The sequence below is a fragment of the Colossoma macropomum genome, unplaced genomic scaffold (assembly GCF_904425465.1).
Source record: "Colossoma macropomum unplaced genomic scaffold, Colossoma_macropomum, whole genome shotgun sequence".
NCBI lineage: Eukaryota > Metazoa > Chordata > Actinopteri > Characiformes > Serrasalmidae > Colossoma > Colossoma macropomum.
Genome location: NW_023494800.1, coordinates 22,417,216 through 22,548,461, shown reverse-complemented (window position 1 = coordinate 22,548,461; position 131,246 = coordinate 22,417,216). Strand labels below are relative to the sequence as shown.

The 131,246-nt window shown below is 38.2% G+C and overlaps 1 protein-coding gene across 1 annotated transcript; it reads left to right on the top strand.

The window, feature by feature from the left end:
• The first annotated feature begins 22,071 nt into the window (after nt 1-22,071).
• plrdgb (PITP-less RdgB-like protein) lies at nt 22,072-126,515 on the top strand. Its single transcript, XM_036588667.1, has 19 exons — nt 22,072-22,272; nt 47,462-47,557; nt 66,587-66,691; nt 80,465-80,535; nt 82,275-82,495; nt 87,812-88,001; nt 91,663-91,785; nt 98,409-98,596; nt 100,269-100,402; nt 101,249-101,419; nt 104,104-104,262; nt 105,422-105,570; nt 113,026-113,142; nt 119,021-119,137; nt 120,162-120,310; nt 120,749-120,898; nt 122,825-123,008; nt 125,379-125,507; nt 125,959-126,515. Exons 1-19 carry the CDS (start codon nt 22,248-22,250, stop codon nt 126,295-126,297), a joined length of 2,817 nt encoding a protein of 938 aa, XP_036444560.1. The 5' UTR covers nt 22,072-22,247; the 3' UTR covers nt 126,298-126,515.
• The last annotated feature ends 4,731 nt before the right edge of the window (nt 126,516-131,246 follow it).

The window sequence follows — 131,246 nt, the reverse complement described above, 5'->3', positions numbered from 1 at the left end:
AGTACCTTTGAGGGTATATTTGCATGGTTTTACCTCAAAAATCCACCTGTACAATACTTTTTTTTCTGACCACGTTTGTTGTTTGTTTTTACAGTTGCATGTGGTGTAAATAAGGAAAACGTTCACTTGAACTTGTATTAAAATGTCAGGCCTACTATATCCTGCTGTGTCTGATGAACATTCTTTTCTAGACACACACGTACGGTCGTCTGGAAAGAATAATCCCTTCCCTGCTGTGGCGGCGCCCCTCTAACCTAAAAATCCTTACTGTGTGTAACCGAGCAGCAGGAATGACTTCACATGCACGACTTCCAAAGTGGAGCACAGCATGAGACAATGTCAGGCAATTACAGTGGCCCACCCACACTGACTCACACTGACTAGAAATACGCTTATCACTCTCCGAAATAAGGTACTAAGCGGTCACGGGGGGTGGGGGGCTACCCCCATAGATACGTCTTCAGTACCTTTAGTCAGGCAGCATAATTGTACCATATTCCATTGCAGTTCAATTTGACTCCACGTGTCCTGCTCTGACTTCAGCCTCTAGTTTATTGTTCTGTTTTGAAACATTACATTCTGAATAGGTACACATATGTTAAGGCACACAGTTTGACCTTAAAATCGTTGTACACTCTTAAAAAATGATGGTTCTTCAAGGGTTCTTTCTAAAGCACCATTTCATGCTTAAATGAATCTGTGCGTGGTTCATTTAAGCATGAAATGGTTCCATTTATGGTACATTTACATTGTTTGTTCCTTGATGAACAATAAAGGTACCTGCGCAGTTTGGTGATTTCTCTGCTCTAACACCTGGTAACCAGTCATGTGCACAGATAGACCCCAGAGAAGGTTTGAGCTCTGGCCCTTTTGCTCTTTTGTACAAGTGCCCTCCTGGTAGTCGTGGAGAATAACTGCCAATGTTCAGGATCCATTTCACAAAACGAGGCTCAGTCTCGCTCTGGGAATAGAGCTAGCGGTTTGGTTTGGTTTGGGTTCAACAAGCCTTACTGCTCTTGGCCACTCCCTCTGGTGCAGCACCAGCCACCTAAAAAGATTTAGTGTATCAGTATTTCCGCATCACAGCAGTGTTGGAAATCCCACCCATAAATACTGTTCATGTCTCTTTAAAGTAGGTGTGGGGAACTCACCAGATTTAGTAGGTGTGTTAGAGCAGGGAAATCGTCAAACTGTGCTCGACTCGGGCCTTCAGTTCCTCACCCCTGCTTTAAAGGGCCCATTTCACATAAAACTGAATAAATAAAATAATTTGATGTTGTATGTAAACATTTTTAATGTTTAAAAATGGATAGTTGTCTCCAGAGTCCATACAGTTCATATATAGAAACTAAGCTGCCTGCTTTGAATGAGTTGTCTTTGTGATGTCACAAATACCAATGCATTTGAGTGTATTTGCCTATTCAGCTGGCAGCCGATTAGCCCCGCCCATTCATGTTGAAGTTACAAAGAGTGTTTTAGCCTGGACTGCTTTGAATGATGCTCAAATCAGGACAGCCAATCAAAATGAAGGTTATTTACATACATCAGTCTTAAAGGCACAGAAACAAAACCATGTTTAACATGTTTAATACCAATACATTTTTTGTTATAGTAAAACTAGATTTATGCTAGGCTATAGTTACAACTTATACCAGTCACACAGTGAATAGTTCAGTAGTGAATAATTCTACAGTTTTAAAACGGGAGATTGGCAGTTTGATGGCCTCTTGCTGTGTTATTTTTGACTGCCTATAAGAGTCCCTCCACATTTTCCCACATTTTCCCACACGGGAAAATGGAGCAGAATATCACCACATCAGCAGGAATCATCAGGCAGAATCTGATTTCAGCAGTAAGTGCTATAACATAGTGGGGTTATGAACACAGTTCCACTGAAGCTTAATGAAGTGTGTAATATAGTAATCAAAAGAAAAAAATCTATTAAGCAACTTGCTTAAAAGCCATCATTTTGCCTTTACTTTTAATACCAAAAATGTGTTCACTCTTCAGCTCTTGAATCAGTTGACTCAGGTCTTTGAGTAAGGAATCTCCAAACTGTCCAGGAATCCGTCCCTCAAGGACTGGAGTTCTTCGTAGGAATCCAGAAGAATGGTAATTTCAGATGCACTGGACTCAGTAAATAGCAGTGCCAATAAATCCCACTCAGCTTGTGTGAACTCTGTGAGTGTGTGTGTGTGTGAGAGAGAGAACATGAGAATTGTCTCATTTTGTATGCATGCTTGAATGCACAGCTGGGACTATATGCCATTTATAGGGAGAGGCTTGGGGCCATCATCAATTTTATTGAATATTGTGGTATTTTAGCTGTTATGATGTGCAAATGAATTGAAAACCCCCTATGAGTGGAGTCATATCAGCTCTTTAAGGAAGTTCTGGTTGGGAGCTGAAATAAGACATAAAATTTCAACAAACAAATTGACTGTTAAAGTGATGTTGTGGAACAGACATTCCAGCTGATCTTCCAGTTGTTTAGGCTCTCACTTCCAGTGGGATTCTGGATATATTTGTCTAAGACATTTATAAGAGGTACCATGAAAATGAAATTTGTATTAACATAGCATAGCTTTAGATTTAAAAAGCTTTTATAACAACTTGGGAACTTAGGGTTCTCCTGGTTCTGGACCACTGTCTTGGGTTCTCTGAGCGCTAATACACCCACATCTGGAAGGCCTTCATAATTCATGCAACAGTTGCAGCAGTGTGCTTGAAGCAGGAGAAACTCTAAAATGCGCAGAATATTTAATCCAGTGGTATATTTGCTACTGGATTAAACATTAAATGTTGAATATTTATTGTATGTTTTAATCCAGTCCACTAGAGGGGGCTACTAGACAAGCTGGTGTAGCAGCTGAATACACAGAGTGAAATAAGGAGTTTTGGCAAAGTACAACCAGAGAACTTGAGAGGAGAATTACCACTTTGTAATGTCTTCCAAGTTTCTCAAATGCTAGAGGGCGCTCCTGAGCAAGTCCAAAATGAATGGGTTAATATGAAGCATTTGAGCAAAAACATCACGTTCATCATTTTCTAAACACAGAACAGCATCACACATTTCAACAGCACTGTTATGCTTTTGAGAGCTTTTTATAGGTTATAGGGTTTTAAAGTAGCACCTCATATACATTCATGATGTCAGTGAGAACGAACAGCCAATGAACTGCTCAGCTCACCAACCAATCAGCACTCAGTAGCAGTAACGTTAGCGTCCTGCTTCGCAAAAGCTGTTTGCTGTAGAAAAAACTGAAACATACAGGTAAGTTTTCTTTGCTTTTTTTAGTGAAATACATCCTTCTATTTTCTAAAATAAAGGGAAAGTTATGGGCAAGTGAGTAGAAACTATTTTAACTTTTAGCCATTTAGCTCCATTCACCACTTATTCATTGAGGACTCGCTTGCGGGTGCCCTCTGGCGTTTTGCAGTCCTGTTTTTGAAATAATGGGGGAAAAAGGAAGAGACCATGGCTTCATGGTATGCTGCAGGCAAAGTTTTACCTTTTTTCTGTGCTTGCTTCACCCACATTACTGACAGATCCAAAACAGCTGCTTGCAAAACACTGTACTACTCTTGTGAGTAGGATGCATCAATACCATTGTTTTCAGACCGTATGAGTACGTATTTTTTTGTATTTGCTTACACTGAGTCCGATACCACACTGAGTAACCTACTAGAAGTTAACAGTTGTTAGTGTAAATGTGTGCAAAGTACCTTAACAGTAAAATCATTAAAATTTAGCTGATCTTAAATTAAGTGCATTAGCTAGCTATGCTTTATTTATGGTTGCTTGTATACAGCTTTTTGATCGGATGCACGAACATGAACATTTGTGTACTTCTGCTTGCCCGAACGAGACCGTTTTTCATACACTATCTCAGGGCAGGCCCCGAAGCATGAATTCACTCGCGGGTCGTTCTGACCCGCACTCATCCGTTTGTCATTTTATTCCATCCTTCGTTTCTCCCATAGACTTGCATGGAGCGGACTGTTGGCAGCATGCCAGACGTGATGTCACAATGGGCCCTTAACTCACACACCCATACAAACTCACGCACGGAGCCCAATGTCTCACATGCTCTCAGCCTAATGCTCAGCAGTGTCAGCACACGTAATGATTTTTTTAAGGTGGAACTGCTTTTAAGGTGGAATTGCACTTAGCTAGCACAAGAACTACTCCATGGTCATACTGACCCGCACTCCTCTTTGTGTCATTTTTTCATCCCTCGTTCCTCCCATAGAGTCCCATTCATTTACGCCCCTACTCAAACTCTATTGCTTCTTTACCCGATGGCAAACAAACTACATATACTCACTCGGGCCAATCCAAAGTCATTCTGACCTGCACTCCTCTTTCTGTCGTTTTATCATCCCTCGTTCCTCTCACTGAGTCTCATTCATTTTCGCCACCACTTAAACTCTATTAGTTCTTTGCCCGACAGCCACCGAAATGCATGTACTCACTCAGGGCACATCCCCAAGCTGTAATCCATAGCCATACTGGCCCACACTCCTCTGTTTCTGATTTTTTCATCCCTCGTTCCTTTGTTGAAGTCACATTTATTTTCACCCATATTTTCACGCCACCACGCAAACTCTATCACTTTGCCCAACAGTCACCAAAATGCAAGTACTCACTCAGGGCACCGCTCCAAGCTCTTATCCACAGCCATACTGACCAGCACTCCTCTATTTGTCGTTTTTTCATCCCTCGTTCCGCCCTTAGAGTCCCATTCATTTTCGGCACCACTCAAACTCTATTGCTTCTTTACCCGATGGCAGACAAACTACATGTACTTACTCAGGGCACATCCCCAAGCTCTAATCCATAGCCAGACTGACCTGCTCTCCTCTATTTGTCATTTTTTCATCCCTCGTTCCTCCCCTAGGGTCTCATTCATTTTTGCTACCACTCAATCTGTATTATGTCTTTGCCCGACAGCCACCGAAATGCAAGTACTCACTCAGGGCACCGCTCCAAACTCTTATCCACAGCCATACTGACCCGCACTCCTCTATTTGTCATTTTTTCATCACTCGTTCCACCCTTAGAGTCCCATTCATTTTCGCCCCTACTCAAACTCTATTGCTTCTTTACCCGATGGCAAACAAACTACATATACTCACTCGGGCCAATCCAAAGTCATTCTGACCTGCACTCCTCTTTCTGTCGTTTTATCATCCCTCGTTCCTCTCACTGAGTCTCATTCATTTTCACCACCACTCAAACTCTATTAGTTCTTTGCCCGACAGCCACCGAAATGCATGTACTCACTCAGGGCACATCCCCAAGCTGTAATCCATAGCCATACTGGCCCACACTCCTCTGTTTCTGATTTTTTCATCCCTCGTTCCTTTGTTGAAGTCACATTTATTTTCACCCATATTTTCACGCCACCACGCAAACTCTATCACTTTGCCCAAAAGTCACCAAAATGCAAGTACTCACTCAGGGCACCGCTCCAAGCTCTTATCCACAGCCATACTGACCAGCACTCCTCTATTTGTCGTTTTTTCATCCCTCGTTCCGCCCTTAGAGTCCCATTCATTTTCGGCACCACTCAAACTCTATTGCTTCTTTACCCGATGGCAGACAAACTACATGTACTTACTCAGGGCACATCCCCAAGCTCTAATCCATAGCCAGACTGACCTGCTCTCCTCTATTTGTCATTTTTTCATCCCTCGTTCCTCCCCTAGGGTCTCATTCATTTTTGCTACCACTCAATCTGTATTATGTCTTTGCCCGACACCCACCGAAATGCAAGTACTCACTCAGGGCACCGCTCCAAACTCTTATCCTCAGTCATACTGACCCGCACTTCTCTATTTGTCGTTTTTCATCCCTCGTTCCACCCTTAGAGTCCCATTCAGTTTCGGCACCACTCAAACTCTATTGCTTCTTTGCCCGACGGCAAACAAACTACATGTACTCACTCAGGGCACATCCCCAAGCTCTAATCAAAAGGCATACTGACCTGCACTCCTCTTTCTGTCCTCTCACTGAGTCTCATTCATTTTCACCACCACTCAAATTCTATTAGTTTTTTGCCCGACAGCCGCCAAAATGCATGTACTCACTCAGGGCACATCCCCAAAGCTCTAATCTATAGCCTTACTGAACCGCACTCCTCTATTTGTCATTTTTTGATCTCTCGTTCCTCCCATAGAGCCTCATTCATTTTTGCCACCACTCAAACTGTATTACTTCGTTGTCCGACAGCCACCGAAATACATGTACTCACTTAGGGCACATCCCCAAGGTCTAATCCATAGCCATATTGACCCGCACTCCTCTATTTGTCGTTTTTTCATCCCTCGTTCCTCCCATAGGGTCCCATTCATTTTACCACCACTCAAACTCTATTACTTTTTTGTCCAACACCTACCGAAATGCAAGTACTCACTCAGGGCACCGCTCCAAACTCTTATCCACAGCCATACTGACCCGCACTCCTCTATTTGTCATTTTTTCATCACTCGTTCCACCCTTAGAGTCCCATTCATTTTCGCCCCTACTCAAACTCTATTGCTTCTTTACCCGATGGCAAACAAACTACATATACTCACTCGGGCCAATCCAAAGTCATTCTGACCTGCACTCCTCTTTCTGTCGTTTTATCATCCCTCGTTCCTCTCACTGAGTCTCATTCATTTTCACCACCACTCAAACTCTATTAGTTCTTTGCCCGACAGCCACCGAAATGCATGTACTCACTCAGGGCACATCCCCAAGCTGTAATCCATAGCCATACTGGCCCACACTCCTCTGTTTCTGATTTTTTCATCCCTCGTTCATTCGTTGAAGTCACATTTATTTTCACCCATTCATTTTTTTTTGCAACAAAGCCCTAATCTGTCATTTTCCCAACAGCCACCAAAGTTCATGTACTCTTTCAGATCAGGTCTCCAAGCTCTAATCCACCGCCTTACTGACCCGCAGTCCTCTATGTGTAGTTTTTTCATCCCTCATTCCTCCTAAAAACATGTATAGTAACCGCTGCGCAACCATTCCGCGTCTCCTTTAGGAAATGCACTTTTCTATTTTTTAATGCTACTTTGGTTTGAGCAGCGCTACAGTGGAGAAGAGCGGGTTTAGTTCCACATCAGAAAAGCACTCCTGGTTTTGATCCTCATCTGTGTCTTTCAACAACAGTCTATGTCGCTCAGTGACAGCAGGAAACACATCTGAGGCTAATGCATCTGAGGAGCTCACGTGTGGAGTTTTGTTTTCTCTGAGTTGTTTGTTTGGCTGGTTAAGCTGTTGCTGAATGTCTTTTAAAGACAGACATTCACTGTGTGATTTTAAAAATCTAGTTCTTTGGTGACCCGTTTGAACAGACCGTCATGTACAGACAAAACCTACAATTTATATACTCACACTATATGAAAACGCTCTGTCTGACTGACATGCTACATGAAACACATCCCTTACAGACAGCTCTATGAATGATTTCAAATAAAGCTGTCTCATTCAAAACAACATGCTGTGCACAGAGTACTGCCGAGTACTGAGAAACTCTGAGAAACTGAGCAGCGCTGATAACAGTGATCTTCTCGGTAGGTCAATATAGTCTCTCTAAAGCCTGTTTTACAAAAAAAAATAAAAAATCACTGTATTAATTTTTATACCTCGTTATTCTATTCGGTCAAACAGAGTTGGGAAAGGTAGCAAATGTTGACTTTTTTGCCTCCGTTTAGCTGGCCTACATGTCTCCACCCATACTGGGGAAGCAGTTGTGATTGTGTGCAAAACAGGCTAAAACCACACAGTTTATGTCAGGCGGGAATCTGCCAAGGCAGAATGTTTACAGTGACGAATGACTTTGTGTCTAACTGTCACAAAGTCAGAAACACTGCTCCTGCCTCCTGCACTGCATTTGTTCACTAGCACGGCATTGTACACTCGTGTTATGTCAAGCAGTATCAGCGGGTATTGGAATGTTGGTATTGGTAAATTTTTATGAATATGAGTAAATGAGCACAGTATTTGCCCGATGCCCATTCCCACTATCAATATCAATGCATCCCTACCTATGAGTAAACTAGAGCAAACGACTCTGCATAGTTCCTTTGACAAGCCCCGGGCTTCTTCGTCTTAGGCTAAAGAGATGGGAAAATTCATTACAAAATGTATTTGTAGTTAATCAGCTCAGTCTCACACTGAAAATATGAGAGAAATCTAAGCTTCAATTGAAGTAAATTGAGCCTAAGAAGAAAAGCTTCAATTGAAGTAAATGGTTTCAATAATCATGGAGCTGACTGAATAACATCTTGTAAAAAAAAGTAAAAGGACACATGGCACATGATTAATAACTGTAATACACATGTAATTTCTGTATTTTTTATCATGTACCATGTTTTTTTGATTTAACCATATTGATAGATATCAAAGACTTGATTAACTGAAATGTACGGCACGGTTCAGAATGCATATAAAATAAAGACATTTCTGGAATGTGCTTTTCTAAATGGTTTACCTTTTCAGTAATGTGTGAGGATCCCTTTAATGGAATGTTAATAATAGAAAACAAAACAAAACAAACCAATCAAAAGCTTATTTTAGTCTGGAGCAGCAATACTCCAGAAGCATGACTTCATTAACTTTTATAAGGCAATCTTACATATCCCTGCAGTCGGAATAAAACCTCATATCTCCAAAATGGTTTACAGGAGAAGGAAAAAACATACTTCACTTTTAATGTAAGTCAGTGGGACCAGACATTTTCTATGTCATTTTGGGCCATTTCTTTTGGTCCTTTCATCATGAAATTTACACACAGTGTAAAGAGAAACAGGTACTTTTAAATTATGTCAAAAACTGAAAAGGGGTTTCGCTCTAACAGCAGGGATATAATCTGATACTGTAATAACATGATAAATTTGGAAAATAAGATATTGAATCTACCTTTTTATGGAAGATGGGCTTTGCTTATTGGCATCAGCTGTGAGACTCTGGGAAGGTGATGTGCTCCCTGCTGATGCTTTAGTGGTGCCAGATGTTTCACCTAGATTACATGAGCCTGCTTTATGTCCTCTGGGTTTGGCACTAGACAATAGACGGCACGCCCATGAGAGTCCAAAATGAATGGGTTCCTATGGAGCTTTGTGCAAAATCATGTTTGTCAATGCTGTTGTAACCACTGCTGTTGTATTTTTTGGCACATCTAAACTCCAGTTATAGAACTTTGTAACACTGCCTCATACGTTCATGATGTCATGACAACAGAGATTCACACCATCAGGAAATTTGCCCCGGGAGATGGGGTGGGGTGAAATGGTTGACACAAGACTTTAGTAGACAGGAACTAAATACCCTTTTCACCCCATTGACTTGAATAGACACATGCTATCTTGGTTTACCTTCACCTTATATACAGAATCTTTAAACACTTGGAGTGATGAAGGAGATGGAATGTCATTTGTTGCTTTTGTAAAGAATTAGCCTTGTCTCCTCACACCGGCCCTGATTCATGAAGTTGTGTGAAAAGAGTGCAGATTTGATTACCTGGATTGCAATGAGCACAAATTATTATTGTGATTTTAGATGTTTATTCGTATTATTAGTATTATAGATTATTTTGATAATAGTTTGGGTTGGTTAGCACAAGTCAAACATTTTTTCAGGTTTTTAGAGCATTACATTCAAATTCACACACACTCCTACCAGACATGAGTTTGAACATACAGATACACTAAAGATTAAATTGATGAATAACAAAACTGTCAGTGAAATATGCAGTAATTTTAACTATTAGAACTGATCTTATGCATTGATGGATAAAAGTCATTCTCTATGCTGATGTTTGCATGTGTGCAAACTGTATTGTTTGATGGATGAAAAATGTTGATCAACTTGAATTTTTGATGAGGAAGGGGTTCCAGTAAGCTGGGTATTAGTTATGTAGGGACATTGTACTGTGACATTGTTACCACCAACATAAGCCTAAAATGATTGCTAGTACAGCCTGTCAGACAAAGAAAATGATAAAAATAGCTTATTTTTGTATGCTATTAAAAGTAGACCCTGTGTCAGTGTTAGAGAGGTTTAATCCATTAAAAAATATGTACTGTGATATGTAGTTTTTTTTTCCTCTGTTTATTAAGTTGGAACAGACAAAATGAACCAGTAATGTCGCTTTTAAAAATGACTGTAAAAACTATGAATGCAATCATTTTTATTCAACATTTCACACATGGCACCACACTAAATCCAATTCTACAGGGCTAATTACGCCTAACATGCAGCTGGACTCTTTTACTACAGAGCCATGCCATTGTAATCCATGCAGAATGTGGTTTGACATTGTCTTGCTGAAATAAGCAGGGCCTCTCCTGAAAAAGACGTCATCTGGATGGCAGCATTTGTTGCCAAAACCTGTATATATCATTAATGGTGCCTTCACAGATGTGCAAGTCATCCATGGCATGTGCACTAATGCACCCCATACCATCACGGATGCTGGCTTTGGACTGTGCGCTGATAACAAGCTGGGTGTCCATGAGTTCCAAAAAGAATTTCCAATTTTGATTCCTTGGACCACAGGACACTTTTCCACTTCGCCTCAGTCCATTTTAAATAAGCTCGGGCCCAGAGAAGGTGGTAGCGTTTCTGTATTCTGTTTATATGTGGTTTCTTCTTTGCGTTTTAGAGTTGTAACTTGCATTTGTGGATGTAGCAATGAACTGTGTTCACAGACAGTGGTTTTTGAGGTGTTCCTGAACCCATGCAGTGATGTCCACTACAAAACTGTATCTGTTTTTTAATGCAGTGCTGCCTGATGGCCCGAAGATCATGGCCAGCCAATATTGGTTTTTGGCCTTGTCCCTTGCAGACAGAGATTTCTCCAGATTCTCTGAATCTTTTAATGATATTATGTACTGTAGATTATGAAATCCCTAAGTTCTACGTGCATACAAGGACAAATGTGAATCTGATCTTGTGTCAACTTATGATTGCCTTGCCAGGCAATGATTAAGTGTTGGTGAGCATGTGGGAATATAATTAAAAACTAAGAGCTGATGAGATGGAAAATGGACCCAGCTGTTGATTAGGGAGGAGAGGAGAGCTCATTATAGACTCATTATGAGTCAGCTAAGGCCTAGTTACCTGTGATCCATACACTCAGCCGAGTCACCAGTGAAAGTTCCTTCAGTTCTACACATTCACACCCAGTATGAAAGAACATGCCCATAAACATGCCCACACACACAGTTAAGTGTGAGTGACCTTGATAAGTCAAAAAACCACATGGATCGATGCATGCTAACATGGAGCAGACTGAATTGACTAGTGCATGAAGGCCGGTTATGCGTCTACAGTCAGCCACCCAATAAATGTGTCCCAGCCGGAAATACATTGCATTCCCTTATAAAGCATTTTCATTTGGATCAGAGTGGATTAATAACATTCATACTTGAATTGATTTCCACTTCATGAAAATTGCTTGTAGAATTATGTGGTGCAGGTAATTAGTTTGGTTTCAGCAGACAGAAAAATTGATTTGGCTAATTTGTGTGGTTAAGACCTGAGCCAATGTGGGGGCACTGAACATTGTCATAGACTAAGGGTGGGAATATAAGGATATGTTATTGTTATAGTGATAAATAATGCCACAATACATTTTTCTGAGTATATCATGGATATAGTTAGCACTTCTAGAAGAACTGAATACATCACAAAGGAAATTTAGACCATTTATATAGAGCCTTAAAACCACAACCAGTGCAATGTAAGTGCATATGTGCATAGTAACAATATGCGGATTAGATGTCAGCAGATTATGCCATTATCTTATTTTATTCATTTATTTTTCCTTTTTTCCTTTTCCTTGTTAAAATTAATATGAAGTTAAAATGGACCTTTTTTAACCTTGTGGTCATATTAAGCATTATCCATCATATGATACCACCTAAAATGCACAAAAAATCTTGTTTTTTGTAATTTTCCATTAAAATGTAATGACATACCCACCTCTAAAATGTCTTCTGGGCATAAAAATAATATTAATCAATATTATGTTTCACCTCCACCTCCAACCACCCCCAACTGTCATCAAGGGAAATGTTCAGCTAGCTTAGAGACCGTCTCTGATACTGGGTTTCAGGATTCAGGAAAACATTTGCTGCATTGGTGTGTGGAATCAAGTGCCTGTGCAGGAGAACCTTATTTACATATCATCAGCAACAGACATGCTTCAAGTTCCCCTCATATACATACAGTAGACATAAAGCATGCCCTAATTCATGACTCAATAGTGAGCCAATAACAGAAAAGTATTCAGTAAGTGCTGAAGTGCGCATGAGCCAACACACATCTGGAGTCGTGTTGTCATTCTGTAATTGGCATCATGCTCATATTAGGAACTCCATCTTATGGTAAACTAACACACCTCAAAGCTGATTTGCACAGGCATATATACATTTTTCCTATGAATGTTACCAGTTCCTCTGAATTATAAGGTTGTTAAAGGGACTGAATATGACTATTACTACACGCAAGCTGACACTGCTGTGCTTTGTATTGACTTCAGCAGACAGGCAACTACACAAGAATACCCCACACAAGGCTTTGTTAAACGTGGTCCTTTCAGGGTTTGTCAGTTTTAGGCTGTAGTTGGTACATAAGCTGGTGTTGGTATATAATGTGGTGTCAGTATCAAGTACCAGATGAGAGCATGATTCTGCTGCGAGTAGTGCTCTTTTACTGAAATACCAGCAGAAAGGCGCATACAGCCAAGCTGGGGGGAGGTCACCAATAGCCATAGGGTTCCACCTCACAGCAACTCCCCCTCGCAAACAAGCAACCTGCACCCCAGACACAAAATAACACAAATAACACACAACACATCTGTAAACTAACAGATTACAACATAAACAATAACAACAAGTCCCTTTTCTGGAGGTTGCATGCCTCCCATGAGCCTCCTTACATGGCCCTTCGCCTGGCCACGTCTCCTGAGCTGCCTGAGAGGCGGCGCGGCCAGTAGTGGGACGCTACAATAATATTGTTGAAGTTTAGTAGCGGACTTACTTTAATGCAGTGCCATTTCAGTGTGCATTAGAACTGGCTTGGTTGGAGCATGTATGTAGCATTTTTCAGGATGGATTTAGTGATTCTGGGGCTCTAGGTTGGGAATTGAGGTGCAATCGTCTACACTACAAAAAATGATATTCTGTCAAGTGAAATCATCTTAAATCTAGTTGACATATCTAATATTTTGAGATTGTCGAAAGAATATTAAAGATTATTTAAAGGGCCCAAAAACAGTCATGATTCATTTTACATGCCTCTTTTCCAACTCCTCTTTATCCTTTAGACTTAAACAGGCTGTTTTTGTTACTGTGAGTGTGAGTGAAACTTTTTGAAAATGTTTATATATCACATTAAAAAAACAAGACAAAAAAGTTTTTCGATCAAGTTATTTCTGGACATTTGAACATGTTTTAACTGTTTTTATTAAGTGAAATTATCTCATTATTTTGGTGGATCATTTTGCTCGTTTTAAGAAACATGCTTGAAGCAAGCAAAATGATCTGTAATCTGTGTAATAGTTTCACTTAATTAAATTAGTAAAATAATAAAGTATACACAAATAAATGAAATAAAAACATAACAAACAACAACATAAATAATATGTTATTTAACAGCAACATGCACAGTACATCTAGTTTGTATTTTTATGGGGCCTTTGGTTCATTAGGGCCCTAAGCAGCTGCTTACTTTTGCCTAGTGCAATGACTGCCCCTGGCATTATTTGTGTTTTGACTGCTAAATGACCTCATTATTCAGAGGATTCAGTCATGCTCAGGGCAAAACTGTACACAGGACAAAACATGTTCACTTAAGGGCATTTTTGTTTACCACAGTGTCGATTTTCAAAAAATGTCATTCATTTCTTTTGTAGAACAATCAGCTCAGACCCAGAGTGGACACAATGCCGACAGCAGAATGATGTAGGACTTCAGAAGTCTGTTAGGTGGAGTTTGGGGTCTAGCAGGTACTGCATTGCCCCATCCCACCCCTCCAATATAGGCCGGAACTTAAATATTAAATATCTCTTTACGCCAAAGATGATTTGATGAATAACAAAACTGAAATTTGTGTAGCTCATTTTATGACTGATTTGATTTTATGACCAATACATATTTGACCGTATACAACATTGATGAATAACGGCCACTTACTTTATTTTTGCAAATGTTGAATAAAAAACACTTTACTCAAAGTTTTTCAAACCATTTTGCTGGTGCTTTTTATCCATTCCAACTTGTTCTCAAACCTCACAAAAACCCAAGATAATGTAATACATATCATGTATTGTAGAAATATCTTAAATTATTATGATGTTATTTTTTGTCATATCTGCCAGCCGTTACTATAGATTATTCTGATGTGATTACGGGGAATTAAAAAGAAACAACTCCTAAGAAGAACGGCGAGCCAACCCTCCACCCAGTACTGATGAGAGCTTAAAATAGCAACAGACAGAGAAAGAGAGAGAGAGAGTGAGAGAGAGAGAGAGAGAGAGAAAGGTGGGGCGGGGCTTTTGACGCAAGCACTGCGCTTATTCTCTTGTAGGGTCTGTGTGGTATAACTGGCTCTACACTGCTACATTTTGAACCTCGTTCACCTCTCCAAACCCACCACAGCTCTCTGAACCTTCTCAGAGATAGAAGATGAAAACGTGCCGCCTCACAGTGTGGCAGCCTTTATTGTGAGCCCTTACACTTGCCACCTGTTGTTTTTTATACTCCCATTCAATGGCCTGATTTTATCATACCACACATATTAAATTGCTTTTTCCATCCTTGGCCTTTCAGTTACGGCTTATAATGCTGATCACATGGTAGCCGGTGTGAACTGAAGAGGCATTCTTCTCTGACTCTTGGTGAATTTGAAGATGATTTGGCCAGTCAATCTGGTATAGCACCGAAAAAGGTTCTGCTATTGTTACAAACTTGACATTATAATGACAGAAGAACTCTTTTTGGTGTTATAAAGAACCATTTTCAAAAAGGTTCTATGTAGAACCATATACAACACATTCTCGATCTATGTGAAGAACCATTTCACCATGCAAAGAACCTTTTAAGCATGCAAATAGTTCTTTGAGTGGTCATGGTTCTACATAGAACCAATGTCTTTACTAAAGAACCCTTGAAGAACCATCTTTTTTTAAGAGCGCACAGTGTCAGAAACCAGGTGAGACTGTTTGATATTACTCAATAACTCGGTTTGAGGTGAGTGTGTGATGATTTAGACATTAAATTACATGATGTTAACCTGGTGGGATTAAGCTTACATTAAGTGTAAGTGTAAGAAGCAGCTATCAGACACGTAACAAATCTTGGCTCAAAGACTACATTTGCAGTAAGGGGGAAAACTGAAATTGTAAAGTTGATATTTTGCCAAACCATTGATTTAAAGGGCTGATTTGTGGCCACTGTGTTACCGGAAGTCTGAATATCGTTAAAGAATGTCGCTGATGACCTTTTAAACTATAAATATTTAGATTTGTCCGTTCTTGGACAGTCTTGGACCAACATGAGGTAGTGCAGGCCATGGCAGCCAGAGCAACAGGGGCGTGCAAGTATTTGACCCACCACTTTTTAAACTACTGGGGCAATACCCCACCACTTTTTAATTTAGTGCAGGCTGCTCTCCCTAATGGCATGGACCACTCACTTATAAGTATGAATAGACAGCACAAAACTCATTGGCAGAACCCATTACAATGTCTATTTCCCTTGGGGGATGGGGACATTTCCTAAAAAGTGAAACCTACATGTCCCTGGTATACATGTTTTTGCAGTGACACACAACTTAATGCACTTGGTCATATAGTTTGCTGCCACACTATGTGAAATTTACTAAACGTCAGATGCAATTTTTTCTTACTCTTGTCTTTTTAAGCTAGACTTTGATGTTCTTCAGAAATGCTAGCTTATTCATGAAAATGTTCATTGGGACATGTTATTATATGTCCCATGTTATTATAGCCATATGCTAGATGGTGCTGAAAGTTTTTTTTGCCCCCTTTTTTGGAGGTGTGGCGCCACCATTGGTGTAGGCTGAACTACACATTACCAGACTAATTCAATTGTTAACAGTACCTTTACAGATTAAAATACTGGGAAACCATGAGCTGTCATTTTGAGGACAACAATTCAGTGAAGAGAAGCAAAGTTAACTCTTAGAGACTGTTTACACTTTGCATTAACGTATGTTTTGTGTCTAGATCACATCTAGATAAACTCTAGCAAGATTTCATTTACAAGCTTGGGCAAGCTTGATTTGGATGATTTTATTGGCCCAGAGTGAGAGAATGCTCCTGGTTTGGGGCCTTCACAAATCCTCTGTCTTTCAGTTCTTCGTTTATCCTCTCATCTGCTAGTCAGCGTTCAGCAGACTCATTTTCGCTCATGTAATTGTGTACAGATATCGGAAATTAATTCTGTTTACACTTTTGTAAACCATCTCCAACCGCCTCCAAATGTGGATCGAGTGATCCATTCGTGATCCGTTCACAGTGCATCCTGAGGGTGTTTACACCTGGCTTTTCTTATGTTCAAGTGAAATCTGAACGTGACCCATTAATCGAAAATGCATGCTGTTGCAAGTTGTAAACCGGCTTTTTCAGTTCAATGAGCCTCAATACACATCACCTGCACCAGTCCTAATCAAATCAGCCTAACATGGCTAACATGTACGAACAACTGTGTTCAGTTCATATTATATAAGGAAGACATACCTCAGAGATATAACATTTAAAAAACATCTTAACACAATCAGACAGTCTAAAGGTCATTTTTGCAGTGTCAAGCTTTATTGATATTCTATAATGGCAACCTTTTGAGGCAATTACCTGAAGGCCGAGGTGGAATGAGTGCAAAAGACTGGTGCTGTTAACGTGGTCTTAACATTGATTTGCAATTCTTTACATGTAGTTTGTGCAGATTATGCTGCGTGTTTTGAATTTTGAGTAGGTGTACTAAAAACTGAAAAAATACACACGACGCGCCTCAAGGAGTATGAAGATCCATGCGATTGATCTTGTACACAGCCAGCAACTCAGAGTGATATGTGTTGGGGCACAGAAAACAATCTACTATAGTTACACCATGCCCAAGCACCTCCAGGCTTCAAATCTGTCTTGTTTTACAAGATGTACTCTGATACGTATGCTAAAATGAGGACTCCAAAATGGAAAAAAATATGTTTTATTCATAAGGTCGGTCATCGGGGATGATTTGGAAAGTCAATTGCCTTTTGCAACTTTTCTGTTTCATTTCTCTTGGGACACGTGGGAGGTGGAAAGTGCGTCGAAAATCACTTTGCTAGAAGTAACAACCTGAAGAAGAGCTTCACTCTAGGGAATGATAGAGTATCAGACACTACAGCCTCATTAAAGGAGGTGGCAAAATGGGGTGGAAATGGGAGAATGTGCCAAATGAAAAAAAAAACCTGGCCTTGGAAAACTTAGCACTGGTGAAAGCTATGCAAGAAATGTTAGAAATATTAAGGATGCAAGCATACAGTCTGTTTGACTGTAGAAGAACAAACTGGAGGTATGCCACTCAAAACACATTTAAATAAAAATCTCTAATTCTAAAGTGTCTAAAACAAACTTCTATAAATTGAATAAAATTATTTGCATTATGATTACTTATAAACGATGATTGGGTCTCTATATCCCTCTATTACATGAAGTTGCCTCAGGGTAACAAACCCATTTCCCTCACTTTACATTCATCACTTTAGTATTTGTCATTTTTGATCCATCCAAAAAATATGATTCATTTGAAGTTCATTTTTAATATTCAGTATCATACACTTTTTGTGTATTTTGGCATTAAATTCAAAATGGGGATATATTTTTCAAAAAACAATAAAAATCTTCAGTTTCAACATTTGATATGTTGTATTTGTAGTATTTTCCTTTAAAAATATGGTTTACATGATTTGCATATCAATGCATTCTATTTTTATTTACATTTTATTTACAACTTTTTTGGAAATGGAGCTGTAGAATTATTTTGTTAGTGAGAATCATTTTGTGTTTGTGCTTATTTTATTTTGTTCAAACATTTAGATCAAAAATCCAGTTTCCTATGTAACACTGTATTATTTCTTTTACATTGTTACACAATGTTGTCTCAAGGCGCACCAAAAGGACCCCAGCATATATATTTATTTTTCATTTGGTATTAATTATATATATATATATATATATATCTTTGACTACAGATTCACAGCTCAGTTGTCTGCTACAGCTGGACTGTTATGACTACTGATCCTTTGAACTTGATAAAAGCATTTTATCTGGACTCAGCTTTCATTACTTTCACCTGATGTACCCTATCATTTTAATCAGATCATCTCTCCTCTGACACTGCACTAAATTAACCGTGGTTGTGTAGGAGAGATGTTCCAGATAAGCACGTTTTCACTTTCTGGAAGCTAAAATTACCCACCAACAATAAGTCATGGCAAAAACAGACAGCAGTACGGTTCCTCTGAGAAATACCCAAAAGAGCACACTTTCTGGTCAACCCCTCAGGTCATAAACAAAGTAGCGGTTAGCATGATCCTGGTACCCTGTCCAAAAGCATCCAGACACCCCAAAATTATCTCAATAAAAAAGCATTGACCAGTATAATTGGATGCTCTGGAGCAGCCGCACATGAGCCAAAGGTCACCATGCCCAATGACAAGCGTTAGCTAAAGGGGTATAAAGCCCCCCAGCATAGGACTATGGAGCAGAGAAATTGTGTCTCAGCTGTCTTTGCATGTATTTCCTGTTTCCGTGCTCCTCCCTTTCTTTGCCCTTTGGTCATGTCCATCACCTGTGTCTTGTCTATCACTACACACTATAATTGTGCTCAGGTGTTTCTTGCTCTGTTGCACCCTGTTACATGTTTCCCTGTTGGATGCTAGTGTTCTTCTTCCTCCCCAGTCCTTTGTTGTCTTTTAGTTTAGTAGTCTTTGTTTTCTTTCTTAGTTCAGTTTTTTTGTTTCATTCCTCTTGTGAGTTATATTTGTTTTCATCATGGATTGCAATAAAACCTCAGACTTGCATTGCATCCTGTTTCCTTCAGCGATACAGTTCTCTGGAATTATAGAGCTCCATCTAATACCTTTGAGATGAGTTGGAGTGGTGTTTGTGATTCAGAACTAATCATCCAACATCAGTACCTGATCTCACTAATGCTCCCATGTCTGAATGCAGTCAAATCCTCACAGCAATGTTAAAGCATCTAGTGTAGCCTTCCCAAAAGAGTAGGCAGAAAATCACTATTGACGCCCTTTATTTCAGAAGAAAACACTGGATAATCATGTAACTACAAACTTTTGAAAAGGTTTCTGGTAAATTTCATTCCAGTACATTTGCATTATCCAATGTAAATGTCCTTAAATTTGATGGAATCAAGTTCAAGTGATGCCATTTAAAAGCTTTCACTGTGGAACAGGCTAATATGATTTGGGTAATTGGTCAAGAAGGTCATTTCCCATTTGTATCTCTCCTGATAACACTCAGATTACTGAATCACTCTGACTTCACAGGTAGTCCCTGAGGCAACATTCATTTTGACTGACCTTTGAGGGACTGTTGGAACACCATTGGTTTTACACAGGATTATAAGCTTGTCGTCCACTCCCACTCACACCATAGATGACAGGATGAGATATTTACTTATCTTGCGTCACGCTGTCTTCATCCTAGTAGCACTGAAATGTGAAAAATGCTGTGTAGACGCAGCCGAGGACACCATTATCAAAACATCAGTGGTTATCAGTAACTGGAAGAACATTTGCCTGGAGTCATTGTCCCCTCCCCGTTCTTGTCTCTATGCTAAGTTGCAGTCTTGTGTACTGTTGGAGGTTACCATAGATGACTCCTGGGTGCAAAAATGATCTCTTTATGTCAGTCTTTCACACTTGAAAAGCATTTCGAAGCTTGCAGTTGCTATGGTGCCATGTTCTCTTCACTTGTGGGTTTTCTCCACTGTTGCTACCTCTTTCACCACTCAGACTACACATGCACTGCATGACAGCTTGTGATAAATAAATAATTAGTCTTTCTACTGTAAACCTTCCCTTAATTGAAACAACTTGGACCCCTGCATTCCCCCAACGAGATCCACTTAGAGTGAATGTTTTCTTCTGACGGCACTCCTAAAAGCCAATTAGTGTGATTAGTTTTCAGGAGGCTGGCATGTTAGGTGCAGCAGCTTTCTGTGAGAACTTTAAAGACGTAAATCAGCATGTCACCTGTAATTAGCGGTCATAAGGTGAGAATGCGAGGAAACGTCTTTGACACCTGCGTTGATTTGGAATAATTAAGCGGGTGATGGGAAAATCCAGAGGTGGGTAGTAAATATTTACATTTTCTCTGTTATGTGTAAAAGAAAAATTTTATGGACACTTTTACTTTAACACATATTAGTCATTCATAGCTTGACCAAAAAGAGAAGAATAGCATCAGTTCATTTCCAATGCTGATTCTGGACATACTACACGCTTTCAATGGTTCTTTAATAAAGGCAAAGGTTCTACAGTCCTGCACAAAAGTCAGAGACCACCCTTGATTTATTTCATTTCCAGTCAAAATGGCAGATAGGTACAAGTTATTCATTCTTCAGCAGATATTTCTGTGGAGATATAATATGATCCACTTGCATAAGGAAGATAAAAGTATATGGAAAATAAGTGAGTTTCCAGAGAGATGTAGCGAAAATTGAACTCCTAAGAATCGTGCAAGACCTGGACCACCAAAACTGTCACCATTACACAAACAAATCTGTCTTTAAGATAAAGCTCCATTCTTGCTTCAGATCTGAAAAAATCCACAGGTGAGTCTCTCCATCATTCCACTATGAGAAGATAAGTCAACACTGTGGATGAAATAAACAGTAAAAAAGAGGAACAGAAAAAAGATCATTTGCAAATCAAATACGGAGCTGTTGGTGCTCTCAGAACGACTCACCACCTCCAGACCTCAACATCACTGAATGTGTTTGAGATTATTTGGATTGTGAGAAGCAGAAAATGCAACCAACTTCTAAGACTGAACTTTGGATGTGTGGAAAGATTTCTTTGAAAAACTGAAAGTGAGTCTCATTAAAAGAATGGAAGCTGAAATAAAGGCAAAATGAGAACACACTAAATACTGAAAAGTATGATATTTAACTGTTGAGGCTTCTGTGTAATTTCCTGTTACATCTGTTTTCTGATGCAGAACTAGATATGAAACAAAGGTGGTCTCTGACTTTTTCACAATGCTGTAGGACCATGAACACAGATTTGGATGCGTAAATTGTTTGCATGGTTAAACAGTTCTTCTCTATCTTCTCGATTGGAAACATGTATATGATTCTTTAAAAACATTTTTAAAAATGGTTCTGTATAGCACCAGAAAGGGTCCTGGACCCTTTTTGTTACAATAACCTATTTTACACTATTTTAGTGTACCCCAAAAATGCATTGAATTTATTTGGTTAAAATGTGCAAATATTTCCATATGAATAAAATACATTACATAATCACAATTTATGCCAAAAGTAAGTAAAATGAAAGACAAAGTCGTGTTTATGTAAAATGGAAATCGTTGTTTAATTCAAATCAATTTAAATTGTTGTTCAGTTCAAATCACGTAAATTCAATGAATCACTTTTCAGATTGTAGAGGTTCCACAGGGAACCCAGTACTTGAGATTTCTACTCCTGTTGGAGGTGTTTTTGTTTACATCTATCACTGCATTAAACAAACACTTAATTCACTCGTGTGTAATTTTACGCTACTCTATCCAGTTCTAGCAACATTTCCTACGTGTAAAAGACGCGTTTATGCAGCAATGCTGAACGAGCTCCGTCTGCTGGTTCTAGTCCGTTCGTAGTTCTTCAGAGTTTTTGGCAGAACGAGAATGGGAACCCCATCTATTACGTCAACGCCTTAACTGCGACAGGTGATTGGCTGCTGCTAAATTAGCCTGAGGAGGACAAGCCAATCAGATCAGCCGGAGCGCCGAGGATCAACAGTGATTCGTCAACTTTCCCTCGCTTACCTGAGCTGGAGGAAGCAGGTCGAGGGGCTTTCATGGTCGAGGGGAGAGAAGTGCAGGGACACCTTCAGTCAGTCTGACAGGACTCTGACCGCCGCAGAGCCGACACTCACCCCGCCGAACGCCTGCTCAGTCAGCGCACACAGGCTGAGCACACAGAGGAAAGACAGAATGGCGAAAGACACGCGCGAGAGAGGTAAGGGCTTTTTATTCCACCTGGCTGCTGTTTCGCGGTAAGCCGTCATTAAGGGCTAAAGATGGTGAAGTGGATTCGAGTGTAGTTTGCCCTCAGGAATCCAGCTGCTGCGTCGCGGCGGGAAAGGCAGTGGTGGAGGGTGACGCACTGACATTTCGTCGAAGTGAGACATGCCCGAAGCGGCAACTCGGCAAATCCAATTCGTTACCAGACGAGCTCAAACTTACGAGCTCAAATTCGTTAGCAGCACAGCGCCCGCAGCCCTTTTCTTTTCCGTGGAAATTCTAGGAAGTGTCTCAAACTGTGTCCGCAGAACTGCCGTTAATGTTCAACGGACGTTTTTCCCGAAACACCAGGCTGTAGCTTCTCAAAGTTCTCACGCCCTCCGTGTAGGACAGGCTTAAATTTCATTTCTGACTTCGACCGCACGCGCTGAAAAATTGGGTTATGTGAGTCGTGGTTGCACATAAAAGTCTGGGTCACCTTCGGTTCCCTCACAAAATTGACGGCTGGGTGATTTAGACCTGGCTGTAACTTTCAGTCAGTGGGAGGTGTTCAGGCTCGGTGTTGGCTGGGCTGGACATCATTCTGTGTGTGCTGTGGTTTTAGCTGGTGTGAATGTTTATGATTCACGCTATACTCTGTCACACGTGAGCAACATGAATAAATACCAGCTAATTTACATACAAACTTACTGTTCATGTTGTAGCCACTCACATCTGTAATGCAGGTCCTGAATTGCAATAGGCGTAACATCTGGCACTCTAATACTAACAGAGACCTGAAATATACGTGTTTTAAAATTTGAAGAGCTTAATAAGGATATACATTGATCGTTGAGACTAGGGGTGGGCAATGTGATGATATGTCAGTGTAATCATGATAAATTATGACCAGAAAATTAACATATTTCACTTGTAAAGTGTATGAAAACCGCAAGTAATCACGTTTTCACATTTTTTACATGTGAAGTGTGCAAATACTACAACGTTGAACAGCTATGTGGTAAAAACACATTTATTTTATAGATCATAAATTGCAGAGAGCATGTAAATAAACAATTATAGTAACTGCATAAAATGCATTGTAGCAAGTAGCTACAAGGTATCAGCACAGTTTATCCACACATTTTCACAGCTTTTGTTAAATGTGTAACTTTTCCTGATGTGTATTTTCTGTTGCAGCCTGTTTGCAAACCTCAGAAAAATGAAATTCATCATATATACCGTGTAACTGTCATCAGGTATCATGATGTTATATTTTTGCCATATCGTCCACCCTTAGTTGATGACAGTGAATGACACTGTAGGTTCTCCCTGTGCATTTGCTTTATTAAACCTCACTCAAAGAACAGACCAGAAGAATGGACCACTCTGTCCTACCCTATATTTTTAAGGACACAGACAATACACTGTGCAACTGAGCAATAAACAATACAAAACTTCCTCATATACAGTTCCTGAACAATACACTGGGGAAAAAGTGCATAAATTTTGAAGACCACCAAGAATTTGGTGACCCTTCAGGTTCTTGTAATTTGTCAAGTGTACTTGGTTACATCACAAGGGAACAATGAATAACATAATCATCACAGCAGCGCTATACTATATCACTATATCCCTCATTTATTACCTTAGAAGGCCAATATTTCAAAGAGATACAGTTGTGAACCCAGAACTGTCAACGTTCATGAACCTGTAAAAGATTTATGTGCATTTTAGGGAAGTGACAAAGAGCAGTGACGATTTTCAAAGTTGGTTGACATAAAAATTCATCTGTACCAACTGAGATGAAATGCTCATAAGTTTAGATCACATAGAATTGTATTATTTCAGTGGAGAATTAGCTACACCAGCATTTCAGCAATAAACCATGCATCCATTTTCTTTACCTTATGAAGTCATTGTTCCTCAGAAACAAACACGTTGTAACTATTACATTATCAGGCTTACTACATCATTTGCAAATCATCTGATTCTTAACTTATAAAAGGCATGAATGGTAGACTGGACTGACTGGTGAGTCCTGGGGCATTTAAGGAGTTGTTAAAGAAATACTTGATTTTTGTGGCAGATGAGGCTGAAAAACCTCATCTGCCACAAAAATCAAGTATTTCTTTAACAACTCCTTAAATGATTTCTATATCAATTTTTGACAGTGTGTTAAAAAAGTCTGTATTATGAAACGCTCTAATTATGTTATATACTACAAAGATATCAGGTTCGGATAAAAAAAATAAAAAAATAAGATTAGTACGTCCTTGTGCAAACTATAAACCCCTTACATGGCCATGGGCCCGCGGCAGGCCCAAAGCATTATTACACACTTCTGTAATGTAAGAATAGCTCAAACCGTTTGCACTGAAGTCCCTGTAGTTACTGAGTAATAAGCTTTGTTATGTAATAAGCATGATTGTAAGGGCTCAATTTTATAAAACAGTGCAACTGAGCAATAAACAATACAAAACTTCCTCATATACAGTTCCTGAACTTCCTCACGTAAAACCTTTTTTAACCTCCCAAAACTGAAAGGTGAACATCAAAAAGCCACAAAAGCACAATTAAACTGTAACACTTAAACAAGTGACTGCATCTCTGACAACACTTGTGAGTGGCCATCTGAATAGCCCAGAGGGCATATCAGCAGTATAGTTTTAAACTTCAGTTCACTGTTTGAACTGTATTTTTTTGTATTTTTAATACTATATTGAAATTGTAACACCCCTAGTTCTAAATGACTGTAGGTTGCTGATGGGCAGATGGAGAAAAGGCTGAAAAATGCTGGAGTATTCCTTTAAGACAGAACATGCTTTCATGAAAGAAGAAAAGGTCTTTGACTTGATTTACATCTGATACCTCTGAGACCTGAACTCCATGTCCTTATAAAGTGAGACACAAGCACTTCAGGTATGGACATTCATTGTGTTTTGTTTGACACTTGGAGCACTTGGCTCACCTTCTGAGCCAAATACTCTTGTAGACACAAGAGCATTTTGTTACCACAAGTGTGCAGAGGCAGAATAGCCTACGTACATATCTGATCATCTTTATTACAATCTTTTCTGGCATATCTCATTTAGAACATCAAATAGCGATATCCTGTCAGATGTGTTTGAATTGCCTTAATTAAACCCAGTGTCCACTTCCATTCAGGCCCACTCAGTACATGTGTGATAGCACATGATTACAGACACAAAGGCGGCGTTATGTTTTGTATATGATGCTCTTGTTGATGGGGTTACTGATGACAGGACAGCTGTGCCGTCTGAAGCTTTTGTTCTGTTTTGGGAGGTAGGCAGGCAAGGACAATTATGGCTTTCTCTTAGAAAACAAATGGAGTGATGACATGGTTTGAAGATTGTCTGATTGAACTATGTCTTGTGTCGTACAAAAGAAGACTGAGATAGAAAATACAAAATACTCGCCCTTCTTTCTTTAGAAAGTATTGAAATTGCTTGATTCAGATATGTATGTTATATTCATGTGGAAATGATGTGCTCATCTGAGTCAGGTAAATTCAGTGCATTAGGTTTTTTTTTCAGTATAAAGCATGTTGAAGACTACCATGTGTGGCATACACACATGCTCACACGCTGTTGTGCGAAGTCATACTGTGAGCTGATACACTCTAACAAGTTTCTTCTCGCTGCTGAAGTGTTAAAAGCTTGTGCTGCCACCAAAAAGACCAGTCAGGGTTGCAGTGTTTGTAACACCTGAAGAGCTTGGAGGCAACACCATCTCTCTCTTTCTCTCTCTCACTTTCTCTCTGCTCGTCCTCACTTCTCTGTCAGCTTGAAATATCTTGTGAAGGGCTGGCATGAATACCTCAAGATGTGTTTGTGATTGCACAAATGAAAAAAGGTATAAAGGCAAAGAGGACAGTATCTACTGAAGTTATATACACATATTAGAAAGTGTCTACTGAAACTATAAAAGTACAGAGCACAGTATGTGTTGAGGTTATAGAGGCACATAAGAAAGTGTGTACAGGGAAGAGTCTGTATTCGTATATATATATATAGATGTGCATATTATTTTATGTGCAAATTGGCATGTGAAGTGTTTAAATAAAATAATTAAAGAAGAATGAGATGTTTGAACTCCACCAGAGGGCAGTGTAGAGCCTGTGTATTACATTAAAAATTTCATCAAAATTCATCAAAATTTCTAAACTGTTTACTTAAAAGAAGAAAGCATAGAAAGACTGCTGCAGCCATCTAAAGGCTAAAGCACATGGGACTAGAAGCTCCATGCTGCACCCCCAGAGAGTCTCTGGGTAGCAGATGGTACAAAGCGCAGCTATAGCTCTTATAAAGCGTTGCAGAAAAGTGCCACTAAACATCAAACTCAGGTTTAAACTCAAAAGGCATTAGACTAGGGCTGAGTGATTTGGGGAAAATATCTAATTGTGTTTTTTCTGACCAATATTGCGATTGTGATTTAAATGAGAATATTTTCTATAAATGTAGCTCTAGACCTTTTTTCCCTTAGGCTTGAGTCTTGAATGCTAAACGTACTGTGTCCGATGGCCAGTTCAGAAGCTCTGTGTTAATCTCCCCACTCCAAGCTTGTTAAGACAATGTTCAGTAATGTAGGATATTAAAATTGCAGCTTTTGTGATTTGAAAATTACACTATTTCAAATTGTGATTTCGATATAAAAACAATTCATTGTTCAGCTGTACATTAGGGCTGTCAAAATGTTCACCAAATTCAGTGACAAAATGCACATTTGAATGTATAAACCTACTTGTGCTACAACCTAATATGTTTCAACAAAGGAGTTAGTAGCATTATTACACATGATGGCCATTGTTTTCAGCAATTTTCATTGTCTGTTTTGGCTTTTGGCTTTTTAAAATAAATGGAAATATTTGCAGTCATCTGACAGCTCTATAAACTCAGTTATTCTGAACAAACTGATACATTTACTTTATAAGCTAAATAACAGTAGGCAGAAATAGGCTCTCATATGAGCTGAATGAAATGAATAGTCTGCTTCAGACCTTTACTTTTAATGACATGTTAAATGTAGACATTTTGCACAGCAGTGATTTAATGATTATGAACTTTTATACATTGTTGAGGTAGGCTTCATGCTTAGCTGCTTGGCTAAGCGCTGCTGCACACTGCCTAAGGTTTGAGATATTTACTTGCAATGCATCTTATGGACATGGCTTATAACTCACACACTCACATTTAACAAGATTGTCCACAAGGAGGAGCTACTGGAACTCTAGTAACTAGAGTGAGAACAGCCTTGTGTTAGCTAAAAAGGCTGAGTCTTTTGAGCATTGTGGGCATGTGAGAAGTGCACGCGTTCTAGGACTTTTGGGGTACTACATGCTGGTGCCTCACACCGGTGTTCTTGTTATTTCTGCAACATATGCAGCCACTTTCTGATTTAGCCAATGACAATGAGACGTCATTAGCTTGGATATTTTAACCTAAAATATGTGTCAAAAGTAGGCCTATGTACCTTATTTGACAGTCATCTCGTGACTCCAGGCTAGTAGTGAGTGATGTACCAGTTCATCTGGTATACGTGTTGAAATTCTTCTTAAGGTATTAGTTTTGTTGTAACCTTTGTGCTTTGTATTTGTCTGTATGACACAAATAAGCACAGATAATGCAACATACAAGCAGTGCAAAACATTCTGAGGTTACTCCCGTTTAACTGAATGACTGAGTGAGGAATGTTTCAACAGTCCCTCATCTCCTGCTGTTTAGTCAGTTACAATCTGATGTAATTTTAGTCCTGTTTGTCCAGTTTGTACCTGCCATGGACACCAGCCTGCTTGACATGCTTCCCTTTCATCTCAAACTACCTGTTGTATCAGTTCCCTCGATCAGCTGCATCAAACAACACCATGGTCTCAGGGCCTGGTCCCATCTGCTACTGATGTGTGAATGACTTGAAATATTAATTGTAATTTCAGTAGTGGCAGTGTCTGACGGTCACAGATGTAAGCAAAAGGAATATAGCAGGCAAATATGAGACAAATGGTTTGAGGAATCTGAATATGAAACAACATTAACATTGCTGCATGCTTACATATCTGTACCACACATTTGTCTTTGTATCATTTAGTCCTGTTTTTACTACTTTTTTAATAAAAACATTTAAGATTTACTTCACTAAATGTGCTGCTTATATATATATATTTATATATACTTAAACAATCAGAAATTTCAGTTATACCATGATATAATTTTTTGGCCATACTGCCCACCACTGCTACATGCTAACAACCAGTGGTTTATGAGCTTTTGGGGGACGCTTGATATTTGCTTGACACTTGTGGATTTAGCAGACATGACATTGCCATCATATTTGAATATTTGACAAACAAAGGTAAAATTTTGAATTTAATTTCTGAGCAAAGCTGACAGACATAAAAGTAGGGCTGCTCGAATATGGCAAAAATCATAATCATTAATATTTTGGTCAGTATTGAGATCATGATCATTTAACATGATTATTCATTGACTTTAGACACATCATGCATTTGTTAAACTTAAAATTTTTTTTAACAGGATTTCCTTGAACTTCAAGTATAATTCAACTGAAAAAAAATGTAAAAAAAGATAAATAAATAATTAAATAAAATATAAATATAATATAAAAATAATCAATAAAAAAGATCAAAATTAGTAAGATCAGCTGTGATCTTACGACAACCTACTGAAAACTACTAAACGTATCTAAAAAATAAATTAGACCAAAACAAATCAGATGAGTTTAGGCTTTTAGTGAGGGTGCAGAAGTGCGCCATTGTAACGGAAAGGAGTATGGACTTGGTAAGGATTTATAACATAACGAGCATTACTGCAAAATGGAATGTGGCACAATAATGGTTTTATCTTGTTATCTTGCTCTCATAATCGCCGAAATCATAATTGAAAATAAAAATTAATTAATTGCCCAAATTACCTGACAGGCATATAGTAATGTGTACTGCGTGTCTTGCCTTGTTCTGCCTTCTGTAACTGACTTAAGAAGAAATGGAATACTTGCAACACAATTGGTGGTAATTCTTGGTAATTCAGAGTTCTAACACCAGGGTGAGATGTAATAGGGATATCTCAAGCTGCTAGCTTCCTAATCTGTGTGCGAGCCAGGCAGAGATGTGGTGACGTAGATTCACGGTCACCTTTGTCCGCTGCAGTTTCCAGACAACAGGGATTCTCCAGCCTCGACTCTCTGAGGACTGATCCCCAGTGTCAGAACCTGTCTGTTACAGAGACATGGCAGATGACAGGAAGATCCAGCAGCACACACACAAGATAATACGTGAAGAGAGAGAGAATCATGATTCATAAAAAAGGGTTTTGTACATATGATATATATACAGTGTAAATGGATAGTGACACGGTTTTCATTACCCATGCTCTGCAAATTGAATTTGAAATGGAACGAAAACTATTAAAGTGCAGAATGTCAGCTTTAATATGAGCCTACTTACATCTATATTGGATGAGCCATCTAAAAATCACAGCTCTTTTTTATACACTGATGAGCCAAAAGTCATAGGACAGGAGCTAGTATTATGTAGGGCCCCCTTTAGCCCGGTGAAGTGCAGCAACTCGACATAACATCGATTCCACAAGTAGACGGAAGGCGCCTGGAGGGATCTTGAGCCATGCTGTCTGGATAGCCACTCACAGCTCCATGGTATTTGTAGGTGCAGGATCTTGGGTGTGAATGGACCTCTCCACCACATCCCATACATGCTCGATTAGGCTCATGTCGGGCGAAGGTGCAGACCACACCATTCATGCCCTATGACATGGTGCCTTATCCTGCTGGTATATCCCTTTATTGTGGGGGTACATGAAGTCCATGAAGGGCTGCAAATGGTCACCAAGCAGTGAAACGTAGCAGTCACCAGTTACCGGACGTGTTTAGGCAGACCAGTGGACCCAACCTCACGAGCCCACCATTTGAAAATGACAGCCACCCTCTACATTGTGTGAATATTTTATAAGGAATAGACTAAAAGAAATATTCCAAAATTACCTGGACTTGTTCACATTAACTTACCGTAAAATTAAGAACGTCTTTCCTTCTCCTATCAAGTCACAGTGATGTGAGAGAAATTAGGTTTTGTTATGACAGAGATCAAAATCGTCTTGTCATTACTTGTTTAGTATTTGGCTGCATTCGATGACTGCCTGAAGTCTGCAGGCCACGGACATGTCTAGACACAGAGTATCATCCCTGGTGATGTTCTGCAAGGCCTGTAATGCAGCCAATTTCAGTTCCTGTTTGTTTTTACCTTAATCTTTCTGTCAGTAATGAAATGCATGCACAGTGGATTTCAGCTTGGGTGACTGATTTGGCAAGTCAAGAGCAGTTAACAAACCTAGAAATAAAGGTTCTGTGTAGGTACATTTTTCATTCATCAAGGTACAAACAATGTAAATATATCTTCAAAGATACAACAGTGGTTTTAAGGTCCAACTGTGTACCCCAAATACATTTTTCTAGGTGAAAAGTACATATTTGTACCTTTTCGTAACCGAATGTTTTAAAACAGAACAATAAAATAAAAAAGCCTGGAGACGAGACGGGGTGTGTGGAGTCAATACAACTTAGAAAATATTATTTCAATGGATTATGGTTCGATTATGTTCCCTGACTAAAGGTACTGAGATGTACACTTGAGGTTACCACCCCCCCTGACAAGAGGGTCACTGCCCCAGTGACAGTTTTGTACCTTTTTTCTGAGAGTGTATGTTTGAAGTCATTGTCTTCGTGCAAGGTGTAGCGTGGTTAGTTGGATCTAAGCAATTAAGATTTAGCACTTTCATGGTGCAGTCCGAATTACTTTAATACTACAGAGTATTAAAAAAAATTCCATGTCATTTAACTAAGATTAAATGATTTGGGACAATATCAAATTGCTTTTTTTCTGACCAATAAAGTTTAAACGCGATTAGTTTTTGTATATGAAGTTTCAGTCATTTTTTACTCAAGTAGACCAGCGTGTTTGTATTGTCAGACTTGAGGCTTGAATCCTGAAGGTAGTGTGCCAGAATGCCAGTGCACGAGTTCTGTGCTATTAGGTTAAATTTATCCACTTAAAACTTAAGACAATGTTTAATAATAGAATTAAAATTACAGCTCTTCTGATTTGAAAATTGCACTCAGATTTTGATATAAAAGTAATTACTTGTTCAGCTTTACATTCAGCTGTTTTTAAAAAATTCATTCTAAAAAGTGAAACCTCTGTAGGATTGATTCCAAAAAAGGTTGCATGATAAAGTCAAACAATGAATCACTCTCTCTCTCTTTCTTTCCGCCTGTTAAATTCAGCGTATCGTCAGTTTATACACATATTCAGACACGTAATCAGTATTATTGCATGCAGAAGCAGTCTACATACTTCTGATTGGACCCAGCTGAATTAATGACATGATTACACAGGCAGTGTGCATTTCAAAACCTCTATTTTGAACTCAGATGTCCCCAGAGAATCAAAAACTTTGAGATTGTCTTACTGACACCACTAGTTTTGACCTTTGTCCTGGTTTTGTGGCTTTGTGAATATGTATGTGCCTAGTTTAGTGATGACTTCGAAGGTTGGATTGCCCATAATAAAGCTACTCAGCACATGTTCCCTGCCTCAATTCCTCATTTGTTACATTTCTAAGGTACATTATGTGGAGGTTCTTTAAACTTTAAAAAGGTTTTTCCATCCTTGCGCATCTCATTTAAAAATGGATCCTTAAAGAACCATTTGAACCATCCATTAAAATGTACTTTAGGGAACTAAACGTGGTTCTTCTGTGGCATTGCTCCAACAAACCTTTTATGCCACCTTTATTTTTAAGAGTGATAATAGTGATCCTCTATGGTCTGACAGCTTGTTTGCTATTGCTAAACCATATCGTCAGCTGAAGTGATAAATTGGGTGAAGGTCCTTGTTTAGGCCACATTGGAGGTTGGTAGAGCATAACATATTCACGCCTGCCACCATGGCTGAATATGGCCTGTAGCTTTGGGTGCTCACCTACTGTTAGTGCTGGAATTCATTCCTTTGAATCATGCCGGGTTGCTGAAGCCAGGAACCCAAGACCCAGTCTTATTTCTGCATTCTCCGCTCCCTGCTTCCACTCCAGCTGGCAGACCTGTTTGATGTATATAATATGACACTTGGAGGCAAAACAGTTGGAACAATGGCCTCACAACAAAAAAAAAAAGAAAGACATATAAAGAGTGGAAGATCTGTTGAAGAAAGTTGGCTCGAGTCCACATCTTCACACACTCACGCGCTGATGTCAGCATCACAGCCCCCAGCAATGAGTTGGACCTTGCTTTGAAATGGAGCTGTGGTTTTGCGGGAGGCTCCTCTGAAGGAGAGAAGCCAGTGCAGTTGGGGGTGAATTAAAATATGTTGTATTAAGATTTGATTTGAAACTGCTGGTTCTGATGGCAGTCAAAGAAAACAGACAGACAGAGAGATAGAAATGGAAGTGCACACTGTCACATCTGGCCTCAGTTTGCTCTTTGTAATGCAGGTGTGCAGTTACTCCAGACATTCATGGTCTACATTTTATTGTGTAGATAACACAGCAATTTTCATGTTCTAATGGTTGGCACAGCATATCACTCAAGATTCAGTTACACTAAATCTGTCCACCGCCCAATGACAGCTGGGATAGGCTCCAGCACCCCACCGCGACCCAGAAGGATAAGCGGTTTAGATGATGTATGTATGTATATGTATGTAAATCTGTCTAAGGGTGCTTTCACACCTACCTTGTTTGGTGTGATTGAACCTCTTCTTTAGTTTGGTCCTTTTGGTGTGATCACTCCACCCACACTCACACCCAATGGTTCATATTATTCTTGCAGCACAAGCTTCTGCTAATAGCAGCAGACGTGCAATCCATTTGATTTTGCCGCATGTATCACAAAATGTATTTCTGGCCAATCAGTGATTGGTTACAATCAAATTGACAAACCATTCAATCACAAAGATGCAGAGATTAAACAAAGTTTATTCATATTGCTTGGCTTTGATTCGCATATTGCTGTTGTTGGAAGAAAACCTTGTATCTCCAAAATGGTAACTTTATAGGAAAAGGAAAAAAACCTACTCTACTTTTAATGTAAGTCAGTGGAACCAGACTTTTTTCCAAGTCATTTTGGGTTGTTTTTTTGGTCCATTCATCGTGAAATTTACTTACAATGTAAAGGGCAACAGGCATTTTTTAAAATTATGTCAAAAACTGAAAAACGACAGCAGCAACATATTAAGCGTCTATATTTTAATACAGAGTAGGGATAAAAAAATACATTCAGTTTTTTCAGTGAAAGTTAAAAATGGTCTCTAATGTAAAAGCAACTGAGTACTTGTACCCCAGCCAAATGTCTGACCAATCAGTGAACACCCATGTGTACAATCTGATGCACTTGTACACATACAATGTGAAACCAGCTAAACCAATTGAAAAAGATACAATATCACAGAAACCCAATCTCTGGTAAAAAAGAAGACTAGGTATTAAAACAGCTTAAATGTCAAACCCTGGCTTGTTCTTCTGCATGAGCTCTTATAACTACAAATCTTAATGTCTACTAAGATAAATAATCAGGTTAACTGGGAAACCCTTTGTAACAAGGCATGTGATAACCCAGTAAAAGGTTTACAAACAGGAGAAGTGTAGAAGCCATTTAAGGCTGTGGGAATCCTGCTCAGTGTCTCGGCAGGGTGCATTCTAAAAGCAGAACTGTTTGGAGTTACATAAATTGAGTTTGCAGCGCAGATGTAAGAGAGGAATTAGTTACCAAGACCACCTGAGGTGAAACTTCAATCGTGGTTAGCCTTTCAGATGTATAAATGAGTTCAGTTTGAGTCAGAGGGTGGGAAGTGAAAACAGACTTAATGTAACTGAGCAATGGGGTGAATTAAAGGGCACTTAAATTCCGCTTGGAATAACTTTGGTGGTGAAGGTGTATTGTGGCCATTTGATCTGTTTCAGCACAACTGTTTTGCCAGTCCACCCTGGTGGTTGATGAAAGGGCAAAGAGAACAACATTTTCAGCAACTAATAAACTTTTAAATACTTAACAGTAGGGGTGGGCAATGTGACGATATTTAATTGTTATTGTGTGAACTTATGTCACAATACGCCTTTCTGAGTATATTGTAGAGACCGTTAGTTCTTAAAGAACACTAACTGACTAACTACATGTATCATTACAAAGTGAGCCTAATTAGGTATGTTTATATTTGAATTTAGTGCAGTACAGTTTGTAAAACACTGAATAAACATAATTATAGCTGTAATAATAATTTATTATTGTTATAGTATCTTTTATATGTGGCACTACTGGTTCTGCTTTGTCTTTTCCAACATATTAAATCTCAGAGAAACTAAATATCGTGATGCATATGATGTATCGGGGAAAATGTCTTGAAGTATTGTGATACAATATTTCTGCCATGTTGTCAACCCCTACTAAAGCAGCATCATGTAAAATGTGGATTTTGACAAATGTCCTCTAAAATATTTCATATGTTAGGGCTTCACATTTGTTAATTGTTATTGTGATATTGGCCTTTGCAGTTCTGATATTGGAGACATTACAGTATGCAAATAAACCCTCCAACCAATCCCAGTTTTTTCTGTTTGTGGTGAGCATCACACATTTGATGATAATATGACTCATGTCATATTATTGGTTTACCAGTGCATTGTTTTGCAGGGCATACTGCAATCTCAATAGGCAACAGTATAATCACAATAGTAGTATATTTGGGCAGCACTGTTATATACACTGTAGGTCCAAAAGTAACCAGACCCCTCAGTCTTCATAGAAAAGCACTGCCAATACAACAGGATGCTCTGGAGCAGCTGTACATAAACCTAAGGTCACGTTGCCCAGTGCCAAGCGTCAGCTAGACGGGTATGAAGCCTCCCTTCATTGGGCTGTGGAGCAGTGAGAACTGTGTTCTCCGGAGTGATGGAGCCCCATCCAGTACCTTTTGGATGAGTCTGAGTGATGTTTGTGATCCAGAACTAATCAGCCAACTGACCTCACTAGTGCTGTTGTGGCTGAATGCAATCAAATCCTCACAACAGTGTTCCAACATCTAGGCTAAAGCCTTCCCAGAGGAGTAGAGGCTGTTACAGCAGCAAAGTTAGAACAAACTCCCTATTAATACTCTTAATTTCAGAAGAAACTATGAATGGCTTTAGGGCATGTACTGTATTATTAAAGATAATAATTTTTAATATTCTGATGAATTTTCATAATCACCCCATGGACATCAAAGTCCTCAGTCAAAGCTCTTGATGGCTAATTTCAAGGAATTTGCATAAACCCTCTTGTGCCATTTGAACTGGTATGTTACGGCTGGAAGTTTCTTTAATGGTAATAGTTTTATTTCTTGAATTCTTCCCAAAAAGAGGGCCCATATTTATCACGCATGTCAGATTAGTTAATACTGATCTGATTCTTTTTATACCTTTTACATAGCCTAGAGTAAGACAACATGGGCTGATGAGGTCTGATCTTAGATAAGTGACCTTAGAGAAGGTTGGATTTCTGATGTTCTATAACTGATATGCTCACTGACCCAAAGCCTGAGCTGGTACCTGCAACGGCTTTAAGAACCTTCTGCATCAGCTTGGTTTAAAGTGTTATCTGTTTTGAATTGAACAGGTGTTTTGGCTTGAGTGACGGATAAAAGAGAGCGGGACAACCTGTAAAAGGCCGTATGTATTAGGGTTCTCTAAAGGATTATTACCCTAATGTATTTCTGAGAACAAAATTGGGTTTTAGAAGCTGGATTGTAATTATGGATCTTGCTGCTTTTGAAGTGCTTGATCAGAAGGGGTGCTGAATCTAAAACCTTTTATGAATGAACTCTCTGATTCTCCCATTTCAGTGTAGGGTGTGAAAATGCCATTTTGGATTAATCTATTTTTGTACTGCAGTGGTTTTACATAATTTTATTAACCCTTTATTATGGTCATTAGGGAATCCAGAGCACACTGGTGGCAGAGACATGCAGCAAAATGGTATTTAGGCTTTTTGTGACAAGGGTATTTTAAAGCTGAGGGATGATAGACAGGTAAATGATGATAATACATCATCTATTATGGCATTTAATCTTATTCAATCGAAAGTGGTCAATATTAAATAAAAATGTCGTTTTTCTGGTTGTCTAAGTTCCAGAAAGCTTAATGCCAATGCCTTTAAATGCTCTTTAGCCCTTCTTAGTTTAATGTCTTTTTAAACATTTCTTTGTCACTACTTTAATTTGTTATTCTCTACTGTTCACTTCTTAGTTTTATGCGCTTTTGGGGAGGGTGTTTACACATAGCTAATTTAGATTTTCCTCAGTGGATGAGGTATGTTTTTGATCATTGTCCTGCTTCAGTTTATTGACTGACCGTGTCACATTTGCTTCCAGAATTTACGGATGGTTAGTAAAATCCATTCTTCCATCTATCCATGCAGTGTGTCTTGCCACACAACCTCAAAGCAGATCCAACCTCTTGCTTATCCGCTGGCAAAGTGTTCTTTTCAAATGCTTTTTTCTCCAAACATACCTTTGATGATTGTGGCCAAAGAGTTTAGTTTTTACCTCACCTGTTCACAGCACTTGTATCCGAAATGCCTCTGGCTTATCTTGATGTTGTTTTGCATACTATGAACTTTGACTTTTGTGATTAGGTCACAGGTAAGGTTTCCTTCTACTGTTTCCTTGCAGATCATGTTTTTGCAAGCCATACTGCACAGTACAGCTGTGCACCACCACTTCTGTGTCAGCTAAACCTTCCTGCAGGTCCTTTGCTGTCATATGATTGTTTTGCCTTGCCTTTTGGGCCAGAGTACGAGCAGTTCTTTTAGAGGATTTTCTTGGTCTTGAAGATCGTGTTCTGTCTTCTACAGTTACCCTTAACTGCTGTTTCTTAATGACATTTCAGACAGTGGAAGTTGGAAGCGCTTTGATATCATTTTTAGCCTTCCACTGCTTTGTAGGCATCAGTTAGCTTAATTTTCAGATCCTCAGCCAGCTCCCTAGAAGAGCCCATGTTTGTGGAGTGTTAGCAATAAGTCACTTAAGGCCTAAGACTTTACACCTGGAAGGTTGTAAACTAGAGATGGAAGGATCGATCGGCTGTGTATTGAGATCAGCCTATTTTCAGCCCAAAAATGGCTGTCAGTCACCCGATATTTCTCCCAGTCCTGAGAGCTGATTAGTGACATAAAACATATGAGCCATATTTTGTGTGAGATGCCAGAATGGAACTGCTGCAACATTTAAGGTGGAACAGGAAAATTAGAACAAGACGCTGGCCAAAAAAACACTGACTTTAGCTTCCTTGAGAGTTGAATGTCATGAAAAGGAATTAGGAGGTTTGCTCTGTTTCTGCTCGACACTTCGGTAAAATTAGCTTACTTTTTGCCTGGTTAACTTCGCAGCAGCAATTGTAGCGACAGTTTGCTGGCCCACAACCTAGTTAGATTACTGCTGTGTCGTTGTTTACATTAACGTTGTATTGTGGTATTTGTACAATGTTTGCGAAGGGTTTTATGGACATGACAATCAAAATAAGGATCATTCACTTTGTCAATGAGTCCATAAATCTGGGGGGGTGGAGCTTCTGAAAGAGCACTAAGGGAGGGGTGTATTTGTTTTGAGTTTGAATATCAGCAGTTGATCTCCAGAATCACTAACTGCACCTTTGTATCCAGTCCTGGCTTTGATTGATATTGGCTATTGGCCCCAAATACTCTGATTGGTCCATCTTTAGTATCAGCACTTTTGTACATGTCACAATTGCTATTTTATTTATTTTTTAAATTCATGAACTATAACTGTGCATTAACAGTTACAGGAAAAAAAATTATTTTTATTGTTTTTATTTGTTACAAATTAATAAGTCAACAAAAAATAGTACATGACTTTATTAAGACCTGTATAGGTTCACTGGTCATTTTGGATAACAAATAAAATGACTGTATATGCATTGTAGACATTGCTACCCCTGGTTCCTATCACCACCATTGTAGAGAAATCTGAGTTAGTGAAGTTTATTTGCTTTCCCCCTTTATCAAATCACACTGAATGACTTTGCTTTTATCTCCACAAATTAATTATGCATACATTTTAAGGAATCTGTTGAATTCTACATTAAGTACATTATGCCATTTTCTGCTTAGAACTTTGGCATCAATATATAGAGAGTTGTGAGAGTGAAGGCAGATCAATGTTTGCCAGTAAGAAACATTAACTTAATTTCAAAAAGAATTTAAATGCTATGAAAAGACAAAACCTTGTAGAACTGTCATAGAAAATGTTAAAAACCTCCAACACAGGCTTCAACTTTGACCTCACTGTTAATATTACAGCATTTCACAGCAAGTTTTCTGTGGAAATGCATTTGAATTTTTATCCAACAGCTTGTATTGAGAGCAGAATATGGAAGGTTAAGAAGAAAGGAAGACGTATTTAATAACTGACAAAAGTCTTATAGAGGGTCTCCAGCAGTTTGGCTGTATTTAAAATCTGTGTGTTCCTGTTAAGGCAACAGTGTAAAGGGGAGATGTTTTCTCACTCATATGCATTTTTTTGAGCTTTCAGTTTTCTCCAAATTATGACAGATAGCCTGGATTGAAACATCATGGTCCAGATGTTCTCATCAGGGTTATGCAGCAGGTGCTACAGTCAATATCAATACCAACAACAATAACGTCACAGCACGTAGCTGTGTCTGTTAGCAGGTTTTTGTTATTATTTTACTGTGAGTTCAGTTTAGACAGGACTGTTATTACTGCCTCAGCCAGTTACAGAAGGTTCTTCACTGTAGAATTATTATTGTTAGACTTGTAAAAACTTCAGTCATTGCAGATTCTGGATTAAAATCACAGATCTAGAAATAATCACTTAATAATAATCACTTAAATTACAGTGCCGCCTCAGGTAAAACTAATCCAGCTCAAACAGGACTAAAGTCATATATTAATTAGACTTGACCAAATGAAATTAGACCTCCCTGTATGATTTATTATCCCAGAATATTCAGTCTTATCATATTTTGCCCATGCTAACATTAATATGACAACATAAGGAGAACACTTTGCCCTTACGGGCAGCGCTGTGGCTCTGTGTAATCTCCACAAGGAGGATATTAGAAAGAGAGAATTCATTAGACATTTTAAATATTGAAAGCTGTTTAACACATGTCCCTCTAAGCATGGTCTTTATCAGTAGAAAACCCTGGCTGCATACAGTTGTCCAGGTTTGTCACGTATAGCCAAATTTCTTTTCAACGTTTGAATCACGAAGCAATTCAAAAGCACAAAAAACAGTGTGTTTTGTTTTTGAGCTCCATCTGTCTGAAAAGAACTGAAAACACTGATTTAGTGCACTTCATTCATCAAAGCTGAATGTTAAAGGAAGGCATTTGTCAAGAAATGGGACATAGAAGTGATTTATGATACAGATTAACCTAGTCTTCCTGCTTCTGATGATTTCTGCCACTGCTTCCTGCCACCACTAAGGCTGTTGGTAAGTTTCTTGAAAGAAAGGACATGAATTACAAAAAGAAATTTTATCTGCCATTTTTCATCTGTTGAAGTTGGTTATTTTCCCATCTGTCAACTTAAGAATAACATTCACTTTAATACTGTCATTGCTGTAATATTGGAGATGGATAGTTAATGTTGTTGTTGTGTCTTCTGCACTTAATCGCTGGAGGGTTTGGGGGTTTTTTTGTGTGTCTTTTGTGTGTCATGCATCAGAAAAAGAGCTTCTTCAGAAAGCTGCAAATGTATGCAAACTCTCAGTTTTGGCAAACAAGACACTGCAAACACCATCAACCTATTGGCTTTCCTCCAATTATTTTGTGAGCTGACCTTTTGCCGCATTTCCTTAGAGGGGCTGAGATGCTGCTCATATTTTGCAAGGGAGGGAAAACATGCATAAAGGAGCAGAGAGAGCTTCAAATTTGAATATTGTAAACGTAGTCTGCCCATGAGCTCTGAAAGCTGATGTGGTTGGTATTGGCCCAGGGTATCTAATACAATTTTTGCAATTATTAATCTAAGAGTGCAGTACTTTGCAAAACTCACAGTTACTTACAGTTACAAGTGTATATATCCACCAATCAGGCATAACATTATGACCACCTCCTTGTTTCTACGCTCATTGTCCATTTTATCAGCTCCACTTACTATATAGGTGCAATTTGTAGTTCTACAATTACAGACTGTAGTCCATCTGTTTCTCTGCATACTTTGTTAGCCCCCTTTTACCCTGTTCTTCAGTGGTCAGGACTCCCATGGACCCTCACAGAGCAGGTACTATTTGGGTGGTGGATCATTTTCAGCACTGCAGTAACACTGACATTGTGGTGGTGTGTTAGTGTGCGTTGTGCTGGTCTGAGTGGATCAGACAGTGTCCACTCACTGTCCACTCTATTAGACACTCCTACCTTGTCAGTCCACTTTGTAGTCAGAGACGATAGCTCATCTGCTGCTGCACAGTTTGTGTTGGTCATCCTCTAGTCCTTCATCAGTGGTCACAGGACGCTGCCCACAGGACGCTGTTGGCTGGATATTTTTGGTTGGTGGACTATTCTCAGTGCAGCAGTGACACTGAGGTGTTTGAAAACTCCAGCAGCACTGCTGTGTCTGATCCACTCAGACCAGCGCAACACACACTAACACACCACCACCACGTCAGCGTTACTGCAGTGCTGAGAATGATACACCACCCAGATAGTACCTGCTCTGTGAGGGTCCATGGGGGTCCTGACCACTGAAGAACAGGGTAAAAGGGTGCCAACAAATATGCAGAGAAACAGATGGACTACAGTCTGTAATTGTAGAACTACAAATTGCACCTATATAGTAAGTGGAGCTGATAAAATGGACAATGAGTGTAGAAACAAGGAGGTGGTCATAATGTTATGCCTGATCAGTGTACATATATATGTATATATACATACATATATACATATATGTATATATGTGTACATGTAAATATGTATATACACAAAATTATGCAGAAGCTTTAGCCACCCATTGCCATTTTTCAGAGAAATTTACAAGGATATTTTTCCACACCTCCAAAGTTCAGTCTTAGAAGTTGGTTGGTTTCTGCTTCTCACATAACAAGTAATCCCAGATGTGTTCAGTGATGTTGAAGTCTGGACTCTGGGGTGGCCAGTCCAGCAGACTGCTGAGAACAGCAGTGGCTTCTTTTGCTTTATATGCAAATTTTCTCCAAATTTGCCAGAATAATCAGGTGTTTCTTCACCTTGGAAAATCTCCAAAGACAAAGGTACACTGTGGCGTACAAAATACATAGTACATTTTGTTACTTTCCTGTTAGTCAGTGTTAAATGTTGGTCGTTAAGCACCGGCCATGTTTGTGGCAGACCAGCTTGGAAAATAACAGTAATTATCCCCAAGGTGTCTTTGAATGAATCAGAGGGGGAAAATGACAAAGCTGCAGAGGTGCAGAGCTATCTGAGGAGGAGAGAGAGCATCTCTCCAAATATTGTCAGCATGCACCATATGAGATAGGGCAATTAGATCTGCACACTACATCACCTGTCAGTCGTTACTGCAGTGTCACATCTTATAATTGAAGCCATTTCACAGATATCATGATATTTCGTTTTTCTGAGGTTTGCTGAATGGGAATTCCACTGTTGCAGAATTGCAGAATTAATACAGTGGGATGTAAACAGACATTCAGCAGTGAAAACAGATATGTGAAGCATTTATTACCCGCAAAGGCTACCTGACAGAAAGATAGTACATGGAATGGTTATGAAAAGACTGTCTGATGCCTGAGACTTCGTTTTCTTAGATAAGCTTTTGGTATTTTTAAAAAGAGCTACATGCAGGGAATTTTAAAGTGAAGTAGAAAGAAAACTTTTCAAATTTACTTCTAATTTACCATTATCAACATTACATATTAAAACCCACATGTCACAAGTCACATGTTCATTTTGGATAGTAAATAAAATGACTATATTTACATTGTAGACGTTGCAACCCCGGTACCACCACTGTAAAGAAATCAGTAAGTTTCTCTACCACGCTTTTTTACTACAAATCTGACTAATATGTATGATTCTGTTTACGTGTTCAATGGTTGAATTATGCAGAAATTTTAACAAATTGGAAGAAGCAAACTATTGGTAAAAATAAATGAATAAAACAAGCTAACGGTATAATTGGCTGCAGAGGTTGTCGATGGTAAAAATGTAACATCACAATACTTCAAGAAGTTTTCACGATACACCATGTAGTGATATTTAATTTATTCTTACCCATGATAAGTTGGAATAGCCAAAGTAGTGTCACATTTAAAAAAATAATATCAAAACTATGACAACAGTGCGCTAAATCCAACTACACGTTTGATTACAAAGCTCTCTTTGCAATTATTTCTGCAGTTACACTGCTTTACAGGCCCTTTAAGTGCTCTTTTTATGATACATTGAGTTTTTTATTCTAGAAGTACTGATGATACCCAAGATACACTCAAAAAGCATGTTGTGATGTAATTTATCACAATAATGATAGTATATCATGTTGCCCATCTGTGCTGATGGTCTAGAATTTTCCGAAATGCAACTAAAGCAAATTACTGGGATCAAAATATTGCAGGCAAATCTTTAACTGTGTCAAACCATTGATTCATCAGTGCATTTGTAATATATTGCATGGCAATATTTATTAATCATAATAAATGGCAGTATAGTTGCAAAACTGGTATTTTGTCCATACTGTACGTCCCTTATTTCTAATCTCTGCTCATTTTTAGACTGACAGGGTGATGCTACAAGCCATTAAATTCACATTCATTATCACTGTTCTGCCCTTTCAGTGCCCTGACATGCGGCCACAGTCACTGACTATATTACCAGCGCTGTTTTATTTTGCCTGTCTGTAAAACTGAAGGTAATATAGGTTTAATATATTGTAACACAGCTTTGATGATGGGTTTAGGGCAGCCATCTGCACTAAATGCTCTATTGGTTTGCCCTGTTGATCTCTACTCTAAGGCCTGGCATCCCTCCTCTCACATAAATTTCTGACAAACTTCGGTGCCTAGCCTGCTTTTGCTGGCTGGCCTCTGTTGTACTCTTATGCATGTTGTATGCCAATGTAACTGCAGCCACTGGCACTGAAATCCCCAGACTTATTAAAATCCCGGCTCTGTTTATAGTTGCATCTATTCCCGGGCATTTTTCTGAGTTGAGCCTGAAGATGAATAGCTTCATTATAAGCTCATAGGGGAGGTAAAGTGCATTTACCACGGCTTGTGGATGTGGATTGGGTAATGTAATACCTTTTCTAATAAGGAGGGAAGGGAAAAAGGGAGGTGGTACTGTAAAATGAGATGATTTTTTTCCTCAATATTGCCTCATACCAGCACAAGTAAAATTGAGCTGTGTTACCACCAAAGGGGGCTAAGGTATTTATTGCCAGACATAATGTCGTCCTTTAATTAGGGCTGCAATAATTATTCAGCAAAGTCAATTACAACGATTATAAAAAAATGTCACTGTGGATTTTTTCCTGTTGTTGCGTTGTTTGCTTAAAAAAGTGCCTGGTAATGTTAAAGTGACAGATTACAGTAGAGTTCATACATGAGGGGCAATATGGCTTCTGTTGTTTCTTTGCATCATAAGAAGTAATAGTTTGTGCTAAAAAGAGAACTTTGAATTTTTTAGCAGTTCAGTAAAGAAATGATAAGAATAACACTGACCTGTTAAATCTGGTTAAATATGCTTTTTCTTTGGTGCTTTAACACTTACAGTCGGTAAAAATATACAGTTATAAAATCACAAATGTGCCGGTCATGATAAAATAACTTTAGCCAGTAAGAAACTAGTTCAAACCGCAGTTCCATAGCAAAAGAAAAGAAAACAGTTTAGACATTAGAAATTAGTATTATGACTATTTGTACCCAATGCATTCATTGAGATAGGAACAAGCCAGATAAATACAGAATCATAATTTATTGGGTACTTTCTTTAGGCAGGTGATTGTCCCAAACCCAAACCCCTAAATTTCAACTTGTAAAAATGATTTATCGTAAGTTTAATTTTTAAATTGGACTCATCTTTATTCAAAAAATGCTGTCACACATTTTCATGTCACTACCGCAACACAAGGGGTTTTAGTCCATAAGAGGAGCCTTTTTTAGCCACATCCCTGCATTTTAGAGCAGGAAGTGAGACTGCGTCTATCTTGGCCACATGGTGAAAACTTAGATCCACCAGTCTAAAAATCAGTGTGTAACCTGAAAACTGTCAGTACCATAACACACATTTTTGCAAACACAGCACACATACATTTAAAAAGGTTTAATTAAATCACAAAAAAGTTACTTAATTTACTTTGATCTTTGCAAAAATGTTAATGAACTGAGTAATCTAACGATTAAGTTACTGTTTCAGCAAGAAATTAAATTTACATAACACAAGAAACTTGAAAAATGTTTATTTTAATAAAATATATTTATTTTAATAAAACAAACATAATTAAAGTATAAATGACTGAAAAGAAAAAGATTTTAGTCTAAAGTCCAAAGCTGCATCCAAAACCACATACTATTGTACTACATATACTACTGTACTACACATACTACACTAATGGCCTTCTGTTGCTGGTGTACTATTTTTGACATGCTATTTAGTATTGTATCATGTGGTTGTGGATGTAGCCCAAGTCAGTTAAAAGTCAGAAATATGTTTTGTGCCATATAAGATTTTGCCTTGGCAGACATGCACCACACAGAATCATATAAGCAGTAACAAAAATGAGAAATGATTAAATGTGTGCTAATATAGGGAATAGGAAAGATGAAAAGTTGAAGAATAAAAATAACCATTAAATTAAAAAAAGAAGAAAGAAATGTAAAGTTATTATTAATTTATTAACTATGTGAAGAGTTATAATGAATAACTCATTTTGAACTTGTATTCAATCATACTTTTGATTCAGGAACAGTATCAACTGAGAAATAAGCGAAACAGTAATGTAAAGGAAAGCAATTTAATATTTTGGATGATGTATTTTTCAAGTTTCTTGTGCCGTTATGTAAATGTATTTCTTGCTGAAACAGTAACTTAATCATTAGATTACTCAGTTAATTAACAAAAGTCAGTAGTTGGACTAATCATAGAAATAATCATTGTATGGTTCTCTGGCTGTATTATCCTTACACAATAACCCAATTCAGTGAAGGCGTCTACATGGTAATACATCAATTGCCCAGCTTCTTTTGTCTAATCACATCGCAATTGCTATCCATTTCTTTGTGGAAGTACCAACATTTTTGTCATTTAGACTAGACAACAAGTGAGTAATCACTTGGAGAGGTGGATTGTCATAACCCTTTCATTCACCCAGATTTGAGAACCAGCGGGTTGGCTCTCTAATGAAGTAGAGCTGGAGGAGTATTGATTGAGGTTAGAGGGCCGAAAATGACCCTTCATCAGATGTGAAGGGGAAAAAAGAAGTGCCCGTGGGGATTATGGAGCGGCCATGTTAACGACCCATCGTCAGCGAGCCATTAAAAACTCATCGCTTTCATCAAAAAACCTGGCAGAATCAGACCTGGTGATAGACAGGGATAGAGATGAGTGTTGGAGAGAGGCAATGAAGTCATGAAATGAAAAGGTGGTTCTATTGCTAGGCCTGCTGAAATAAGATGCTTTGTAATACTCTTGTGTAGCTGATTGATTTTACTTAAGGTCCTCTGAGTTTGTGTAATGATATGGAGCTAATTTGTAAGGCTTCATGGTACACGAGTTATTCCTTACTGCTTTTACTGGAATATTATTCACTCCGGTAGAATACTATTAATTTTGCTCCAGCTTCTTTTTTAGGAGAGCGATTGGAGAATTTCATCAGCCAACACAGGGTCATAGATTGAAGTACTAATAAGGGTGAACTGGTGAAATTTATAATGAGTTTAAGTTCCCCCCATAGAGCTTATGAAAAGAAATACTCAAGCACAACTGCTAGTGGTATTTCTCAGGGATTTAATAGATGTTTGAGGTCATGCTGCCCAGCACCAGGCAGTGGCCACCTGAGCCCCAAACATGAATCACATTAACTCTGTAACCCTGCTACAGTTTAGAAGCACAGTAGTCTCCATTATTTAAGAAAGGCTACAGGTTATATTACTGTACTAAACACGTCTTGTGCAAATGCCATATTTATCTTCATTAATCCAGAACATTAATCAAAAAGTATGGCTTACGTCTCTGTTGGGATTTGCCAGCCTGAGGGCTTTGTTGAAGAGTGCACGAGGCTCAGAACATGCATGTAGATCCCCCCTCTCATCTCTGAAGCTAATGTGTCTGCCGTCTGGCGGGGAGAACCAGATTGTCGTTGCTTTCAGTTAAGATGTAAAGGGAGAAAATGTGCCGTATCTACAAAGAGGCACAGAACAATGCAGCGTGAATGCAGGGGTCTTTTGCAGGCTTATCAGAGCTTGGCTAAATCCAATGCTGGCTCTCAATTTGCTTCTCCAGCAGCGTGGGCGCTTTTCCGTTTTAATTAGCCACGCTCAGCTTCAAAGTGGCACTCCCTTAGGGAGATGTTTGCGCAACTGTATTTCTCCACAAGAAGAGAAGCTCCGGGACAGTGCCGTCATTCTTTAGGGTTCAGCTGGTTTCGTCTGTGTTTACTGTGCTCTAATGTCAGGAGACAAGACACAATAACAAACAGCAAGAATGGCATCAGCCCTGAAACGTTTCAGCATTGTTGTAGATCAGGGTCCTATCAGTAGTTTGTTGCCCATGTCTTGAGAAATGCAGGCATTTGAGGGATAGTTTAATACAAAAAATGGGAGTACGACAGCATTCTTTTAGGAATAAGCCTGGTCATAATTCTAGATACAACAGTTCTAGATACAATTGTAAATAAAACAATTGTGAACAGTGTAATTGACTTGACTGCATTGATGACAAGGACTATGCATTGATGATAGGGTAAGGGGTTTTGGACTTAGCAGACAGTGTAAATTAGGCAGTGACTTTACTTAAAAAAACTTGAGTGTGGCTTTGTCAGCCAATCACAAACATTTTTTTTTTGCTGAAGATTAAAAAGGTAAGACTTGGTATAGATATATGTATTTGGGAAATGCTTTACATTTAGGCAGTTCATTACCCTCTTTTGTTTTCTAGTGCCCTCACGAAAGTTTAGTGCATCACACTGGAGGCTCCAGAACATTGCACAGGAATCAATGGACAGCTCAGATGAGGAGTTCTTTGATGCCCGAGGTAAGTGGCAGTTTAATTCATGCATGCAATTTGCAACTTGTTTTGAAATGCTGATGACGTTTTGCTAAATATGAGAAAAATGTAATTGTTGAATATGTTACTATATAATAGGGGTGGAGATATTGTGTTAAATTATGCCACAATATGTTTTTCTGAGCATGTTGTCAACATCGTCAGTATTTAAAGAGAACTAACTAACTACGTTTCGTTACAAAGTGAGCATAATTATGCCTGTTTAGTTGGAGTGAAGTGCGGTTTGTAAACCATTAAATAAAAGTAAATGTGATTAGACTTTTTGTTACTGTCATTAATATTATAGTATTTTTTATATGTTGACAGATTCTATCTTACTAAATCTCCAACAAATGAAATATCATGATGCATATCATGTTTTGTAAAAATGTGTTGAAGTATTGAGATATAATATTTTGCCACAATGTCCACCCCTACTGTAATATAATACTATACTTAAAACATTAATTCCAAAAAGTTGGGACAGTATGTCAAATGGAAATAAAAACAGACAGCAGTGATTTGTAAATCCAATTTGACCTTTATTTAAAAAAGACAGCACAAAGACGAGATATGTAATGTTTTACCTTAGCAAGTTTTTTTGTAAATATACACTCATTGTGAAACTGAGGACTGTAACACATTCCCAAAAATTAGAAACATTGTAAAATGTTCAGAAAACATCCAAAAGAGGTGATACAATCATGCTTGGATATAAAAGACTAAAAATGCATCAGCAAATAATCCAGCAGTTTAATAACAACAATCATTAATGAGCAATTGCAAAGATCTTAGCTATTTCACCCTCTACGGTGCATAATATCATTAAAACATTCAGGGAATCCAGATTCAATTCTGTGAATAAAGGGCTGAAAACTGCATCTGTATGCCGACAGCACTGCATGCTTCTGTGATGGATATCACCATATGGGCTTGGAGATACATTACTTACATGGATACATACAACACCAAATGAGTTATGTCATGTACACTGTGCCGTTGGCAACAGTAAAATCTTTTTTTTTTATCAATTTCAGCACACAGAACCAGAGCTTTCTGTATGCTACCATGATTCTATAAGTGTACAAACAATGGATGAAGCTTCCATGCTTATTTCAACCTGACAGTGCCAAGCTAAATTCTGCACACAACAGCATGGCTACGTAATTAAAATGTGTGGGTGCTAGAATGGCCTGCCTGCAGTCCAGATCTGTCTCTTATTGAAAACGTGGCGCATTATGAAGCGCAAAATACGACAATGAAGGTCCTTTACTGTTGCCAAGCTGAAGACTTGTTTAACAGAAGGCAAAAAATTCTGTGTTCAAAACTGAAACATTTGATGTCTTTTGTCCCCAAATGGATATTAAGTGTTGTTAAAAGGAAAGGTGATGTAACATAATGGTAAACATCCTCCTGTCGCAACTTTTTTGGAATGTGTTGCAGGCATCATATTTGTAACAAGCGTATATTTAAAAAAAAAAGTTAATAAGGTAAAACATGATGTATTGTGTTTTTGTATGGTTTTCAATGTAATCCAGAAGTTACTAATCACTGCATTCTGTTTTTATTAGCAATTTTCATTTTATTTTGGAATTGGGGCTAGTGTTAGAGCTGTGTTAGGGCTGTGTCAAATAAGACAGTTCATTGTGGATAAACTCGATGTAGTCAGAGCTTTAAAAATAATTCTCCATCTGCTTTAACACATGCTGCTGCATTCATATCTGAGAGAACAGTAATAATGACAAGTAAGCATATGGCAAACATACTCCTAAAATGCTGTGAAGTAGCAACTGTTATTTTATTTTTTTTTAATGAGGAATATGAGGCAACCATACCATCAACCAAGCGAACCTGAGGACTTATATGTCTAGACATCATCCTGAAGGTTTGCAAGCTATTAAGTCGTCAAATCGAGACACTGTTTAACAAATAAAAAGTATCAGTTGTTGTACGTCTATTGCTTATGAACCCTGCTGTAAACATGTAATGGCAGATGTCATATGCCATTGTGAGTTGTCATGACAGATTTTGTCCAGCAATATAACAGTGTCATGTTACCATTACTGGTAATTGTCATGACAGATATCACAATGTTTGATGTCATGACAGCTTATGTCACATACAGAAGTGTACTGTACTTAGCCATCATGACACCAAACATTGACATATGACAATTATCGGTAATGGAAACATGACACTCATGACATCAAATGAAATCTGCCTTTACATGTTTATGACATGTTTATATCAGTGTTATGTAGCACGGTTCTAGTGAAGTTTTACCAACTATTGCATGATAATATGTATCATATTTTCTGCCAATTACTGGCTAATCACCACTCATTTTCCTTCTGCCTGTCTCTCAGCAACACTCAAAATTCCTGAGCAATCATTAGAGTGTGGATAAAACTAATCTATCCATTTAATATTTACCTCTCAAATTTGAGCGCAGGAGCTCTGTTCAATTTCAAGGCTCTTCACAGCTTATTCTAATCCACACTGGAGTGAGTCCTAAACTACATCTGATAGCGGTGGGCTCACACAAGCAATAAATGACTCAGGAACACAGGACGGATATGAACAAAGAGTGCAATAGTGCTTTCTGTTAGAAAATTGCTGAAAGATCAGAGAGGTGCAGGGCACATACCAATAAAAGCTTTACTAAAGTGTCTAGATAGATGACAGAGGTGCATTTCACCCTATTGATTAGTGCTGGCTCTGTAAGCACTTCTGACAGTGCAGATTTTATGATGTAGAACCGGTCAGAACCGGTAAGACTGTGTGTGCCTACATAAGAAGTGTTGTCACGCTGCAGCCCCTATTTGGGCTTTTGACACTGTAGGTTTCAAGATGTCAAAACAGTCAAAATTCTTCGTATTATGTAAATTATATGGATGCGCAAGTAGTGATGAACTCCATATGTAATATTATACACTGTGAAATACCGTGAAAGTAATAGTACAGTGGTTATAGTAGTAATTGTTATCGGTCCGGTATTAAATTTCAGATGTTAACTTAGCACCACATTAGTGTTTGATCACGCAGTGACTGACATATACTGACATTAGTGATGAGCACACACACTAGAGCCTGGAGATTGATTCCACATTCAGGCATGAACACCACTGCAATATCAATAATGGTATACACTGACATGCCAGATGTTATTGGACAGGAACTAGTATTGTGTAGGACCCCCTTTAGCCCAGCGAAGATGCAGCATCTCGACATGGCATTGATTCCACAAGTGGACAGAAGACATCTGGAGGAATGTTGTGTGAGGTCATCTGGTTAGCCACCCACAACTCTGTGGTATTTGTAGGTGCAGGATCTTGGGTGTGAATGGATCTCTGCACCACATCCCATAAAAGCTTAATTGGGTGCATGTCGGGCGAACGTGCAGACGACACCATTCGTCAGAACTTTCCAGAATGCTCCTCGAACCAATTCTGGACAACTCAGTGCATTATAGTTCTGGAATATCCCATCATTCTGGGGGTACATGAAGTCCTTGAAGGGCTGCAAATGGTCACCAAGCAGTGAAACGTAGTGGTCACTGGTCAACGACGTGTTTAGGTGGACCCAACCCATGCCATGAGAACACACCCCACACCAGTATGGAACCACCACCAGCCTTTCCTGAATTAAAGCCTTGTTTTGCACTTGCATCAAATTTCCAGGCCCCATTTGTGACAGAAGCCATACCGAAATTGACCCGACTGTGAGCTGTGAGAGCATTGCAGTTATAGAATTGCACTTCTGACTGCAATCCGATTCCAAACGTAAGGTTTTATTTACCATCTTACCAGGTTTTACTCATGTTTTTTAATGAGACAGAATTTCGTGAATCCTCAATATAGAGTTTGAGAGTAGTTTGAGTCGAGTTATGAGTCAGTCATCATGCGACTCGTGACTTGAATCTGAATCACTAGCTCGAGCTCCCATCTGATATACACACATACAGAGCTACAGCAATAATAGTGCTTGATTTTGACTCCTAACATTACATTCTCATACCAACACACAGTGTAAGAAGGTCTGCTTAATAAGTAAATGTTTACAATATTTGTCTGTGTCTGATTTAGTCATGGTTATGCAAAATTAGTCTACGATCTGTCTTTAACTCACTGCGTTCCGTATATAGATTATAGTAAGAACTTGTTTTAAAACAGTAAAATTCTTAGTTATTGATGTGTGTATCTGCATTTTGCAAGTATCTTCATGCAAAATAATTGACTAATAATATATTGTTAACTTTGACAGTGTTCTGACATACTGAGGTGGTGTTCACCAGGAGGTAGATTACTACTATGGAAAAGATATGAGGTGCTTTGTTTTGCTGAAAATGAGTGACATAATAATAAAAATGTAGATTGTCATAATTCTTTAGGCTGCAGCATCATTTAAATGGTTTAACGTTTTAAGCTATGTATAAATAGGTTCCCAGGACAAGTGTGAAATGTGAAAACTGTTTAAAAAATAATTGTACATTAAGCTAATTAACCAGTTATATGGAGTTAATGTGTACAATTTTGTCACAAGATGCACTGCTGAATGTTCAGTATTCTTGAAGTAGTTGCTGAACAATAATAATAATAATAATAATAATAATAATAATAATAATGATAATTGTAATAACTGATACAGCTTCGAATATTCAAGTGAATAATGTTAGTAATGTAACATGATGAGCTTCATTGATGTTTGTAAGAATAACACTCGTTCTGATATGTCAGTTACAGTATGTGCTGCACCTCCGCAAGGAGTATTTTAGTTTGTCAGAACACTGGCGTGGAGGGAAATGTACCATTTACTGACCGTTCTTCTGCTCCAGAATCGACAGCAGCTTATTTTCTTTGCCGGTGGTTGGATCTAATGTTGTGTTTCTGTGAAAAGCTATGTCAGACTTGCAGTTTGTTGCTGTCAAAAAAAAAAAACAACTCTATTTTTGTGTACTTTTATTTTTCTACACCATTTGAACATGACTGCTGTCCTTTACATACTACTTGTAGAAGTGTTTCAAGAACACTTGGAAATAAACTTCATTTCATTAATGTATATTAAAAATTAAGACCGTTTTTGTCTTCTCCTGTAATGTTTCCATTTTGGAGATACTCTTTTTTCTTTTTTGGACAGCCATGATATGTTGTGTATGACTATCCTTAATTTAAAAAAAATGCCCCCAGACTTCACATCTTTTTTAGCTTTCAGCCATAGTTGTTCTTTTTCTTTAGCTACAGTGCTCTGAAAAAGTATTTGCCCCCTTCCCAACTGCTTTTATTTTTGCTTATTTGTCACACTGGAATGTTTCAGATCATTAAACAAATTGCTGTTTTTAAATGATGATTTCATTTATTGAAGGAAAAATGCTGTTCAGTCTTTACCTGGCTCTGTGTGAAAAGGTAACTGCCCCCTTAGCTAATAAATCAACCAGTTAACCAAATTCATTGAATATTGGGTTCAGTTTCAGTAGCCACAACCAGACATGTTTACTGCCAGACCTGTTGAGTCACATCTGTCGATGTGAAGCAGGCTACAAGGTCATAAAAGCAGCACCTACTAAAATTTCACCAAGAGCGCATCAACGACTCATCCAAGAGGTCACAAAAGAACCCAGGCAAACATCTAAAAAACTGCAGGCCTAACTTGCCTCAATTAAGATAAATTCCACAATAAGGAAGACACTGGGCAAAAATAGCATCAATGGGAGAGTTGCAAGGCACAAATCACTGCTGACCAAAGGGAACACATTGGCTCATCTTGCATTTGCCAAAAAACCATCCAGATGACCCCCAAGACTTTTGGGATAATATTCTGTGCACTGATGAGTCAAAGGTGGAACTTTCTGAAAGACATGGGTCCTGTTACATCTGGGATGAAGCTATTACTGCATTCCATCATAAGAACATTATACCAGCAGTCAAACATGGTGGTGGTAGCGTGATGGTCTGGGGCTGCTTTGCTTCTGTCCGAATTGATGCGACTTGTCCTAATTGATGGAACCATGACTTCTGCTCTCTGTCAGAAAATTCTGAAGGAGCACATCTGCTCGTCAGATTGTAACCTAAAGGTCAAGCGCAGTTGGGTTATGCCACAGGACAGTGATCCAAAGCACAGAGGCAAGTCTATCTTTGAACAGCTCAGAAGAAACAAAATTAAGACTTTGTAGTGGTTGAGTTAAAGTCCTGACTTAAATCCTATTGAGATGCTGTGGCAAGACCTTAAACAGGCAGTTCATGCTCAAAAACTCCAGTGTAGCTCAATTAAAACAATTCTGCAAAGAACAGTGGGCCAAAACCTCTCTACAGTGATGTAAAAGACTCAAAGCAAGTTATTGCAAACATTTGATTGCAGTTGTTACTGCCAAGGGCAGCACAAGGTTAAGAGGGGTGGTTACTTGATCACGTAGGTGATATAGGTTTTGAATAAATCTTTGTCTTCAATAAATGGAATGATCATTTGAAAGCTGCATTTTGTGTTTACTCATGTTGTTTTTATCTTATAATAAAATTTGTTGATCTAAAACATTTAAATGTGACAAATTAGCAAAAATAGAAGAAATTGTGTGGGGGCAAACACTTTTTCACAGCACCGTACCTGCTCACACTACAAGTGAATTGCTGCTTTCTTAAGGCTGAGCTGTAGGTTGGTTGTCGGACTGGTGTCCATATGGATGGTGTTGCTCCAGAATACCCTGTCTTCTCTTTGGATCTTCAGGCTTCTGAATGGCTGGTTCATGATTTCTCTAGCTGTATCCATCTTGTTGCTGGTCATCCTCTTCCTTTTTTACCTTCAGAAGCATAAAGTTCTTTTCTAATAAATTGGTTCATTTCAGAATATGTCCAAAACAAGATTAAGTGTAAGTTTGGTTATCTGGGCTTCGGGTGAGAGGTGAAGCTTGATTTGTTTGAGGATCCTTTCATTAGTCTTCTTTGCTGTCCAAGGTCACTCTCAAAAGTCTTTGCCAACACCAAAGTTTAAAGGCATCTGCATTTTTCCTGTCTTGCTTGTTTATTGTCCAGCTTTCACATCCATAAAGAACCACATTAAACAACCATAGCCTGGACAGTTCTGATCTTTGTTTGTAGAGACAGATCATTGCATTTGAAGACTTTTCAAGCTCTTTTATCCTTGTTCTGCTGAGTGCCAATCATAACCATAGTCTTCTTCATATTGAGCTGAAGTCTCATCTTTTCACTCTGTTCTTTAACCTTCCTTATGAGGGCCTTCAGGTCTTCCAGATTTTCTGCTGTGAGTGTTGTATCATTTGCACATCGTCTTCCTCCAGTTCTTCTTCTCTCATTATACATTCGGCATACAGGTTGAACAGGTATGATAATAGTATGCTGCCTTATTTAACTCCTTTGCCAGTGTGGAACCAGCCTGTTTGTCCATTATTTGTTTTGACCATTTCTTGTTGATCAGTGTAGAGAATTATCATTAGAACAATGAGATGCTCTTTCATTCCCATTTTCCTGAGGACATTCCATAATTTTATGCAATCAACATAGTCAAAGGCTTCGATGTAGTCAATGTATTTTAGACCTAAAATGTATTAATTATAGTTTGTCATTATTAACTCAGAAATTCCATTAAGCTGCTCTTTATTGAGTGGTTCATACAGTTTGTCAACATTTCTGATGTTGAAATCAAATATACACAAACAAGGTGAAAATTCATACAGCTTTTGTTAGGCTGTGTAATCACACAGTTTAAGCATGAATCTCTGTGATTTATCTTTCCTTTTTTACCCATCAGTGCTTGCGTTTCATTTGTGCCCTCATGTAGGTGGCAGTGTCTGGTATTAGTCTATATTGATGTTTTTTCTGCGTTCTGTTTTCATGGTGCACACAGCAAATGGCCAGTGAATTGTTCATTTGTGCCGAGCTGGTTTTAAATGGACACTGCAAGCTGAAATTCAACATTGTAGGTGTTAATTCAACCATGGGCATTTTTCCTGAGTGAGATTGCCACCAACTGGACTAATGCAAAGTGCAGATGCTGATGACATACTCTGAGATGCCCCCTTTTCTTCTAGTTAACCAGTCACACAATGTACCATTCAGGCTTAAAAATGTTAGTGGTGTGCACCATTGCTCAAGCATGGCAAACACGTACTACTGTTTTCTCCATGTTTACATCACATTCTTGCAGCTCTTCATGCCCATGTTACAGTGGGATGCATACACACTGGAAAAAGAAAGGGATTGAATGTACTGATGTAAATGTTTGCATTATTTTTATGTGAACAAAATGTATTTCATCTGAACAGTTTTATATTTTAGTTTACTTAGCCTTAACTGTGTTGATGTATTTTATGCATTTGGAAAAGATGAACACGTTTTTTAATCAATTCAATGCATTATTATTATTTATTGTAATGCAGCAGATTTTTGTAGAAAACACACACACACATATATATATGAATATGTGTATATATTTACAATTATTGGCACCCTGGTAATCTCGAGCAAAATAAGCTGTTAAAAATATTCCTAATTACTTATTTATTTGATCTTTCATTCAAAATATTATCAAAACTCTAAACTTTATTTAAGGTACAATGATTGAAAGAAGAAACTAAATCTTGAAAAATATTTTTCTTATATATATGTGTGATATGGACCACTTAAATGGTAAGCCATGATATCCTGTTTCGCTAGGGAATATACATGAGATGAAACACAGGCCAAATTCCTATCTCTATGAAAAAGACCAGAGAATACAGCAATGATGTGTGAGCTGCACAAACCAGCAAATGGCTACAAGAAAACAGCTGAAAATGCCTGTATCCACTACCATGTCAGTAATTAAGAAGTTTAAAACAACTGGAGATGTTAAGAATGTTCCAGGAAGAAGACGTATGTCTATACTGACCCTACACATAGTAAGGAGGATGGTGTTGAGTGGACAAAGAATCTCCATGGATCACAGTTGGTGAACTGCAGACATTAGTTAAGTCTTGGGGTCACAACGTCTCCAAAACCTCAATCAAACACTACTTCAAAAACTCAAGCGCCTACAGTTTGCCAAATTTTACTGGTATGTTCAGTGGGACCATGTTTTACGATCAGATGAGACCGAAATAGAGATTTATGGCAACAAACACCAGAGATGTGTTTGGCATGGACACAAAAATACCTCATCACTGTTGTGAAGCATGGTGGTGGATCTGTGATACTGTGGGGCTGTTTTTCTTCCAAAGGCCCTGGATTTAAATTTAATAGATTTTGGTCAGTAAGGGGAAGTAAGAGACCACCCTTCATTCATTTAATTTCTAGTTAAATCATGTGAGTGGAGTGGCAGACATTTCCGCTCCTCGCTCAAAGCATTTCTGTAATCACTCCGCTCCAGCTTTGCTCCAGGTTTTCTGTTTTTCATTTCTAGATCGCTCCTCGCTCACACATCAGAGAAACCTCCTCGCTCTGCATCTGCTACTCATGAAACATTCTTAAAATATTTTCTTCAGATTTTTTTGTCTTGAATGTGTGGACACTACACACTTTATTCATTAATTATTTATATGCTTCATTAATTATACAATTTATGGCTGTTATTAAATGAAATCTAGTTAAATATTCTGTGCTACAAAGGCTTTTTTCGGTAATTAAAGGCTTGAAGCGATGGCTAGAATTTCACAAGCTAGAAAACTGCTGAGGGTAGACTAAACAAATGCACATGCTTTTAACACCATCTTCTTTATCATTCTCACAGCAAAATAGATGACATGAGACTGACTGTATGTATAATCTGTAGATCTTTGTTGTGATTGAGAATTTCCAGTATGTAGATCTGGTGAACAGCTCTGCAATGCCGACGCTGTGCACGAATGGCTGTTGTGTACGAGCTGTAGCAGTGATGCTGCCGCATCACTCATGTCATGCAGAGGCAATCAGTGTGGGGAAAAAAGGACTGATGCTCTGCACCCAAATTATAGCGCTCAACTCCTGCTTCGTAAACACTCTGCTCCAGACCTCAACATCACTGAATGTGTTTGGGATTATTCGATCATGTGAAGCAGAAAATGCAACCAACTTCTAAGACTGAGCTTTGGAAAAATATCCCTGCAGATTTCTTTGAAAAACTGAAAGCAGATCTGCTGAAAAAGAACGGAAGCTGTACTAAAGGCAGAGAGGACACACCTAATATAAAAAACTTGATATATATATATATATATATATATATATATATATATATATATATAAATATATATATATAGATCACTTTATTATTTCCAGAGGGGAATTCTTCTATTGCAGCAGTACAAAGCACAGTAAAGAGCAAGCAAGAGCAAAATGAATAGGAGTCAAAGGTTTGCCGTACACTATTTACAGATATATAAAAGGAAAGTAGAGATAAACAATAAAATAAAATATACCAAACAATAAACAATAAGAGTAATGTGTGGATTCATAAACAAAGGGACAGTGCAATGTGCAACATAATATTTAGTTGCTGTGTAATACTAAATTTATTCAAATGATGTTTAGTTGTGGCGGCACGGTGGCGTGGTGGGTAGCGCTGTCGCCTCACAGTAAGAAGGGCCTGGGTTTGATTCCCCGGCCGCGCCCCAGGGTCCTTTCTGTGTGGAGTTTGCATGTTCTCCGCGTGGGTTTCCTCCCACAGTCCAAAGACATGCAGTCAGGCCAACTGGACATGCTAAATTGTTGGGACCAGGGAAAACATGAAAGTGTGCAGGGAAAGGGGGGACTCCAGGACCAAGACTAGGGAACCAAGGTTATACAGTATAATCAGAGTTATCTTTTAAATTGCATTTGATGTGAAATTGCAGTTTAGAAAAATACTTCCAGGAAGGTACAACAAGCATACATTTGGTTGCTGCTATTAAAGAATTCTGATCTGATCTGATGATCCATGTAGCTTTTGGAAAATGAAACATACTTGATGTGTTGTAGCTTGTGGCAAAACAGACTGCATTACCTAAAGGCATGAATGCTTTGCTCATGTTCCTAGAATCCTCTGGGTGAATACTGCTTTTATAACTGTTGACAAAAGATTTGTAAGAAGGTATCCACAAAATATGTGTTTGTTTACAGTAAACTCTGTGAAACAGTAGGCATGTGCAAACTTGACAATCTAAATCAGTGTCCTTGGAAGTAATACGGACCTTCCTATGAAGTCCTAGCTTAGCTGTACAGAACAGACTTAAGTGGATATACCGTAACTAAATCCATTTTATTACATCAATTTGGCACATCTGTCTAAAGTAGTTTTATTTATGCCAATCTCAACTCTGCTTTCTATTTGTGAAACAGTAACTCGCTACCTCATTGAATGGCCTGAAATAGTAAGGTAACAGCATCATATTTTTCAGGTTCACAGAAACATTTTTCTGTTGCGTGGCAGCCTGCAGGGTCATAATTGACCAATTCAGTTATTCATGAAGCACAAATTGCCTGATGGTATTTTTCAAGTGCCAAGCACACTCTGTAGCAGTTCAATGAATTTTTATGGACAAATGTGCCAAATGTAGTTATCATCACTGTTTTGGAGGCTTAGGCTGTATAGACGACTAATATATTAGTCTGTATTTGCTGGGAAAACATGTATTTCTTTGATACATGTGATTTCATTTTGTTTTTATTTAGCTGAGTTTTCATCATTGTCCAGTTTTTAATCCTTATAGATTTCTCATTGTCTTTAGGGCTATGGTAGATCTGTAATGGCAACCATAGTCAGTGTATGCAAAATAGTACAGTCATATGCAAAAGCTTGGTGAACACAACATCTGCAGCAAGCTATTTAAAAAATGTAGCAATTTTCTGTAAAAGTTAGTACACAGTTACTTTATATTTGTTTACCTTGAAAAATAGAGAAAACTAAACCGGTAATTGTGTCATGTGCAAAGGCTTAGACACTCCTCCAGGTGTTAAGTTTTAAAACACAATTCACTAGGCCTTAATTGGCTCGATAGGAGTGACTAGACAGGTCAAGAACTTTTTTCTTAATTATAATGTTATTTGTTAAAATTGCCCCCTTTTAAAAACACCTCATAAAAATATATTAAAAAACAGGCAAAAAATGCTTATAACTTTGTGTGTCTATCATGCTTACTACAAAAAGGGACCAGTAGGAAGTTTTTAAATAGGCATTGTCATCACATAAAATGCCAAACAGTAATTGCATAGTCATTGAGAACTACGAATTGATTATTTTTTAGTCCCGTAATCAAGATGAATCAAAAAAGTGGGGCATCTCTGGAAAATATAATTTTAATATAGCGTTTATTCAGTAAGTTTCAACTGAAAATCAGTTCAGCAGAGAGGAAATGGTGGTGGCTGCCACTGAATGCACATTTTCCAGCATTCTGATGGCAGTGCAGAAAGTCGACCCATATCTTTAATGAGACCATCTGTACAAGCCAGGCAAGCAGGGCTTTCCATTTGTCAGCAGCATCCCCTCATCATAATGGGCTCTCATGGGCATGAGGCCCACACTTTTCACCCATTCATTACCCCACTATCTGTCATAAAGTGCTAAATATGGCACCCGCCGGCAAGACATTAAATAAAAATGATATAACGTTCCAATTACTGGGCATGCAACCAATTAGCTTCCCGGTTTCAACAAATATATTGCTCTTGGGAAGACCCATGCTAACAGGTTTTTCCCTTTTGGTTTTCCAGGAGAGTTTTGTTTGTGGAACTAGAATGTTCACTTTTGATTGTGTATCATGGGTAACCTTTAAATTATTGAACCTTGTTCAATAATTTAAAGATATCAATGCATTATGAAAGTAGTGAATCTTGTAGTAACGTTCTGGGATGGTTCCTATAAAACATCCTTATCTTTTAAAATGTTCTTGCGATATCAAGGCCATTTTGTTGTAACAGCATTTTGACAACCTGTTGTTTTGGTCCCCACAATTGCTTAGTGCTGTTTATGTCTTCATAACCTTGAAATGGAATTCTTCAGAACATTGTAGCAACATTATCTGATAACATTCTAGGACCACTTGATGGAATGTGTCCCAAAAAAAAAAGAAGAACTGTATTCTGACTAAGGGAATGTGTTCAGTTTGTTGGGCTAATGTACTTCACCAAAAATTTAATTTAAATGTCTAAAACCTCCACATTTTAAGGTTGTTGAGCAAAAAATAACATTATACAAATAATAAAAAAAAATATTTTTTTGCTTTTCCCAAATGTTCTTGATCAGCTGAGATATGTTAGCGGGGTGGCTTCTTCAGTTTTGCACCTTACTGACATTTAGTAGAAATTTATAACCGTTAGCATGGTGCGGACTGCATGCCAAAATCATCATACACATGCCTCAATCCATCTTGAGTTATTTAGTAATCTCTATTAGACTTGCTTATGAGGTTTCAGACACTGTATGACATACCTGTATAAAAATTAAGGCTGAACTGAAATTTCAGCCGCTGAAAATGGTGCTTCCAGTTTTTGAAAGAGAAAAAATATCTTTGGCCAAAAAAGAAAACTCCAAAAGATACACAGAACTACAGTTAAATCTTAACTAGTGATTTGAATGATAAAGAAAATGGGAAACAGTGATTAAAAACGCTCTTTGTTCCTTTTACTGCCCCATGCCAGTCAGTACAGATGTGTTTAAACAGCTTGAGCTGCACGAGATAAACAGTTGAAAAAAGTCAGACATGTGGAACCATTTTACACTTGGTTTCTAGGAAGGACATTAGATAATTTGCGATCACTGTTCATGCCAAGGATCAAGAGTGGTTACAGTGCCAAAGGTTACAGTGTCTCCACAATTGGAGTTTGATATCGCTTGAAATCACACTCCATTTGATATGCAGAATACAGCAAAACAACAGTAACAGAAAGCTCCTGCAAGCACATCAGCGTCTGGTGTAGCCTCAGCTTTTGAATTGACGAAAAAATATACAAATGATTGAGTGCAAAGTAAAACAAAAAGAAAATGGTATTCATTACCTCTCTTTTTGTTTTTGGTTTCGGTTTTCAGCCTAGTGTGTTTTGAATTTTGGATTCAGTTTCAGCCTGGAATTTTTAGTTCGGTGCATCACCAAGATGCAAAATACAAGAGGTCTGGGGGGGGGGTTGTGGTCAGGGACCTCCTAATTAACCTTTAGAGGGTCCCTGAAGTAAAACTTACTATGACGTTATGCTGTGACTGTTTAGCATGCTTCTCTCACAATCAGCGAGCTTCTTTAGTATTTTGAACTAACTAGAGATGCAGCACTGTTCTGCCTCAGGGTGGTGCTGTAGCAGAGTGGTTCACCCAGGTGGTCCTTCATAGCCTAGCAACTGTGACTGTACGTGGGATACCTCTGAAAAAACTTTACTTATGTTGTAACATATTTGTAAATCTGAAAAAAACTTGGAAAAAAACAGTTTTCTCAAGAGATTTGTAGAAGAGTGATTTGACGCAGGCCCTTGCACTGCTATGGTGAGTAAGCAGCTAGCTAGCCCTGGATTAGCAAGCCAAATTGGGACCCTCTGAATACCAGGGGGTATTTCTCACACTGTACATGACCAATAAAGTTTGTAATAATAAAAAGTATGGAAAAGTTCAGGATTTCCCAAGGGTGTGGACAGGATATAAGCTTACATGGTAGCTACATTAGCCTTACATAACCTAAAAAAATTGACTTTCGACTGAAATGTTGCTTTAAAATCACTGGCTTATTATTCTGTTGCTACACATTTGTATACTAATTCTCAAAGATATGATGAGATGTTTCCATGCTTGTCTTTGAGTTTTGAGAAGCCCTTAATATGACAGAGAACAGTTCACTGATTCACTGACTACTTACTGAATCTTCCACAGACAAGCTGGAGAAAAAAGCCATGACATACCATCCTGTGAAGTGTGTAATTTATTTGTTTTTAATGAAAAGAGGGGACTCTCTGATGATCAGTCTCCGGAAGTGAAGCTGTATTTCTAATGGTATGGTCATATTCTGTCAGCATGTTTTATATTGTTACATTAGTATGCTGCCTCTGTTTGTGTCTGCAGGGAGAATTATTTTTGGTTTGTTTTGTTCTCCTTTTTCCCCCCTTTGATGTCACAGTCTCTCATTTCTGCTGCTTCTCTGTCCCTTTCCATCATTTGCCATTGTTGTCTGTCAATTTCTTTCTTTCAAATTACAAATATCCAGGCTGAGTGCTGCCAAAATGGTCCTGAGGTGCTTGTCACCTCCAGTGTGACAGAACGTACTTGACATCTAGCGCACAGTTCTCAGAATTTCTGAAACCAGTAACTATCTGGAGAGCTGTTTTAGGGTAATTTTGTTGTAAACATTCGTATACTCGCATTCATTGTTTTCTATATTCTGTCTGTCTCTCTCTCTTCCTCTGTCCTACTGATCTGTCCATTTTTTTCAAACAAAACACAGCAGACGCACACATACAGATGCAATATACAGAAAAATGAGCAATGTTACAGACTATTACAGTAACTTCAATCACCCCTGGCTTGGTGTTAACAGAAGCCATCTGCATGCAGTCAGATGAATGCTCCTGGAAGCAGCAAATCCTCCAGCAAAGCCAGATGACTTGTAGGCTCTCAATTTTCTCATTTCCAATTCCACCCACTAGTTAGGACTCCCCCAGTCACATGATACTACCAGCGCTAAGAGGGTGAAGGCTGACACAGGCTTCCTCCAAGACCTGCCGCTAACAGCAACGTCATTGGACGGCCAAACGCGCTCAGAGGAAAGCGCCAACCGCCAGATCTGTTACGTCAGTTAATAGACGCCTGGGCTGACTAGCATCGCGTTGAGTGATGGACAGAGAGAGGGGGCCATCCTTCTCACCCAGACAGCAAAGCCTGTTGTGCTGTCTTGGACTCCCGGCCACGGATGGCTGTAGCATCACCAGGGATCGACCTCGCGATCTCCTGATGATAGGGTCAACGCTTAGACGGTTGCGCCGCTCGGGAGCCCCATGGATGGAATTGTTTAAATAAGTTGGGGCTCTGGGCTCCTGAGTGGTGAAACATCATGTGATGCAAGTGACATCATGGCAAGTGAAATTTATGAAATATATCTAATATTCTCATTTTGTGATTATTGTAAGAATATCATAAGATTATTTAACCCCTTAAAATCTCAGGCTTATTAAATACTATGGCTTATTATTAAGTAACTTCAGGGACTTCAGTGCAAACTGGCTGAGCTAGTCTTAGGTTATAGAAGTGTGAAATAAAACTTTGGGCCCACCAGCAGGCCCTGGCCATTTAAGGGGTTAACGTATTTCTAAAGACTTTTTACTTAAGTAATTTTGCATTCAAATTACTGAACCTGATCACTACAGTCACAAATAAGAGCTATTTTTCTTAAATATTGTGTAAATATTTAGGTTATTATTAATAGATTATTTAAAATGAACATTACAGTATATCCAATTTGTATTTTAATGGAACTCTTGGCTTGTGCTGACCCAAGGTCTAGAAGGGGTCTTTGCACCTTTCCCTGCTGCAAAGACCCCCTGTAGTATAGCCACATTGCAGTATAGAATAAGTGTTGAACTGTTAATACTATGAATTCTAAAGCCTGTACATTTTGTCCGATTTACTGTAGTGTGGTAGTGTAGGCTCACTTGAAGTATGCATGTAGCAATATTTGTATTTTCTGTTACTTTATGACCCCATAATTTAGAGGACCCGATGTCATTCGTGGGAAGAATGTACACAGGACAAAATGGATTGCTTTTAGAACATTTTTTTTTTTACCACATGGTACGAAAGGAAGAATGCCATTCATTTTTTCCATAGACAAAAACAGCTTAAACCTCAAATTCCTGATACCTCAAATTGCTGACTACAAAATGAGCTACAGCTTTGGCGCTTAAGTTTAAGGGTTTAAAGTACTATTTGTTTTTTATTAGTTGCACTATTATATTCTGCAAAAATCATCTCTAAAGCCTTGTCCCAACACTTTCAACAGAGCCAGAAGAGCAAATCTGAAGGAAGTTCATCCATGGGAAATGGTGTGGCAGGACATGTTTTTATTTCAAGTCTTGCAGTTGTGGAATGACCCCTCAGCCTCTGGCTAGTGTTTAATGAGCAAATGGAATGATAATGGAATGGGTATCTGGAAGTCCATTTGACATAACAGATTTCATTCTCTCAGAAGCGCCTAGTTAGTTCACAGCTGGAGGTGAAGTCCGGAGCGGGCAAAGAGCCATCTATCTTCATCAGTTTCTTTCTGCTCTTTCTCTTTGCTCTCTTCTTTCTTTCCCTGTTGTGTCCTAGAGAGCTATTTTTGGCACTGCCCTGCTGCTGCAGTTCTTTTTGCCTCTCCTTGGTTTACTTTTCTCAACTTCCAGCCATGTTTGTCTGAAATATTTCCCCAGAGCACTGGGCTCTCACTTACTCTCCTTTACTCTTAAGGGTCATTCAGAAGACATGGCCTAGAAATGTGCACACAAAACCAGCCCAAGATGCCCATTAAGATTTCGCTGAGGATTCTTTGAATGTTTCTCAGATTTAGCCTGCTTTTCACATCTAGCCTGTAACAGTATGTTTGTTTTTGTATGTTTTCAATTATGTACAATGACAGGCCTGTATGATTTAGATATTGGACATTTATGTTTTAAAGTCAGGCTGTCAAATTATTAAAATAATGAATCCCAATTAATTGCATGTATCATATTTGCTTAAGCAGCTTATTTGTTTAAGCATGTATCATAAGTTGACCATAAGCAAAGGGCTTTTTAAATTACAAAGTATGGTAGCTATATAAATAGACAAAATGAGCTTTATCAGATGTGATTATGTATTTATTACTTTAAGTAATTCAATTTGAACTTGAACATAAGATCCTCTGAATGCAGGGTGAACGTGAAAATAAGGTGAATGCAGTTTCCTGTTTTTGTCACTGATATCCAGTGAGAGGAACAGTGGCTGCCATGTTGTGAATTTGTTTATCATTGAAGTACGTCAAGTGCAAAGTATTGCTTTATTCCAGAATACCTATTTTATTAATAATAAATTATTAATAAAATAAATAAATTATTAATAAAAAAAATACCAACTTATCTGTGATAACTTATCTGATGCTAACATTACTGATACTACTGCTATTGCCACTTGTAAGTGGACTTGACATTCTTCGGTGATAAACAAATTCATGACATGGCAGTAGCTGGAGATATCTTTTATCAAGATAGCCATCAATGGAAGCTGCCATGTAAAAGCTGTCTTTGAGGGAGAGGTCTACACAGTAGCAGAGTCATAGCAACAGCATGTGAATAGCTGGGCTTTAGGCTGGAACTATGGATTGCCTGAAGGGTTCAACTGTGAAATTGCGTCATTCAGCGGCATTAAAAAAGAACTGTGCCCTGAATAATTTAATGCTGAAGCCACTATTTTAATTCCTTTTCACAGGAAAGCAATTTTAGCCTATTGTGGAGGTCCCTCGGTTCAGCCTTGAATTTTAAATTGTAATTTTATATTAAATGATGCTATTTTATTAATAAAAAAATCAGATGTCGATTTCGATTCTGACGGCGGAATGGCAACAAGGAGGCCAGCAGAAAGAGGTCAATGCATTGCACATAATCAATATTGTTCTATTAATGTTCCGTTGGTACGCATGTAATTCTTATTAAGTCAGTAACTGTAAGGCAATTACAAGAATATTTTAAAATGCAATGCATTACACTGCATCAGTACAAAGTTGCAAAGTTACATCACTGTAAGGCTAGACTGTGAAACATAGATATGACCCCACATACAGACATTATGTACGAACAAGTGTGTGTGGATGTGCACATGGTACAAGACTACTCTTGCACTGTGGCACTTAGTAAATGAACCTAAATGGCTTATGGAAAATGACTCATTTAAGAAGTCATTAAGGATTTAATTAGCAGCATTACCTAATAATAGCAAACATAAACAAGTTAGGGCAACAGCAGTGAGCCAAGGAAATTGTTTTGTAATAACCATTGAAGTAAACTAAGCTAATTGGTTCTTGCAGTGTGTGCAGACCTGGTCAGTGTTTTAAGTAGTGCTTAAGAGGTGATTTGAGTGTGTTTGTGTCTCGGTTGGCAGATGTGATGGAGGGGAAGACGGCCATACTGTTGGGAATGAGTCAGTGGAACTCCAATGATCTGGTGGAGCAGATTGAGACGCTGGGACACTTAGAGCGCTCACGAGGTATGAACACTACCTTTCAGTACACTCATACAAATGATCTTGTCCACTCTGGTCTTTGAAAATATACTGCGTTAATATGAAGAGTATCAAACTACCAATAGACTGTAATCAAAAAATGAAACCTCTATGTATAGCGAAAGTACAGTACCAGTCAAAAGTTGGGACAAGCCTGATTAAATGTATGTTTTTCATAATCTCAGACATTTTCATAATCACTCTTGCTTAACACTTTAAAACCTGAGGGCTTGAAATGGGCCTACGCTTTAATTTAGTTCTTCTCAAAACTAAACACTAACATACAATACTGTGCAAAAGTCAGCGATTACCCCTTCATTTATTGAATTTCTACAAGTTATTCATTTTTCAGCAGCAGGAAATCTGCAGGGATGTTTTTGTCACATCTCTAAAGTTCAGTCTCAGACGTTCTTGACAGCTACACATTCTTTCAGACTCATAGTGTTGAATTGTCTTCTCACAGTGGAAGGGTAGACAAAAACACCTGTAAATTTTTTGAGGTCTCAAAAAAGCAGGGAGCTTGATTTTCTCCTCTCTCTCTCAAAGATGAAAGCTTAAAGTACTGTCTATCTGACGGTGACAGTTTTGGTGGTCTAGCAGGTCTTTGTTAGGAGTTCCATTTTCTCTGTATATGTTAATATCTTTTTTTTTAACTCCAGTTTTGGAAACTCCTGTTTCTCTTATTTTCTTCAGACTTTTCCCTTCTTTATGCAAATGGAACGTCATATCAGAGCTGCTCAGAAATATGTCCTGAAAAATGGAAAACTCATACTTATTTGCTTTTTGAATGGAAATTAAATAAATGAAGAGTGGTCTCTAACTTTTCCAGAGTTAGTTACTATAAAAAATCTTGAACAGAATCTAAATCTAAAAAAAGAAAATATTAATAGCTAAATAATAACCCTACAATTCATGGAGTTAAGTACTTAAAAGTTGTTTCTAAAACATACACAAATTCTGTTGTTGATGGCTATGTAAAATAAAATATTATAAATAAATATAAACACATTATAAATTCACACGTAAGTAGGGTATTTGGAACTTCTTCAAGACTGTTGGAAAAGCACCCCAGACTCCTAGAGCTACTTCAGAGAATACCAAGTGTGTGTAAAGCTGAAGATAATTTGGATTTGTTACATTTTTGGTCAGAGCATTGCAAAAGTCCATATGTGTTATTGCAAGTCTTTGATGTCTTTTATTCTAAAATGTGGAAAATAGAGCGTCATTATGTACCAGTAGCTGATATATTATTGGAAAATAGAGTTATTGTTATCAGTGTGACATTGACGTTACGGCTGATATTTACAGCCAGTGCTTTGGCATGTGTAGCCACTAGTGAATGGGTTTCAAAGACTGTTTCACAAATGGGTCATTCAGTGAAATGCATTGCACTGTGGATAACACTACTGTACCACACAAGTTTCAGCAGGAATACCACTATAAAGGTTTCTTTACAGTATCTGTAATGTTTGCTATTGCTGTGTTTCTTTAACCCATTTTATAGTTACTGTTCTTCATATGTGGTTCACATAATGGTTCGTATGATAAAAAATAAAAATAAGGCTTTCTGTGAGAAGTTTTATATCTGGTTCTATAACTTACAGACTCATTTCGCTTTATTCTGCCAGGAACAGACACACACCTTATTTTCTGCTGTGCAACTAAATGGAGTTAGGTAGAGAGGAGGGAGATCACACGATGACTAATTCAGCCTTTGTGTGATAATCACTGTATTGCTTCGCTGACTCTCTAAAGTCTTATTAGCTCCATGGGAAGCACTGCAATTCAGTCTAGCGGAGCAGCATAGCCTAAAAACTTTTACACTCACATTTAACCTCGCTGCAGCCTCTGTGTTGATTTAGGGCTTGAGTAATACGGTGTGGCACCTTATTTCAAATGAAGGGAAATAACCTAGGGTTGTGAAATTCATTTCATAATTTCATGTGTTAGCTATCAGGCTGGCAAACAGGCCATTAACAGAGCTTCACTGAGCGGAGGCTGATTGCCCTGCCTGGACCAAAGCAGTGGATAAATGTTGGGAATAAGATTGAATTGCTTTTCAGGGTGCCATGTAGAGTTTTACTTTACACATGGGAGTCTTATGCTAGTCCAGCAAGAACTGTAACATTTTATATGGCTAGTATGGGTGTAGCAATGCAAATGAAGGTGCCTGTTCAACTGCATATTTTCAGTTATAATAAAAAAGAAGTAAGACCATGTCTAATTCTACCACAGTTAATGGGTGTTGTTAGACACAAACCAGAGTGTAGTAATCACAATATTGTGACACATATTCCACCAAAAACCATTTTGTTAACAGTTAGTTCAGACTACACATGATGTTATGCTTTTTTTACATCTACTTGGTTGCTAAGTAACATCACTGAACATCTTACCAAGCTGCTGGAACTACTTTTGGTGGAAGAAAATGGCAATATTAAAACAAATATTTGAAACAATGTACAGGACTTGTCTTCCTTATATAAAAAGTAAAAGAGCACTCATGCCAGGTTTAAGAACACACTCTTGTTCTTTTTGCTTTAAGGGGCCCATATCATGAAAACCAAGCAGTCATATATAGTATGTAAACACTGTTAACGTTTCAAAAGGTACTGTTCACTCTCTAGTCCATAAAATACTAATTTTGGAACATGAGCAGCAAAAATGAATAAATGAATGAATGAACATATTAATTGTTTTTGTCATTTCACGAAAACCATAGTATTAACTTATATCCACCTATTCGGCCTACAGTAGTAGTTTTGTTCTGCCTGTTCACACAGACATGCTTCAGAATGACCTGCTTTTGGAATGGAGCACAATACAGGGCAGCCAGTTAGAACAGAGCTCATTTACATATGTCAGTCTCAAAGGCAAAGTACTAAAAGCAGCCTCTTTAATTCTGTATTGCAATACTGTGTAAATTGTTCTTTGTGTTATATGTTTGTATTCGGTGTATTTTTAGTAATAATTCAGAATCTTAACAAAGTAATCCTGCTGAAATTTGAGATTTGATGATGAACTGAATCATTTCCTAAAGAATTGTCATTGAAATGAATGGAGGTCAGAGATTTAATTGCTGGGAAAGTAGCAGTGGTGTTTTGTATTTTGGCTCCAGTGGCAAAAGCTCTTCTGTCTTAAAGCCCTCTGAAAGTGTGGATGTCGAGTTTCCAGCAGCCCTCTGTGTTTGACTTTGTCATTTGTGCTGAGATTTACTGGGAGCTTAGAGCTCAGAAACGCAATATGTGGATGTAGTATTTCAGAATATCAAGCCAGGAAGGTCACTGCAGAGAGATAAACGAAAGAAAGAGAGAGAGCGAAAGAGAAAGAGAGAGCGAAAGAGAGAGAGAGAGAGAGAGAGGGCAGAGAAATGAAGGAAAGAGAGAGAGAGAGAGCGAGAGTGAGAGAGATAGAGAGAGAGAGAGAGGGAGAAAGAGAGGGAGGGAGAGGGAGAGAATTAGAGAGAAAGAGAGAGGTAGAAGAAGGATTATCTCCCTCAATTATTTGTCCGTGTTTGGCAGTAAACATGAAATAAATTGCAGCCTTTGCAGTTGGTGGTGAGAAGTCATCTCACACTGTGGAATTCTTAAGCTGTACAACAATGGAGAAAATGCATTCTATTTTAAAAATGCACACTTCACCCAAATGATATGTACGTGGAGAAAATAACATGTCATACTAAAGTAACATGCTCATAAGTTAAAGAAAAATAATAAAAGCTAGTTAAATGCTAACTGAACACTCACTATTTATTTATTTATTTATTTATTTAGGAAGTAAGCAGAAATGTTTTATTGTGAACTCTCTGAAAATCCTCTGCTCAAAAAGATACAAATAACAAATGAGTTTTTCAGCTCAGATGAATTCAGGTTATGGCTACAACGTTTCCAAAATGTTGAGACACTGTGCAAAATGTAAATAACCCCATATTTATTACAATAGCACAAAGACAACATATCAGTTTTTTTTTTTTTCAAAAATATGTGACCATTTTGAATTTGATGCCAGCAACGCATTTCAAAAAAGTTGGGACGGAGACATGTTTACCACTGTGTTGCATCACCTCTTATTTCAATAACACCCTGTAAGCGTTTGGGAACAGAGGAGACCAATGGCTGTAGTTTTGAAAGTGAAATGTTTGTTCATTATTGCTTAATACAGGATTTCAGCTGCTCAGCGGTTCGAGGCCTTAATCGTGTAACAGATGTTTTCAGTGGTGACAGTCTGGACTGCAGGCAGGCCGATTTAGCACCCAGACTTTTACTAACAAGCCATGCTGTTGTAATACATGCAGAATATAGTTTGTCATTGTATTGAAGAAATAAGCAAGGCCTTCCCTAAAATAGACATTGTCTGGATGGCAGCATATGTTGTTCCAAAACATGTATATATCATTCAGCATTAATGGTGGCTTCACAGATGTGCAAGTCACCCATGCCATGTGCACTACCACATACCATCACAGATGCTGGCTTTTGAACTGTGCACTGATGACAAACCAGATGGTGGTCCCTCTTCTCTTTAGTCCGGAGGATGTGGTGCTCATGATTTACAAAAAGAATTTAACATTTTTATACGCTGGACCACAGGACACTTTTCCACTTCGCCTTAGAAGGCAGCAGCGTTTCTGGATCCTGTTTATATATGGTTTCCTCTTTGACTGGTAGAGGTTTAACTTGCAGTTGTGGATGCAACAATGAACTGTGTTCACAGAGGTTTTTGGAAGTGCTCCTGAGCTCATGTGGTGTGTCCACTAGAGAATCAGATCATGTTTTTAATGCAGTACTGCCTGAAGGCCCAAAGATCACAGCCAGCCAGTATTGTTTTGTGGCCTTTTCCCTTGCACATAGATTTCTCTGGATTCTCTGAATCTTTTAATGGTATTATGTACTGTAAATGAAGAAATCCCCAAGTTCTTTGCTGTTTTATATTGAGAAACATTATTCTTGAATTGTTGCACTGTTTGCCCATGCAGTCTTTCACATAGTGGTGAACCCCTCATCATCTTTTCTGATAGACTCAGCCTGTCTGAGATGCTCTTTTTATACCCAGTCACGTTACTGTCCCATTGCCAGTTAACCTAATCAGTTGTGAGATGTTCCACCAGGTGTTTTTTTTACCGTTACAAACTTTACCAGTCTGTTGTTGCTCCTGTCCCAACTTTTGTGAAATGTGTTACTGGCAACAAATTCAAAATGGGTATATGTGCTTTTTAGAAAAGATAAAATGTCTTAATTTAAACATTTAATACTTTGTCTTTGTACTGTGTTTAGTTAAATATATGGTTTAAATGATTTGCACATCATTGCATTCTGTTGTTATTTACATTTTGCACAGCGTCACAACTTTTTTGGAAACGGGATTGTACACTATTGTGTCCATTAGTGTTAGTGTTAGTAGTACTAGTGATCTGTTGTTTATTTCGATGATGAATCGAGATTGATAATAATAATGACGATGATGATGATGATAGTGAGGATACATTATTTATACTTTATTTTATTAAACTTCAAAATGTCATTTTATTTATTTATTTATTTATTTTTATTTAAACTGTCATACATTTATAAAGAAGCTCAAAGTGCTTTACAGTGCACTAAGGAAAAAAGGTCAAAAAAGTCAAAAACAATGAAATAATTAAACTGGCAAAAATAAAATAAAGGCAATAAATTAAAGGCAAAAACAGGAAAAGATAACAATGCAACAATTAAAAATTAAAAGCACAATAATTAAAATGAAGTAAAAGTAACATGCCCATAAATTAAAGGAAAATAATAAAAGCTAGTTAAATGCTAAGTGAACACTCACTATTTGTTTATTTATTTATTTATTTATTTGTTTGTTTGTTTGTTTAATATGGTGAAGTGCTTCAGATCTTTGGTGCATGAAATACTGGATGCTCTTAATACATAATTTGGAACATAGTTTAGACATTCAGAAATGTGTGGAGATGCTTTATTACCATTAAGAGATATAAAATAAACAAAATAATAAAATTTTATTGTCGATTCAAGGAAACAGGCAGTCAGTGATGCTGAAATATCTCTAATGTGATCTTGTGTTTTGATGTGTTAATATTCTTGTGGCTGCATTTCACACAAGTAGGAAGTCCTGTGATCAGTGCATCACAATAATCAAGGCAAGAAAACAATGAAATAAGAAGTGTTCAAAAAATATTTAAAAGCACTTTGTGGCAAGAAACACATATAAATAAAAGTGTCCATCAGACTGTGTTCTTGTGAGAGAATTCAAAATATGCATATAATCATGCAAATTGCCAACTAATCACTGCTGATACACCGAGAAGGTAAATTTTAATCGCTACTTTTTCTTTAATCAAGTAATTGGGGTTAATTGATTAATTGTGACAGCTCTAATTGGGATGATGGCAGAAAGAAATAGTTTGTTTGAGCTGGAAGCTCCTCTGGCAGCTCAGGACTCTCTGTTTGTCTTTTCTGTTTTAAATGGGCTTTGAATTTGAAACACAGCTGAGCACCATTGGCTTAAGAGAATGCTCCTGTGATCTTCCTTTGATGAATGAGTATCTGTATTGAATTGGAACTGTGATGAGGGAAAAGGAGAGGGAGAAGGAAAAAGAAAGAGATGCAAGTCTGTCGAAATTTTCGCCTGGAGAGGAAGAAGGAAGAGGATGAGAAACAAACAAAAATCACATTCGAGAGGAGACATGATTAGTATTTCATGGATCAAGGGATTGATTATTTTCGAGCTATTTAGAGTTCCTTCATGTTGCCATAATCATAAATCCAGCCGAAAACAGGCAGAATATTAACATTATGCATCCTTTCACACACAACACCAACACAACACTCTCCTCTGGATGAACGCCCAGGGTGGGAAATATTTCACTGCATGTTTGAATTCTCTACTTTGATTCTTTGAAATCTTTACTTTAGTTTATATGTGTGAATGTTTGGCTGCTCAGTAAAAATGTGTGCAAATGAATATGGAAATTCTGCTGTAAGATACAGTATTGCATCAGATTGCTTCAGATACAGGTCGAGCTTCTCATCTAAGAAGTCTAAAAATGTCAGGTTTCTTGTTTGCAGAGCATTTCAGGAAAGTGACCAGTAGTTTGTGCAGTCTTGAACAGTGTGTCTCTGAGTGTTGTAGTGCGGGGGGCGGAGCTTTCCAGCATTCCTTGCATTTTTGTGTGTTTCTGTTAAATAGCTTTTATTTTCTTATCTACAGTCCGTTTCATAGACGTTATTTCTTATTATTCAAAAATATATTTCAATGCATTTCACATGCTTTGTTACAATTGTATTAAAAAATTCACCCCCATTCAAATGACGTGTTTAGTTGATTTTCTAAGTGAAAATAAGTAACACATCCTCTACTTATTACATAACTACATGAAATACAAACTGGCGGAGTTATTATTAGGTTACAGGAGTATCTTGTTAAACAAAACCCAGGAAACATTAATTATCTATTGGTGCCCAAACCTTTCTGTACAACTGTGTGCCAACCATGATGGTGTTTTGAGTTTAATCTTATTATGTTATCTTATTCAACAGCTACTGTAATTTTTTTGCAGCACTTCGGAAGTTGCACATATTTTCTGTATTTGCAGCATGTTTGTGAAATGAAGCTCAAATTTTCATTTTGATGAAAGTGTTTTCTGAATTTGCGAAATATTTATGAGATTGCAACATGTTTTTCATTGCACTGTTCATTGGGTTGTGTCGGCCTGAAGTCAGTGGAAATACTCCAAAAGACAGCTTTACAAAGCTGTGTTTGTGTGCTTGTGTTTGCGTGTGTGCTCTTTAACACTAAACCAATGTGTATCTTTGCAAATCAATATGTTGTAAATTAACATTGATTTTAGCTGGGGGTAATGAGTAATGTCCTTTGTTGGATGTGAGCATTCACACTATCAGAAGTTCTGTCTGCTCAGACAGTAAAACTAGCACCATTCCAGCATTAACCTACACAGACATCTGTGGTAATGAGTACTCTGCCCTCGTAAGGTGAGCCTGTTTATTTCCTATGTGCTTATGAAACAACACAAAGTGTGAAAGCCATCAACGTTCAGTAATTATGTTGTTTGTGCGGCTAATGTGTTTGGTGTAAGTGGTTGTGTTTTAACATTGCCTCTGAGGTTTTGCAGTAAAAAGGCCCCACGGGGCAACTCGTAGAAGGTTTTTATGATGGTTGATGACTGAGCAGAGACTGCGGTAAACATCCCAGTATCTTATTTCAATATGATTTTTCACATAATTGGTCATCAGACACATTTGCAGCAATTATCAGCACTGAAACTGAACTGTTTTGCCCAGTGAGATGTTTATGATCCACTCTGAATTTGGTAACAGCCTGTGATTGATGTGTGCTACATAATTGCCATTTTGTCGTGCTACGTGGGCACTGAGCACCATATCAAACATTTATAAGACGAGCAAAGAAAAATAGAAATAAGACAAACTGTTGTTGCCCCATGGATACAGCCTGCAATTTGAATAATAGCTCGTGTGGAGAAGGCTAATGGCAGAACAGTAATTTGAGGGAGGATGTTTATATAAAAACATTGCTACTTCAATTTCTCCTTCAAATGTCCATCCCCCAACCCCCCCCCCACCATCTCTCTCTTTTTTTCTCTCTTGCACAAACACATACAGTGCTGTGTTAAAATTCAGTGACCGTAAGGGCACAAGTTTTAGCAGCCTACTTGTGATCCTGGATAAGTCTCATATCGATTGGCAGAGAGTAGTTAGCATGAAGTAAAATACTTTTAAAAGCACTCATCTTAAAGGGCTTCAAAGGTCCATTTAATGTGAAACTAAAACTTTTTTAAAATAGAGTTTGAACGTTTCATCACTCTTCTGTCAATACAGTCCATATATGGAATCTGAGCTGCAATGAACAGTAAGTCTCCCAAGCAAACTGTTTAATACCATTCATCTCAGGGGGTTATGGCCAAAAATGTATATCAACGGCTAATTAAAATTTCTGATGATTTCGCTACACACCGCTGTGAAACCTATACAGGTACCTGAATATATATGCTGCACCATTTAAGATGGAACGCAAAATTGAATAAGAAACCAACGTGAACTTTGTCAAATTTGTCAAGTTATTTGTCTCATACATGTGTTCCGTACACTCCTGCCTCCGACTGTCTGACGCTGCTTGAATTTGGAGAATATTACAGCCATTAACGCTTCAGTATCAGCTGGTCTAGGCTTGTTTTGTGGCCAAAGCCCCGAGACCACAACATGGTAAGCTGCAGCTTACCCAGTCAGGTGGTTTCTCAGGCAGTACGAGAGAAAGGGTAGCATGGTGTCCATGTCGGGTTAAAGCCAACCCCAAAAGACTGGCCTTTCCTTTATGTCCTCTACTTCAAAAGCAAAGTGGATCATTTCAGATGTAATAGACAAAGCAGCGGGAGGCAAATTAGGGTCTGCTGTGTTTTTATTTACATTTGAAATGTGACTGAAAGACCCCTGTCTCAGCCAAAGGGGATAGTGTTAGCGTCTTGTGCAGTGCTTGGACATCACATTACATCACAGTAATACACTATATGTGGTAGTAGAATAAACACAAATAAACAAATACAAAGACAGTAACAAGTGACAAGATAGTTGCTGATTAGAAGAACACAGCTTTGATTCCAGATGTCACCTCGATTAACCCAGCCATCACAGTGATTTGTTCAAATCCACCACTGGCACACCTGATTAAACATAATAAATTATTTATCAGCCAAGCCAGAAATTGATGATAACAACAAATATGACAGCCATCTAATAAGGAGAGTATTGGAAAATATGGTCTCAACCTACTGTTAATAATGTGTGTTTTATGTAAACTTAAATTTAACTTAATTATTTAACATTCAAATAAGTTGACATTTTAAGTCAGTCTGGTAATTGACTTTTATGTTAAATCCCCTTTTTTACATTGTGGTTAAACAAACACATTGACATACATAAAATTACATTAAATTTGTATGTATTCTAATATTAGTGTTTTTCCAAGCAAAGAAACACTTTCTGCCCAGATAACTGGCTTTTTAAAATATAATTTACTCAGGTGCCTTAAACTTTTGCACAGTACTGTATATCCATTTATACAGCCTACAGCCGTTTAGCTCCATCCATTCACATTGTTACAGGAGTGTTTCAGCCTGGACTGCTTTTTGAAAAAGGCACAGTACATGGCAGCCAATCAGAACAGAGTCCATTTTAAAGGCACAATAACAAAAACAGCCTGTTTAATTCAAAGAGATAAAGAGAGGTTGGAAAGTGGTCATGCAAAGATGAATTATGACTAATTTGGAGCATAAAACCAAACACATCATAAGTGGACCTCAAAAATATATTAGAAAAAGTTGGATATTGCTGGTTTAACAGTGCAGTTATAATATCAGTTATACATACATATGTTACCCCTCTGAGGAAACGTGAAAGCAACCTGAGCACAAATGCAAAACGGCAACAACTACTGCATTAATTTTTCATTAACTGATAAGGCAGCTTTGGACTTTGCAATTAGCAGATTATGAGAGGCTACAATTAATCTAATCTATATAATAAAACAGCTGCTGCATATAAATATACGCTTTGTAGTTATAAAAAGCATCCAGGGCATGTGTGCTCTACTAAAGCGTGGAAATGACAGTTTGTGTCTGCTGTGAACTCGATGACCAGTTTTAGATGTTCCTGTTCACTGTTCCGTGAGAGGTCTGGAGAAAAACAGGTCTGTGTGTCTTCATTCCAGCTGTCCTGAGTTCAGCTATGACAATTGCATCCAATACAACTTTACTGTCAACTTGAAATCAAGGCTGTGATGTTCACTCATTCTGGCCAATCACAGGCATTCATACACAGTGTAATTACACAATCTGTTTAAGTTGCAATTAACAGCCGTAATCAATGGCCACCTTATCACTGCTATTATTTTTGTCGTAATTATGCAGCCATTAGAATAAAATCCTCATAGCAAAAAATACAGTCACAAGCCACATGTCGGGAAAAACGAGGAACGGGAAGAGCGACCTGCTGATGGGTAAAGGTCTATCATTTTAGAGAGCTATCGATTGAAGAGGAAAGGAAAAGGTCACAGTGATCTTCTTTTCAGCCAAAAAGCAATCTTGTACAAATAACTTTCGGAAATTGCTGGTGGGGCTCATTAAGGCGTTTCCAAAAGGCATCATAGACATTTGGCTTGATCTTAAACTATAATAATAAAAGACTGAGTATCACTTTATTTTTAAGAACACATTATGGGTTATTAAAGTTGTGTTCTTTGTGCAATAAGCCCAAATTAGACTGTTCTAAGCAGTTTATTTACTGTGTATTATTGATTATTACTTGTATAGTACATGTCTATAGGTTCTAGATAGTTTCAAATTTATTGCTTCATTTCCATTCATTACTTAAGTTATTAAGAGTTACATAACTTACTAATACTCTGAGATGTGTTCCATTTTCTAAAGTGCAGTTTTAGTCATCACTAATTTAACTTTGCTATTGAACACATGCTGACATGTTTGTGAAATATTTAATCTTTTTTGGCAACAAAAGTGCCATGCAGAGGTATTGAATTTGTGAAGGAAACTGACTTTCTGAAAACTTGTTTAGCACTTTGCTTACCCTCTAATTAGTAATGATGAAAACTGCACTTTAGATTGAAGAAAACATCTCAAAGTATTTGTGACCTGTTAAGCTCTCATTATCTCTAAACTAATAACCACAAGAAGTTACATGGCACTATCTAGAATTTAAAGGAATAAAATACTGCAAATTATGCACTAATACATGTATTATACATTATGTGTACATTACATTATGTGTACAGCTGTACTACACAGAATAATGAGATATGACAGCAGCTGAGCGTTAAAAAGGCCCAAACATTTTAATAAAAACCTTGTTTTATTCTGCCCATTCATGTTTGTGCAAATTAGAAGTTAAACTGTGTGAAAAATCTGTATTTGCATTTAAATATGCAAACTTAAGCAGGGACACAGAAAGGTACTTTAAGTAAGGGGTGCTGAAATTTTAGATAGCATGTAAGTGACATGAACGGTGATGTCATGCAAAATTATTAGGCTTTTTTCATTTGAATATTTTTGATCATTTACATCAAAACAAATGAAATTTTGTGCTATAATATAGCGAGAGAGTACAATATATACATATAACTGACACATCAAACCGCTGACGTGCATCCTGTGCTCTCTGATCTCTCTGGATGAACGAGATGAGCTGAGAGGTGACCCATCAGATTGTTGATTTGTGGCGCTGCAATCGTTTGTGTCACATCCAGAGACACATGCTGACGTGATACACTTGAACACACACAACAAGAGGGAAAGTGAATGTATTCAAAACACGACATTGTTACATTATATAATTTTTTTTTCCATTTAAAAATTATATTAGGCTGCTTTGCAGCACTTGTCTACAGCTGTATAGCTTGTAGCAACATACTATTTCCTTTTTGTGCCTCAACCAGCTTGTGTTTTAGGGCCATGCCTCCACAGCTGCTAACAGCTGTAATGGACTTAAACATATATGTTTTAAAAATATTATTGTTTTTAGCAGTTGCAGTCCTGAAATCTGAGGTCGCTGCAGCATCTCAGCACTCCCAATTCCCGTGTCCCTGTACTTGAGATATTCTGTGCATATACAGTGTAAAACATGGTGAATAATTGTGTCGAATGGTATAATTTTCTTTTACATCATTTAGATTAGATTAACAAAAAGAACTATTTAAAGGTCTAGAAAAAAGTTCAGTCATTGAAGTCACTGCAGCTGCTATTTTCCTGTTATTTTCTGTTAATATGGTACAGAAAATTACTGTCAAAGTAATGCAACTAGTAATTTACTGTACTTTTACATAGATTTTTAATCCTTTTTTTACATGACCATTTTCCAGTCTCTCTCTATGCATAATAAAGCAGGCTGTTTGTTACTGTGCATTTAAATGATGTAATCCCTGTTCTGATCGGCTGCTTTGCATTGTGCCTAATTAATAAAGCAGTCCAGGCAGAAACACTTCTTATAACTTCAGAGTGATTTTGCACGGATGAACTGTTGTAAATGGATATATATCAATTGGTCGGTTCTCATAACGTCACAAACACAAGTAATTCTTAACACCTTATTTATGCATCTTAGATTTCCATATGTGGACTGTATGGACTGGGTAGATAACAACATGTGTTGATACTTCAACAACTTTAATACTACATCAAACCATATTTAACACAATTTGCATACTGCATGAAAATACCTTAACAACATTTAATTAAAAAAGTGAGGAAAATTTTGTTTTCCATGAAATGGGCCCAGCTGTCACCAGTGATAACAGAAGCGTGATGAAATGCTTATTTCTCATTCATAGCTCACTGAAACAGTACAGATCATTGAGCTCACTCAAACAGTTGGAAGTACAGACTCTAAACTTTTTATTGACAACACATTTGTGTTTGTAAGTAGAAGAAGAGATATTTTATTGTGATTAAATTTGATGAAACCTTACTGTTGTCTTTACATTTGAATAGTAAAAGAAAAATGAAAAACAGGTAGTAACTCTTACAAAGATAAAGAACCTCCATGTTCATTTTGTCAGTAAGTGTCTATGGTGCAGAAATGCACAGTCTCAGGTTTTCATCAGTGAACCGCTGACAATCTGCTGGAACTGCTTCTTCCACTGAACTGCTGCAGAGGACAACATTTGTTTTTCAGCTGAAAGAGTTCAAAATATCTGTTTTTTCACTCTCTCCCACAGAGAGTTTATACAGACTGAGGCATCCTCGTTGTGCACCACAGAGCAGTGTGGATGGCCTGGAGGATATGGAGGTTAGTCTGCTGATTTTTTTTCTCATCTGAAGGTGACATTGAAATGTACTCCTAAGGTACATTTGTGGGTCTAGAGAGGATGTGGATGGGAATTGTTGTCTGAAAATGATTACGTAGTGTCTCCACAATAGAGCGCGGTTGGTTACAAGAGTGTACATGATTTTTATGCAGGGTGTGGGACTCTCTAGGCACCCCACTGTTCAATTTGTTTTTGAGTCAAAGTGCCAAGATGCAATTATGAAACAGTGCTCAATGCATCTTGATTATCAAAACCACTGTTGCCTGCATTATGACTGGAGCTGAACACCCCTGTCATAGAGCACTGCAAGATGACCCACCTAAACAGATGTCCAAATATAATATAGAACAGTGTTTAATGTTATGTTTTATGGCTATTATGAAATGAGCTTTTACATGACATGTTAGTGCCAAGCTGATGGTGCTGTACCTTGACATACCCAGACTGGATTTAATACAATATCATTGTCACTGTCTAAAGAAAAACAAGCATCTCCAAAATGCAAGTTAATGTAAAGAGGTTTGATATCAAGTAATTTTGGAGCATTTATATTGGTCATGAAATCTTCATACAATGTAAGGGACAGCTGTCATGTTTAAACGATGTAGAAAAATAAAAATCAACAAAAATGGAGATACATGTTTTTCTTTGGACAGTGACGATATATATTCAGTACTGTATTACACTTTTTGCAGTTCTAGCCTAAATGCAGGGCATTTTAAGCTTGTAACAGACATTTAGGTAACACATTTTTATGTTGTAGTTTTACCGCAATTTTTTCAGTAAATACACTGTATGTCCAGAACTATCCAGCCCTTCTAATTAGTTAATTCATTTATGGCATTTGGCAGATGCTCGTATCCAGAGCACTTTACAGTCTAATCATTCTACAGAGGTATGCAAAAGTAGTGTTAGGAGTCTTGCCCAAGAACTATTATTGGTATAGTGAAGGTTGCTTGCCCAAGTGGGGGACTGAACCCCAGCCTGTACATGGAGGGCAGAGGTATTGCTCCACTACACTACACTACACCAGTATTCAGCTGCATTAACGTGTACTCATTCCTGATACGGGCGCTCAGTGACGCACAGCTTGTATAATCTCCACAGGAAAGCACTGCCAATAGAATTTGATGCTCTTGAGCAGCTACCCATGAGGTCACCATGTGCAATGCCAAGCCTCGACTAGAAGCTAATAAAGCCCCTGGCCATTGGGCTGTAGAGCAGTGGAACTGTGTTCTCTGGAGCGAGGGAGTTCCATCCAATACCTGGATGAGCTGGAGTGATGTGTTTCATTTAGAACTGATCATCCAACATCAGTACCTGACCTCACTAATGCTTTTGAAGCTGAATGCAGTCAAATTCTCACAGCAATATTCCAACTTAATCTAATTAGCCTCCTCAGAAGAGTAGAGGCTGTTACTGCAGCAAAGGGACACGCGTCCTGTTAATACTCTTGTTTTCACAAGAAATGCTGAGTGAGCTTGTATTTACAAACTTTTAAACATACAGTGAAGCCTATGTCTGATTATTACTGGATTAGATTGTTAACCTTTTAGCAATTTGCTGAGGCAGTGGTTAAACAAACAATCCATTTGGCACCTTGATTTTTAAGAGTGTACTTTGAGTCAAGTAACCTTGACTGCACCAGTTTTTCTTCTGTCCACTCATCTCTTCCTTTCTATAATTCTATAATTCTATGTCCGCACTCACTCTTCTGCAGAGGAAGTGCAGGACACAGCTGTTGATACTGGTCGTTCATGGAGGTCATATTCTGGACTCTGGAGGTGGTGACCCAGGTGGAAAGGCGGGTGACGCTGCCACGCTGGCCTCAGTACTGGAGCGGGTGGCGCGGGCTCACTTCCAGGAAGCAGCGGACGGCCTGCTGGTGCGGCTGGTACCCTGCCCGCCGGTCTGTGCTGAGGCTTTCTCTCTCGTCTCTCAGTGAGTTCAGAATGATTTTTATTTTTTTATTTTTTCTCACTGATGTGGTTTTACATACACTGAAAAAAGTGATGTGCTGGTTACTTAATTCAAATATGTGGATCATTTCCACGTGAATCAGCACAGTTTGTCTTTACCTACTCTTGGCAGTGATGTGGGAAGATTATTATAATGAAGCACCTTTTGCAATTTACCAAGGCTAATAGTAAAAACTGACTGTGCACTATTTATTTGTGAAAAGCTTATTTTATTTTTGGTACTAACATGGCTGCCTTTGTGTTCAGAGACAGACAAAAGAGCTTTTGAACACATTTATTGATTTTCAGTGGGAAAAAAAACATCTGAATGCCTGCTATGCATGTCACATTGTTCTTAATTTGATCAAAGAAATCAAAATCCTAAAACCAAATAGTTTTAGACTAAAGATGTTTATTCACCTTAGGTATGTTTTTGCCATTTGGTGTATTTAACTATATTTAGGAACATTGTTGACATTTTTCTTTTCCAAACAATTGTGAAAAACACTCTTTTTGGCTGTCCAGTTGCTGCATTGCTAAAGCTACTTGTTACTTTACACACATGGTGGCTTTTGTTGGAGATGTGTGACAGCCTTCGATGCGCTGAAGGTATCTAGGAGGTTACACAAATGACCGGGATGTGCTGAGTGAAATTAAACCAGAATTTAAAATAATACCTATTTTCCAATAAAACAGAAAGTAAAAAAAAAAGTTTATAAATAAAAAATTATTTCTTTAAATTCTTGATGAATTATGTCAAAATAATGTCTTATTTTCTCAAAACAGTTATGTATGTCAAAATAATCACCTGCTTTCCCAAATAACAGTAACTCAGTTCTTCAGCTTAATTTTTTAGTCTTACTAAGTCAAAATCTCGAGAAGTCATTATTTTGACTTAATGAGACACAATTTGAACCAAAATCAGAGAAGAATAAAATAAATATTTTTTTCTTTTCTCCTAGCTGGTGGAAACAGGCTTTCATGTAAGCCAAACAGGCGTTTATGTTGGGCTAGTTAATTACGAAACTCACATTTGTTCATTTGCATAGAACTTCTTAGACAACCTGCTAAATTGGCCCCCACAGGTGCAGAGTGTTGGTAGACTGCTGGTGATTAGTGCCTCTTTTAGTAAGCATTTAGCAAACTGCCACTAAACATTTAAAATACTTGGGTGACAATATACAGAGCAGTCTGTAACTAATTAGACACGATTATTATTTTAGGTCTGTATTTCACTGTGTTGGATTTGAAAAGAAGCGATAACTGAGGTTGAAGTGTAAATATCAGCTTTACGTCTGAAAGTATTTGCCATATAAACTATAAAGAGAACTAAAACTGTCTGTTTACTTATAAACTGTACAGTATACCAAGACATAGTTAAATTGCTGAAAATAGTTAAAAAGTTGTCAGTGGTTTTCTATTTATCAAGAAAAACAAAAGAAACATGTATTACAGTCATTGTTTTATCATGCACCTTGAAATGAAGTACTCATCTGCATCACATCCAGCTCCCGTTAAAATGTACATATCCAGCAATATAAGGCTGAATATTCTAAACCGTGGACATGGAGACCCAGTGTAACTTTGAAACCAAAACCTTGGTCTGGTACAGTGGATTGTTGTGATGCGCTTTCTCTTACACTCTAAAAAATGAAGCTCCTAATAGGTTCATGGCTTGGACTTATGATTCTAGCCTTGTTTTATGAAAGCCTGTAATTGGCCTTACGGCTGCATTATTAACAATAATGGATTATGAATAAATTGACAACAGATATTTCCATTTGTTTTCAGAATGACGTCCAACCTAGAGTGAGTTAACGACTTAACATGAAGAGGGTCACCTGTGAGCAGATAGCAGAAGAAAAAGAACAATAATGGCTGAAAGTTAAAAAAGAAGTAAAGTCTGGGAGCATTTTCTCAAAATGAAGGATAAATTCATCACATACAACATATGCAAGGCTTACAAAAAAGGCTACATAGGCTTTCCACAGAAGCACAATGTTATCTTTAACCACTGGAAAAGAAAGCATGCTGGTGTAGATTCTGAAGGAGCAGAATGGTCAGTAAATTGTAACTTTCCATGTGTTCTGACAAATGGAACTACTCCTTGAATGATTCGTCAGAATGAGCTAATGTTATCCTCATCACTAAAGCTCATTATGTTACATTACTAAATTTAGCCACTGGAATATTCAAAGCCAAATCAGTTTCTATTAAAGTGTTTAGAAGTCTAATTCAAAGAACTATTGAACATTCAGCAGCTCACCCTGTGACATATGTTCACTAGCTCACCACATACAACTGATTAATTAGCGTAAAATATACGACTTAATTTGTAAACGTAGTTTTCATGTTGCAAAATGCCATCTGCTCCTCCTGGGAGCCTGTTCATAGCTGGTCTACTAAACTGGCATGTTAAAATTTTAGGGTTAAACAAATCACCACAGTTACAGTACACATTTACGCTGATTAATAGATTAGCGATTCATTCACAACGTTTCAAAATATTTGTTTTTGCAGTCCTAACTGTCATAGATTTTTTACATTATGTAGCAAATCTTTAAATCTTCTAAGGCCCATGTGTTAAACAAAAGGCACTGGGGGCCAGATCAGGCCCCTAGCATAATCCTATTTGGCCCGCAAAATTATTTTCATTTTCTAGTTATATTAGCCCATTTCTCAGCGCACTGCACTACAATCCCCAGCATGCACTGGAGCACAATGTGCTGTGTAATGTAATGTAGCCTATTGTAACGTGAGCCTATTTATTTATTATTTATTTAATATTTCAAGTATTCATTATGTAACATTTCAAGGTTCACTACAACTGCCTTTATTTTAATGTTGGTGTTTTGGCATATTTTGGATAGACAGTGACCAGCTCAGGTTATAGCAAAATGTTATTTAACAATCAAATAAAAACACAGACGTTCTCTGGCCCACAGATTTGTAGAGGTTTTTTTATATGGCCCTTTTAGTGGTTGTGTTTGACTCCCCTGTTCTAAGGCATTGTGCCAAAGCACTCCTTTTTGGCTGCTACAGCTTTAAGAGTGCAGGTCTACAGCTATAACGATCCTTTAACTCTTCCTTCTTGAAATGTTTTTCCTTTTTTCTACCTTCAGCCTATAAAATCTCCCCTAGCCAAGGCTTATTTTCAGTGGAGAATGGCCTCCACCAAATCACATCAATGGCTTTCTCTGTTGGTACACACATGCCTAAGGAGAAGGCTAACGGAGGCTTAACAATCTCTCTGCAGAGTTCCATGATCGATTATTAATCAAACTGCCACTCTCTGGAGCAGAACACAGGCGTGATCAGAAGAAAAACACAACATCAGGGATACAGGAGCTTTACTGCTTTAATTAGACATGCATTTCTCTGGGAGACAGGGACTTTGCCCCTTTCAATGAGAACTTTCTTCCTCCACTTCATCCACTTCTCTGAGCCTTCTCCCAGTGGATTCTACCCAACAACATCGTCATTGAGCCAAGATGCTTTTGAAGACCTTGGCTGCATTCTCCTCATGAGAAACCTTCCACATTTTAACTATTTCATCACCTCAGTTCATTTGTACTAGGGCCTGACCACTGTTTCACATTTCATTGTCAACACATATTCATTTTAAGGAGGCAGCCAGTATAATTTAATATGGTCAAAAACAGTTAAACACTCCTCAGTTAAACAGTCCTTTACTGGGTGATATGATTGACAGTTCTTAGTTGAACAGCTTTATTTAGCTGATGTTTTGTACTGTTTCAGGTGATGATAAAGTCATCAAGCACTAGAACATGACCACCAAGTATACAAGGATATAAGCTGGAATAGCATTTTGATGTGTGGATTGCTGTTTTTAGAAATATCACTTTGTAAATACTGTGCCAAGTTAATTTCTGGTCAAAATGGAAACAGAATCTCCACTTGCAGAGGAGATTATATATAAAATAATCCTCTTGCATATGGAAGGGGAAAGTCAAATGAAAATAAGTGAAAAATAGGATTTTCAAATCAAACAGCTGGTGTTCAGAGCAATGGATTGGGTATCTCAGAATCCAGACCAACATGATTGTGTTTGCGAATACTTGGATCATGAGAAACAGAAAATGCAACGTACGTCTGAGACTGTACGTTGGAAGTGTGGAAAAAAATCTACCTGCAGATTTCCACACTTCTTTGAAAAACTGTGAAAAAAGAAAGGAAACTGTAGTAAAGGCAAATTGTGGACACATTAAATACAGAAAAAATGATTCTAAACAATGAATCTAAACAATGGCTGGATTATTATCAGTTGCATAGCACTTGTTACAGAAGTATCTATAGTACACAGTGTGTGTGTGTATATATATTCTCAGTGTACCCTGTACCCCTCTTGTCACTGGGGTGGTACCCTCAAGGGTACATCTCACTACCTTTAATCAGGTAACATAACTGTCCCATAATTCATTGAAATTATATTTTCTAAGTTGTATTGACTCCACACACCCCGTCTCGTCTCCAGGCTTTTATTTTATTGTTCTGTTTTAAAACATTAGGTTATGAAAAGGTACAAATATGTACTTTTAACCTGAAAAAAACCTATGTATGGTTCACTATTAGACCTTAAAACCACTGTTGTACCTTTACGGATACATTTACATTGTTTATACCTTGTTGAACGAAAGATGTACCTGCACAGAACATTTATTTCTAACAGCATAGATATTTGTGTGAAAAATGCTAGTCATCCAGCCATTATGTTAACGGTGGCCGCTGAGCCGCTAAAAGCGAAACTTATCAGACTTTGTTGACTCTCTGGAGAAACATTACATGCACAGTGCAGCAGCTCTTACAGTTAAAAATGAAGATCCCAATGCTTTTATTGCCTGCTGCTCATCATACAGCAAAAACACAAGAACCATATTGTTGTTTTATCACCCAGCAGATATATCTAACTCTATATGCCTTACAAACTCTCATCCTGAGTTCAATGACTTGGACTTTTTTCCTCATTATGTGCGGTATAATAGAGGAGTTGTACGGTGTTACCATCTCTTTAGTAGTGTTCTACTAGACATGGCAGAGTTGAACTTTTCTGGAATACTTAAAACAAAGTTCAGAGGAAGCAGACGTGTCCACTGTATTTGGTATTCAGCCCACATTGGCAATGGACTCTGAAACAGATGTTTCAGTGCACAGTTGAATGTGTCGAAGGTTACGAGAGTTTCATAATGTTTTTCTCCTGCTGAGGTCAGTGTTATGCATACAGCCCTGACTATTGACAAGAACACTTCAGGGCCTAATGTTCTTCTTGTTTCCTTTGTAGTTTGAATCCATACAGCTATGATGAGAGCTGTGTTTCCAGTAGCGTGGACCATCTGCCGTTGGCTGCTCTCCCTATCCTCGCCATCGCTGCTCCGCGATACCAGGACGCTGTGGCTTCAGTAATCACTCAGGCCAATCAGGTCTACCACAACTTCCTCCAGTCTCCAGAGGGCCTGGGCTTCTCTGGGCAGGTACACATTACTAGAGAATGCAAATACTCTCAGAGCCTGTAGTCTCAGCGGCCAGTAGGGGTATAAAAAACTCAATCCTTGACGGTGCCTATTCAGCTGAATTGATTTTGGAACGTTAGAATCAATTCTTATATATTATTATGTAATTAATTTTAATACGCTTGAGGTCGTGCTATGCCATGAGATATTAGCACCCCAGTGACTGCACCACACCAGTGCCATTATCTCATGGTATAGAACTCCCTCTTGTGTATTATTGCACAATTATACCACAGTTCATTCTGTCCTCACAGTGTGATAGGCTGAGAGCATCTCCCAATAACAGCACCCTGAACAAATCTCTTCAGATATCACTCTGCCTTATTTGCCTGCAACAACAATCAACCGTGGAATCAGTAATGACCACAACTTCAGTAAGAGTAACTAGCCTGTCAGAACTGTACTCACCGAGCAGTTTATTAGAAACACCTGTACTCCTACTCATTAATGCAATTATCACTGCATAAAATCGTGCAGATATGGGCCAGCAGTTTCAGGTAATGTTCATATTATCCTTCAGAACGGGAAAAAATGAGATCTCAGTGATTTTGATCAAGGTCTTTTTATTAGAGATTTCACAAAATACAAAAGACCAACAGTTCCATGCCCCCAAAGCCACCCATCACACCCACCCACCACACCCACCCACCAGACCTACATCAGTAAAAGAAACTATATAGATTCTTTACAGCTTTTATAAAAAAAATAAAAAGACAAAAAACTGAAATATAGTAACTTAAGATAAATACATATTATGGAGCTACATTTTCGGCTTCCGTTTTATCCACATATGTCAAGAAGGGCTGCCAAATCTCTGTACAGATCCTTGAAGAGAGTATCTCATCTTCTCCAATTTGAGGTACTGCATAACCTCTTTGATCCACTGAGAATAATTAGGGGGAAGAGGGTCTTTCCACCTTCCACCAGCCAAAAGAGTACAAAAGGCCATTATGTTGCATTTATAATTATTTAGTTGGGTTTCTGGTGGTGCAACACCGAATAATGCAACATAAGGAGAGTAGCTTATTGGTTCTTCCAAAATTTTAGAGAGAATATAAAAAATAGATTTCCAAAAATGATATAATCTTGGGCATGTCCAAAACATATGTACTAGACTTGCAGGGTCTTGTTGCACCTATCGCAAGTGGAGTCCAAATTGGGTCTAATTTTGGACAGTCTAACTTTACACCAATGAAGACGATGTACTACTTTGACTTGTATAACAAAATGCCTTTGACAAATTGAAGATGAGTACATTCTTCGAATAATTTTCTGCCAAGTCTCATCTGAAATTTGCTCATCCAAGTCCTCTTCCCACCTGCTCTTAAGATCATCTAAAGCTGTCAAATTATGAGAGATGAGAAACTGATATATCCTGCCAGTACACTGCTTAACACCTTTCCCGAGTTCGAAGATAGAGTCTATCAATGACGTGGGAGGGTAAAGAGGAAAACAGTCAACAGGTGCGGCTACAAAGCTCCGTAGCTGTAAGTATCTAAAAAAAATGTGATCTAGGAATACTAAATTTATTCACCAGTTGCTCGAAGGATGCAAAGTTATTATCTATATAAAGGTCTTGTAGTGATGAGACCCCATTCTTAGACCAGATATTAAACGCTCCATCTGATGTTGAAGGGATAAACATGTGATTATTAACTATGGGGGTGGATAATGAGGGATTGTTGAGTGTAAATGACCGTCTAAATTGAATCCAAATTTTTACTGATTGTGCAACGTTGGGGCTACTACTATAACAAGAAATAGGCTTTTCCCATGGGAGTTTAGAGCACAGTAAGGCAGGTAAGGAGGTGGAATTACAAGCTGAGTTTTCTAACATTAACCACTTGGGGGTATCTAAGCCATCCGCATCCTTCATCCAATACATCAGTACATTGATATCTGCTGCCCAATAATAAAAACGAAGATTTGGGAGTGCCATACCACCCTCAGAACGTGGCTTCTGCAATATGCATGATCTCAGTGATTTTGACCATGGCATGATTGTTGGTGCCAGACAAGCTGGTTTGAGTATTTTTATAACTGCAGACCTCCTGGGATTTTCACACACAACAGTCTTTAAAGTTAACTCAAAATGGTGCGATAAAGAAAAACATGCAGTGAGTGGCAGTTCTGCGAACTTATTGATGAGAGAGGTCAACAGAGAATGGCCAGAGTTGACAAAAAAGCTACAGTAACTCAGATAACCACTCTGTACAACTGTCATGAGCAGAAAAGCATCTCAGAATGCAAAACACATTAAACCTTGAGGCGGATGGGCTACAACAGCAGAAGACCACATTGGGATCCACTTCTGTCAGCCAAGAACAGAAAGCTGAGGCTGAAGTGGGCACATGCTCGCCAAAAAACATTAATGTAGTAATGGCAACCAGCTGTTAAAAAAGCTGCCACAGCTTTATTACAAATAAGGTGGAGTGACACTTGAAGAGATGCATACGGCTGTTATAAGGACATATTGGCACACATAAAATACCTCTCAGTCAGTCACATTACCACATAACTGTGTTATAAAATATCAATAATACACTCAAGGCCATGCTATACTGTGACATATTTTCACTGGTGTAAAGATATTCCGTTGTCTGCAGCATGTCAGTGCCAGTATCACACAATATAGCAGCATCTTCAGTGTGTTATACCACAGTTTCATTATTGGCATTTCTGGTAGTTTTTGATACAAAAATGGATTAACAAGAATGCTTATTCACCTTTTGTCAAGAAACATAGTTTCATTGAACGGTCTATATACTAGCAGCTATTATACTATTCCAGTGGAATATGGTAGAGTGACACTTACAGAACCCATGTCATTTATTTTTTTGAAAAAAAAAGAGTTCAATGTATTATGTAAACATTAGTGAAGTTTTACCCAGTCCATACAGTTGGTATATGAAAACAAAGGTGCAGAAACAGCTTGTTTTCAGTGATCTTGGTAATCCACTTTTATGTCATCATAGTCTCAAAAGCTAAAAACAAATACCAATAATGACACTGTGGTATAATATACTGAAGGTCATTCTAGAAAGTGAGATTTTGGCACCAATGTGCTGCAGTCATTGATGTGCTGCATGACCTTGAGTGAATTACAGCATAATAACACGTTATAATTGATTCTGAAATTCCAAAATCAATACAGCTGAACTGCCACCAGCGGTGATAGAATGTTTTTACACACCTACTGCCCACTGAGCTGCCCACATCCAGATTGCATGCTCTTTTTTGAATTTTGTGCAGCCAGTCATAACATAGCTCAGTCACAAATGGGTTATTCTCATGAACATGTCAAAGTTGACACAACTACAAAAAAAAAAAATTTTAAAACTTGCTAATATTATAAGTTTACGTTTATACTTTTTAGATCAGCTGAAAGGCCTGTATGAAATATTTTTATAGGCCATTTTCACTTGCCTGGCAGGAGAAACTCTGCGCAGAGACAGACATGTTAATTAGGCAGAAATGAGGCCAGTGAATCAAATGAAGCAAAGGCATTATTAGTGTTATTAGCATTTCTCACACTGTGATTACACATTTGGCAGAGTCTTTGCAAACACTGATTTGAGTGTGTAATATTTGTCTCCTTTCTCACATTCTGTCATTTTCTCAGGTGTGCCTGGTGGCAGACTGTGTTGGTGGAGTGCTATGTTTTGATGCCTTGTGTTTCAGCGGCGACAAACAACACAGAAGTCCTGAATCTAACAGCAGAAACAACAGCACTGAGAGCCTCAAGGTACACACATACACACACACACACACACACACTGGCACACACACACTCACACACACACTCTGACACACACAGTGTCAGCATCTGGACTGGGTTGCACCAGGTTTGCAGAGTTTATACTTAAGTTTGGACATAAAATCTTTACTAAGTCATTACTTAACACGAATAGTTTCAAACTTTTTTGTACTAAATTTGGTTGCACCACAAATCCATAAATCATGTCTTAACTAGTAACAACTAACTAATGTGTCGGTTCAACGTGAGGATAACATGTTCAGAACCAATCAGTAAACCTGCTGCCATGGAAACGCGATGGCAGTTGGATCTGACTTTTCCATGGGAAAAAATATCCAGCCTAGAAGAAAACGATGTGTTCAAGTTAAACTGAATAAAAAGTATGTGTGGCCATTGCCTGTTTACTCTTTAATGTTTCCCCAAGACAACCAAATGTGCAGCTTTTTAAATGATGGTTTCTGGATAACCCGACACAACAGTAGCCTCAGTGTAGCCTTTTGGGTGAGTCTCACAGAGGCGGAGCTGTGGTTGTTTTGCTTCATGCTAAAACCAGGTGATGATTGGAGCTGTAAGTAAAGTCACAGCAAATAGCATTTAGAATTTTTAGGTTACTTAACCAAAGAAGTCATGTTTTTGGTCATTTTTGTGTTTTCTTTGTGGTTTCTGATTGTTTCTCCAAGACTTAAACCTGCTGAGAGGTGTTTAACTAGTTAACTTTAAGCTAGTTTGTGTGGTGCAACTCGTTTTGATTATGATTTGGTTTGATTATAAACTTAGTAAACTTTTACGTTACAGCTAGCCTGTGTTTGAACTTACTCACAGCTGGTGCAACTTGCCACAGGGCTGTTACTAGAATCGTAAGTTTAGTTAGGTCCATTGTCTGGGAATCACATGACTAAACTAACTGCTGATTATGTGTAGACAGACTGACACCAATGGTCAGTTTTGAAAAAAAAATGTTTTTCTTTGGACAGCAACAATATACTAAATTACTTGGTATTTTTACATCTCTTTACCTAGTCTCTCTCCTTCTCTCTCTCTCTCTCTCTCTCTCTCTCTCTCTCTCTCTCTCTCTCTCTCTCTTTCTCTCTCTCTCTCTCTCTTCCTTATTTGCTGCTGGCTCCTCACTGATTGAAAAACCATACTTTGCAAATACATAAAAGGCTGTTTCTACCAAACCCCAGCTAACATCAAAGAAGGCTACTCGTACAGTTAATTAGAAAATACAGCCCAATATACCTGCTAATGTTACATGATACTATTCCATCAATATGCTAGTTAACAGTGAACTTTATCATGCTTGTGGCAGTATGTTTTGAAGAAGAAACATTATAATAATTTCCCAGTAAGTAGTATTCCCAAAAATGCACTTGGTTAAAAATGTTATAAAACCCAATAATATCATAAGTTGCCCAGTAATGTAATACAGTGGTTTAACTCATAATTTCATAATACTTTAATAGATAATGTAATAGCTTATTTATTACATTAGGACTTTATTACATGTTTGGGTTGACCATATGTAATTCTTTAGTATATTCATGGAAATGTGTTTTATTTGTAAGTTCATCATTTTTGCTTAAACATACTTTCAGCATGGAAAATATAATACTTTTAGAGAAGCTACCAAAGGTCTCCTACAGTGCTTATGTGCTGCATGCAGAAACCAACAGATCCTGGAAAATGAGGAGCATCAATGAGACAAAGTCTTACAAAAGTTCATTCTTCTTTCAGAAGCAGCCGCGACCTGGTTCTGATTACGACTGCCTGGTCTGGAAAAAAATATTTGGAAAAAGAGTCTGATGAAAATGAGGAGTTGTAATATTAATAATTACAACCACACGGCTAACAGTGGTGCTTTTTGTTCTTTTCAATGAGGAGATCAGGTGTTATTTATGTCCAACCTGAAAATGTAGTAAATTCTTAATAATGCAATAAAATATTTCATTACCAGTAAAAATCTTATTACATTATCAGTAAAGACATTGTATTACACTGTTGGGCAGGTTATTACATTATCAGGTTTTATTACATTTATTTTACTACATTTCTGGCCATTATTACATTATTGGTAAAGTATTACATTATTTGGTCCTACAAACACAATACTTCACAAATATTTTGAACTACCAATATGATGTTTGCATTTTACAAGCTTAATTTGTTAAGTGCCCATAAACTCTCACAGTTTACCACAGCTTTGTTCTATGTTAGTCTATGGTATGTGTGTTGCATACTTATACGTCTTAAGAAATGAAAGTCAGTCAGGGTATAGTCTTGAACAGAGACTCCACAGCTGTTTTGAGGTCAGCTGAGAACCAGTCAATGCTGACTGAGTAGTCTCATTGCTGTACCAAAGTCAGACCTCAGTGTCCCCATGGAAGTTATGACCATGTTCAGGCTAGGGTCATACATCTCTAATATGTCATATATATTGTCACTGTCATGCAAAAACAATGTGTTTATTTCAAAAATCATATCGCGATTATAACAAAAAGATGATTTATTGTGCAGCCCTGCTTCCATTACAAACTTAGAAAGTTTTTCCTTCTCCTTGTAGATGTAAAATTTTATTCTGACAGTGACAATGTGTAAGCACCTATGTATAACAGTATTCCCCATATGTGTTATATAAAGGTGTCTATACGTAATAAGTATTTTCCAAGTCTAACATCTAACATTAACCTCAGAAACCAAAAAGAAATGTTTTCGCACTTGAAAAAAATGAAAATGTAGAACATGCAGAAGACCGTTTAGCATCTACATATATCAAAGTAATACAACTTATATGTAGTTGTCCATGAGCTCTAAGGTTAAGGTTCTGTAATATGAACATAGGCTACGAGCTACACTACATGTCCAAAAGTATCCAGGCACCCCTTCTAATTAGTGAATTAAGCTACTTTACACACATTACTGACAACTGTGTACACATTGCGAGACAAACTGGAGATGCCCTACATCTAGTGTAAAGCCTTCCCAGAAGAGTAGAGACTGTTACTGCAGCAAGAGGAGGGACAAACTCCCTATTAATCTCCTTGATTCAGAGCAAATGTTGGATGAGCAGGTGTCTACAAACTTCTGCACATATAGTGTGTGTCTGTGATTGTATGAAAGGCACAGAAGTGACATAAAGACAGTTGGGGGTTAGAATGGGATATCTGAGGTAGAGGAGCTGGTTGTGGCAAAACCATCATAATCACAAACGTTGGCTACGAAATGTATTGAAAAAAAGATCCATTCACATAAAGTGTGCCTAGTGAGTGAAGACATGTTCAGGTTAGCTACCTGGTGACATTTTTATGTGTCAATATAAACTTGAAACCTCTTTAGAATGCTTTTGAATCATTCCAAATGTACAGCAGAGTTACAGCAGAGTAAACCAACAGCAATAATCTGTGCTTAAAGGTTGAGTCATAATGAGCTAATTTATCAGTTGGAACAGCAAGTAGCAGCAGAAAGGATTGAAAATGTGTTTATATGATGGTGAAAGTCAGCAGAACGAGGAAGCGCTGCTTCACAAAATTAGATTTATATTAAAAGGCAAAACAAACAAACAAAAATGAGCTTTGGACGCAGAGGGGGGCAGATGGGGAGAGTAGCTGTGTAATGGATGTCAGTTGCTGGGGTTTATCACATCAAATAAGATCATTCATTTGGTGAAGATTGTATTGCAAATGATTCACATTTCCATCAAATATTAATATTGGAGCTCAGCTTTGTTTGCCGTTACAAGAACTAAAAGTGCTGGAGTGCTCTATTCATTTCCAGACTGCAGTGCAGTGTAAAACAAAAATCCCGACAAAGCTGGCAAATCGGTAACCTGTTCATAGCACTACATGACATCTGCATAAGCTTGTTATGATAACTGACATAAATGACGACCCTACATAAATGTTTATAAATGCTTATTCCAGTAGGCGTTATCTGTCATAAAGACTACTTTCAGCTAACTGATGAAAACGTAGTGTAACCTTCATAGTGAATGACGTCTGTTGGAATAAACATTTATAAACATTAATGTAGGGTTATGTCAGTTGTCATGACAAGCTTATGTGGGTGTGACGTAGCCGCATGAACAGAACATTGCAGTAACGGTAACGCAGTAAGTAGTAAGTACACTGCGTCCTGTTGCTTTTACTATTATTCCACTCGCAGTCATTTCCGGGGTGAGGGGGGCAGTGGGCTTCTCTCTCCCTCTCTCTTTCTCTCCCTCTCTCTCTCTGTTTCTCTCTCTGTCTCTCTTTTTTCTTTTTCTCACTTTCTTTCACTTTTTGTCTTGGTCTCTTTCTTTCTGTCTTTTTCTCTCTCTCTGTCTGTTTCTTTCTTGTTCACTCTGTCTCTCTCTTTATCTATTTCTTTCTCCTTTTTTCTTGTTCCCTCCCTCTCTCTTTCTCTTTTTTCTCTCTGTTTGTCTCTCTTACTCTGTCTCTCTTTCTCTCTCTCTGTCTCGTTCTTTTTCTTTCACTCTATCTGTCTTTCTCTCTCTCCCACTCTCTCTTTCTGTCTCTCTCTCTTCCTTTTTTATTTTGACTCTGTCTCTCTGTCCCTTTGTCTTTTCCTCTTTCTTCCTTTCTCTTTCACTTTCTGTCTTTCTTTCTTGTTCACTGTCTTTTTCTGTCTCTCCTACTCTTTATTTTCTCTTTCTCTCTCTCTTTATTTCTTGTTTACTTTGTCTCTCTGTCTCTTTTTCTGTCTCTTTCATTCTCTCTCTCTGTGTTTCTGCAAATAAGTTAAATGTACAAAACAAAACAAGTAAACTTAAAGCAATTATATTGATCTTATAGATTTTGTCTGCAACCACTTGACACATTTGAGTCATGAGCAATTATTTTCAGTGGATCTCTCTCTCTTTCTCTCTCTCTCTCTCTCTCTCTCTCTCTCTCTCTTTCTCTCTCTCTCTCTCTGTTTGAACTTTAGTTTCTAGCCTTTCACTTGTATGTCCTTATCAGGGATGAATCTGTGTTTACTTTGACAAATTCTTCACCTCCTCTCTCATTTTCTGTCCTTCAGAACACTTCTGTCCTCCCTCCTCACTGCTGAAATGTGGCAGGGCACTCCTTTCTATCCCACTTCTCCCTGTCCTCTCTTCTGCCCTTTGTGGAACTGTCATATCTGTGGAATTTAAAGAAGACTCTTATGAAACATACTCTGAAATAACCTGAAGAAGCTCTACAGAATCATTTTAGTGTTGACAGTCTGTTAAGAGGCTTTACACAGCAGAAAACTAAAGCTGTAGCTTCATCTGCTTGATGTCACACATAAATGTTTTTATTTTGAATAGTAACAGTGCGGATATGCCAGATACTAACGACCATTTTAACTCTAACTTTGAACGTAACAGCAGTATGTAGTACACAGATTTTCTACATAAATCATTGTGGCAGAAGCAAATGCAGATGATGTCTTTACATGAAAACAATGAAAATGAGTGAGAATGAGTTTCAGATTGTGTACTGTCAGAAGAGCATGGAAGGATGTCAACAAGCAAAACTGATATTGAAAACTGAGCTAAAATTGCAAAAAAGACATCAACATAATTGATTTTCAAGATGATTTCACGTAGAGCGCTGGTTGATTACTTGACAGAACCCTGGTTTCAATCTTCCAAATGAATCTAGAGCAATTATCAGCATTGAAATGAGTTTTTTCGTCCTGTTGAGCGTGGGTTTGATGCAGGCACTCTGTGCTGTGTTACTGCAGCTTGGTTGGCAACTGCTTCCTAGGCACTGATTCCCAGCAGCACTGTCTGCCTGGCTGCTTTGTGCTGATGCTTTAATGAGCGCTCAGTCACCTGTGCAGTGCCAAGGGGGGCAATAGAGACACCAGCTGCTGCATTAGCTGATGACAGCCCAGCTGCTCTGGGACTGAGAGGAAGGAAAGTCCATAAGCTCCAGGTATAGATGCAGAAGGATATGGAAGTGGGGCACATGACGGTACATTGTCAACCTTGTAACAAAACCTTGTATCTCTGAAATGGAGAAAAAAAATGTTTCAATATATGTTAATCTAAAGAGATTTTACTGAAATATTCACAGAATTTTAATGGCAACTTCTGAACAAAATTCTCTCCCAACTCGACTGTAGCCTGACAAAGTTCTCTCCCTAATCAGACTAGCCAGACAGAATTGTCTCCCAGTCCAACTGTAGCCCGACAAAATTCTCTCCCAATCTGACTGTATCCTGACAAAATTCTCTCCCAACCCGACTGTAGCCAGACAAAATTCTCTCCCAACCCGACTGTAGCCAGACAAAATTCTCTCCCAGTCTGACTGTAGAGTGATAAATTCTCTCCTAAATCTGATTGTAACCTGACAAAATTCTTTTCTAATCTGACTGTAGCCTGACAAAATCTCTCTCAATTCGACTGTGGCTAAAAGGTGTGTATGAACGTTACATAATGTGCTGTTCTCTAGTGTTCCTTGTGGACTAGGTGTGAGATCTATCAGAAACATTTAAAATGCGAATCTGATCTGAGCTTAACAAATATTTGAGAAATAATATCTGAACCTGACTGAGCAGTTGTGAATAATCAGTACCTGTTAGGTTCAAACAGATATTTTAAGCTCTACTCCAGGTAGACTGAACCTCTCTTATGGTTGATGTTGTAGGAAAAGCCCAGCATGATGAGCAGTTTGAGTCCCACTCTGAGGGGCAGTAAGCGCCTCAGCAAGAGCAACATCGACGTCTCCACTCCTTGTGAGTCAGGCCCAGGCATCCGCAGTCCACTTATCCGCAAGCAGAGTGACTCATGCGACGCAGACGTTGCAGGAGGTCAGAGAGAAGTCTTCTTCAGCAGGTTGGAATCTTTTATTAGTTTGCTTAGCCGATTTCAGTTAATTATGATGATAATTATGACTTAGGTAATTTCATGGCATAATCAGTTTGTTTACTGTGGTAGGAAATCTAGTGACAGACCTGCATTGAGTTTTATAGTTACTTATCATTAAGCCTTGTAGTTGTTATTTAGAACTTAAATTATCCTTTCACTGATATTTATGAAATTTCTCTACAAATATACCTACAATTTACCACAGAAATGAAGTGCTCGCCCATAGTCAACACAGCAAAATAAGTTCCAGGTTCTTTACAGCCAAACTGACAGATGACTAATTTTTATTTTTTTCTTTTGGCTAATTTTTAGTAGCCTTTTTAAACCTGAAGCTCACACTGTGTGAGGCAAATAGAAATATGAAATTAGCACAGTATTAGTCAAAGTTTTCTTTAACAGCTTTGTGCTCTTTAATGGGCCAAACTGGTGTTTTAATTTGTAAATTAAGAATCAGTAGCTTTCTCAAATTACTTGATACAAATAAAGTGCTAAGTGCTATTGGACTTGCCCGCCTTTCATTATTTACATCTTAAAACTGAAACACAGATCGGCCAAAATAAAATTAATAAATAGGTGGATTAACTACATAAATAAATTTGCCAATTCCAATCTCATCTGCAGTTTTGTGCGGTAGTGCTTGATTTGACAATTCCAAATTTAAACCTGAGCTTTCACCTCTGTTAGTCACCATTAGCTCCCTCATAAAGGTCAAGGAAAGCGTTGATCTCCATACGTTATTGCGGTAGGTCCCTCAGTAATCTCATTAATTCTGTCATGCTTGTGTTGTAAGAATGTTCCCCAGGCTTGGAAGAACTGTTTTACATGCAAATACATTAGCATGGCTGGAGGAACCGTGGCTACATGTTGGAATTCATTGAGGCAGAAAAATACATGGGTGGACCTTTTTTTTTTTTTACAGAATTACTGTTAATTAATTTGAATAATCTCATTACAGCTGTTCATATATTCCATAAATCCATATATTTGTCCACATATCCATTGATTCTATTTGTCAGTGCAAATGAAATGTTTTTTAATAGTAAATAACTGGACTGCGCCCTCTGATACTGTAGTATACTCTAACATACTGACACAGAACTTACTGTCATTATTTCATTACTGCCATATCAAAACTCATGACACATTTTTCCTAATTTTTTTATTATTTGGCACCATTTGAAAACAACACCACCATTTTTCATCAATGGACCAATAGAATCTGTCCCAATAGCTTGGAATAAAATCTTACATTAACTTACAATAAAAAGAAAGAATTTTGATCCCCTCTCCTGAAAAATGATTGGTGGTTTTGTTCCTAAAAGGACAATATATTACATTATTATTCATCCCTCCATTATTATTAATCAGGAAATATTATGAATTATTTGACAGTTACTATGAAATCAATGTTAAGGTGTGGCCCCACATACAGGCTTTGCTTTAGTGTTTACATTACAGTAGTGTTTTAAAGGTATGTGAAACTGTATATTTATTAACTTATTATTCAAAAAGTCAATAATAACTTATTGTGATGTTCCTATTAGAGTTATTGAAGGTACTGAATTGTGCTTTGAAGATGCATGAAAAAATCAAACAGCCTGGACTTACATAGTGTTCATGTTTTTTCTCTGGCTCTCAGTTTGTCTCAGGATGAACAGAGCAGCTCGAAGCACCCAGGTTGCTTTGACTTTGAGGTTTCAGACTGCTTTCTGCTCGGCTGCCCTCTGGGGCTGGTGCTTGCCATGAGGAGAACTGTGTTACCTGCTTTTCAGGGTGACTAAGACCAATGCACACAAACACACACATACACACTCTGATTTTATAAACATTCGTTAACAGTGCAAACAATACTGCAAAAAAAACTATTTGTGTGAATTTTCACAAATAATGAAATTTTCAAGACCTGAGTGATATTTTGAAAATAAATAGCATGTTTTTTCTTGTTAAAAAAGTCATAATTATTGATTACATTGCACCCATCCCAAGCCACACACACTGTCCACTGTAGTCTAGCCCTACGTTCTGTTCTATTTTTAGTTTATATATTTAATTAAACATTAATTGATTTAATGAAAATGTATTTATGCTATTTTTAATTGAATATAGGATTCAAATTATTTGCATTGTTTTATTACATTTGATTACATTTCATATGTGTATATGTATATGTATATATATATATATATATATGTATATATATTATATTATATATATATAGAGAGAGAGAGAGAGAGAGAGAGAGAGAGATAGATAGATAGATAGATAGATAGATAGATAGATATGTAGTATAAGTGCATGGTATGCTCAGTACTGAAGAATTTGTCAATATGTCAAATTCATCTCTATCTGTGCATCTGTATATATAATATGGTCGAATATCAGTGTTGACCATTTTGAGACACTTCAGCACCTGCTCATTGGCTCAGTGGCTATTACAAGTCTATTTTGAGTCATTTCTAAGTACAGAGAAACGCGTCCAAATGACTGTTCAGGGTAATCAGCCATATGCTTCAGATGCTGCAGATAGAGACTAGGTTGAGAAATGCTAGAGTATTCTTTTAAGGGCCTTTGCACTAATAGCCTCGCTCACACCCTCTGCTGGTCTCTCTCTCTCTGCAGTGTCCCAGCTGCATCCAGCCTGCTCTCAGATCTTCAACCTCTTCTACCCGTCGGACCCCTCCGCCTCACGCCTGGAGCCCCTGCTGCATCCTTCTCTCACCCAGCTGCCCCCCTTCCCTGTGCCCCGCTACCAGCGCTACCCACTGGGTGATGGACGCTCCACTCATATCTGTAAGAACTCTCTTTACCCTTAATTGTTAGTGTTATTACTGTCACTTTAGAAAAAAGGGTTTGTGATGTCAACAACACAAATAGCTATTTTATTTACTAGCCAAAATAACCAGGCAACATGCATAGTGAGTGTTTTGTGTAATTTTGATACTGGAAATAAATGTCGTGCATGTACTTCTCCACCACAAATGGATTTTTAAAAATTACATTTAAGGCCAGAACTTTGTCTCAAAATGAACATAAAACACTGTCTCAGGCAAATTATTTATTTTGGTTTGTAGACATCATGACCCCCAGTTCCTATAACCACCCCTGTAAACAATTATGTATCTGTAAGTTTCTCTAGAAATGAGCATTTTACATCAAACCACTCCGAATTACTTTGTTCACGATTTAATTATACAGAAATATTGGAAAATCAGAGAATTTTTTGTTTAATCCCATCTGAATAGGGCTTTACACTAAAGTCTATATATATAGAATGCAAAAAAGTAAAATTATCACTTATTTGATATTGTTATGAGCTACAACAAGATGTTTATTATAATAATATAAAACTATCGGTTATTGTTATATAAATGGTATCTATGCATCCTTACTATGTATTACTCTATCTACGAGGAGCATCGGTGTTGCTTTGTTCACTATAATATGCGCACATACAGTACAGTATCCTGCATGTAAGTACTTATTTCACCTCTTTATATAAGAAAGTGAGGCGGAAACTTAAGAAAGAACGAAGTTAATTATGTGAAATATGGAAGTAATGTGGTGAGTGACAGCCTCTCGCAGGTTCTCTCTCTCCTGGGCTCTGGAGGAGCAGTATTGTGCTGTATGTGCCAGCAGCACTCTGAGCCAGAAAATGTTCTCAAATTAGACTCATTTAGACGGCCAAGCTGAGGTCACAGCAGCTTCACACAGGGGTTAAAGCAGAACTGTTGCTGCATGCCAGGCCAGTCAGCTTAGTGTCTCTCTCTCTCTCTCTCCCTGCCTCTTTCTCTGTCTCTCTCTCTCTCAAACACACATACACATGCTACTTTGTTAGTTCTGGTGCCAGGATCAGAGAAGGGAATTAGAATATTTCCAGACTAAATTACTTTGAGTCATCACTGGACATTTGAAGTGTCCATCACAGCCCTCTGCAGGATGCAAAAGGTCATTTAATGTGAAAGCAAAACTTACGTGGGCTGTCATCTTTTTTATCAAGTTTAGCTATGTTAGCCATGAGTTCCTGTGTTTTACTGTCAAATAAAGAATAATGTTGGTTATTTCGACTGACAGGTTCTTGCACTTTTGTACTCTGTTGGATTTGAGTTGCGCAGAACAATGTGAGAAGAAATTAACATCAAGGTTTTCTCACAGCAGTCAGAATTAACATGGATTTTACATTCGCTAATATCACCCTTAGCCACAGCACCACCCCTTACAAATCTATGTCTCTTTAGTTTAACCTGACTGACTGCCAGTGAGTCAAATAGCTTAGTAGCATTTTGAGTGTTTAATAGACTATACCATTTCCAATGTAAAGTCTTTTAATTATCCCTCTGCTTCATTCTTCATAATGCTGTCACATTTTTGTGGCTTTCAAAGAGACAAAGACTACAAAGAGTCCAAAACCATTAGCAAATCCCGTGTTCCTTGAATGGCAGGATACATGTTTGAGCGAGCTTTATTGGGGTAAACCAATAAAGAAACCAAGTCCAAAGTAGGGATCCTAATACAGGCAGGCAGGTACACAATCAATAATCCGAAACCAGGAACACAAATCAATGGAGCAAGAGTCTAAAACACTGCATACAGGGAAAAGAACAAAGAAAAATGGAATAGAAATGTCTGTGACAAAACTTAACAAAGAACAAAGGCAGGGATCCTCAATAAGCCTGGGCAGTATCTAAAAATAATTAGCATGATATTTTCTAGTTAAGCAAAGATCATCGGTTATCATTTATGTGCTTTTTATAATTGTTTTAATGAAAATCGTGGATTAATTAATGTAATACTAAGTAGCCCAGCATCTGTTGAAAACTACTTAACCTGTCATTTTAGTAGGTGTTACTGCACACATGTGTGCTTAAGCTCCTTCTAGTGTAGGTTCATAGTGACTTGTGTGCTAGTAGCATTCTTTGCTGGGGAAACTTCATACTACAAGTGATTTCTGTAGCCATGCCCATGTGTTTTACATATTACAAAAACGAGCTGTTTCTTATAGCCTAATATTTTAACCTTAAAAGTGAATAAAACATTGTGTACTTGTTATTTAATATTATTTAGTTTAAAGGTAAATTAGTCCACTCCAGGTAGTGAAGACCTTCATGAGCAACTGAATATTAGAGCAGACCAGGTGTGTTGAAATTAAATTCTCCTGGGCAGTAGTCTATGTGTTGGTGTCTAGAGCTCTAGAGGGAAGTAACACAGTGACAGATTGCCACTTAACACCTAATGTCAATGGTGTTAGTCAAAGTTGTACCTGCACTAGCCACTAACACTGGCTCCCTTTGATATTTTCAAACAATGCAAAGGACAGCTGACATGTTGAGATGATGGAAATAAATATTTATAATTGAGTTAACAGCCCTTTTAAACCCGTTAATAAAACAAATATGCCCTACCAGGATGTTGCTACATTCTGTGAAATATTTCCTTTCTTTTTCTTTCTCCCTTTTCTTTTTTTTAAATCCCTCTAGCTGACACAGTTGTCAAACACCCATCGGATGGCAGCGGAGCTCCAGATGCCATTCAGGCTCCGTGCTGCCCTGGAGGTGGCTGCAGGCCAGGAAGGGCAGTGACTGACCCTGAAAACAGCACACCTGCACCCGGCCAGCCAGACTGCACCATCTCACAGTGTGAGTCTGCAGAGCTAGCTTTCAGCAGTTACAGGCACTGTGTATTTGAACCTGCTGATTATGAATGATTACAATCATATAAATGCCGAATAGAGGTTTATGTGATGGATTTCCTGTTCGCGTTTCCCTGACATTTATATAGAAAAATGCAGTGTTAACTATTTATAGCCTCCAGTGCTGTGATATTGATTTCAGGAGCACTTTTGAAAAATGCTAGACAAAAGCATTCTGCCTCTAAAAGCAGAGGTGGGTGTAGTAACCTAAAACTAACAACCAGGTAAAAGTGTTATTACTTTATTTAAATTATAAAACAGGTAGTTTCAGTTGACTGGCTGAGCCACGTTCAAAATTACTCTATCTACACCTTAATATGGCCAAACACATTCTGTATTAATAAGCCAAATTATTAAAAAGCATTATGCTGATCATAGAATAATCCTTAGTATGGTAATGTAATGTATGTAGAAAAACTGTTCAATATTAATAATAAATGAAATTATTTATGGAACGTTGGTTTATTTTATCATATTATAAAAGCTTCACGTCATTCCAGCACCACTTTTATAACCATGGTACAATCACTGTAATGTGCAACCTCTTGCGGCTTATTCTCTTATTATTGCCTTGAGTTCAGGTGAATGTGTCTAGTAAACGCAACTTCAGTAGGAGTAAAACGTATCAGGTCTCCTCAAGTGCTGAGTTCGCTGTGTAACTGTAGTTGAGCTTCCTACATCCAGAAACCTTTAGCATAAGGAAATGAAGTCCGTTAGGCACTATTCTTCACTTTTTGGTATCCTTTTATTCTAAAAAGTGAGAGGTGTGAGCAACAGCAAAGCAGTCCAGATGAAATGGAACAGAATGAAAACCCAGATGTAAGTAAATGGGAATGAATAAAATATAACTATGTAAAAAGCAAATTTCCTCCCAAATCTATGTTATAATTGAGTCTATTTAATATTACGATTGGAAAGTAGGAGAAAAATACAGATCTACCAATATTGTACTTGAGTACATGTAGTGCTACTTACCTCTGTCTAAAAAGAAGCAGTGGTACGTGTTCATTTCACCCCAGCCTTATGTGGTATGTGGGCACACTTTGCTTACTTCGTTTCCTGTCTAGTCCAATCATTCTCTCCCTGCTCCTCTTCCTGTCTCTCAGTATGCAGTAGGTGGTGGGGCTGTAAGCGGCTGGATTATGTGCTGTACTGTCCAGACGTGCTCAATGCCTTCCCTACTGTAGCGCTGCCTCCACTGTTCCACGCTTCCTACTGGGAGTCTACTGACGCCATGGCCTTCATCCTCAGACAGGTTAGAGCCGAGTGACGGCCAGTATTGCATCTCCAAACAGTTCCAACTACACCGAGTGTGTTATTACCTCTGAAATTGAGTGCTACATATTGCTGACTTTTTTGCAGTGGTACAACATACTATATATACTATAATATAAAAATATATACTATAATATAAAAATAACAGTTTCTAAATGGTTGACTTGAACAGGGTTTTAGAAAACCCTTTAATTGGCATTAAACATTTCTATTATGTGGAGGTTCTTTAAATTTAAAAATGTTCTTTACACTCACATCTCATTTACAAAACTGGTTCTTTGTAGACCTATCCATTTAAAGGTTCATTAGGGAACCAAAAGTGGTTTTTCTTTGGCTTTGCTCCAAAGAACCTTTTTGGGCACCTTTATTTTTTAAAGTAAAGAATGGCATGAAAGTGAGTTTAGAACTTTTTCCGAACAGACTACAAAATCCTATTTAGTTACCCTTCTTGACTTTGAACATGACAAGCATCCTTTAAGCATCTTGTATACAGATTTAGGCAGAATGCTTTGAAAAAGTAGTGATGTCTGAATACTGAATACACTGTCCTGAATACATTCAGTAATGTATTTCATTACAATACCTAAAAAGAACTGTATTCAGAATACATTTAGAAAACATATTGTTAAAACACATGGAGAAAAATTTGCTGTTGTAATTTTTACTTAATTTACACTGTTACTTGCTGTTACTGGTTGGCAGTTTCTTCATATAATTCTTCAGCTATTCTTAAAATGAATTCTTTCATGAACAATTCTCTCATTTATTTTCAGCATTATTTTTGCTCTTATCATATGCTTCAGTCCACTGCTCCCACAATCCTGCTGCTTTCTCATGAAGTGAGCAAACAATATGGTATATTCCAATATCAAAATCTTGTAAATTTGACTATAAAGTGTGTAGCTATGTGATTTTTAGTTTATTGACACGTATGTAACTTGCCAAGAGATGCATGCAAAAGTCCAGTACAACACTGATACTAAGCTTATTACTTGTGAACATGTTCACTACTGAGGGGATTGTTCAGTTCGTAGATACTGTAGTAATGCTCATCACATTGGTTTATCAATCTACTCAGGCTTTAGCAGAGCTCAATAACACAGAGGTAACAGTTCTAGTATAGCAGCCTATACAACAAGAAACAGCTACAATCTGCATTTTTGTGTCATAAGAGGAAAAGAAGAAGAAAAGATTCTAGTATTTTGCTGAATGAGTTCTGGTTCTTAACGAACCCTGTCTGATCAGGGCGGATGATACTTGATATTACACAGTCTAAATGAGTTGCTAAAATGTTGGCTAACACTTTGATATCCACATTTAGGAAACTGACATGCCTGTATGAACTACATAGCTCAGGATCCTTTCCTTTCTAATGAATGGCAGTTATAGTAGCCATATCACTGAACACTTAAAGAATAAAACAACAAGTAACTGAGGAAGAAGAAGGGAAAAAAGAAAAAGCAAAGAAAAAACTGCTTATCCCCTCTGAACACAGGAAATAAACCAAAACCACAGAAGGAAGTTAAGGCCACAGAAGTAAGGCTGAGCCACGGCACTCACAGACAGCCTTGGGGGGGATTAACCACTGATGAGAATGTGTGTATTTTATCCAGCCCCCTTTCCAATACTATTCACCAGTCTTGCACTTATAACATTTTCTTTTAACCATAAAAACTCATTTTACAGTGTCCATATATAAAGTGAAATTGGATAGTAAGGAGAGGAAAAGAAGAACAGAAAAGCCACCATCCTTAGCTTCTTTACAAGCAGACACAGAGTACTGGGTATCTTTAATAGCTTTCGAAGCTAAAATCATCAGTTATAATATCTGTCCCTGGAGTGCGGGGTATTGAAATGGCTACCTCATCCAAGCACCAAGTCTCCTGATCTCTACAATTTCGCCCCTCTGTTCTGTATAGAGACTGAAAACTTTTCACCCATCCACACTAATTGTCTTTTTGGCTCTCGCATGCAAGATTCCCACCTTGGTAGTTGTACAAATGCAGCAACACTGCTCTGGGTCCAGTGCTTGGCGCTGGCCTCCAGGCTCTGGTGCAATGACACTGCTTCAGTTTAATTTTGCTACTGTTCACTGCAAGATTTCAGAGATCAACTTTTCAAAAATGTGACTGACTGATCTCCCAGTAAGTTTTCTTTTAGACCAAGAATTCTTAGATGCCACCAGCTCCTGTTTTCAAGGACTACAGTCCAGCGCTTAGTGAAGATCTAAGTTGAGCTCTTGAATCTTGCCATCAGTGGCTGTACTGCCAGCTTTTAGGTCTGAAACTCGTTGTTCAGCCCTGTCCACCCTTTTCAATACATTGCCAATTTTGACTCGCGAATGGCTGAGAGTTTAACATCCAGAACTTTAGTAACATTGGCAGTGACCTTGCTAATAATAGTATTAGCATTTGGCATAGCGCAGGTATCACTCGCAGTCACCATCTTGGTTTGCTTTCCCTTGTATCTCCTCATTTTCTTTGGCATTTTTGGCTGATTTTGAAAGGATGTGTTTAGACCAAAGTAGTTGTTGAGTGACATTGTTCATTGATGCGTTGTTTACCAAAGTTTCACAGCTGAACACAATACAAACAGAAACTTGGCCGCCTCCTTCTAGTGCATGGGCAGGCCTTGGGTACTCAGGCTTTAGCAGGAACTTCATTGTAAAGAAGTCGTTTCTCAAGTTCTTTATATACTGTTCTATGATTTTAAAATAGTTAATAAACAAGAGCTGATGGTCTTTCCTTTAAAGATGGTGTAGTTTTTTTTTTTTTATTTACTGGGCAAGTATTCTAGAAGTATTCTTTTAATAATGTAAAACTGTGCTCTGAATACTGCCCTTACAAAAGAAACTGGTACACAGGTACTTCATTTCTGTATTCTGAGTACGCATTCCCAATACTTTTCCGTTATAACCAAATCCTGCTTGTATATTGTCATGTAATGCAAAAAGGTATGTACTTAACCTTTTAAGACATGAACAGGAATATATCACACATCAGTCATGTTGTACTGCTGCTTTGATGAAGCAAAACAACGAGTGATTACTGATCCTGACTGATGTGAAAGAATTTTACTGACACAAACATCTTCACGTGCATTCGTCCTAGAGGGCAGAGGCCATAACCCTTCATACAAGTGGAATTGTGGGATTGAATAGTAGCAGATTTTGACTAGATGTAGTTTGGCTTCCGGATTCTTCTCGTTTAGTCTTTTTCCATCACTGTAGTTTTATGATTTCAGACAGTAGTATTGTAGAGTACTATTGACATGCTATTTAGAGTAGACCAATATGAATTTGCATGCAACTCATAGTTGTTGCTTTATTTGCAGTTATCTAGACCATCAAGTATATAGATGGTCTATGAGTGAACCAGATAATCATTATTAGCAATTTTGGCAAATGGTAAAAAAATGCAAAGTCTTGAACTGCTGTCCACCAGTAACAAAAACATTTCAAGAGAGCCTCTCCTTTCGACACTGCTCCATCCTCCAGACAGCTATGTCTCTGCTGTGTAAAAGCCTTTCAGAGCAGTGTTTGCTCTTGCAGACCTAAAGCTATAACAGCATGTTTGCCATCTCGATGAGCCTCCTGCCAGTAGGCCCAGAGTTGCTCTCACGTAGCTAAAGCTAACAAGCTTTTAGCTATCTCATTCCAGAAAAAAGAGACTCATGCTGAAATGTGTGAGGCTAATAAAAAACATTTTCTCAAAGTATTTTTTTCTGTACTAGCCTTTCAGTGGAAAACAGACTTCAGCTGTCTTCACGAAATGAACATGACAGATACACAAGTAAAAACCTAATGTTAAAGATAGAGAAGAACTAAAGTATTGCAGTCTCACAGCCTGTCTCAACAGCAAAAATACAACAAGTTTTTTTTTAGTAAATGTAACTGTGTATCTCACTTTGGAATGGGAAACATGATGATATCTTAGTGTGATCAGTTGAGCCATGATGCATTTTTCTGAGTATGGTCAGTACTTTGAGAACAATGAACAACCGCATAATTGAGTCCAATTATAGAGAGTCTGTAAACAGCTGTATAGAACTGTATATGGTGTACAGTAGCTGCAAAACAAGCATATAAAAAAGAAGCTATGTCTTTTTTTATGTCATTTTTTATACCCAATTTTAAATATGTTTCAACTACTGTTTTGCTAGTGCATTTTGTCCATTCCAACGTGTTTGCAAACTATGCAATAAACAAACTCACAGCATGGCAGTAGCTGTAAATTACTTTGGTTTTATCAAGAGGGCCATCAATGGAACTTGTCATTTAAAAGCTGTATTTGAACAAGAGGGCTACGGTCAAAGAGTCAGTCATAGCAACATATAGTGCAAGATGAGGTTCAGCCTGAAACTGTGGATGGTTTGAAGGGTCAAACTGGGAAGAAGCATTAACGGTGAAAAAAAAATCGCATCATTATCATTTATCACATTAATGTGTTATTAAAGCATAATTAATGTGTTAACGTTTGACACCACTACTAAATATGCATATTAATGCCTATGTTTGAATATATGTTTAAAACAAAAAATAATAATGTGACTGTGTTTGTGTGTTTAAAAACGGGCTAAAATCACACAGTGTATATCTGGCGGGAATATGCCAAGGCAGAATTTTTAAAGTGACTAACAACTTTGCTTCCAACTGCCACAGCATCAGCAACACTTCACTGTGCAAGTAGATCCTTACCGAACAGTTAAATCACCAAAATGAAATGTATTTATTGACCTGACTCTGTCTAATTGCATATAGGGCGTGTCTTTTTCCTTGTTTTGCCATCTCTGTTTTGTCTTTCCTCCTAGTTTACCTTCCTTTGGGTGTATGATTATATATTTAAATTAATTGCCTAACCTCATTATTTTTGGCGTTACCATGTTCTCTATTGCTGAGCATGGGTCTAAACTGATTGGACAGTATTATTACCAATTTTAAACAAAGTTGAATGTTAAAATCTGGTTAAATAGGTTGAACCAGCATAAATGAAATGGACACTAGTTAATCAACAAAACCTTTATGAGTCGAGTATGACAGCAGTTTTGCCAGTTTTGGTAAATTATGCGGGATCAACAAAATTACCTTCTTTTGAAAGGCAGCACTGCATTGAGGTAGTAGTATTAAGTTGCTTTGCCTGGCTGTAAGTGTTCAAGGGCAGGTTTGAAATATGCCTGCAGAACAAAATGATTAAACAACTCTTAAGAAAGAGGTAATCTAAACTCTACAGAGAAAGCAGAGAAGGTTGATTTTGGCCCCTTCCATTGCTTCCTCTTTATTTTCTCAGTGTGTTCTCAGAGTAGACAGAAAGCCCAGAGGCAGAATTTTTATATTCTCCATTCTGCTTCCTTGGATTTACCAAGGTCAGAAACCGAACAACAGCAAGGCATCAGAATACAGCGTTCAGAGCAGCACTGGGGGTTTTTTATGGCAAGCTGGAGCATTTGAATGTTGAAATGTCAGGGTCAACCCTGTTGCGTGCACACACACAATCTCTCTTTTTCCCAAAACACACACACACACACACACACTGAGGCATGCATGCATGCATGAATTACCTTGTGCTCCGATGGTCATCTGCAGTGCTCTACTGTAGCATAGATCTCCATATCATCAGGATAGGCTGACTCACAGCAGCATCTGCAGGAGATTTCAGCCATTCAAAAATTCAAAACAGTAATCTTTCCTTAACACCAAGTCAAGTGATAAAAAGAGAGAAAAAATAGAGGGAAGGAGGGAGAACAGTGCAATGCAGACTATTACTGGAAACATGCACTTATTCATTGATGAGAATAAAAGATACTGAAGAGTGGAGATCATTTTTCTCTGAGCCAGAGCAGGGGGCAGACTTTGACACTAAGTCCCATGAGAAGTCAAAGACAGAAGAACAAAAGTGAAGGTGAAGGAGAAAGAGAGCAGTAATGTGGAGAGATCAAGAGGACGGAGGAGAGGCCACTGTCAGAGTGATATCTGGAGATATTTCGAATAAAAGCAAGTTATATTCATAATATGGGTAGGTTATGTACCAATATGATATCATGACAATATATTTTGTCACAGTAAGCTTTCTATGCATAACATGGGTATCATCAGAGCAAAATGTACATGAACATCTGCATGTTTTGTTAAAAAGGTTTATTAGAAGAGGTGTTGCTCTGTTGTCATGAGATCCTGTTGCTACTGTTGGTCCTGTTTAAATAGGGTGTAGTAGTGCGCAGAAAAATGTAGAATAAAGTAAGCCATTCTACACATAGCAGGCATTTTTCTAAATGTGCTGCAGCTGTTTCACTAATATGTTGTGTGTTTCCCAGATACTGTGAAAATGTAGTATTATGCTTTCATATTTTTTTTGCCTACCTCTAATCCATGTTTCTAAGATGATGGGAAAATTATGAGTTTATGTGGGATGATTCTGCAAAGAACTGAGGTCTATGAGGTAGCAGGAAGTAAACTGATGCATAAAAATACACAATAAAAATGTCTGTTCATTTCCAGTGGCCTCGACATGCACGGTTGCCCAAAAGATAGTAGTAGTAGTGTGTCATTTTCTTTAACATTTTTAAAACGTTCTTTAAAGAACTATGATTATTTTTCCATAGAACTAATTACACATAGAACAATTTGTCTAAATTGATTTCTCCTTTTTTATTGTATATAATTTTCTTTTTTGTACTTATAAAATCAGCTTAATAATAATAATTAGTGAGGGACTGAAATGAAAATCCTTGGCTGAAACTGAAACCGAAATTCAGGACAAACTTGGCCAAAAACCTTTTTTTATTTGCTGTTATGTTTATGCTTTTGAATAAACACACTAAGCATAAATACAATTGAGGTTTAAGTGGTATTAAACCTGTAGTGGGGATGTTCTAAATTGTTGTACCCGCACTCAATACTTGATGTGAACAGACATTATAAATCGCTTGCTCGTGGCCGACATTTCCCCCCACTGTTAATCTGCTACTGCTCAAACTGCTTGAATGCGTCTGTGCTGTGCCAGCGCAGGAAAGTGAAGGAAACATGCAACTTTTCACTGCTTTTTATTTTCATTACCATTCAAATGATTTTGAAGTGTAATTTTTTGACACTTCCCCCTAGACCTATTTATTTTTTTGTTTCTCTTTTTTTCACTTTTTTCCAAACCAGTAGAAAGTACAGAAATTCAAAAACATGTCTTGTGGAAAAAGTAGATATTCTGTTGCCAAAATAGTACAGACTCAAAATGCCAGAAGTTCCAAGCCTCTAAATTCTCTCTTTCCTCTCTTATTCTTTGCTCTTCCTAATGCATATCATATTTTGTATTTTTCCATATCATGGTACGCATAATGCATTACAAGTAGTTTTACAAATGTCTGTAATGATGAGCCGATGGAACGAAACAGACAATATAATGAATTTGTTGAATATTAGTCTCTGAACAGTTCTTTCTGTTCTCAGGTGTTGCGGTGTGACTGTTTGAAGGCAGGTGAAGCAGACTGCTCAGACGCTATACCCATCTCCCCCTCCAGCCCACGAGAGAAGTGGCTCCGCAGACGAACACATGTCAAACTGAGGGTAAACAATAACCATCAACAACCAACAATAAACACTAACCATCACACCGCACGCAGACACTTCTCACTACATGCAACCAACACCTTTAAAGCAGTGTGAGATGAGCGAGTTGATTGGCTGACAAAATCCTAAGTAATCATTATATCCTTCTTTTCCTATGTGTGACATTATACTAACCCTAATGATGCAAATGACCCTAATAATGAATTAGCTGTGGTCCTTCTTCAGTTACAGTTACCTAAGCTACAGACAAATTTGTCACCTTTCTAAAAAAAAATCCTGTTTTAATGGATGGAAAATTTAATGCATGAGGAACAGCACAAAGAATTCTGAGAGACGAAACAGCACAGCAGCATACTACTACTGTCATTATTCATCAAGTCCATGTAGTATTTTATTTCTATGAGCTAATCCAAATTAGCATCACTTTATTTTGCCAAGTATGTTACATGTACAAGGAATTTGTCTTGGTGAGTGCACACATGTATGACTTGTAACATGCTGAACAGACTAGACAGACTAATGATAAATATTTCCTTAAGGGACACGAAAAACAAAAATACAATAAGTAGAATAGAGTAATAATAAACGGCCAATGAGAAAGGAGCTAAGAGAAGCGTGGATCTCTGTACATAATCAAATATGAATATCTACACAATATGTCTGAGTAGACATGCAATATAATAACTATTATATGCAGAATTTTACTGAATGATGCGAACATTTGTAAAAAAAAAAAATTAACATTTGTACAGTCGTGCAAACAAGCAGAAGAGTAATACTAGAGTACAGTAAGGGAGGTTTGTTAGATTCAGTTTAAATTTAAATTTAAAGTGCAGGGTGTCCTTTTCGGTTAATGAGCGCTACGGCTCTGGGGAAAAAGCTGTCTGGCTGTGCTGGTTTTGATGGCCCTGAATCTTCTACCAGAGGGAGGTGATGTCCAGGATGAGAGGAGTCAGCCGTAATTTTGCCAGTACGCTTCATTACCTTGCTGTTGTAGATGTCCTGAAGCGTTGGCAGACTACGTCCAATCAGATCAGCAGATTCTCTCTGCTGCCCTGATTATGCAGTGGACTTTGGCTCGTGTTTGTGAGGTCGAGGAACCAAACCAGATGGTTATAGATGATGTGAGGATGAACTGGATTATCTTTTTGTGGAACTGGATTATCAGACTCTGGGGCAGATTGAATTTCTTCAGCTTTCTCAGGAAGAACATTCTCTGCTGTGCTGTCCTGGCTCTAGAGGCCGTGTTTCTCTCCCACTTCAGTTCCCTGGATATGGTGGGGCCCAGGAACTTGAGTGACTCCACAGTGCTGTTAAGAGGGTGTGGGGGTTTTGCGCCTGAAGTCCATCGTCATTTCCAGTTTTTTGCGTGTTCAGCAGCAAGTGGTTGCTTTTACACCAGGCGACCAGCTACTTGACTTACTTTCTCTTTCTTTCTAAAGCACTAGGAGTGACCAACTAGCACCAGTTTTCACAAACATCTTCAACAAATCATCAGAACTTTGCTCTGTTCCCACTGGACTAAATGACTACAGGCTCGTAGCCCTGGCCTTCATAGTCAGAGAGCTTTTCTCACTTTTTGTCTGTGAAAAGCCTGATAACATCCTGCTCATTGATGCTGAGATGAGCAGGGGGCAGAGGTGACAGAGCCAAGGTGGGGGAAGGAGCTGGGGGACTGGTGGAGAAAGGCAGAAAATGCCTTTTGTGCATTCAAATCTGAAGTAGAACTCATTGAGGTTGTGGGTGAGTTGGCTGTCATTCAAGAGAAGGGGAGTTTTTCTCACCTTGTAGTAGGTGATCTCTTGGAGGTCTTTCTAAATTGAAGTCCTTGGCAGCAATGTGGCTTTTCAGCTTTTCTGAGTGTTTTTTGTTTCCACCTTTAATCCCGTTCCCTCTGAAGCCAAAAATCATGGTTTATCGTTACTCTTATGCTTTAACTAAGATAACATTGGCAAGGTCTTCCTGACGATTTGAAGCAGATTCTAATTTGTGCTGGGTTTGTCAGATGCTGCAGCGGCAAATTGATTGGAATTCATTTGTTCCTACAGTTTTTTTTTACTGTATCTCACTAAATCAACCTAATGGGCCATCATTAAGGTTAGCTTACAGCTCGTTTTGCCTGAGATTCATGCTGTTTTTCATAGAACACATTGATTTCTATGGATTGCTGCATGAGTTTGCATGTCTGAACTAGTTTTGAGCTCCTTTTGCCTCATAAGCTTCTGATAAGTTTCCAGTAAAATATACAGGATTTATTAATATTTTAATTAATTATTGGATGCAGTGTGTGGTGCTACATCTGTAACAAATGATTTGACTGTTCCGTGCTTTGTGCAGTGCAAAGTGAGCAGAGGTGGTAGGGCTCTTGCAAAGAAATGGGAGGTCCATGAGGTCACAAGGTGAGGAGGACATGGTCCCAGTGAGCACATCTGTTTTCAGCATTAAAACCTGCTAGAGTCTGCACTAGGTCTAAGCTAAGAACAGTGTGCCATTTCCCTCGCAAAAAGGTCCAAAGTGTCCCTCCCAATTTTGAGCATTTTTCCAAGTTGAACTAGAGCTTACTAGTTATCTGACACTAGAGGGGTGTCATTACTCATTAATGTACTCTTAACAAAGCTACAGGGCGAGGACCCTTCCCTGTAAGTCTGGGTACAATGATAGTATCATTATAATGATAAAACATCACAATAAGCTGACCGGCCACTTCAGTAGGTACACCTACCTTGTTTCTACACTCTTTTTTATCAGCTTCACTTACCATATAGGTGCACTTTGTAGTTCTACAATTACAGACTGTAGTCCATCTGTTTCTTTGCATACTTTGTTAGCCCCCTTTAACCTTGTTGTTTAATGGTCAGGATGCCCACAGGACCTGATCCACTCATACCAGCACAACACACACACAGACTAACACACCACAGTCATGTCAGTGTGACTGCAGTGCTGAGAATGATCCACCACCCAGATAATATCTGCTCTGTAGGGGTTCTGTGGGGATACAAGTAGTACGTACGCGATGTACTTAACGAAAAGGCTAGACAGTGTATATCACAATATACTTTTTGGAGCATATCGTGGATATTGTCAGTGGTTCTAGAACACTAAACAACCGCATGTTTTCTTAAAAAGATCATAACTAGGTAACTAGGCCTCATTAACAGGATTTAGTGCTGTGCAGTGTGTGAAAGCCATTGTGTTTAGCCAAAGCAGCTATTTGAAAGACATGAGATAAGTAATATGGATTGACTGAGAAGCGTTATGTATCGTGTTGTTTTCGTGACTACACAAAGTGAATTTTATGCCCTCTGTAAGACAATATGTTTTGCAGAAAAATGCTTGGAGGAAGTGGAATAGGCAACGCATTAGATGAACATGCACGATTATGAAAATAACAATATGCCATAGATGTAGTAGCAGTCTCTGTACACCAATGCAGAATAGGGCTGTTTGTGTTTTACACATGGTTTGCATCATATAAATACGGAATTGCGGTATGAACATAAAGAACCTACTGATGAGAGCAAACTATGGCTAGTATTGTTACAGTGATGAGAACAGTGGAAAGACATTGGGAAGACATTGTGTTCCACCTCTCTAGATACATGTATGCTACTGTGTAATTTTTCGCACAGATACAGAGGACTGGCTTTGTAAATGCACGTGGAACTGTATTCTCTTTTGTCATCCATTCAGTTAACGGACAATTTACCTTCTCTGTGAATTGGCAGTGATTAGTTGGCAATTTGCATTGTGATAATGCATTTTAAAATGTCCTACAGGTCTCACTTAGAAACAGAGTCTGATAGACACACCTATTTATGTACATTTTGGCCACATAGTTTTTAGACATCCTTTATTTTTAAAGGGTTCCTAGTTTATCTTTGTCCAGTAAAGTATTTTGTCTTTGAAAGGTTGCTCAGTTAAGTCATTTTTATTGTCTGATCTTGTTTAAAACTCTGATTACTTGAATAATCATCTAAATAATATGTAGGTTTCTTGATTACTAATGTAATCAACAGTGACAGGCCTGTCTTTGACATTATGATTCTGGTGATTGAGCTTGAATATCACTGGCAAATATGCCCTTGAAGAGCATTGAAAATCTCTTTATACACATTATTCTAAGCCTGGAGCCTTACAAAAAGTGACAAAAGCAAATTTTCAAATACACTCTTGGCTGCCAAATTGAAAATCAAATCTCTTGAGAATTGTGAGGTTTTCTTATTCCTCAGTGGCAGCAAGTAGCCTCTCTACTCGTCTGCCTCCAGAAAAAAGCAGTTTTGACAGTAGCATAGCTCTTTATTAAAATGCCCATTGAGTTGTATTTTTTCATTTTCAGCTGAAATAGGATGTGCAGGAGAAAGACACTTCATATCTCACTGTGCAGGAGAGCACAGAACTACTCTAGAACTGTGCTGTACTAGATAGCTTGCAGCCACCTCCAATAGAAATATATGGTTTAGGGCAGAGTGAAGCAGAAAGAACACTGTGTGGGGTTGAATGAAGAGTCCATCGACAAAACGCTGATTGAGATTAGTCTTTTCTTGGGTGCTTAGCCCCAGAAGGGCGGTAGTGCTCACCAAAAAGGGTTGTCTGCCCAGCCATTACAAATCTGACAAAAAATAATAAGAAGAAAATAATTGTAATTTTTTTTTAGTTTCTAATTGATGATAGACCATTTCAAATATGCCAGAAGACTTGGTCTGGAATAAGAGCCATATTAAATCTGTTATCTGTTTACTGGCAGTCATTTTTATGCAGTACTGTGCAAAATTCAGAGACCTCCCTTGATTTATTTCATTTGCAGTCAAAACGGCCTCTAAGAATCAGTTATTCATTTTTCACAAACCATATTTTGCTTTTATTACAGCTTCTAATCTTTTAGGGAGACTTGCTTACAGTTTTTCTGAGAAATCTGCAGGGATATTTTTCCACACCTCCAAAGTTTTAGAAGTTGGTTGTATTTTCTGCTTCTCACCATCAAATTAAACACTTTCAATTATGCTGAGGTCAATAACATGGTCACTCTATTCTGAGAATACCATGAGCTTCTTTCTTTGACTTTTCTTCTTTTTTGTCTATTTCTTGTTCTCAGTAACAGCTTCTTGACAGCTACACATGCTTGCAGACCCATAGCACTGAGCTGTGTTCTCACAGTGGAAGGATGGACAGAAACACCTGCAGATTTTTTTCAGATCTGAAGCAAGAATGAGACTTGATTTTCTCCTCTCTCTCAAAGATGAAAAGCTTTAAGTGCTGTTTATCTGAGGGGGATGGGTTTGGTGGTCTACCAGATCTTGTGCAGTTGTCAGGAGTCTCATTTTTTCTATAACTTTTAATGTTTTTTTTTTTTACTGAGATCAGGTTTTTCACTTACTGTCCTTTGATTTTCACCTTCCTTATGCAAGTGGATTATCTTATTTAATATTATCTTATATCTAATTTCCTCAGAAACATCTCTTAAAAAAGGTATAACATGCACTTAATGGCTGTTTAGACTGTAAATTAAATAAATAAAGGGAGGTCTCTGACTTAAACACAGTACTGTAGGTAGGTAGCTAATGTTTTAGAAACGTCAGGTTCAGCAGTAGGAGTCTACTTTGAATGATCAGCTGCCAGATTGCTTGTTAGAGTGCGGTAGGCTAACATTGGCCTGCTTAGCTAAGTTGGCTCTGTCACTTAGCTTTTGTTGTGTGTTGAGTGTTCCTCTTACTTTTTCATTCAGCAATCAAGAATGTAAAGATGATGGCAAAATTGTTCTGCAAACACAAACCGAACTGCTTCTTGTACTGATACTGTGCCTGGCATTTCTGCTGACCCTGCTTCAGGTCACTTTTCTCATCTAGTAACGTCACTGTTTCATCTCTGTCCACAGAACGTGACGGCTAACCACAGAGTGCATGACGTGATTGCGACGGAGGACGGCCCACAGACGCTCGTGGGCAGGTTCATGTACGGCCCTCTGGACATGGTCACCCTCACAGGCGAGAAGGTTCTGCAAGCTTTCTAAAATTAATATTATGGAAGAATTATTTGTAGAATGATGGAATTCACATTTACAAGCATCACATGTGCTGTATGAATGTGTTGTGACTGTCTTGGAGGTACAGAATCAGTTTCCTGCTAGCATTTTATGTTTACTGTTCTATTTGTGGATATTTATATGACATACAGTTGTACGCAAAAGTTTTGTTTATGTTCGAAGTGAAAATAAGTACATGTCCTCTGCAGAGAACACACATGTGCACATGGTAATGCACACATACTGTCAAAATACATATACATATTTGTACATGTATTTTGGCAAATTGAATAAAAAAAGACTTAGAAAATCACCAAAATCAGCGTTAATGTTCCTAAACTTTTGCTAATAAAAAGTAATGTAAGAAATTGGGATGGAAATGCATTTGCTTGAGAAATAATAAATGTGAACAGAATAAAGTCATATCCAGTATTTTGACAGAGGGTGGCAGGTACCAGTGAACTAATAACAAATTAAAAGGTACCTTTATTTTTATCAAAGGAAAAAACATAACTGTAATATTAGATGATGAGACATGAGGTGTCTGCAGCTGATAAATAAGCTTTTCTTGATACGCTGTGTTCTGTCAGCCTGCTGTGATGAAGTAAAATATAACTGAAATTAACCAAAACAGCGACAAGAAGATGCTCAACCTTAAAAATTTCTCTGTAAACTTGATCCATATTTCTCAGAAGTGCTTTACGAACGCAACATGCAGAGTTTTGTTTTCTTGTACAGAGCTAATGGAAACTTGGCTAATTCCTATAATGTTTTTGCAACACTGCAGTCGATTCACTTGAAATTAATTAGACAGCTGGATGGACACCTGGCTAGTGACTAGCACTAGGGGACTACCTGCAGGGGACTTTTGTCCTTGATTTCGAAATGGTAAATCAACCTTGTCAAGTTATGGACAAGTTGGCTTTTTCTGGCCGTTGTAGTTTCATAGTTTCTCCATCTGAAGCCACTGTGAAATGCATTCTTTTCCTCTCAGGTGGACGTGTTTTCGATGACTCAGCCTGCGTCTGGTCGCTGGGTGCTGTTCGACACTGAGGTGACCAGCAGCAGTGGCCGTGTGACCTATACCATTCCTGCAAATAAGAGACTGCCTGTAGGCGTCTACCCTATCAAAATGGTGGTGAAGTGAGTGATCACATATTCTTCACAAACAACAATATTCAAAACTTTATGTACTGAAAAAATGTTTAATTGTTCACTAGAACATTGGGCCTCATTCACCAACTGTTCTTAAGAAGAAATTTCTTATTAAAACCCACTTATGCAGTTTTCACAAAGTTTCTGACATTCTCTTGCTTAAGAACAGAATCTACACACACTCAAGAGCACAAAGTTTGAACAGTTGAAGAACAGCATGAATCTGACGTGGACTTTTTCTTAGGACCTTTCTCAAAAACGAATTTAAGAAAAAACGTAGGAGGATATTGGTGAATGAGGCCCATTATTAGTAGAAAAATTATGAGTTTGCCATTAATTGTAACATGGCAAGGGTGCATAAACTCTTATAAAGATACATTGAGTACAGTTACGCTTAACCTTTTTGTTTTTTAATACTTTTTTAAGAGGTGACCAGACGAGTGCAGAGGCTTTCCTCACTGTGCTGCCGCAGGGAATGGAGTGTGTGGTGTTCAGCATTGATGGCTCATTTGCTGCCAGTGTCTCACTCATGGGCAGTGATCCTAAAGTCCGGCCCGGAGCTGTAGATGTGGTCAGGTGAGCGCCTATATGAATTTATAACAACGAACAACAGTTAAGACATGGCCTGACTGATAGAGAAGCGTTCTACAGATACTGTTATTTTTGGTAACAACACAGTTTTTTCATTCTGCTAAGCACTAGTTGCTAAGTAACTGTTCACTTTACGCTGCATCTAACTGTTACTCTGCTTCTGCTTCAGCACATCCAAAATAGAAAATAACTTCTATAGTATAATATTTGACCTGCAGGCTATAGGTTAGATTCTAAAGAGTTTAATAGCAGGACTACAGCAAATTCTGAACTTGCCCCAGACAGTGTTTCCTACACAGAGGTTACACTTTGGTGGTGTTACCAGGTTTATGGACACCTGGCCAAGTATATTTTGACCATTTAAAACCTGTTGAGCATAGAGCATCATGTAGCATGAAGTTGGGTGGCTACTACACATAACTAACAAAGTTGTCCTGTCTGAATTTGCTTTCCCTAAGTTTGGAAGAATGCCTAGTTGGGGTTACACCAGTGTTTCTGATATTTATTTAACAGATGAGTAATGAATAATATTTTAAGAAAAAACCACATGAGGAGAGACTCTGATGACTCTGAGACACTGATGTGTGCAGATTCACAGAGAAGTACTCTAAACTTGCTTAAACCTTACTGAAATGCTGTCAGAAGACATGGATATAACTGAGATGAGCATTTTCATGATGCCAATATTAGAGGAAGAGACATTTTTGATTCTAGTTTGCATCTTCATTTTTGATGTGTTTAACCTGTCTTCTTCTTTGTCATAAAATGAAAAAGTCTAAAAGACTGTACTATGATCTACCAGAGCCAGAAGGCTCAGAAATAGGTGACTGACATACACTAAATGGATAAAAGTATTGGGACACCCCTCCTAATTATTGAGTCCGGGTGTTTCTGGGGACTGGGGGGAGGGGTGTAAAGCACACCGCTACTGGACTCTGGAGCAATGGAAACATATGCTTAGGAGCCACGAATCACGCTTCTCTATCTGGCAGTCTGATGGGATTGGAAAATGCCAGGAGAACGTTACCTACCTGACTGCATTGTCCCTAGTGTAAACTTTGGTAGAGGAGGGATAATGCTATGGAGTTGATTTTCAGGAATTGGCCCAGGGCCCTTAGTTCCAGTGAAAGGGAAATCTTAATGCTTCTGCAGACCAAGACATTTTAGACAGTTGTACACTTCCAGCTTTGTGGAAACAGTTTGGGGAAGACCCTTTTCTGTTCCAGTGTGACTGTGCACCAGTGCACAAATCAAGATCCATAAAGGCATGGCTGGGTAAGTTTGGTGTGGAAGAACTTGACTGGCCCGCACAGAGCCCTGATCTCAACTCTACTGAACACCTTGAGGATGAACTAGAATGGAGATTGCGAGCCAGGCCCTCTTGTCCAATATCAGTGTCTGACCTCACAAATTGCTCTTCTGGATGAATGGAAGAGTGGAAGCTGTTATAGCCGCAAAGGGGGATCAACTCAATGCCTATGGATGTAGAATGGGATGTCATAAAAGCTCCTGTAGGTGTAATGTGTAGGTGTCCCAATACTTTTGTTTTGGACTGTGAAATGCTTTAAAGACTTACAAAACAACAACATTCAGGCTAATATGCCAAGTATTGTAAAAGTTGAACCTGGTGTTGTGACAGTTTTATGCCTGTATCTGTAACACAAAACGATGCTAACTGCTTTCTTGGTTTAAGAAATTGCAAATAATAGAGCACATTTGATACAACATTCAGGGCTTCTTCTTAACTCGCCTTTGGCCAAGTCACAGCCATGCTGTTATTTAGGGTAACACACTCTATCTCATGTTTGATTGCTGGAGTGCGAGCGCGTGTGTGTGTATGTGTGTGTATGATTTTCCTCAGGCACAGATTACTCTGCTATTACCAAAGGCCATATTGCTGCTGTGTTTCAGACACTGGCAGGACCTTGGTTATCTGATCATTTATATCACTGGTCGGCCAGACATGCAGAAGCAGAGGGTGGTATCCTGGCTCTCCCAGCACAACTTCCCCCAAGGCATGGTGTTCTTCTCTGAGGGGCTCGTCCACGATCCCCTGCGTCAGAAAACCATCTTTCTTAAAGGCCTGGTTAAAGAGGTAATTTACACATGTGCACACTCAGCAAACACAAAGGTTTAATTGCATATTATAAAAGACATTTCTGCTTCTAAAATCTGATTGGTTGAGCCAGTTTTAAATGACTGCAGATGTCTGTTGAATTCTGTATTGATGCATGAAGTTGAATACAATTTAAAAGCACTCATTTCCAGACCTGGAGAAGTATGGCAATTCACTAAATGTACTGGGAAAATATAGATGTTCTGTTGTTCAAATAGTCTAGACTCCAGATACTAAAATTTTAAATCCCAATGTTTTTAGATATTCTTTTATTCTCTGCTTTGCCAGAGCTTTCCTTAGACATGTCACATTTCATGGTTTTCCTTGCCGTGGTGCAGATATTGCTTTACAACTTGCAACAAAACTGAATGTAGATAGTTTGAAAAGTTAAAAAGAATCTCAAAATGTTTCTAAAAAGTGTAGAATTTCATCATAAGGAAAAAAAAACAAGAACCTTGACTTGTCTACATTCCCTCTGCTCTAAGTCATACAATGATGTCTGGCACAGATACAGTTTCCCTGTAATAGTTGAGTGGAATGAGTCTGATTTGTTGTATGCAGCATGCCGAGTGGAAAAGGGCTTAACTGCTGGCTCTATAGCCTCATCTCTGTTTCTTCAGCAGAAAAGATTTAATGACTTGAATTTGAAACACACCCTCCGTTTCCCAAAATGAGATTCAAGCTCAGCGGTGCAGAACTGTTGCCTGCAAATGAGGGCCAGTAAACAACAAAGGTTTACAGTAGATTACTTTTTGCATTCATTTAAAACCTAGTGTGTGAATTTTAGTTTGCGTGCCCCCTTGACTTGTATTGTCCTCATGAGTTGAGTGTGTAAACACAGGAATTGATTGTTAAATCAAGCCTGCAGCCCATATTTACATATCAGACAGGTATTCACAGTAGGGTTAGGGGGATAATATTTTGAATTGTACATTTGTTTATTTCACACTTTACAGTTTTACCATATTTAAATTGTCTGAGGAAATAGAAATTGTCTACATGGGCATGAAACTGAAGCTCAGTCCCAACCCCAACCCACAGCTTTAAGGCATGACCCGATTGTGGATTATCGGAAACAGGGTTTAATAGTATTTTGCTTTGTTACTAAGTGCTTGAGTTCAATGTCATACTAGGATAAACTGGTATTTTGCACATCCATAATGCACAAACAGTATTTATTACCAGTATATTTTTGTGGAGTTGCAGGTCGTACCTGGCAGAGAACAGCATCGATGCTCCTCTGATTTACTGTTAGTCCCACTTAGATAGATAGATAGATAGATAGGTAGATAGATAGACAGACAGACAGACAGAAAGACAGATAGATAGGAAGCTTAGCACCACTTTGCTAAAGTTCCACATTTTGGACAAGAAAATGTGTTCACATGTAAAAAAAAACTGTGATTACTTGTCAACACATGGTTTTTGCACACTTCAAAAGTCAAGTATATGTGACTTTTCTGTAAGGGTTAATAAGGCACTGTTTCTCATTTATATTTGAATTTCACCATCTTTCTAGCTTAGTGTTTTCTTTGATATGCAACTTAAATGCATTATTAGCGAGTGAAAATGCATGTAAGATAAATTGCATGTAAATAAATCATTTTGACACCATCACATTAATCACATTGAGCATAAATAAACAGTTCTGGAAATACATTTTAAATGAAATAAAGCTGCTCATAAAGCTTCAAAAGCTTTGTGTAAATGTGAAATGTCAATACTAGTATACCAAATGGGCCAATTAAAATTGCAGTATTAAATTAGAATTTTCATTTTGTGCTCAACTTCTATGAGCATATATGAGTGGGAAATTTAAATGCACAAATACAAATACATTGCCATTTTACATATTACATTTTCATTTTAATTTTGATACTGATATGTTTCCATAAGATACACTGTGGCCAGTGTTTTCACCAACCAAACACTTCCCTTTAATCGTCTAAGATGCTGCACTGATGCACTCTAGAAAATCATCCCCGTTTTCAATCAGGAGCATGTCCACTAACTCTGTAGCTATTCCAAACACAGTTATTGTTAGAAACGCTCAAGAGAAGGACAGAGCATGTACATGTGAGAGAGAGAGAAAATCTATTGCATAAAAATTCACTCTTTTGAAAACAGGACCGAGCCCAACTAAGCATGATGTTATATGTGAAAAATCGTCCCAAAACGTGATATATAGTCGGACCCTGTCAGGCTTAGGTCATGCAGAAGACCTTAAAAGCCAAATAGATTTACAGGTAATTGTTAGCCTTCCAGTATTACATCAGTAAAAACTCTGAAGTATGGTAAGAGGCTAATACCATTGTAACTCTAATCAATTTGTTTGTTTCTGCTCTGTAGTGTCACATTAAGATCAGTGCAGCGTATGGCTCTATGAAGGACATGTCTGTGTACAGTGCTCTGGGGCTGGAGCCTGCTCAGATCTACATTGTTGGAAGGCCATCAAAGAAGCACCAGCACCAGTGTCAGGTACTGCTCATGCCATTTTATTACCCACACATAAACCTTAATATTAGTATTAACTGAGCATCACAGTGCAGAGATGAAAGGAGGGCAGGCAACTATAACAGACAGCAAATCTGTTCTTTGTCCACTAGAGCTGTAAATCTCTGACCTTTCAACAATGCAATTCTATTAGATTCTCTTTGCTATTTTAGTATAGAATTAGATTTAGAATTATGTTTATACCAAACCAAACACGTTATATTCAAAATGTTTCATATTTCAACAAAACCAAAGCCATATTTCCGTTTTTAAAAATTCATGAAGTGCATGCTATATGAATGGTATTCACTATACTTGAGTAAAACATTCCACACCGGGTGGATCAACATCTTTAGATCGACATACTTACTATCCACCCTTTCTTTGAAAGGTATTTTCTGGCCCTTCATCTTTCTTGTCTCTCTGCTCTTCTCAGTTCTTGAGTGAGGGCTACGCGGCTCATCTCTCCATGCTGGAGTTTGAGCACGGCTCGCGCTCTAAGAAGAACCGTATGATCCTTCGTCAGGGCTCTTTCGGCCTTTCCTCCAAGCCTGAGTTCCTGTCACCCTCACCAGACTTCCTGTCCTGCAAGCGCACTCCGCTCTTACGCCGTGCCATGTCCGTCCAGCAGCCCTCTCCACCCTCCTCCTCGGCCTCCACACCCAAACCTGAGCGTGCACAGAGCCAGCCTGAGTCCCACAAGGACGGCCCAGAGATCCGTATTGAGCTGGACGATCAGGACGAGGAGAAAGGGGGCTTTGCAGCGGTGCTATAAGGGGTCACTTAGTGGAAAGAAAGCGAGTAGTCTGAGCCTCAAATTCTCCACCTTCAGAGTTACAACTGTCTTACATATATTGAACGCGAAGGTGGCCTTAGCTATCACAGTCCTGTCAGTTACACTCTCATTGGCTATCTGCACTGCCACGTGTGCACACTAATGTGCACTGCTTTGACAGGACACATTTTTGTTCATCAAGCTAAATTCTAGCTAGTCACCAGCAGCAAGCAGTTGATCACTGTGGCCACCATGAGCCTTTTGGAGCAAGATGTGGTCAGTGGAGTGAAAAAAAGTGCCATTGATGGCAACCCATTTTTAAAAGTTATTCAATTTCTTTGGTGTCTCCTGGTGGTCACTAAACCATCATAACACTTTGTTTCAGGTAGGTCTGCTTTTGTTGTGGCATCGTTTTGACAAGCTTCTGCCCCTACAGTGCTGTGAAAAAGCATTTGCCCCCTTCCCAGTTTGTTCTATTTTTGCATATTTTTCAAACGTGAATGTTCGGATAATCAGACTACTCTGAATATTAGACGAAGATAACCCAAGAAAAGACAAAATGCTGTTTTTAAATGATGATTTCATTCACTGAAGGAAAAATGCTGTTCAGCAATACCTGGCCCTATGTGAAAAAGTAATTGCCCCCTTTGCTACTAAATCAACCAGTTAACCTAATTCAATCGACTACTGGGTTCAATTTCACTAGTCACACTCAGGCATGATTACTGTCAGACGTGTTGAATCTAAATCTTAAATAGGACCTGTCTGGCAATGTGAAGCAGGCTAGAGGCTCTCGAACAGCAGCACATGATGCCACGTTCTAAAGAGATTCAAATACAGATGTGAAACAAAGTCATTGAAATCTCCCAGACTGGCAAGGGTTTCAGAGCCTTCGCTAAGACTCTGGGACTCCAGCGAACCACAGTGAGAGCCATTATCCGCAAATGGAGAAAACTTGATGTGAACAGTAGTGAACCTTCCCAGGAGTGGTCAGCCTAACAAAATTTCACCAAGAGCGCATCGACAACTCATCCAGGAGGTCAGACAAACGTCTAAAGAACCGCAGGTCTCACTTGCCACAGTCAGTGTACACAATTCCACAATAAGAAAGACACTGGGCAAAAATGGCATCCATCAGAGAGTTGCAAGGTGCAAACCACCGCTGACCAAAACGAACACAATGGCTTGTCTTGCATTTGCCAAAAACATCTAGATGACCCCCAAGAATTTTGGGATAATATTCTGTGAACTTATGAGTCAAAGGTGGAGTTTTTTGGAAGACATGGATCACGTTACATCTGGCATAAAGCTAACACAGCGTTCCACTATAAGAACATCATAGGACAGTTAAACATGGTGGTGGCAGTGTGATGGTCTGGGGCTGTTTTGCTTCTGCAGGACCTGGATGACTTGCCCTAACTGATGGAACTATAAATTCTGCTCTCTGTCAGAAAATCCTGAAGGAGAATGTCCGCCTGTCAGTTCATGACGTAAAGCTCAAGCGCAGGACAATGGTCAATTGGGGCAATTTGTTTTCATATGGGTGATTTAGGTTTTAAGTAAATCTTTATCTTTAGTAAATGGAATAATCATTTAAAATCTGCATTTTGTGTTTACTTGTGTTGTTTTTATCTTATAATAAAATTTGTTGATCTGAAACATTTAAATGTGACAAATTAGCAAAAATAGAATAAATCGGGTGAGGGGCAAATACTTTCACAGCAATGTACATGCCACACAAAACAGTGCTTTACGGTTAATCAGTTTGCATGTAGGTCAAATAGTCCCATCCTGTCAAAGTAGCCAGATCTCGGGTGAAATGAGCGCCGAAACCTAACAGCCTTTTTGGTGATAGATATCTGGCTTGTGAGACTGCAAATCATTATGACTTTGGTGACGTTTTTGTTCATCAAATTTTGGCTAGTCACCAGTAGCAAGCAGTTGCCTGCTCTGCACACTGTGACAGCTATGAACCTTTCTGAGCATCAAATTGGCATCAAATTTACTTTCTGCCCTTCTGGCATCACATTTCTTTGCTGGTTCCCTGGTGGCCACTAAACCATTATATACCACTGTTTCATGCAGGTCTATTTTTGTGGTAGCACTGTTTTAACAAGCTCCTGCCCCTAAATAAGAACAGGTAGTAGCTGGCGGATCTTGGCTGAAATGAGCGCTGAAACCTAAAAGGGTTTTTGATTGCTAGACGTCTGGCTTGTGAGACCCCAAAGGGAGTGATGACAGTCCTGTGGTAAGATTTAGTTTAAATGTTAGTTCTTTATCAGATGTTTTATTCAATGGCCTGTAAACAATCTTTTTTGAGGTGAAAGGTTCATAGTAGTCCTGCATAATACACTTTTTCCTTATCTGACACTTTTGCCCAGCTGGACATGCAGAGGTTAAGTGCCAAGGACAATGGAAATGGCAGTGGCAGGATGTTATTAGCTGAGATGTCCTTGTGGGTCACACAGCTCAGTTCCCCTGCTGCTGGCTTGCCTCGACCCCTGGAACAAAATTCATAGTTTAACATGAGCTGTTTCACAGTTGCCATGGAAACCATGTCATTCAATAAATCCTTCATTCGGTGATGTTTGATGAAGTGTACTGACAAACACTCATGCAGTGCTCAGTGCAGGCTATCATTTGTGGCAGGGCTTTCATTTGCGCCGGACTGCTGAGAAGCCAAGAGGCCCATTGGCTTACGGAGCTCCCATTTGGTTTGCACTGACGCACTCGAGCTGCTCTGCGTCACCCAGGCCTCCACAAGCTGTCAGGGGCTGAATGAGCCGGTCTGCATGAGACCAGCTGAGAGTCCTGGAGAAAATAGCCCTCACTGCATTGTGAGATGTGCTCTAGCTGAGAGTAGAGAAGGGCTTCTTATGTCTCCATTTACTCTGGAAGGAGTCGATTGGGTCCCTGTGGCATTGTTGACCACACTGTGGGCTGAGGGTGCATTTATATGGAGCAGTTAGGGTTGGTTTTCTCCCAGTGGCTGTTAGAGCTTATTGTCACTGTCATAACAAAACCTTTAAGGAGATAATAAAGGGTACATTAATATATTGTGATTTTATTCCTAATATTTTTGGACCATCTCTAATGGTCATGAAATGTTCACAAAAAATGTTCACAAGGTTTTGACGCGGCAGCGACAATACCTTCCTTGTTTTCTGTTACAGCAGGGTGCTGAGCAAGAAAAAAAAGCTTGGTTACTTTGTAAATGAAGTCTAAAATGTGAAAGTCCATGTGAGAAACTAAGTAATTGATTTACTGTGCTGTATTACACGGAATAATCTTTTGAGAGGAGTGACAGCATTGCTGTAAATTATTTCCAGGCAGTCCATGATAAACAAGAGGACTAGTGATTAAAATCATTTGCACTACAGTGTAACACCTACCTGAGTGCAAAATAATAGAAGACTCTCATTTATTGAAACAGACGTCTTATAGCTGTTTTGTCTTACTGTCAGTGAAAACTGAGGCTAGGTGGTGAAGTGCACAAATACTGTGGAAAAACAAGAATCTGAATGTCGTAGTCTGTTACTTGACCTTGAGATGTGCATGTTCTCTGAAGATCATCGTGAACCTTGTGAAGTGTTCATAACTGATAAAACTCCTGTTCTCTTTCTCCTTCAATAGTACCTGAATGCACATTAAATGAATTGGCAGTTTATTAGGTATACCTACACTGAGTGACTATTTTACTTTAACAATGCTGCTGTGCCTCATACATTAGTAACACCCACTAACATTCACACTAGTATCACCGCTGTGTTGAGAATGGTCCACCACCCAGATTATCAGCAGTGGTCCTGCGGTGGTCCTTTTCCACTGATTAATGTGGCTGATTGTAGTGGTGCAACAGATGGGCTGCAGTAATTGTCAGTAATTGTAAACCTCTAAATTAGGGCCTGACTGATATTTTGGTTGATAATACTGGCTGATCCTGAGGTTCTGCAGATTTAGCAGTATCAGTTAAAGCACCAATACCAATACAGATACCTCGGATGTGATGAAAACTGGTCACTTCATAAAGATTACTAAGATGATGGTCAGACTGAACTGGTGAATTTTAACAAAACACCATGGTTAGAATAACAAAAACGAGTCATGTATCTAAAACCAACATTTAGCATGAGAATAACAAAACATTTATTTTACAAAAAGTTTATTTTAATGAAGAGACCTAATGGAAAACTGTAAAATTAGTGGTAATAAACAGAAAAATGAAAAAAAAATTAGAACAAATTAGGAGAAACCAAAAAAAAACACTAAGAAAGCTGGTGAGACGTTTTAACCAATTAAATGGCCTGGGGCCGCCGATGGGCCCAAAGTTTTATTACACACTTCTAACCTAAGAATAGCTCAACCCGTTTGCATTGAGGTCCCTGAAGTTACTGAATAATAAGCCTTAGAATGTAACAAACCTGGGATTTTGAGTGGTTAAACAGCATTTCTGCTGTTTTAGAAAGTTGACAACTGACAATCATATAAGTTAGTTAAGCTAACTGTCTGCTAAATGTTTTGCCCATATTAAATTAGCTTAATCAGTTTTACTGTTTTTTTTAGTTTTATTTGATTATTGGATATTATATGATGTTATATGACAAAAAATTTTATATCAGTCAGGCCCTACTACAAAGTGTGCATATGGTAGGTGTACCTGATAAAACTCAGCGGGTATATTATTTTACCATCTCATGATTCTGTTCTTATGTAAGGGAGCTGCTTATCTGTTCTTTTACTAACTTTATATGCCAGGTTCACGGAAAACAAGAGGAAAAACAGTGGTAGACAAAGGCAATTAGCTGACTGCTCCACATCACTGAACCACCAGGAGTGATGGAGATGTATAATGATACTGCAGAGAGATCTCACCAATTGCCCAGCAACAAAGAGGTGATGCTGCTGAAGAATGAAAGCAGGGGGGGTGCATCATGATGGATTAGAGATAG

What these genes read in the sequence shown, in the direction of transcription:
- plrdgb (XM_036588667.1), top strand. Translation starts at nt 22,248, where the DNA reads ATGGCGAAAGACACGCGCGAGAGAG. An exon ending in ACAGCACTGAGAGCCTCAAG is followed by an intron (nt 91,786 to 98,408) that starts GTACACACATAC and finishes TTGATGTTGTAG; the next exon opens with GAAAAGCCCAGCATGATGAG. An exon ending in GAACACATGTCAAACTGAGG is followed by an intron (nt 113,143 to 119,020) that starts GTAAACAATAAC and finishes CTCTGTCCACAG; the next exon opens with AACGTGACGGCTAACCACAG.